Consider the following 144,179-nt stretch of genomic DNA (forward strand, 5'->3'; position numbering starts at 1 on the left):
TAACGAACAAAACAGCACATACTAAAGCAGCAGGCACGCTTCTCGAGGTTATAACGACGCCGAATTCTATGGAGGTCACACTCCAACAAGTTGTGCATCAATTACAAACTATGCAAAATTTTCAGCAGCAGATGTACGCAGAATTTCAAAGCCTAAAAACTTACGTCGATGAATCCGTGGTCAGTGAAAAGAGCGCGGCTCGTAAGCGAGCCAGCATTAGCACCAGTGCTCGATCTAACCGCCGTCCGCGACCCATACCGACCTCGGACAGCGAAAACACTGTTCATGACGAGTAGGACGTGAGCACATCACGAATATCTCGAAATTTGGCAATGGAACTGCCGCACCTTCCACAAACGGGCGGTAGCTCTACAGCAATACATTAACACAGTGCCAGTCAAACCTGATGTTATTTGTTTGCAAGAGATCGGTAACAAGCCCGTCAGATTGACTGGCTACTATACGATATCCCACCCAGACTACCCTAAGGTCGCCACGATGGCGCTCAAAGAGATAGCAATCAGTATAGATTATCTGGCGACTAGCAGCATCAACCACCAAATTGTAACAATACAGCAGCAGAAGCGTAGCAAGGCGTAGGCACGTGTATAGCCCACCTAAAGAAAGGAGGGCCGATTTTGAGGCCCTCATTCGGTACGTCATGTGTCACTCCGGCACCCAGGATAGACTACTGCTTCTTGGGGACTTCAATGCTCCTCACACCAGCTGGGGTTACCGAACAGACACCCCCAAAGGCCGGGAGCTCGAGCGAGCGGCCGAAGCATATGATCTCCCAACTCATCATTCTCCCTCAAAACCCGACGAGATTAGGTAACAGCGTCAGTGCAGACACCTTTCCAGATCTCACATTCACAAATAATGTGGACCAGATATTCTGGGCCAATCTAGGAGAGAATCTAGGCAGTGACCATTTCATTATCAGCGTGTCGGTCGGCTCCCCGAAAATTCGTCGACCCTGTGACCAGGTGGTAATCACGAACTGGGAAAATTAACGCAAAATCCCCATGCCGGAGATATCACCTGAGAACGCTGAAGAGTGGGCAACACACATACGAGCCGCTCATAAAGCAACATCTAAGCGGCTAGCGCTCTCAGCGGAAACGCCGGTAGTTGACAACCATCTGCTACATATGCGGGAAGCCAGAAGGGGGCTAACTAAACGATGGAAAAAACAGCGACCTAATCGCAAACTGCGCCACAGAATTGTTGAAATATCCCAGCGGGCAAACGCTTACGCACAGCAGTTAGAGACAGTGAGTTGGGCGAGCTTTTGTGACTCACTTCGCGAAACGTTAGGCACCTCCAAGACGTGGGCCATACTTCGCAGCATAATGGAACCAGGAAAAACAAAAACGGCCAATAACCGCACCCTTCAAAAACTGGCCGGAGAATTTTCAGGAACAAATAAGGCCCTCCTCACTAAGCTTAAAGAGAAGTACGTAGGAGCAGTTCTCACTCCCCCATGCACCTTGCCATACCAAGGGCCAGAAAACGCGGTGCTAGACGCTCCGATAACTAAGGCAGAACTCTTCGCAGCAGCGCAAGCTGCGAAGAGAAATACTGCTCCAGGACCAGATCAGCTCACAAATGCTATGATCCGGAAGCTGAGCGACGAGCACCTAGAACAGCTTACCCGGTATTTTAATGAATAGATATGGGAGAGGGGCGTAGTTCCATAACAGTGGAAGGAGGCCAAAATCGTGCTTATTCCGAAACCAGGAAAACCTCATGATCTACTAAATCTCAGGCCGATATCACTAACCTCCTGTCTTGGCAAATTATTTGAGAAGGTGATCCACTCACGTCTCACGTCTTACATTGAAGACCGCAACCTATTTCCCACAAACATATTCGGCTTTCGCGAACATTTGTGGACACAGGATGTTTTCCTGCTACTTCGCGAAGTTCTTTGCCACACCACGGTTGGTGCGGAACATCTCGTCCTGGCTCTTGATTTGAAAGGCGCATTCGACACTATTTCACATAAACTTATCTTATCTGAGCTAAATGACATCGGTTGTGGACAAAGAATGTATGACTACGCCCGCTCTTTCCTGGCCTCTCGCATCGCGACAATAGGCATTGGCACTACGCGCTCAGACCCTTTTCCCATGCCCAATAGAGGTACACCGCAAGGGGTGATACTCTCCCCCCTTCTTTTCAATATCGGCATGAGACGCTTAGCCAAAACACTCGACGTCATACCTGGGCTAGGGTACGCGTTATATGCAGACGATATTACCCTATGGGCAACCAACGGCTCGTTAGGACAAAAAGAAGAAATCCTGCAAGAAGCAGCGACCGTTGTTGAAACTTTCGCTCCTAGCAACGGAATGAGCTGCGCTCCCGATAAATCAGAATTTATCAGGGTACGAGGTCGGGGCCGTCAAACTCGCGAGCCGGTCAAGCTCTTTCTAGGACACAGCAAGATAAGGGAGGTCCAGAAAATGCGAGTCTTTGGACTGTGGCTGCAAAGCAACAAACGAGTAGACCACACCATTAAAACCCTTAGGACTACGGTGAAACAGATCTCCCGTATGATTCGTAGAGTAACTTATCACCGAAAAGGTTTCAAGGAAACAGAGACGATCCGGCTCGTTCAGGCTTTTGTGCTAACTCGTCTCACATATAGCCTCCCTTTCCAGGACCCCACGAAAACAGAACTAAAGGCCCTAGATGCGTTGATCAGAACGTCATACAAAGCGGCTCTCGGCCTACCACAGGGAACCTCTACTGAACGCCTGCTGGCGCTCGGGATTCACAATAACTACGAGGAGCTACTGGCAGCGACGCTCATATCTCAACGGGAGAGGCTTAACTTAACCTCCTCTGGCAGAAAATTACTTTGCCGCGTGGGTTACCTTGCTCGTCCACAGTATGCGGGAGAAGAACTCGAATCTCTGCCCAAAGTCCTTCGTGAAACGATCATAGTAGGCCCAATTCCTAAGAACATGAGTCCGAAATACCACCGGGGGCGTAGAAGTGCTCGAGCTCGAAAGTTAATGCAGCAATTCGGTGGAAACCCGCATACAGTCTACACAGATGTCGTTAGATGTGGTGCTTACAAATACGCCCTCGCAGTGGTAGGCGCGGCCGCAAATGAAGGCCTTGTTTCTTGCGCCACGGCTAGAGTTGCATCTGTGAATACCGCAGAAGCTTCAGCCATCGCGCTAGCTATTAAAACTAAGGACGCTCTAGGACAATCGTCGATAACTCTAACAGATTCCCAAGTCTCATGTAGGCTCTTCCTCACCGGGAGGCTGCCACACAGCACCACTCACCTATTAGGATCCAACCTAACGCAGAAACACCTGATCTCTGGTGCCCGGGTCACGAAGGACTCGAGGGCAATGAGAGAGCGGACGGCGCAGCTCGTGCTTTTATCAGCCGAGCGGCCAACCACACTGACGAAAACCCCTTTTTACCTCGAGACATCCTTGAGCACCAACGGCGCGAGCGAAGAAAGTACAGTCCACCACACCCTGACCTATCCAGGCAGGACTTTTATGACTGGCGCCGAATACAGACGCACACATTTCCAAGCCTTTATTTGAAAAATGTCATTCACCCAACGCTGTACAGTGTTCGCTGTCCTTGGTGCGGAGGCCGGCCAACTCTCGCCCACATTACGTGGGACTGCCAGAATAGGCCACCCAAAATTAATACACCAAAAATAGCCGGCACACTTTCTCGAAGGGAGCAGTGGGAGACTTGGCTCGCCAGCAAGGATCGGGAAATGCAACTAGCGCTCCTCGACCAAGCACGGCGGACCGCTCAAGCGAGTGGGGCCCTGGACTAGGGGCTCCAACCACTCGCTTTCTGAATTTTTTTTAAATAAACGTTTTGATGTATATATGAGGTCAACGCCTATGAAACTGCTCCTAGCGATCCGTGCAAGGAGGTTTTGGAAATATGGACATTGCCGATGCGCCGGCAGCCCTTGAGAGAAACATTTTGAACAATCGCGACCCGCTAGCTCTCGGCGTCAAGAGCATCAACGATTCTGGTTCAGTTATGGTCCTCCATGGACTTCGTGTGCCGAACTTCGTGAGATATGGACCTACCGTAGTGCGCTGTTTTCTATACCGCAAACAAGCTGATGTATGCTACACTTGTGGCAGGATTGGTCATCGAGTGGACGTCTGCCCGGCGCCTGGAACAACGGAATGTAGGGGCTGTGGTATGCGTAACCCAAGTGAATCGCATGTGTGCGAGCCGAAATGCAAGTTGTGCCGTGGCTTGCACTAAGCGGCTGACAAGGTGTGCAAAGAGCGGCACTTAATTCAATACGTGGTACGTGTGAGACGTGAGGAGCGCGCGACAGAAGAGCGTACGAAGACACAGGTGGCTGAAGGGGAGCCGCAGGTGGCGAGCGTTCGCCCCACTTCCAGGGAGCGCTTTCACTCGCGCAGCCACTCCCGCTCCCGGCGAGGCGTGTCATGAAGACAACGAAGATAAAGCAGAAGCAGAAGTCACTCCCAATCCAGGGGACCTCAGATGCGAGTCTCGTCTGGTGGAGACGCTGACTCGTGGGCTGACAAGGTCAAAGGCACAGAGAAGGTCGCGCCCAGCTGTAGGAAAGTGAGATTCGCAGTACAGAGAGATATATGATTTTATCGTTAGAAAATGAGAATAGCAGCCTCATGCGGCAGTCGATAGGTTTACACTAGAGCTATAGTTCAGCTCCGCAGAGAAATCAGCCGTCAGAAGTCCGCTTTGTCTGAGCGCCTGTGGTTGATGAGGTTCCGAAGTCTATGTAGAAGGCGGGGCCCACGATCGTCCGGCTCCCAAAAAGAGGGCCTTCGATCTTTGTATCCAGTTGCAAACCAATGCGAAGTCTGAGATTAAGGAGGCTCTCTCTGCCATTAACGATAGCATCAGACAAATCAAAGACGGATTTAGTCCTATTAAGTGCAGTAATAAGGAATCGGGAATCAGGTTGCATGACATCGAGGCGTATCGTAATGAGACGGTAGTTCCCGTCATGGAGAAAATCTGTCCCGAAACTCTACCATTGCAGGGCAGGTCTCTTAGTAACTCCCAAATGAATAAGACATCTCCAAATAATCAGGATGGAACCGGCTAATAGGAATTATAGAGTTTGGCAATGGAACTGCAGGGGAATAAGTCCTAAAAGGCTGCCCTCCTGCAGGTAATTAAATCGGAGGCTGAACAACAACACGCAGTTATGTTCCAAGAAACCCTGACGATCAATCTTTCCTTCGCGGGGTAAAAGGTTGAGTATTTTCGAGGAGATAGAGGCAGGGGTGTCTCCATTCTGATAAAAAGGAAGATTCCTTTTGTCCGGCATGAGCTCCGCACGTTACACATCAATGTTGAAATGAATGCGGTTGAGATTGTTTCCAACAGTTACGTAGCGAGTAGCAGCAGCATATTTCTCCTCAATTTTTACAGCAGTCCTAAGGATTCCAGACAGTGCTTCAAATCAATCCTAACCAACGTAACTAAACTTGCTAAGGAAGCTCCTCTGCTTGTGGGCGGGTGGCGACTTGAATGCAGCTCATGAAGAGTGGAGATGCCCCTTCTCCACCGGCAATGGGGAGAGGCTGTGGACGCACGCTTCGGAACTTAGTCTAACTCTCATTGCAGACCCCGAACATACAACTATACGCGGTACCTTCTCGGGCAGGGACACTACTCCCGACTTCTTTTTTGTCAGGGAAATCACGGAGTCCACTTGGGACAATACCAACATTGATCTGGGCAGTGACCATTGCATATTAAATATCAAACTCAAGATAGTCGTTATAAAGCTAAGGGAATATAAACTGACTAATTGGGACAAATTCATTAACTTGAGAACCCCCCAAAGCTCACCCTCAGCTACGGCTCATCCGCCGTGAGAAAGCTGGGTAGAGTAACTCGGATCTGACATCAGAGCGTCGGAGAGGGTTATTGTCACGAATACAATGGGCTCCAGGCTCGCTCACCTCCTCGAGGCCGAGTAATTGATATTAGCACGGCGGAAAGGTCAACGATTGAAAGGCAGACTTAGGAAGAGAATAACAATATTGAATAGGGAAATAGACGAACACTATAGAGTTTTGAGCAGACAGCAGTGGGACGAGGTATGTCTCTCCCTGGACGGCAGATTCCTCCTCAAAGGCGGTGGTTGGGGCCTCCTGGAACATCTCTTGGATGAGAGCGGCTCCAAGTCCAAACCCGCTCAAGGGTCCCTACTATGCAAAATTATTCACAAGGCAAAAAAAGAAATGGCGGATGACAAGTTGTTGGATGACCTAGCTAGTCTGCACCACCAGCTCGAGAGGGCGCAATCATTTCCCCCTTTCAGTCGGATATTCGGGGTCTCCCAATCACGCACTTGACGTAGATTTCTCGGAGGGTAAAATTCGCTTTGCGATTTAGGTACTTAACAGCAGGTCTGCCGCTGGCCTCGATGGGATCTCCAACAGAGTTCTGCGCAGCCTCGAAGATAATTCTGTCAGTTACCTTACAGACAAATCAATATAATCTGGAAAGAGGGCCGCGTTCCGAAAGAATGGTAACACAAATGTACGGTACTCATTCCCTAGCCTGGCACACCTCTTAGGCTTGTAAACCTCAGACCGATCTTTCTGACGTCATGCCTCGGTAAGGCCGCGGAACATGTCGTGCTCACCCGGCTCTTGAATTACACGGAGGAGAACGATTTTTTTTTCGTACAGCATGATCGGATTCAGGCCAGGACTTTCGACCCAGAATGCTGCGCTTACAAGTGACAGGAGGCTCATAGAAAGGGTCACTCGCGATACAAGGGTCACACTCGGTCTCGATGTAGAGAAAGCTTTCGACGCTGTACGCCACACGGCAATTCTTCAGGCCATTTCGGATTTCAATCTGGACGAATGCTTTTTCCGCTATATTCAATCTTTTCTGAGTGGCAGAACCGCTTCCTTGCACATTGGCCACTTAAAATCACAACTTTATGAGCTAGGTGACAGGCGCACTCCACAGGACTCGGTACTGCCTCCCTTCCTGTTCAATCTGGTCATGGCCAAGCTGGCCAAAACATTGTTGGACATTGAGGGGGTTGAATACGCTATCTATGCCGATGATGTTACTCTATGGAGCGCTGGCAGCAGCGAAGGAGATTTGGAGGTTCGAATGCAGAAGGCTATTAGGATCACGTAACTTTGTTTCTCTACAGCGGGCCCCAAATGCTCGTCGAGGAAATCGGAATTGCTCTTTTACCGTCCTTCCAGGTCAGGACGAAAACCGAAGGGCTCGGAGCAGGATAGAAGGAATATCGTGCTTTTTGACATGAATGGTAACGGCATCCCTGAAGTAGGGTAGGTCAGAGTCGTAGGACTAACTATTGAAGATAACGGATCAAATGCCTTGATGATACAAAAGATAGCTAGCAAAGTGGAGAATGCTCTACAAATGTTTCGAAGCTTTGTCAATAGAAATAGAGGCATGAGCGAGGAATGTGCCATTAGGCTCATTCACGCTTTCGTCCTTTGTCATATTATTCATGTCGCGGCTATGCTCGATTGAAAAAAAAAAGGCTGAAGAGAAACTCCAAGATACCACCACCCGTCAAGACTTCAAGGTAGCCCTGGGGCTACCCTTCAACGCATCCACCGAGCTCTTTTCGGAAGTAGGAGTATACAATACTCTTGCTGAAATCAGCACACAGTGCAGGTCGTCCGGTTGTCAAGCACCAGAGTGGGCAGGGACCTCCTGGTCACTCTGGGAATTTTACTGAACGTGAAAAGGATAACGTCAGACATTTTAGCAAATAAATCAGGGACGCGATTGTGGTTCGTCCCTTTCCCAGGAACGCCGACCCCGTCTTTAACCAAGGGAGAAGGCTCGCCCGTGCGAAGGCTCTTCTTGCCGACGGTGCTATGGATGCTGTCTTCGTAGACGCCACCCAGGTGGTCAGTCGCGAAGATTTTTCTGTAGACTTAATAGACGCCAATGAACGAGCTTGCAACGCATTCTCTGTTTACGCCAACAATCCAGAATAAATGGTCATTTCACTCGCTCTTCTAGATTAACAGCGCTCGGTAATCTATAGTGATTCTAGGGCAGCCACTTGCTCCTTTGCTAGGGGAGTGGTAGATGCGAAAGTTTCCAAGTTACTCGAAGGTAGATCCATTAGTATCGACTCTATAGTTTGGTTTCCAGCCTATATGGGCGATTTCGTGGGAGGACAGCAGAACCTTAACGAATCCGCTCATAAGGGCTCGCGAGAACTTGCGAGCCGCGCTCCACTGTAGACCCCCTCGTCTCCTCCTAATGCCTTAGAATAGAGAATTCTCACTTCCAAACAAGGGGCTTAACAGGGTGCAGTCAGTCACTCTCCGCTTGCTACAGACGAATTCGTACTTCAATCCTTGGCGTACGTGCCGAATGGACCCGTACTACAACGGATCATTCAATTGTGTACAGTGTGGTGGACATGTGAACTTGGGACACATATTGTAGGGATGCGCGACGTAGGCCTCCTATCTGCAGTACAAGAACAAGTGGGATGACGCTCTTAGGAGCAGCGAGCTACAAGACCAACTTTGGGCTGTCTAGAAGGCCCACGAAGCGGCAGAGAACCAAGGGCTCGCCGTCCCGAGGTGAGAGGTGCCCTGTAAACCTTGACAAACAGTCAGGTATCCTTGAGGACCCTTTTGGGAAATCAAATTTCACCACCACCATTTAAGAATTTCATTCATTGGAAGACGAGAAATATTTCATTGTGTAGTATATTGCCTGCGAGCGGACGAAAGCGAGGAAGCAAACTTACGGGAAGTTCATCGCTTGCTGTTTGTCTCCTCTCTCTCTCTCCCGTTCTCACAAGTTTTACATACTGCAACATTGTGACGTTGCAGCCACTGAACAGAACGCGTATCGTCCAAAGATCTCCGATCGCGCCCCTGGCACCGTTCAGCGCGTGTGCCGAGTCATTTTGGCAGCTTGACAGACTTTGCAGCTTGTTGCCCAGCTTCGAACATCTTCATTGATCCCTGGCCAGACGAAGCACCTTGCGATAAGCATCTGTGTCGCTTTGATGCCGGGATGGCTTAGCCCATGCAGTGAATCGAATATTGGCCGCCGACACTGATGGGGCACGAACGTACGAGGAGCTGCTTGCGATATGTCGCACGTAACCAAAGTTGTTGGGTAGTGAAGCGGCACCTTTGCAAGCTGCAGTGACGAGCCGTTTTCCTTCAATTGGCGCAGCTCGGGGTCGTTTTGCTTGGCGGAGGCTAGAGCTTGGAAATCCACAGAGCCAGCATGAAAGGAGCAGATCTACGATAGTGCGTCGGCTGCCTGAATTTCTGTCCCAAAGATATGACGGATTTCCATAGAAAATTCCGAGATATAGGGAAGTTGCCGAAGTTCACGTTCAGGTAATGAGAACGATAGATTAAAACGAAGGTTAAACGTTAGGGTAAAACGAAGGTCTTGAAAATGAAGGTTAATGACTTCTGGTGGGTCACAATGTAAAAGCTACAGTCTTCAAGAAAAAAAAATGGAAATGCGTGACAGCGCAATAGATGCCCAATATCCCCCTCCCGAAGGTGCTGTGCGAGCTTCTGTAGGTTTGAGGCGTTTTGAGAAGAAGCCCAGCGGCCTCCAGTCTGAGCTATCGTGCTGCTGCAGTATTACACTCACTGCTGTGGTATATGAGTCTACCATAAGGAGAGTTGGCGCGTCGGTCACTTGATGAATCAGCAACACTGCAGTCGACAACCGCGTTTTGGCTTCCTGGAAGGAGTGTTCACGCTTCGAGGACCAGTGGAAGTTAGGCGTTCCTTTGGAGTCACGACGCAGCAGGTCGGTAAGCGGCGGAAGGAACTTGCGCATAGGATTTCATGAAGCACATGTGAAAATTTATGAGCCCCAGAAACTTGCGCAGCTTTAGGAAGGAGTTCGGAGAAGGGAAGCATTCGATTGTCCGCACCCGTGATTCCAGTGCCTTGATGCCTTGGGGTGAAATACGACGGCCGAGAAAACCCAAGGCTTCAACTCCAAAAATTTGTTTCTGGGGCTTTAGGACCAGACCGTCTTTATCCAGTCAATCAAATAGAAGACCAAGGTGCGCTTTGTGCTCTTCGTCTGTGCGGGTTGCAACGAGAATGTCGTCAAGGCAAACGAAAATGAACGGGAGTCCGCAAGTAACCTCGTCCGGAACCTCTGAAAAGTCTGCCCCGCATTGTTCGAACCGTGAGGCATACGAAGAAACTCATATAGACCAAATAGAGTAGTCTTTGTAGTGTCGCTGGGTTCGACAGAAATGTGGTGGTACGCGCTCATCAAATTGATCTTGATGTATATTTTGGTTGCTGAAAGACCAGCGCTGAAGTCATGTATGCGGAGAAGGGGATATTGATCAGGAGTAGAGACAGCATTCAAAGTTCGGTAATTGACACGAGGCCGCCAGTCGTTACTATCCTGCTTTGGCAACAGATGGAGAGGTGAAGAGCAATTGCTGGAGGCAGGACGAATAACACCGAGCTGAAGAATGTGTTCGAACTCACGGCGAGCGACTTCCAACCTCCGCCCAGCAAGCCTCCTTGACCGGGCGGTGACAGGTTGGCTGATGATGGTAATATGATGCATCCCCTTGTTTTTCATGGGCAGCGCATCGTTTGAGGGATTAGTGAGTTGCGGGTACTCAGCAAGTGTGTTGTACGTTGAGACCGGCCGAAACGTACGGATGCCAGATGAGGTGAGGGTGAACTGTAGGCCAAGTACAACGACGGATGTGACATTATACGTTAGGCGCTAATCGCGAACACTCACATATAGTTTGAAATGGCTGAGGAAGTCCGCTCCCGCTATGGCAAAATTGACGTTGACAATCAGAAACACCCATCTGCGCAAGCGCCGGAGTCTGATCTCCAGCGTTGCTGACGAGAGCCCATACGATGCGACGGCAGTGTTGTTCACTGCGTCGAGCGTGGGTGTGAACTTGCCGTGTTGGCGGTCTGCGGCCGTGGCGGGAAGGATAGACTGCTCGGCTCCGGTGTCGACGAGGACGCGGGTGCGGGTGATGCGGTCGACTACGAAAAATAAGTGGCTTGAGCGAGGGCCGATGTCACATGCTGTCGCATTCCGCCGTTAGTGAATGGCCGATGTGCTTCCCCTCCACAAGCAGGGCTGGGTGCAGCGACTTTTTGTTTGCGGAGGTGACGGTAGTACCAGCACAAATGCCGTGGCGAGTCTCTAGATGCGCCGCGATAATGCGAAGCCGAATGGGTACGCCGAAGTTGGTCGTCAGTGTTGCCGCCAGTCGTCAGCTTTTCAAGTGTACTGGTAAGGCGGTCGACTGTTTCCTCCAGGCGCGAAAGTCGGTCTCGTGGCTCTGAGACTTTCGCAGCGGTGATAGGTGGCCGTGGCGCAGATGAGCAGTCGCATATGCGGTCAGCGAGTGCAGCTAGCCGATCGAGGCTCGCCTCGTCGGAACCCGCGAGTACCATGCGTACGGCCTGCGGCAGGCATCCCAAAAACATCTCGCGCAAAAGCTGGCTCTCATTTGCGGAGTGCTCACGCAGTAACTGACGCCACCGCTGCAGGAGGTGTGATGGTCGTTAGTCGCCCAGTTCCTCAGAGAGGAGCTGTTGGAGTCTACGCTGTTGTGGCCGCTTGAGGGACTATTCGTTTCATGTCGTCGTATGCTGTGGCCGAAGGCGTACCCGCGAGCAAGTCGTCTGTGGCATCGGTGATGCCGGAGTGTAGCAAGGCGATGACATGCACGTACTTTACTGTTTGTGAAGTGATGCACCGGAGTTGAAAACGGGCCTCTACTTGCATAAACCAAACTCGGTGATTCTTGGTCCAAAAGTTGGGAAGCTGAAGCTCTGCGGCGATGACAGTAGATGTAATCGGGGCATTGTCCCTGTCAGCAAGAGTAAGAGCAGCGTCATCCATGGCTAGTGATCCAGGATCTTTGATCCTCTTGGAGTAATTTCACCCTTCACAGTGACACCAGAACTTCTACTTCAACAATTGTGGGTGCGGAACGTTTCGTTGGACGAAGAGTTACCCAAGTAAATTAGTACGCCTTGGAGTGAATGGTTCACGGACATCCTAGTAGCTTGGCTTGATTAAAATTCTGCCCTGCGAAAGAAGCAGTATGCAAGGAATCACGGATGCGACGGAACTCCACATTTTTGTTGGTGATAATTTGAGAGCGTATGGTGCATGCCATATTTGAAGGCAACCAACTTGTAAGGCGTGTCCACTACTACGCTCACAGAAGCAAAGTGTCGAGTTGCACCGATGAAAACGCTTGCGTTGCCGAAGATGGAGCTCATGGGCGCAGTTATCGGAGCAGGGTTGTTGAAATACATTCGACCTGCGTGGGATTTCCGACGTTTTGCTTGTGATGTGGGGATTTACTCTACTAGTGTTTCCAGCCGGATTCGAGGAAGCAGGGATAAATTTAACCAGTTTGCCAAGGACAGGGTGAGGAAAAGTTTAAGTGTAACAGTCCCCGAAAAATAACATTACTGTCCAGGACAACAGAATCCGGTAGACATGCTCCCACATGCTCCCAATCGTATATGCAAAGACACTTTGCGAAAGCCGCATCTGGTGGAGTGGCACAGAATGGCTCAGGCGAGTGAGTTTAGTATGGTCTGCAGAATCAACTATAGTATCAGAAGAAAAGGTTGAGCTAGGATCTGAGTCTACAGGGTTCAATGTCCTCATATAAGCCAAATAGAAAAATCACATATTCGCCGATTTAAGGAGATTCAGTGCTCTACAGAAGTTTCTATATATCACTGCAATAGCATTATGGTTCGTTGATAGATATCGTCATACGTGAATACCCTATCAAGGAAAAATGTCAAGGAAAAATTTCTGCAAGAAAAATTACGCAGACTGAAGAACTATGAATTCTTGTGGGCCAGAAAGAGGGTTTCAAAGAAAATACATGTCAAGTGTCGCGCGGAAATTCCATTAACATGAACTCTACACTAAGATCTGCATACATTTTAGGACCCAAAGGAGCACTTCGCCTTGGCGGACGACTTGAAGAGATGGATGGTATCTGCGAGGAGAAACATCCTGCCATTCTTGCATAGAAGCATCCAATAACAAGACTGATTATACCAGACGCACACTAACGTATTTTACATGGTAACCTGTCAAGCACAATGAGTGGCTCATCTTTTGCCACTTTCCTTGCTTCCCATCGCATCAAATGAAAATCAATTGTACCGAGTGCACCTTCGTGGGGAGGTTGGTGCGAGATAGTGATACGGTCAATGAAGTCAGTTCTACGCAAGATAATTGAAAAAAGAAAACGTTTGATAGCTAAGAGCTAGCAAAGTTACTGGTGGAAATGGAGACCGTAATTAATTCTAGACCACTCACCAATACGTACGCGGACGCAAGAGAACTTGCGCCGATCTGCCCAGCCATTTTCTGGCAGAAAAATTTTGTTGGCTAAACCGGATTACGCGGCAAAAAAATACCGTAGCCGAATTTTGCAAAAAAGTTAAGGAGACCCCGTTAAACAACTACGATATCGGAACAAGCTTCTCAAACACCTGTGGTTTCTATGGATGGAAGAGTATCTACGCGAACTTCGTTGGCTTCATCACTGCGCAACAGCGACTAACAATCGTTGGTGTACAACATAGTGATCGTCGAGGAACCCAATTCCTCACGATACGTTTGGCCGCTTGGAAGAATACCTGAAGTCTATCGAAGACGAAGTATTTGTACAAGCCTGCCGAGTTCAGACTCAGGACGGGAAGTAGTTAACAAGGCCTGTGCAAAAACTGTACCCACTAGAGATGCCATCTGTTTCTTCTGGACGAGAGAATGTAGAAAAGTGTTATAATAAACAGTGGGCGCTCGTAGAGAAAAGAAAAAGAGAATGAAGTTGGAGCACGCCGTCAGTGTCCGAGTCAGTCTCGGGCGTTTTACAGCGGAGCTGTATATGGCTAGGGCTACGTGCATATTTTGTGTGCATCAAAAAACTATCACCATCAATGGCTCATACCCCTATAAGCATTCATACGGACACCCAAGTGGCATACCGAAGTGTGATATCGAGAAGTTCAATACCACGCACGTTACGTGGGTTTGCCGTGATGACAGTACCCCTGCGATCACCGTCGGAGACATCAGTGTGGATATTTCAAAGACAGTCAAGAAATGGTTCACTCAATTCGTGCTAGAAAAGTTAAGACTTGAAGTGCCACACCAATCCAAGTCACTCAACTACTCAACAACGGTCGTGTATAGATTTCACTTTGACCAAGATTTTCTGCAATGTTGTAGCTCAGCTCTGTGCATGAAAAGATTAGCCTCTGTCGAAAATCATTGAATTTTTTCATAAGGGAAGCTAGGCGCACGGCAGTAACCAGGGAATCTTGGGCTCAGTAGACCACTGTGCAGAGAGCAGCACAAGCCGCAGCTTGCCGTTGACGCCGGGTGGGCAGTTTGGTGCGTTCTCGAGAAAATGACGCAAAAAGGCTTCGCCGCGAAGACCCTTTAGTGCGCACTGCTGAAGGTGCGGCCTGACAGGTTTGCTGCCGAGACCCTAAAGTGTGTGCTGCTGAAAATATCGCCCGGCAGCTTCGCCGCCAATACCCTCTAGTCATTCTGCTGCCCAAAATGCGGTCCGCAGCTTCGCCGCGAAGACCATCGACTGCCTAATGCTGAAAACCAGGCACGACAGTTTCTACGCTAGCAACGTCACGTGCGCTGAGCCGAAAATGCGGCCCGTGAGCTTCGCCGCGAAGACCCTCGCATGCGTGCAGCAGAAAATGCGGCCAGGGAGCGTCGCCATGCACACCCTCAGCTGCGAGCAGACGAAAATGAGGCGCTGGAGCTTCTTCGAATATGATAACTGTCAACATAGAGGTAATGGACGGGCTGGTCAATGATACGGTTGGGCACCTCGCCCACAGTGAGGTAGACGAGTCGGGACTCGCAAAAAGACTGTTGCTCAGGTTCGACTGTGGTGCTACGGGAAGACTGGCATGGCTACAGGCGGCACCATTGTTCAGTGTACTTGGGAGCACGGTCCGCCCCGAGTGGGTACCAGTTGAACAACGCACGATGAGCACAACGTTATCCCCTAAGGTGGACATTACATGTCGCAGTACACAGTTTCCCGTGGTGCAGGCTAGTGCAATAACGATTCATAAGCCTCAGGGTAGCGCGTACAATATATATAGCGTTGTTTACCGATACAACAAACATCACCCCAGAAACGTGTACATGGCACTGAGTCGAGCCACTTCACTTGATGGCCTTTACATCACGAACGCTGAAGAGGACTTCGCGTTTTACCACGCCGCCAAAAAGCCCAGATCAAGCACTGGGTGACGAATTTCATAGACTCAAGCAACATCGCCTTGACACAATCACGGAGCGTTGCTTTGTACTGCGCGATCAGCGCCACCAATATGCCATCTGCTTGCTCTCTCAGCGTAAGTCCTCTGGCTGCACACAGGCTTGACGTCATGGACGACTACATCTTGACGTCATGAGCGACTACATCTGTTTCTCCGAGACAACGGGTCGTCCAAATAACGTCACCGGCTGTAGGTGTGTCGTGTCAACAAATAAAACTGCGCAACGGGCCTAGGGTATTGCCATATACGAACGAGGAATAGAGTGTGTGCCATTCTAGGTCGTAGGAGCACTGGACGTAGACTTTTCCGACATGCTCGCAGGGCATAACTTCGAAGATATTGTGGTTGCCTCAGTGTATGTGTCACCAGGTGCTCAACATGGTAAGGTTATGGACTTCTCGGCACATACCTTAGCTCCTCAATACCATGTGCCCCTAATTTTTACAGGTGATTTCAACGTAAACGCGAAGATCCCCACACCTCCTGGTTCGTACACTGTGTTAAGAAGACCGCGGCATGGAATTTGTGTCAAACACGAAATGCAGCTCTTCGCGCACCGGTTCTTGTTTGAAATTTCTTTTTACAGACATCCAAGTACCCTTGCAGCCCCGGTGCATGTCCTTTTCGACCTACTTTTCCGAGGAATAAGCACACCTTATTGTGTTTCAATAAATGTATGAGAACATAGACATGAATTTCAAAATACTTACTATATGCAGGTTCCGCTTGCCATCAGTTTACGACAGTCTCCTATGGCGACAATTTTACAGCTTACGCTGCGACTGTGCTGGGTGTGCCGCGCAGCCCTGTGTTTTTTTTTTCCAATAAAAATGAGCACCACGAATGCCGTCCCCAACTCCCTACATAAGGTTTGACTACCGCGGCTTACAATGACATTAACATTCTTGCAGTTTCAGCGGTTATTACAGTGCACCACACCAATCTGTGGCTGATGTGAAATCCACGTCCTCGAAATCGAAATATATCGACACCCCTGTAGGCGCTATGGCTTGGTCCCCACAACTTAGAGAGCCCCATGCCTCGTTCCTACTCGGACACTGCTGCTGGGGTCTTTCTCTCCTTTACGGCATTAACAATAGTATCGGCTGAGCGTGAGACCGGAGTTGCCATGCAAAAAAATCAGAAAGGATAAATCTCACGATGACTGTCGACGTTAATCGGATTAGCACTGAAGCAATGCAGCGATACGCCGTATCACAACCACCGAAACACGTCATGTGCGAGGCGTGTATGCAGCAGGCCTCCTTGCGCTTTCCACTGAACTCACGGCGAAATCTAGCAATGCCGTTGCAAAGCCCGCGTGTGTCTGAGTGTATATTCAGGCAAGATTGCCTGAATATAAATGACTCGGGTTATATTTCGTCCAACAACGGAGAATTGTTAAAGGATATTTTTAACGCGAATAGCATTTTTAGGGTAATTCACGTGCTTAACTGGACGTAAGTATCTATCTATCTATCTATCTATCTATCTATCTATCTATCTATCTATCTATCTATCTATCTATCTATCTATCTATCTATCTATCTATCTATCTATCTATCTATCTATCTATCTATCTATCTATCTATCTATCTATCTATCTATCTATCTATCTATCTATCTATCTATCTATCTATCTATCTATCTAACCGTTTTCCCGCAGACATGTGTTTATGGGCAGTTCATGGTCATTTAAGTAACGCGTCTGCTGCTCTTAGTGAACAGGGTTCAGAACCAACCTTCGGAGACTAACTTAGGTCACTAGGTGCGTGGCACTGTGTGGCTATGTGCCGCTCTTGAACAAACCTCTTTGGCGCCCACATAGGTCACTAGGCATGCGAATCTGCATACGAACCACTGTTCGAGGAAAACCGTTGACTCCAACTCGGAGCACTGAATTTGTGTCACTCTGTCTGCATTTCTCTTCAGTGAACCTCTTTGATACAAAATCGGGTCACTGGATACATACCGATAGGTGTTCGCCGCTCATCAGTGAACGTCTTTGACGCCTACTTTTTAGGTAATTGTCACTGGGAGTGTGCCGCTCTCTAGGGGCAAAAAAAGATCATTGTATGTTTTCTGATGCTTGGCGAAACCAAGCACGACGCTCGGTTTGGTTCCGCCGAGCATCGGTGATGCATCGGTGATACTGATAGACGGCGCAGCGTGTGCTGTGAAAGTAGCGTAGCGTGCAGTAGCGGCAGTGCGACGGGAGAGGAGCCCGGAAATTTGAAATTTGGATGAGCCGCTTTTCAATGAACGGCTTTCACGCCAACGCTTTAGCGAGTTGGCAGGAATGAACTGGTTATGCGACAGGGTAATAACATTCTAGGTTGAAGCCGCGTTTGAAGGCAAGAACATTGCCAATGGTCATATTTTTTCTTTCAAGCATATGACATCGCAGTTTGCTGCGATAAATTCCGCTTGTTTCACAGGGTTACGGAACCCTTGATCGTTTAAGAGACTAATTTCCAGGTTATCAGCCATTTTAGCTTAGCGATGCGTGTCAAGGCTGACCTGGTCGTGTTCAAGTCAGCGCCCAGGAAAAACTCTGTCGACACACAGAGCACACATTACACAGCCCATTTAGACCAACCTGAATGGTGCCAAGGTTTATTGAGCTTCTGCAACCCGAAACGACCATCCCGGCGCTGTCCGATCCAGAGCCTGGTGTGTGGGCACGTTTTACTGCGCATGAAGCAAGTATTTCAGCTTCACATCGATCTATACTAGGAGAGGGTGCGTCGCCACTGTGACTTCTAAGGCTGAAGCTGCTTTATGATAAATTATGTGTCCATAGCGGTTGCGCTGTAGGATCGACATCGTCACCGCCGACGACTTCGGAAACTGGAGGCTTCTTCTGACGCGATGGTGCAGACATTTGATGATATTTTTCAGCTTCTTTGGATGAATCACCAGCCAGAGGCAGCTTGCCTTCCGCCCTTCTTCGCAACTCCCCTGTCCTCGCCCTCCTTCACAACTCCCTCGTAACTCCCTCACCTTCCACTGCCTTCTCATGCAGCCGCCGCCAGCTTAGCCTACTCCATGCAGTTTCAGTTTCGTTATTTGCTGTTATCAGGAAGCGTGCGCTGCGAGCGTTGGCCGGCGTGGGCATTTTCGTCAGTTTCGTAGTCCTCGATAGCTATGTGCGTGTACCAAGGTACGTACATCTAAATAGGTCGCGAAGCTTGGAACGAAAAGCGTTCCAAACCCTACCACCAAAGATACCAGTTAGTGGCGCACGATTGAAGCGCGACTAGGTGAACCGGGGAAAACACTGAAACTAGAAAACCTATGAGAAAAAAAATTTTCGGCGATTTTTAATCAGAATACTGTCATACGAGTAAATATTCCGTTTGAAGTATTTTTGCTGTGCTAAAACAAGAAATGTTATTTTTTTCTATTACTGGATTTATTTGTTCGTTCCTGGTGACCCTACCAACTAGTGAATTTGGTGGAAGACTTGGCAAGGCTCTGCAAACCAGCTACTATGTCGGGCGGAATGGCGTTGCTCACTTGAACGTGGCGGTTTCATCCGAGTTTCTTTATTTCCTTGCGTGTTTCTTCAAAGTGTGGCGTGCGCTCCACTTCAAATGTTGCGTGACCTAGCGGACGGCATTCATTGGCGAAACGTGTGAGTGCTGCTTTTTTGTTATCGTGCAAGTTCACGCTGCGCTATCCGACGCGCTTGTCTTGTCGTGACCATAAATGCGGAACCCTCCGCGAAGAAATGTCGGGCTATCTTCGTTTACTATGTCCGTAACACAGGCTCTGAGTGTCCGATGGGCAGGAGCAAATGTTTCACAAATGTTTCCTGAATGATAATGTGGGGCAATGTTGTCTTGTCTGATAACTGTTGCACATGGATAGATGGTGTCGCAAGGAATTACGAACTATTCTGTGAAAAGGATCTGCATATGTTGCATTACATTACGACTGTCTGCGGGCCATAGTACTTCTCATGCATTCAAACATGTTTTGTTTGGTGAATTATATTGGTTGCATTATTCAAGACGAATAAAAGTGAAGCTGCTTTTGAAACCTGTGTGGCAGTGTCATTTCTCTCTATCCTATTCGCTCACTTTCCTGAGGAAGCTACTGGAGCAATTGCCATCAATAACAACCTAATTATTTGGAAAGATTGGATGCGCTTTGTAGACGATCACAAGGAAGAAGACGGAACAGGCGCAAAGATGGACAGGTGTCTACAAAGCGCATCCAATCTTTCCAAATACAATGAACCAACTTGCCCAACAACGCATTCTGCTAAGCCTAATTACGTATTATGTTCACATTAAGACATACGCCGCTCCTATAGTTAAGGATACGCTGACGTTTCAGCTGAGGCGAGTCGCAAGCTCTCCTCAGCCTAAAAAAAGTAAAGATAAATACTAATAACTGCTCGCGTGGTGGTTGAAATGCCGGATGCTAAATAAATTCAAACATTCGCGCCAAGCAGCATAAGATCGTGACGGAACTGCCGTTTCCTGTTGTGAGGTCACTTTTTTTTTTGCTTGCTGTTAGTTGTCCCCACAATACGTATAGATGATGACGGTTGCGACGAGCTGCCATTTTTTTTTTGGCATGTGGGCTTCTATGGAAGCTTCGCTACCAGTTTACATATACCTTGCTTGTGCTCCGTGATGTTTAACCAGTTTCACGATTCGCACCGCTCGTGCATGGTGCCGTGGTGCACGAACGCCTCAAAAAGCAAGCGCAGCAAGGTTCTTCCGGGTGCCTAAAGACGACAGGGGGAGCGCGCAGACCCATGGACATGGGTAGACGCATGTATACGAACATGGCCCTATGCTTGTCTGTGTTCCATAAGTCTACGGACGTCGTTGCGCCTTGATTGTGCTATACTTTGCTCTTACTAGTAGTCAAAGCTGAAAAATAGATATTCCTCTTCATTGTTACCCGGTATTTGACTTCTGTTTTTTCTGGGCCAAGCCTCATTCTGCAACTTCAGTAGCTCGCCCAGCTTTCCATTCCACCCTGGGTGTTTTCTTTTCTGCGTGTCACCGTTCATTAAACGTACTAACAGCTTAAAAAAATACTGTTCGTGCTTATGCATTACCTCAGTATTTGCACTGGGAAAAACCGTGCGAACAGCCTTCATGTGTAGGCATACCTGTTTTTTTTCTACGAAGGACGAGCATTGCAAGTGTCCTATATGTAGTTTTTTTTGCAGCTCGTGTTTGTTACACAAACGATTGCCCTGTATACGAGGTGGGACTTAGTGCCTTCAGCGGCATAATTTTTACGGCTAAGATTTGCATTCATGGTGAAAGAAAAAATTGTGTTGTTGACTTATTTTACCTGGCCTTTCATTGAGTAATAGGCCTTTTGGTGAATGTTTTGTGTGCTGCTGCAAGAACTAACTACCTTCTGCTTCTCCTTGCCACTGTTACTCAAATTGTGGCCAAGTGCAAAATAATGTGTCTTTCTGTTTCTGTTCTGTACAATGTTATTTTTGTTCTGCCATGTCCGCTTTTTTCATTTTGTTCAGTAGTAACGAACATGTCGCGCATTTCATATGCTTTTGTGCAGGTACAGAAGTTTCTATTTTTTGGTATGGCTGGCACTAAAACAATATTTGCTTGTCATTTGGGTTGTTTAGATATTTTGCCTGTCATTGTTTTTGCCATTGCAAGTGAATTTTCACTTTCTCTAGTTGTCATGACTGCCGCACACGTTGTCCAGTTTTGTGCAATATCTGAGTGCATATGCGAGAAGCCCTTCTACACTTTGGTCTTCAGCGCAATAGGTAAAATTTTTATATTTTTATAACTGTGTACATGAAATGACCTTCACGTTTTCTTGCTTTCTTATTTTTTTTTCACTGTCTGTGAACTTTTATCTTGTTTAGTAGTCATGTACATGTCATGTATCTTTCACTTTCATTCATTTCCTGAGCGTGTATCTTACCAAGTTCTACTAAAATCTTGGTTTTCGGAAATGGAAGTCAATAAAACGAGGCCAAAGATTTACTGTATTGGAAGTGGAATTTATTGATCTTCTAGAACACGCAGGCACAATCAAAGTACGGATAGTACTGTGTGCGTGGAAACACATAAAGAACCCACGGCGCACACGCGCTAGTTAACAAACAATGCCAATGCGCGGCGTAGCGCGCGCGCGGTTAAAAAAAAAAAAAACACGCGCACCGCGTGAAGGCGAAATGAAAGCAAAAGTGAACTGCGAGCACGGCATGGGCAAGGGGGACAGGCAGTGGAGTGCGTTGGCATAATAAAAACAAAACGAAGAACACTAAGAGCGCTAGTATCAGGAAACGCCGCGCGGCTGCTTTTCCTGTTGCCATGACAACGTAAGCAATCGTGCGCGCCACCATTTCGCTAAGGTATCGCCCGCCTGCTAGGGCCGTAACTGAAGGGGGGACTTGGCGCTAGAGTCGAGAACGTGTCTGCATTAAAACAGCCAATGGCAACTGAGCGGAGATTCACCCCTCGGGGTGGAGGGTACTAAAGGTTTTACTGCTGTACTCAACGAAGTCCTAGCGTCGATATGTCGTGCAGCGGCCCTTGCCGCATGCCGAGCACAGCCGGACTAGCCGCAGGAACGAACTGAGCGCACACTCCGATGGCGGGTGGGATAACAAAAACCATTATTTCGTGCCAGCAGCATACCTATGTAGAAAACACTCTTGCGAAAAGTGACGTCACGTACAGACAGCATTTCATACGTCAAGGCGGCAGCATAGGCGGTATCACCCAACAGCACAAGTCGGAATGACGAGAATTCAGTGCGCTGAGCTTGTGCACGAAGTGGGACGCCGATGACACCGCCCGAAAAGGCCACGTCGACCATCGCGTGCGTTTACTTATCGTCCGCAGACTCCAGCCGCCACGGCGTGCAGCTATTGGCTGAGGAGGACACTACGTGTTCCACAGCGCCTGCTACTTTTGCTGTCGTAGAGGCCGGCATGTTTGCTGGCCTCTTCGACATGTTGCCCTGGCTCCGTATCTCTTCTGTCCCTTTAACCAATCTCGCATAGATGAAGACGTAACTAAATATGCAGTTAGTATTGTTGTTATTTTGTTGTATGTTTGTCTGCTTTTCCGTATTTCACATCTTTCACGCCAACTTGAGTCATTCGATAGTCATGGTCTAATGGATGAAACATCGGGCTGATCTTCCCAGTGAACCGGATTCGAAACAAATTTGGAACACTGGTTGCTTGCCAGTAGGTGTGCCCCTCTACAATGAGAGAAAAACAAAAGATCCTTTAAATTTTCCGATGCTCAGCGGAATCGGACCCGCTCTAAGCGCGGCCACATTGCTGTGGCACCGCTAGATGGCGCAGCGTGGGGAGTGGGAAGCTTCACTTCACTTCACTTCACTTTATTACCTTAAAGGCCCCCGTGGTTGGGGGTGTTACATAAGGGGGGGGGGTTACATGTATAAATCATATAATAAACAAAGAAAACACGTAATGAACATAAATTATTCGCTGTTAAGTACAGTAGCTATACAATTCAGAAATTTAGGTGTACAGGTGATTGCGGCGACGTCGTATGGAAGGCCGTTCTAGTCCGGGGCTGAGCGCGGAAAGAATGAAGATGCGAATGTAGAAGTGCGCGTACGAGGCCGTGCAAGTTGAAGGGGATGACCAATGCGGGGGGAAATACGTGCCGGCGGAATGATGTAGGGCGGATGACGAAGTGAGCTGTAATAAAGTTTATGAAACAAGCACATGCTAGTAATACGACGTCTACAAGCTAGAGATGTTAAACCTGCCTTTGCTTTTAATGATGATATACTAACATTATATGAATAGCACGAATACATGAATCTTGTGGCTCGACTTTGTACTGATTCTAGGGAAATTGTTAGATAATTTTGGTTAGGGCTCCAAATAGCAGAAGCGTATTCTAATTTAGGACGGACAAGTGATTTGTAGGCAAGTAATTTTAGGTTTTGTGGGGCATGTCGTAGATGACGTTTTAAGAATCCAAGGGTTCTGTTAGCGGATGATATGATTTTTGCGACATGTGCGTTCCAGGTTGGATCATTGGACAATGTTACGCCGAGGTATTTATAAGTGTGAGTTAATTCTACCGTCACGTGCGAGATTCTGTATGAGAAGAGGAGAGGATTACGTTTACGGTTAAAAGACACGATTTTATATTTATTGGGGTTTAGTTCCATGAACCATTGGTTACACCAGTCCTGTACGCTGTTTAAGTCATTCTGGAGGGCGAGCTGATCAGAGGTGTTATTGATTGTGCGATAGATGACACAGTCGTCGGCAAAAATACGGATGTTACAAGAGACATGCGTTGGTAGGTCATTAATGTATATTAAGAATAATAGCCGGCCAAGGACTGATCCTTGCGGGACACCTGATGTTACGGGAAGAGGACTAGAGGCTTGATTATTAACGTAAACAAACTGGGTGTGGTTAGCAATGAATTCACTTATCCACTGTAAAATGTCAGGATGAAGGTTTAACCATGAAAGTTTTAGTAGCAAGCGTTTGTTGGGTACTTTGTCAAACGCTTTCGCGAATTAAGTCCAAGAATATTGCATCAGTTTGAAGGTTACAGTCAAGGTTCATATGCAAGTCATGGATGAAAATAGCCAATTGTGTATTACAGGATAGGTTTTTACGGAAGCCATGTTGAGCAAGGTGAAAAAAATTAATAGAGTCAAGAAAGTTCGTTATGTGGGAATAAATTACTTGTTCCATGATTTTGCACGGCACACTTGTTAAAGAGATGGGGCGGTAGTTAAGGGGTGATTCTTTGTTACCTGATTTAAAGACCGGAACAACCTTCCCCACCTCCCTATCGCTGGGAATGCTACCTGTGGAAAGTGATTGTGCAAAAAGTTTTGATAGATACGGTGCGGAAGCATGGCCAGTATTTTTGAGGAACTTGGGAGTGATTTCATCAGCACCCGCTGAAGATGACATCTTGATATTTTTTTTATAATACATATAATACCATGCGCAGAAAACATAATTGAAGGCATAGGTAAACTTAGGTTTGTAGTTGCGGTAGAAAGTGGCATATCAGTTTCGTGTGTGAAGACGGATGAGAAAGCGGTGTTAAAAATATTTACACAGTCAATGTCATTGGTCATCTCGCCAAGTGGGTTAGCTATAATGTGATGATCGGAGACTGTTCAGAATTTAGTACTTTCCAGAACTTCCTCGGGTTATTTGTTAGTATCTTGCGCTAGAGAGGAGCCCTGCTGCATTTCACCAAGCCGATTTTGCGATGGATAATTTCGACCAACCGAGTGAATTATGCGAAAACATTTAAAATTTCTGCCATGCATAAGAGAAATTCCGCCCAGTATGCTGGGCGATATTGAACCCCCTTCGCACGGGTTATTAGACAACAGCTGGACGCTTTAGCAAGGTGCACTGGGTGTACTCCGCTTTCCAAATAACGTCTTTCACGCGAATGTTTCTGTGAGCTGCACGCTAATAATGCGCTGGTTATGTGCCACTCTTCAATGAACATCTCGCCAACTCGGGTCACGAAGTATGAGCCACTGTGTGTGCGGCCAGGTGGAGGACAATTTTCAGCGTTCGAAGGTACTGGCGCCCAGCTTCAGCCTCGGTATCTGGCTTCGGATGCCATGCACGGTCTTCCCAGCAGTGCCTCTAGATGTCGGAGCGTGTCCACAAAAAAGCACGAGGGAGGAAACCGGTTCCACATGGCCATTGTCAGCGTTCGCATGCACCGGCACGACACGTATTTTGGAGGGCGCACGCAAGCACGCTTCGCGGCAGCGCCGCTACACGACGCTGAGTGTTTGTAGGGACGCGCGCGAGAGAAGTCCCTCTGCAGTAAACGCCTCATACGTAAGGTTTGACGGTGGCAATACGTTCTGTTGCTCTAGTGGTGCACTGCTAAACCCCTTATCTTTGACAGTCATCCTGACATGGCTTCAGCCGAATTTGTTTTGTTTCTCTATTAAGATTTTTTCGTGTATATTTACTCTTATTGTGCCTCCGAAGCTCTACTAACACATCTTCAGTTGTTCCTAGAGTCGATGCTGCAGTTGGCGAGTGCCTGTTGCCTAGCCAGCTTTGTCCCCACAGGGCCATTGAAGTCGTCTATGACTAGTGCAGGCTGAGTTTTCGGCTTTGTCATCGGTAATTCAACATTTTAATAGAACTGTTCTACTTCTTGAAGGTGACCGAAAATGGCAGCTAGGCTTGCGTTACCAGTAATTCATGTGTGGTTTTATCATTATTACGATCAGTGCTATGCTATCATTATTACAGTAGAATTTATCATTGCCCGTCCGCCTCCTATGCTGGTATGAATTAGAAATCCTGTCCTGTATTCCCTTTTATCTGGAAGGGCCCTGTAGAAAGATAAGTGGCCATTAGGCAGCACTGTATATTCTTCCTGTAGAAAAAAACCGCACCTTGTATTCTTCTATGAAGTCATGTCAGCCCATGTATCCTCACTAAGGCTTGCCAGCGAATGTCTGATAATATCTGAAACACCTCTGCTAAACTAATTTCATTGATGCGTGTTGCCGTGTTGAATGTTTCCATCTACAGCTTCCACTTGCGGCCTGAGATTCCTAGCACCCTCGGCTACATTGCACGCTTCACCGCCGCCTTGGTCAGGTGCTCCACAGCCGCTGGGAGCCGAGGACTGGGCTTTAATTGCGAGGTTTGTGAGTGAACTGGTGGCCAAATACTGCACCAGGAAGGCTACTCCCTTATGAAAATGGATTTAGAGTTCCTTTAGAACTCCTAATGAGTTCCTATGGAGTCAAAAGGGACTCTATAGGAACTCGCGATCTAGAGTCTTCTGCACGAAACATATATAAGAAGTCTAAAGAAATCTGTCTATAGAAACAAGTCATTTCACACACAATATATGGGAAATATTGACGTCATATGTACTGAAATCTTTAAAGGAATTTTTCTAGAATGTCTTTAAAACTTCTAACGCTATCTGTCCATAGAATGGCTTTCCATTCGCCCTCTATAAACGTTCCATAGAGGGTGTGTTAATATTGTTGCGGTGAAGGCAACGAAGAAGTTGGATTGGACTAGACGAAGACGAAGTCTGGCAGTTGCCTGAACGCCATATACAACAGTTGTAAATATACGTTATTTTACACTCGTGGACCTGCTTTCTTCCTGCAACATTTTGGTTGAAGGTGCAGGGTACAATCACGGGACTTCGCAGCGGACGTCATCTACCTGCCGCCACAATGGCAAATCAACCGACACAAGCGACAACGCCTCAGCAACCCGTGCCAATGGTCATCCTCACTCATCCGCGGGACCCAGGGACATGTTGTGGCACGGACAACGCCAACGTCGAGGACTGGCGTACGATGTACGAACGTGTGTGCGACAACAAAAGGTGGGATCCAACAGTGATGCTAGCAAACGTGATATTTTACCTAAGAGGAACTGCGAGGCAATGGTACGACACACACGAAGCTGACCTAACGAGGTGGGATCGCTGCAAAGAAAAAATGCGAGACCTGTTTGGCAGACCTGTCGGTCGTCAGCTGGCGGCAAAAAAAAGAACTTGTGTGTCGCGCACAAACGTCCACAGAATCCTATGTCGTCTACATACACGATGTGCTGGCCCTTTGTCGCAAGGCTGATAACAACATGACCGAGGCAGACAAGATTGGTCACATACTGAAAGGTATTGCAGACGATGCCTTCAATCTCCTGATGCGCAAGGATTGTGCCACTGTGGATGCAATTATAAAGGAGTGCCGGCGCTTCGAACAAGCGAAGGGCTGCCGCGTCGCTCAAACTTTCGACCGATTGCTTAATACCGCCGCGACATCTTCTAGCGAAGACCCGCCGCGGTTCGTTCAGCCCGCAGGACCGGGAGAAATCACGCGCATCGTTCGCCGTGAGCTTGAGGCCATGGCTCCGCCTCCAGTCCGTTCTGGCTGTCGGGAAAGCGTGCCCGCTGTCTCCCTTATACAAGCGGTCGTTCGGGAGGAAATGGCAAGTTTGGGCATTCCATCTCTCTGCTCTCGGTCCGCCATACAAACACCTACGAGATTACTCCGACGGCTCGCTCCCAGACGCAAAGCTTTCCGCCCCCTCGTCGCAACCCAACTGACTGGCGCACAGCGGATGATAAACCTATCTGTTCTAATTGTTCCGGTATTGGACACATCGCCCGTCATTGCCGCAACCATTGGTCGTCGCCTCCTCGGTGGTCGTCTCCGAGTCACTACCGCCAAGTACCAGACAATCGTACTTTCTCGCCCTGTACGCCGACTAGGAACATCAACGCCGACAGTGCTCCACCAAGATCCAGCCGCTCCCCGTCTCCGCAAGGTCGTAGGTCCCGTTCGCCTCTCGTTCACCGCTCTTCGTCCCCTTCTGCCAGCGCTCGCTTCGCTTCGGGAAACTAGGCAGTGCAGCTCCCGGAGGTGAAGCTGCAACTCTGACGCGGCCCACAAATCCTCTGTTGACCCTGCCTACATGTGGAACCCTACTTGACATTGAAGTTGATGGCGTTCCTGTTAGATCTCTCGTTGACACAGGAGCGCAGCTTTCAGTTATGAGCGCTGCTCTCCGCCGAAGGCTCAAAAAGGTTCTGACACCCGCCGTACCGTGCACTGTGCGAGTCGCCGATGGGAGTACTTCACCTGTCCTTGGAATGTGCACAGCACGTGTGACCATTGGGGGCCATTATGCCGTTGTTCTATTTATCGTCCTTGAACACTGTCCACACGACCTAATCCTCGGCCTCGACTTCCTTTCGAAACACTCTGCCCAAATTGACTGCTCCGCAGGTGTTGTACAGTTGGATCTGCCGCTTGCTGCCGACGCAACAACTTGTCTTTCACACCACTTATGTTGTGCTGAGTTTGCAAGGCTGTCTCCACAAGCGGCTACAAATGTCTTCCTGACGCCCTGTCGTCCCGTACCTGGTGGCGAGTACGTCGTGTCGCCGCTTACTGACGTGGTTTTGTCGCGCAATATTGGCCTACCGAGCACCTTAATCCGGATCCGCGAAAACTGCGCTCGCGTGCTCATCCTCAATTTTAGATTTTCGTCGCATGTGCTGCCACACGGTATCGCCATAGGGCATATCACTCGTTTGGAAGAATTTGAGATTTCTTCTTTGACCTCTGAATCCTTCGTCAATACCAACGGACCTTTGTCACCCCCACCTCCGTACTCGACGCCTGTGGACGATGTTTTTAAGATGATCGCCCCTGACCTTCCTTCCGAGCAAACAACTGCTCTTCGTCACCTCCTGTCATCTTTTCGGGACATCTTTGATTTGGACGACCGTCCACTTGGCCAGACATCTGTTGTCACGCATCGCATCAACACCGGTGACGCCAGCCCCATTCATAGGCGGCCATATCGTGTCTCCGCAACAGAAAGGGTCATCATACAGAAAGAAGTAGACAGGATGATGGACAAGGACATCATTGAACCTTTCAGTAGCCCGTGGGCATCACCGGTGGTCTTAGTAAAGAAAAAAGACAACTCGTGGCGCTTCTGCGTTGACTACCGTCACCTCAACAGGATAACAAAGAAGGATGTTTATCCCCTGCCGCGCATTGATGATGCTCTTGACTGCCTTCACAGATTCCAATACTTTTCATCAATTGACCTCCGCTCCGGCTATTGGCCGATTAGCGTCGATGAGATGGACCGCGAGAAAACAGCCTTCGTCAGATCGGACGGTCTGTACCAATTTAAAGTCATGCCGTTTGTGATTATGCAATGCGCCAGCTACATTCGAGCGCATGATGGGCTCCCTCTTGCGCGGCTTGAAGTGGTCTACATGCCTGTATTACCTAGACGATGTGATTGTGTTTTCGCCGAACTTTGAGAGCCACCTGCGGCGCCTCACAACCGTACTCTCCGTGTCTCGCAGGGCTGGCCTTCAGCTAAACTCCTCCAAGTGCCATTTCGGTCACCGTGAAATTAACATGCTCGGCCATCTCGTAAACGCCGCCGGAATCCAACCTGATCCAGAGAACGTTCACGCCGTGCGAAATTTTCCTGTACTTTGTTCAACAAACGATGTCCGTAGTTTTGTGGGCTTATGCTCTTATTTCCGGCGATTTGAGAAACATTTTGCCGACATCGCTCATCCTCTCACTGACCTTCTTAAGAAAGACGTCTCTTTCTCTTGGGGACCTCTGCAGGAGAAAGCCTTTTCTACCCTGATTGAACGGCTTACAACTTCCCCAATTCTGTCACACTTTGACCCTTCTGCGCCCACTGAAGTACGAACTGACGCGAGTGGTCATGGCATCGGCGCTGTCCTCGGTCAGCGTAAACAGGGCTAAGACCGTGTCATCACTTACGCTAGCCGCCTTCTTTCCATGCCCGAGCGAAATCACTCCATTACCGAGAGAGAATGTCTCGCGCTCGTATGGGCGGTCGCGAAATTGCGGCCGTACCTTTTCGGTCGAAGCTTCTGCGTCGTAACAGATCATCACGCCCTCTGCTGGCTCTCCTCTTTGAACGACCCAACTGGACGACTTGCACGTTGGGCCTTGCGTCTACAGGAATATACATATTCTATTATGTATAAGTCAGGGCGCCTGCATAAAGACGCTGACTGCCTGTCCCGCAATCCCGTGGATCAACCGGACGATACCGATGCAGACTCGGACATCAGTGTTCTATCTATCTCCGACTTCCTCCATATTGGCGACGAGCAGCGCAAAGATCCTGTCATTCGAACACTTATGGAACGCCTAAGCTCCTCGCCCAATGAACCGTCCCTCCGCATGTTCACCTTGCGCGATGGAACTTTATACCGTCGTAGCGTTCGTCCTGACGGCCCGGAGCTCCTCCTAGTCGTTCCCAAGCACCTTCGACTAGCCGTGCTCCAGCAACTTCACGACGCTCCTACTGCTGGACACCTGGGCATCACTCGTACATACGACCGCCTGCGGCGCCGCTTCTTCTGGCCCGGCATTTATCGCTCTGTGCGCCGTTAATTTCACTTCTTGCGACCTATGTCAGCGCCGGAAGACGCCTGCTACGCCTCCCGCTGGTTTGCTTCAACCAATTGATATCCCCACAAAGCCTTTCTTTCGTGTGGGCCTAGACCTCCTTGGGCCCTTTCCAATTTCTATCAAAGGCAACAAATGGATTGCTGTAGCAACCGATTATGCCACGATATATGCCATCGCACGAGCGCTACCAACCAGCTGCTCTACAGATGTCGCAGACTTCTTACTATACGACGTCATCCTGCACCACGGCGCCCCTCGCCAGTTGCTGACGGATCGCGGCCGCTACTTTTTATCGAAGGTCGTCGATGACCTGCTCCGCTCCTGCGCAACAGAACACCACATTGCTACCGCGTACCACCCTCAAACGAACGGCCTCACCGAGCGACTCAACCGCACGCTAACTGAAATGCTGGCCATGTACGTTTCCGACGATCACCGTGACTGGGACGTCGCTTTACCATACATCACTTTCGCATACAACTCGTCCCGTCATGACACTGCCGGATTTTCACCATTTTACCTTTTGTATGGCCGCGACCCCACCTTGCCCTTTGACACCTTGCTACCTTCCGCAGTACAATCACCTAGCACTGGTTACGCTCGCGATGCTATTGACTTAGCCGCCCAGGCCCGAGATGTCGCCCGTCATCGCCTCACAGTCTCGCAAGCTTCTCAAAAGCGACGCTACGACCTTCGGCCCCGAGACTACCATTTTTCACCTGGTTCCCTTGTCCTTCTCTGGGCGCCTTCACGTCGCGTCGGCTTGTCGGAAAAACTACTTTCCCGGTATTCTGTTCCGTACCAGATCTTACGCCGACTGTCCGACGTGACATACGAGATCGCCCCAGTCGGTCAGCCTTCAGTGCACCGCAACGTCACCAGCGATGTTGTTCACGTCGCCAAGCTTAAGCCCTATGTTCCCCCATTAAGTGAGGCTCTATAATTTGTACCGGGATGGAGCTACTCCGCCGGGAGGGTGATGTTACGGTGAAGGCAATGAATAAGTTGGATTGGACTAGACGAAGACGAAGTCTGGGAGTTGCCTGAACGCCATATGCGCCAGTTGTAAATATACGTTATTTTACACTCGTGGACCCGCTTTCTTCCTGCAACAATATCATATGTACTAAATTCTATAAAATAATGTCTATAGAACGTTTTTAACACTTCTAATGTGGCTTGTCTATATACTGACTCTCCATTGACCCTCTATAAGCAGCCTATAGGGAGTTTGTTGTCATCATATGTACAACATTTTTTAGAAGAATGTTTATAGAACATTTTAGCACTTATAATGCGGCATGTCTATAGACTGGCTCACCATTACCATTCTAAAAATGTGCCATCCTATGACATCATATGTACTGACTTCTATAGAGGAACGTTTATAGGACATAAAGAAGCTAAAGTGCGGCCTGTCTAAGAATGGCTATATATTTGCACTCTATAAACATTCAATAGAAGGGGTTCAATACTGTTAAATATTATCTCAAGTTGTCTTTCTAACTCGGAAACGCGACAATGCACCCATGCAAAATTTTGTACATGGAACAAATGATATGAAAAAGTGATGTACATTACTTCAAAGCAAATTGGACAATTGCATTTGCGCTTAATGCAAGGCCTAGTGCACTGTTAGCGTACTGAGATATTGACACATCATAGTGAGGTTCACGCACCGTAGCACGTTTAGATATTTTGCTTTTTAATTAGATGTATACAGAGCTGTGTCACTAAGTGCTTGTAATATTGCCACTCACGCACTTTTCGAGGAATGAAAAGGCTGATTATTTCAACCCCATTTCTGAGGTGTTTACTATCAAGCAAGAGCGTCTTTAAAAAGACACTCGTTGACGAAGGCGAACAAGGCACTAATCGAAATTAGAAAGACCAAAATAATGTCACGGGAGCGCGCATTGTGGTTTCTATCGCATATGCAGGTAAATCACAAAGATGACCAAAGACACTAAGCAAAACGGCGAGTAAGCAGCCGTGTGTTATCTATTGGCTGGAATGCAGTGAATACAGCACTTGGGGTGGAAACACATCGAACGCCGCCGCACATTTCTGGAACACACCACTCAAATGCGACAAATGCACGCTTCACAAACGTGCAATTTTTTTAGGAATATTGGAGGGTCGCACAATGCACACAGAAGGCCTGGACAACATGAGCGCGATCTGCGCACGCTAACACACGGACACGAAAGCAAGATACAGACCACATAAGCGTAACCTGCGCCTCACGAGCAAAATTAAATACCATCGTATATTTGTTGCTACGTGACGGACAGTTACAAGGGGCACGGAAACATCATACACTGCACACGTGAACCTCTGAGATCGTGTGAACAATTTCTGGGCTACACTTATACGACACTAGGAAGTTACTTCAAAGAGAAACGACCCGTCTACCTCTTGACCGATTCTTTCTTGAATTCCGTTTCCACGCTTATAAATGCTTCGACATTGTGCACTATCTCTGCTTACGAGGTTTTCTGCTAACGAACAGCTCTAGGGAAAAACTGTAAGCTAATCACAGCTTGCTCCTAATACAGCTTTATTTTCAAAACAAGATGTGTTCACTTAACTTTCACTTAACTAAACATTACAGGGGAAAGTAATGGAAAAACAAAATTACATTGTAATGTGGTGCTGCGGCATGTCCAAAATTTTACTTTGATGAAGAGGTCCCTATTATCAGTACATTCGATGATTTCAACCTTTTGCTCACTTGGCACATTGGTGCAAACATTGTTTTCGTGACTCTTTAGGGGCTGCTTGCATGTGTTCTCGATATGACATCATTATTGTACCACTGCTATAAGCTAACACAGAACTCATTTTGTAGTAGTGAGACCGTGACCCACAACATAAACCACAAGATCGAGGAGCCCCCAGAAATGCAGACCCCGTGGATATATGGCTGCAGCAGCATGGCGTGTGATCTGGATGGCCAGCCATGTCAGGTGTGTATGAAGTGCACGTCCCAAAAAGTGGGCTTGGTATCATTCATGGTGAAGTTTATGAACACATTACTTCACGCAGCTTATAAAGAGGATAAATATTTATGAACCTTTATTGAACGTGATGCTTATTTGTGTGCATAGCCATTATGCCCACATTATCGTGTTCTGTACAAAACTATACCTAACCTTTCCTGACGTTTAGCATTTTTTCTCGCGTAAGTTGCTTGGCTGCAAGCTATTTTAATTTTTGCAGTGTACATAGTGTATTTATAACTTTTATTGTGGTTTTAATCTTTGAAAGTTATTTCCTATGCTGTATCTTTTATGTACGTATCTTTTTTTCTGTTTGCTCTACAATCTCGTGCAGTTTTCTGTGCATGTAAGAATTTGAAGTGAAGTGGGCTAAATGTGTCGCAGGTCTAAGCACGTAGTGTGCACACCATTGTTTATCATTGACATGTTTAGTTTTTATTTTTGTCTTGTCCTCATAATAACAGCCACTGACAAATACACATTCGATGAGCTTGAATTTCTTGAAAATTAATATGAAGGCCGGTTACGCTGCATTTACTTCAGTAGAAATAGGCACAGACTGATTTCGATCCCTTGTGATCTACACAGGATGCCTTCTTTGGTTGTTGCATTAAAAATGGGGGCTCTTTCGCATATTTTGCTATTTATGCGGTATGCCTCACTGATTTCACTAGTAAATTTTTTACGGTGGATGAGAACAGATGAACGATTGTAATCCAACATAAAGCCCCATTGTGGAAATGTATGGCCAAGTTTGACGACCATACTCGTCTTTTGAATAAAATACGGTGATCTCTTAGGCACACGATAAGCCACCGGCCAGTTTACCCTATGTACTCTTGACCACGTGCGAAAGGGATACAGTACACTCCTTACGACACACACCGGACAAATTTGCTGGTATCTTTAACTGAGGAAGCCTCTCTTGCCTGCTTGGCTTTCTCAATTAACTTGCGCACTGCCATGCATATTCTGCATACTTTCTTTTTCACTGGATATATAGGTATCCTGACAAGGAAGGCTTGCTTAAAAATGCCAATAAACCCGCCGTGGTTGCTTAGTGTCTATGGTGTTGGGTTACTAAGCTCGAGGTCGCGGGATCGAATCCCGGCCACGGCGGCCGAATTTTGATGGGGGCGAAATGCGAAAACACCCATGTACTTGGATTTAGGTGCACGTTTAAGAACCTCAGGCAGTCCGAATTTCTGGAATCCCCACTACGGCGTGCCGCATAATCAGATCGTGGTTTTGGCAAGTAAAACCCCATAATTACTTTTATAAACATACCTCTAAATTTGTCGTGTGTCTGCCAGGGGTATGTAGTCTATTCCTGCGATCATGTGTATATTTGATCAAATGTACATGCAGCAGACTAGTGAGTGGCTCAACATATGCCTAGGAGACCACCATAATTAACTCAAGGGACCAGTATGCTCGTCCCATTTGACCATGCACCGATGGGACTGGGACGGCACGCCGGATTTAGACTGTTCATCCGTTTTGTTCACTTACGGCAGCTCATTGACCAACAAGATCGCTGAGAAATGCCACAAAAAAAAACAGTGGGTCACAATTTGTTTACTGAATTATCCGCAACCTCCAGCAGTAACAAATTTGTTTGTTGCTACTAGCTTCAGGCACCTTATTCCTGGTCAAATCTCCTGCTTGACGTATAGAGCAGTTATGCAATCAATTTTCAAATTTACGTGATTCCTGAGTATAATTCTTGTTTACTGTTTTTCACATGCCATGCGACAAGAAGGACCTTTTTTAATGAAAACTTAATAAACTTTACCATTACAATTGGGAATTTCCTTCATTGCGCTCAGGGTAGACGTTAGTGTACATACCCATAATAAATTAGAAACTAGTTGTTTCGATAACTCAAAAAGCACAAATATACTGTGTCATTGTATCTGAAAGTGAAACTGCGACTGTGTTCCAAATACCACACATTGGCAGTTATCTAAAATAATTTGCGAGAACCATAAAACATTATTGTCCCCATGCAATGTATACTTACATGCATTATCATGATTGCTCAATCTTGTGCTCCACGTGAGAAACTTATTACTGACGTGTTAAGCATCGTACATACCAACTATGGCTAACACCTATGGAATATGAATTTTGTCTAAAGCTCAATAGGAGCCATTAGGTGATTCCCTTCTTTTCAGAAAAATTTGTTTGCTATGCATAGTGTGACGTCTCTATAGGACATTTAGCTCATGGGTGTTCCTACTTGATTATGTTATAAACGGGAATGTGTTGTCACTGCAAGATGAGATTGTTGTGTGACTGGGCTGTTGTCGTTTAGAGATACCTTTTTTTTTTCATTAGCAATGATACTCTAGGGCCAGGCACATTGGCCCAGTGCTAATGTCACAGATTCTTGGGAAAGTGAAAATATTCTCAGAAGTGACTCTCAAAAGAACTGCCCCTCTTTGGCAGAGTGGTGAGGGAGGTGGGGCGTTCTGAAACTTCGTTGTTATAATTTTTTTCTGAAATACCCAAATGAAACTTAGCACAGTGCTACAACTATATACATACTTGTGTCATGTTTGTGCCTGCCAATACATTATGGCTGAATATTCATTAAACCCTCTGAAAATTAATTTCAATTGTATTTTGCAGGCTCCACTGTCGCCGACTACTAGACGGACCAAATGAGGCTAAAAGCTAGCCTCTCCTCGCTTTTTTCCCGGGGAGTGAAATTGCAGGTGATCATGTAAGAATGAAGTTGCAACATGGGAGCAGAAGCCAAAGCTCCATACATGTCATGCTGGTGGTCGAATGCTAAGAGAAACTGTAATATTTATTTTTTTTACCTCTTCACTTAATATTTATTTATTCGTATCTCATGAATGCTTTACAGGATTCCAACAAGGAATCAGATAAAATAAAGAAATGTCGTTGCATCAAAGTAAACATGTTTTTCGAAAAAGCAAAATTCTTGTAGCACATTACCACGATGAAACGTTATTAGGCAACTAGTCGGCTTTTGATACGAATGCATGAAAACAGTAAAATTTTAAGAAACAAAGCTGTAAGGTTAAGAAATCTTACTCATAGGTAAAAAACGAGATCACATTTCTATTGGACCTAATACCATAATTTAATCTGGCAGATTTGAGATATCGCATTTCGCGCTATTATACAATCACTAATTTCTGAGTAGATGCGGAAAATTGAAACATCGCAACAATTTCATGTAAGCTGTAAATTTATATAGCAAATTTGCTAAGTTTAGACATAGCAGATGGAGTCTGCAGAACTACATTATCTGTTTGCGGCACAGAGACGTGGATTATTAAGCTTCGTGGCGTTATTTTTCTTAAACCTGCCAATTTTGAATAATTTTGCCTCTAGGCTCTCAATGATATAGTTCTTCCTGCAACGAGTAGAATTTAACTTTCTCAAATGCCACAAACTTAATTCAATTTAGTCATGTGGCTGTCTCAAAATATTTCTGTATTTTGGATGTACTTGAATAGCAAAATTACAGAATTAACGGAATTGTGCTAGTGCTTTTCTTGTAATATACAGTTGCAAACTGAGCAAGTTTCTTTTCCTTCAAGTTTGGCTATATTCAGCAATATTTAATAAGAATTGATCGCGTTAAAGTGAAAATTATTATTTTAAAATTTTTTAATGTATCAAACCTCATCGAATTTGGTCCCATACTTGCCGAGAAAAACGATTTTACTGTTCATGTGCATTACATAGGAGCTCCTGAGCTAAATATTTTTTTTAGGTATTGCGTGTGTTGGTCTGGTTTGTATTTCTCACCCTAACTTTAGAATATCGGCTCTGATCTCAAAATTTTTTCCCTTACAACGAAATTCAAGCTTTTAAACTTTGTGCAATTTATGGTGTACTTCTGTATGAAGACCACAATTTGCCACATTTTTGCAGGGACTGCCAGTGTTAATTTTACACATGAACATAGACTAAAATGCTGTGGGGTTTCGGTATATGGTGTACTTATCTATGAAGACCACTATTTGCCACATTTTTGCAGGGACTGCTACTGTTATTTTCGCGCTTAAACATAGACAAAAATGCTGTGTTCTTTCGTTCAGGCTGACACAACATTGCAGTGCACATTCATATCAGTCTATGTTCCGGCTTTAGTGAATTATGGGGTTTTTACGTGGCAAAACCACTTCCTGATTATGAGGCACGCCGTAGTGGAGGACTCCGGAAATTTGTACCACCTGGGGTTCTTTAACGTGCACCTAAATCTAAGTACACGGGTGTTTTCGCATTTCGCCCCCATCGAAATGAGGCCGCCGTGGCCTGGATTCGATCCCGCGACCTCGTGCTCAGCAGTCTAACACCATAGCCACTGAGCAACCACGGCAGGTATCCGGCTTTAGTATCCAACCATTTAATGTGCACTGCTGGAGCACGCGGCCATTTTGCAGTTTTAATGGCAAGGTTTCAGGTCCTAGTCAAGCCTGTTCTTGCCAGGTGCCAACTGTAATCAAGTCTGCCACTGATTTTTTACCTCATGTTTCGTGCGTTAGCACCACCAGCTTGACCCGAGAAGCATGTTGGCAGCTACAGTTTGTGTGTTGCAAGTTCTAGTCTGAAGCGCGTATGTGACATATATGAAGCATGTATCTAGCCTGAAGTGCAATAACCATTTCAAACTGAACAGTTTGCGATTGTAGTGCCCATTTTTTTGCAACTGCATTTACTGTAGTCCTTATTGCCTACATTACAGTTCTCTAGAGCCTTGGTAAATTGCAAGCACGTTACACATGACGGCCTAGCTACTATAGGCATTTGCCTGTAAGGACTCGAAAGCAGCTGTATAGAAATGTTCTATAGAAATTTGTTTTTAGCTTCTCTACAGCAACTCGATAGAAATGTTCTATAGAAATTTGTCTCTAGCATTTTCAGAGCAACTCCACAGAAATATTCTATAGAAATTTGTCTTTAGTATCTCTAAAGCAACTCATCAGAAATGTTCTATAGAAATTCGTCTTGAGCATCTCTAAAGGAACTCGACAGAAATATTCTATAGAAATTTGTCTTTAGCATCTCTGAAGCAACTCGATAGAAATTTGCCTTTAGGGTCTTAAAAGTAACTCCATTCAGTGATTCTATAGAAATGTGTCTTTATAGTTCCTATAAGAATGCGCTGGCCAAATAACTTTTGGAACTACATAGGAAAATTCTATAGGCAATAAAAATAAACAGTGGAGTTGTACAGAACAAATACAAAAGTCTTTCTAAAAAACCAGATTAAAAATTTTTGTAAGGGCTTACGCACCATCGCTAGCACTAGGACTTTCGAGTTACTCATAGATCAGCTGACGATATCCAGAGCAAAGCTGAGAGCTTCATCCGCGTAGAGTGAGGCTCCGTTGCGAGGTGTTTTGGCGTGGAGTGACAAGGTTTGAAAAGGACGCCGTTTATTAGAGAGAAATGCGGCTGCCTGGCATTGTGTCGCCGAGCCACCTCAGCCCATGAAAAAAGGAGGTCGCCGGATAGGGATGTGCGTGTCGCACATGCAACGGAACCCTTGGCAGTAGCCCGTGCTCCCTGGGTAGAGACGCATGCACCTTTGCTGGCACATGAATATCATTCCCCGTGCACATCCGAAGTCACGACCTGCGACAAGCGAAAGGACCTTCTTAGCCAAATAACGAAAGCGATATTGCCCCAGCGATGTGTTTCACTACTCGCATTTTTTTCTCAAATAATCACCTTCCATTTTAAGCATATTTGTTATAAATCTTTCATACACAGCCTACTAGAGGCGCAGAGGCTAGATGTTTAAAATATCTGACAAAGGCCTGTGACTCTTTACATTTTGGCATGCGGCATAAGCAATTAAAAGAATATGTGCAGCCATGCTTTCTTCAAATGAAACATACAGGAAAAGCAGAGACCTTATTCATTTTACGCTTCGATACATATGAAGAAGAGCACCATTATCTAGATGTCTCTATCGTAATTACATACTACACAGGATAGATATATACATATAAACATACATTATGCGCCTGTGTATTCGGGCATGGAGACATATTCCTACCACACACGCAGGTATTTCGATGCATATATACATATTAAACGCATTCATATATTTTCACACATGAAACAGATCAAAGTTAAAAGGTTTCCACCACGCGAAAAGTTATTCATGAGCCAGAGGCGTAGCCAGGGGGAGGGGGGCTTATGGAGCTGCAGCCCCTACTCAAACTTTTTTCGTGCTGTCATGCACCGCCGACCAAAACAACATCTGGTGCTGGAAATCATTCTGGATATTATCTGGAATGACTTTTTTTCACGCACGAAAAAACATTTCGGCACAAACATTGCGACTAGGGCTGGGTTTCGCCGGAACGCCCATCCACCAAGAATCAGATAACGCAAGGAGTCCCATCTGAGCACAAAGTTTCCAGGGCGTTTTGATGGCGAGCGGGCTCGTCGCGGCATCTCGCGGAGGCCACGGAATCTATCGAGAACATGAATTTCAATTCCCAAACTTTATGGCTATAAAGTTCTCATAAACTTTTGATGCGAAAGGTGCATTGCCATTTCCAAAGTCGTGCTCGAGATTCAGAATTTCGGAACTTTGTGGGTTTAATCTGTTTTTAAACATTTGACGCCAAAAGTATATTGACTTTTCTAAAGTTGTACATCGGACCATGCAACTAGACAATCCAAATCTACACACTATAAGACAGGTTGATAAAGCACGCAGTGAGGTCCGATGAGGCGAAGCCACTTGAAGCGTTGTGGACGTTCATTTTGGCCGTCTTGTGTCACAGAAAAGGACGTAAAATTTTTTTTCACCTGCGTCAAAACATCCATGTCGAGTCACTAAAGCGAGCAAAAGTAACTACGCTTTATTTTTTTTTACTTTGACTTTTATTCGCGAGGACCACGTTGAGCCTCTTCAATTTTCTTGTTCTCACTACCTGCGGGCTGCCAGAGCCAGCCAGAGCCAGCCAGAGCGCATGCGTTTTTCTCGTGTTGCCCCGACCACCGCGTGGCGCACTTCGGTGCACGTTCGTTTTTCTCTGGCGGAGAGGATTTTAGCCTGGGTGAGTTTTGGACGCTTTCTGGCAAGCAGACGAGAAAAAGACACAATGGTCGCTCGCGGCCATCCCTGTGGAGAAGTTTTGTCTAGCCAGTGTTACCGAGCAGTGTAAGTATGGCTCTCTGTGAACCAAGCGTCTCAGCTTTTCTTCGCTATTCCTTCGGTAGCCATATTATTTGCCCAAAGTGGGCCTTCGATTGAGGCCAACATGCTTTCCTTTGAGATTTTTTTTCATTTCAGTGACCCCGCCCCACAAAAGAATAAGAGACATTGTTGCGTCACAGCCATTGTCGCATGGTGAAAGTTCGAGTTTGTTACTTCTTCTTCTGTGGAAACTAATGAGCCGCGGGAGTCTTACTGCTGCCGGATACTCTTGTTATATTATTACGATAGTAAATATATGGACTGTCTAGGCGCATTCCTGCCTTCACCCTCACCTTCATATTCAATATAAAGTCAAAGGGCGATAAATTTGTGACCGCGAGCCGCATGCTGTATTTGCGAGTGAAAGTGTAGGGAAGGGGGGTGGCATGGTGGTGCAGTCTTGTGTGCACAAGAGAGAAAAGCGGGGAGGAAGCGCGCCGCCTTCAGTCGTGCATGGTACATCACGGGAAGTGGATGGGGGGCGGGGAACTTTGGATTCTGTGATCTGGGAATCTGTGATTGCGCAACATGTCTACTTGCATTGTTTGACCCATTATATACAGTGACTTTTTCTCAGATACGTTGATTTATCAGATACTTATACCTATATTTAAATATCTTCTTGCGGGGTTTTGTGTATAGGTGCAGCGAACTTTGTTTCCAGTGACACTTTTTTGCCTTAAGCGTGCGTCATCTTCGCATTTGTATATTCCATTGTCTTTTCGAACTTATAATACATAAGGGCGAGTCAAATGAAAGGGAGCCAATCCATCCCGCGCACTAATGGTTCGGTTTACTATATGCGAGGGACGCGCGTCGCACACAGGCATGTATCATTCACAAAAGTGACATGCAGGTGTGAGGACAAATGTTTTTTAATGCTCTCATATACTGAGTTGAACATGGTTCGGTGACCTAATGGACGCTCCAGAAGTTTAGCAGAGGGTTTTCGTGGGGTTTTTGACAGCTGAAGGTGTTTCCCAAAAAGAAATTAGTCGCCGTATGGCTGCTGTGTATTGCATTTCGTTGGCCACTGTGACGCGTTGGTGCAAACGGTACGAAGAAGGCCGTGAAGGTTGCAAAGACAATCCAAGAACGGGCCAAAGCCACCATGCAATCACCCCCAACACAGCTGCAAAGATTGATGAGCTGATTGGACAAGAACAGAGGATAATTATCGATGAATTGGCACCGCGTGTGGACATCAGTCGCGGTTCAGGTCACACCATAATTCATGAACATATCGGTCATCGGCACTTGTGGCCGCAATGGATGCCTAAGATTAGGAACCCCCGCCAGAAGACGGAGAGGTTCGGTTCTGCCTTGACTCATCTGATCCGGTATTACAATGAGGGTGACGACTTCTTGGCTGCAATTGCGACCGGGGACGAATCATGGTGCCACTACTACGAGGCTGAAACATGATGGCAAAGCTTACTGTGGAAACATTCGAATTCACCACCCCCAAAGAAAGCAAAAGTCGTTATTTCTCCCAGAAAGGCGTTGTTGACTTTTTTTTTAGATCGTCAGGGGCCATTACTGATCGAACTTGCTAAACCTGGTGAGACTATCGATCGTTTCCGATAATGTCAAACGGCCGATCGGCTGCGTATCGCAATCAAGAACAAACTACGTGAAAAACTGACGAATGGGATCATCTTGCTCCACGATAATGCCCGTCCCCACGTCGCTGATGTGATTAACACAAAACTGGAAACTTCAAATGGGAAACTCTGCAACATCTGCCCTACAGACTAGACCTGTCGCCTTGCCACTTCCACATTTTGGGGCAATTGAAAAAACAGCTCAAGGGAACTAGATTCCTCTCAAACGATGACGTGAAAGAGTCAGTTACAGACTTTTTGAAGCAACAACCCAAGAAGCTTTATGAGACATGAATCACGCGACTCGTTAGTCAGTGGTATAAATGTCTAAATGCTCACGGAGACTACTTATAAATAATGTACCCCGTTTGTCATGTATTCGCATTGGCTCGCCTTCATTTGATCACCCTCATATGTTTTGCAGAACTCCTGCTTTATATATGCATGTGCTCTCTGTTGCGACTATAATTTCGATGCAATTACTCACAATACACGACCGGTGAAAGCTGCTTCATTGAGATTTTCCTCTGGCCGTTGCATATGTAGAAAAATGTAAGCAAGGCTCTTGAGTGAGGAAGTTTCATTAAAATGCGTGTGTTCAACTTGTTCATTTCTTGGCCTTTACATTTTTTATATCAGAGGCATGCAGTGCTTTGCTGGTTTTGAACTGATATGTTTCTAAAGTTCTTGGAATATTTTGTTTATTTATTAAAGAGACAAAAAACATGGAAGCATTGATATCAGTTATTTCGGGCACAATTTTTGGGACATACTAGTATATTCTTTAATGAAAAGAATACATATTTTACTTGTGACAGTGCGTAGCGTTCAGGAATTGGTTTGCAGCATCATTGGCACTGACAATGCAGTTATTATTCATGTATTGGATCCCTCGACAAATTCTATAAGGAGGAGACTGCGGTGTCGTGAGCCTCCCTCTCCCGCCCCAACAGTGCATAAGATATCTGATATGCATTTTTCTGTTTTCCGTATCCACTCCGTATTTTGGGTGCGCGTCGTTTAGGAAACTTCAAATAGCTAGGAATTATTTATACTTCTGTGTTTTGGTGTAATAATTGCAGAAGCTTGGATTAATACAAGTCTGCCCGCAGTGTACAATGCTTTGGAATTTAGGAGCCGATCTCAAATGTCGAACTTTACAGTAATAATTTTCGAAACACCTCAAATTTTTTTGGTAGTTAAAAGAAGTTTGTTATAATTTGTTTGGGTAGTGGCACTAGCAAACCACATGTGCATTTAGAACAGAAAAGGCAATAATAGTGTTCGTTTGCGCCAAACTGGTATAAGGTGGCTTATCCTGTACAAATATCCAACGGCACATGATAAGTTTGAAATGAGGTAGTCTGTGTGTGAAGTCCAGTTTAGTTTGTGTTTTAACCATACCCTGAAAATGTTTTGTTTTTAAAATATTTAGTTATGCTTTCTTCAAATTTTACAAGAATGGTAGTGTATATGGTTTGCTTGCAGACGAAATATTATGTACGTGGTTGTGGAGGCATTTTAAGTCAACTTGTTCCGTTTTAACCATCCGGAAAGAGCAACAAGGCGTGCATTGGCATTGCTATTAAGTGTTGCAAGATTGTGGGAGGCAAAAAATATGTCTGTATTATCTGCCTACATGGTGCCTTCAGTGGTACCATCAGAAACATAATTTATGAAAACCATGAAGTATAGTGGCCCAAGTATGGAACCTTGACTGACGCCTTGTTTATTTTTTCATTCCTGTTGAAAATCCATCATTCTTTACAAGTTGAAAACGATCGTATAAGTAGTTTCTGAGAAGCGCAAGAGCGATGCCTCGGACTTCATACCTAGATAATTTGTTTAGGAATAAATGGAATCGTACATAATCTAACGCTTTCCCGTGGTGTAAAAACTAAGCAAGCGTGTATTCTAAGTGCTCAATTTTTTATTATTTAGTGTTTGACATTTGCTAGAGCCTGTTTAGCTGCTCAGTTAGACAATTGGTGCGAGAGAAAAATGCTTGTGCGAGGAGATGGGTAGCCATACCTCGTGCACTCGCCAACGATCAATGACGTCACGATGGAATGACGACTACGACCGCGGCATAACAATGGATGCATAACGGCCGTTTCACAACGACAGCGTGACTGCATGGCGAGAGTCAGAAGACGAAGCTGGAACGACGGTGATGCCGCGACCACGAAGCGATCATTGATAATTAACAGACATCCACTGAATCGAGTATATGATCAGTACACACGCAAAGTGCCCCGAGTGGCCACTCGCGCGGTAATTTTGCGTTCATTCGCGGACTTCTTTCAATGTTCGAAATACCACTTATGTAGCGCGCATCCACCAACAGAAAGCTGCATCGGGAGTTTGTCATATTGTTCTACAATACTCTGAGTGGCACCTTTCAGCTAATTATAACAATCGAGATGTTGAACGTCTAATCCTGGCTAATTATGTAATTAGGCGGAATGCAAAGAAGAAAAGTAATGTTTGTATTTTCGAGCGACGGCAAACGACATTACCTTGATTCTATCCGGCTACGTGACCTTTGCGTATCTTCAAATCTTCGTGCACTATTGTTGGGACACCCAATATATGGAGACACTCCCGCCTAACAGGCGCCACATACAGGTGCAGCTCCATGGCGCAGCACGTGTTGCATGGAAGAGCGAGAGGTGAACGCAGCTCCGAACACGCGTCCCGCAGCACGGAGTGTCGGTGGTGGCAGTAGGGCAGGTCGCCAAGTAGCTTCTATGCTATTCTCAAGAATGTCGACACGCATGGTAACAAGAATTGTCCCTGAATTGTAATGCGAAGCGTGAAGCTGTCAGCAAAATCGCGCAAGGTGATTTTCAAATCTACGGCTCAACTTAAAGAAAGATCAGTTTTGCCACATAAAAACCGGGCAAACATTGCAACACTGTTAAGTTAGTTGCAGTAATCTATATAATATAGAAAAATCATGAGGATGTAAGCAGTACTTCAATACCGTAATTTAATGATAAGCTAACATAGGAGTTTGAAGAAAGCCAATCAGTATTACATGTGCAGAAAGGCTTCATTTAATGTGAGCCGCGAGATCATACAATAATTCAGTGGTCCTCACTCATCTGTGCACGAAGGCCAAGTAACTCGCAAAAAAGACCAAAGCTCTGGCCCCTTGATGCACTAGGGGAGCAGCTTGCTATAACTCCCTAATTGGCTAAGAATAGTAAAAGGCAAGATAAATGTGCCCATAATGGAACATAGTACGCTATGCGGATACATGTACAAGGTTCCCTGGGGTGTGTGGAAAGGTGTTTTGTTGTAGGACTTACATTTGGAAATGCGGTTATTTGCTTGAAAGTTAGGGGTACAATCAGGTGACTTGATGACAAACAAAAATCAGTGGGACGCCTCGCATTGGGCGCTGACGGGAAGAATCCTTATGAAGCTGTACAGGGCGAGATGGGCTGGGGAAGTTTTGAAGTGAGGGAAGCTCAGGGTAAAATTGATTTTGACGAACGACTGAGGAATATGAAACAAAGTAAATGGGCTGGGAGAGTGTTCTGGTATTTGCATAGGCATAACATTCATTCACAGTGGAGGAAAAGAACTAGGAAGCTTATGAGCAAGTATGAGGCCTGTATGGCGAGCAACGCAGGAACAAAAAATGTCAAGTGGAAAGTCAGAAAGGCTGAAATAATCTCATGGGTGGCGGCAATGGAAAAGAAACCTGCCATGAGTAGCAACTTAGGAGTAAACTCAAAGGGAAAGTAAACTCAAAGGAATGATAACTCAAAGGGAATCTCATTATTTTCGAACCGAGATCAGGATGCCTTGGAACACGCACCTATAAAGCTAGATATAAGAAGGAAGAAAAAGCATCTGCTTACTGCGGTAAAGCTAGGAAAACTATAGAACATGTTTTATTAGAATGTGAAGATATCTGACCAGCGACCGATTAAGGCACTTCTGGCCTCCTTGAATCCCTTGGGTTCAGGGATAGCAGGGGGAAAAGTAATCATGTCCGCGACACAGATTAGTGAGAGGTGATTGGAGGTTCGGTGGCGAAAAAGTAGCAAGACCATAAACAACCCAGGCAAACAGAAGCGAAGTTCCCAGCAACAAATTAGGAGGTTTTACGTGCCAAAATCACGATATTATTATGCGGTACGCAGTAGTGGTGGACTTCGGAATGATTTGGACCCCCTGAGGTTCATTAACGTGCACCTAAATCTCAGTACACCGGTGTTTTAGCATTTCGCCCCCATCGAAATGCGGCCGCAGTGGCCAGGAGGCGATCCAGCGACCTCGTGCTCAAAAGCCCAGCACAGTAGCCACTAAGCAACCACGGCACGTTGTTCATAGCAGTGACTAAAAAAGTTTGGTGCTAGGAATTTGTCGTGTTTGTGTAATTTCTCAAAAATGTAGGCAGGACAAATTAAGTAGGCAAAATAAGAACAAAAGCTTGGTGGCCCAACCCAGCATCCCCTTTACAGCATCGATAGTATCCATCCATCCACCCATCCATCATCCAAGTCCACTAGGACTTCTTCGAACGTGCTCCTGCACAGACTCAAATATCAGTGTACCAGTAACCGATTCTCGTTCCTGTGCCTGGCTATTCCAACAAGCTCAGTTTTTGGAAAATTATACTTCAAGGCTACAGGTATGAACTGAGAATAATATCTTCAGCCAATTGACTAGAACTACAGGTCTTTGTGACGTCAAATCAATTGCTTTTGTTGAACAAAATTTACACAGAAGCCGCTTGCTAGACTGGAAACATTTAATTTGGTAGGATGTGGTTACATGACGTCACACTCGAAACAAGCCGAAACCGAAAATATTTGGAGATTAACAGACGTCATTGCAATTCATTGAACGTTGACGCCAGCCAGCGCCCACGCCGAAAGTTCACCGGAAAGGTATGAAAATGTCCACTCGTCCTTTTAAAATTATTTTTGGACCTGGATTTGTATCCTTACAATAATAAGGTAAAGGCATAGATTGAGCTTTCTTCATTTGTTGCTGTGGAGACACGGGGTGCTTATTGTGTCAAGTGCGTGCACTCATAAGTCGATTATGGGTGGGACAAGGTTGGTCAGTTGTGAGAAATATTTGGTGGGCAGTAAGTTATTCCGACTTACCGGTGAGGATTTGCGTGTACAGAGGCATTCTCGTGCGTCCAGATGAGTAAAAGAAACCCTACTCTCATCCGCCTCACTGCCTGCCCAAGGCTGACGCTATCTTTCATCAATATTTTGCTGAAAGTGTCGTTTAACACGGGTAAATATTGCGTCTGGCATTCCTAACTTCAGATTGTGGGGCAGATTCGGTATATATTGCGAGGAACATTAATATAATTCTTGAAGATTAACGAAAATCAATGCCTCATTCAGCAGGCAAAGTGAAACCACTAATTCCTGTATTGCACATGCATACGAGGTGTATTAAATTTTTTTTTGCTATAACATCTTTGTCGCTTATTGTAGAACATTTTAAGCCCTGCCCCCTCAAATTAGTCCCCTCTATTTAATACACTGTTCCCATTATTTCTTCTATTTTTGGAAAGCCTCCTGGAACGCACTTTCTTGTATGGCGCACACGTTTCTTGCGGCATTGTCCGGAATCCCCCCCTATGGTTCGGAAGAGACGTCCTTTCAACGTGGTTTTAAATATGGGAAACAGGAAGAAGCCTGCTGGCGCTAGGTCCGGAGAATACGGTGGATCGAGCACAATGGAAGTGTGAAGTTGTGATAGGTAGCGACGGACAAGGAGCGTCGCGTGAGCTGGTGCATTATGGTGATGCAACATCCAAGTCTGGTTTTTCCACAACTCAGGCCGCTTATAGCGCACATCAGCCCTCAAACGCGCTAAATTCTGTGGCAGACTTCCTTGCTTACCATCTGGCCACGTGGTGTACATTCCTAATAGACGGATAATATTTTTGCAGTAAAAGAAACACAACCAAGGTAACCTTGATCTTTGAATGACTCATGCGTGCTTCTTTTTTTCTTGGACGAAGCGAACCTTTGCCCACCCCCTGCCACAGATGGACCTTCGTTTCAGTATTGACACGTGCACTTGTTTATCGTTCTCGGGTGACCGCTTTTCACCGGCTCACAAGTGTTAGACATTATCATTCGGCGCAGGACGCGTCTGCATGTGTCGGAAGTTTCTCAAATGTCTAATCGATGGTTCTATCCGACGTCTGTTGTCGCCGAACCTTGTGCAGATTGATCTTACGCGCGATGCGAATTGTGTAATACTTTCTGGAAGACACGCGGGCACCAGCGTGTCTTGCCAGCACTCTGGTACCTTCGATGATTCATATAGAAAAGCCGATGCGCTAGACCTGCAGATCAAATTTTCGACGATCGCCGACATTGCTCGCCGCTATCGTTGAGCTTTGAACGTAACTTGTTTTAGGGGCACAAGTTAGTCTAATAAACAGCTCATTTCGTCAGTGACAGTTTAGTTACTGTGTTTTTGACAGTCACCACAACGTGACATCTAGTGGAGGTGCTTTGGCGCTTGTGTACTGGACTACCCAGCAAAGTAGTGAAACAAACCCGAACCGAGACGAAAACACCAACGTTGTACCGGACCATCGAGCTAGCCTCAGACTACGAAACGAGCCCCCAGAGTAGGGACCTCTTCGCGCGAACACCAAGAATCGCTCGGCCACGACAACATCAACAATGACAGCCCCAGTGCCGGCTACAGCGATCGTGTTGCAGCGCCGCGGGTAGCCACCTACATTCCGTGGCTCATCATTTGAGGGTCCTGGAAAGCTGGCTGGAGACGTATGAAAGGGTCGCTGCATTTAACAACTAGAATAGTGACGACAATATACTCCATCTCTTCTCATTGGAAGACGCCGTCAAGACGTGGTTCGAGAATCGAGGATCCACCTTAACAAGGTGGGGCCTTAACAAAGTGAAACGTGGGAACTTGACATTGTGGGACCTGGGGCGTTACCGGGCCCTGGCGCGTCCACGCCAGGGCTCGGTAACGCCGCAGTTTCGCGGTTCATCGCCGTCAGCTCACCCGCTCGTCGCCCAGCGCAGATACCGAAGGAAGACATATGTCTGGCACGCTCTAGACCACCGTCCTCTCTGCTATTACTGCGGAGAAGTGGGTCACGTCTAGCGCCGCTGTCCATACCGTGAAAATAGACTACGAGCGTTTGCCGCAAACGCGCGGGTGCACAGCTTGGCGAATGGCATCGTGATGTCGCCGACTACCTCGCCGCCACTCAATGGAGCCCTCGAAGACCATCCCGTTCGCCGTCAACAGGCCGCTACTTGTCGCCACAACGCCGACCATACGCTGGCCCAGCCCGGAGTCGGTCCGTCAGTCCAGAAGGAAGTTCGTGGGGTGCGTGCAGCAGTTGCGAAGTGCACTGAATAACGGGAATGGCCAAATAGAATGCTCACTAGACAAAACTTGTCACCAAGTTTGTCCCATACAAAAAGAAATATTGAATATTACGCGCCAAAGCTATTATCTGATTATGAGGAACGTCGTAGTTGGGGAGCTTGGATTGATTTTGACCACGCTGGGTTCTTTAACGTGCACCGAATTTACCGTAGAGAGACGTGTTGGCACTTTGCCCTCGCTGAAATGCGACCGCCGTGGCCGGTGTTCGATCTGGTGACCTCGAGCTCAGTACCGCAGCGCCACAGCCGTTATGACACCGCGGCAGGTTCCGTCCCATGTGCCTCGGAGGCTGTATACTTCATTACCCGAGTGTGGTCACGTGTACGTGGGATGAACTAACCAGTGCGTAAATGTGCGGTTGAAGGACCACCTTATGCAACGAAAAGACGAGTGTGTTCCTCCAGCTTGGCGTTCAGTTACTGAGACTGTGGATGCATGTGCAGCAGAGTTCGAGGGCACTTCGGTTTTGTTCAGACATGGGCACAAGATGAGGGCGAAAACTAGCAAGTCCACTATAAAAAAAAAATGACAGGGTGTGTTAGCCAGCCCTGTCAAGAGCTTATAAGCTGTCTTCCTTGCCCATGCTGCCGGCTCGGGTTTTTTTCCCCTTCTATACGTGTGTTCGTATTCAGGCGGCACGTACAGACCAAAGTGAGGTGTGGAAGCCCAAAAAACATTCGCGCATTTAAATACCGGCTGTCAAAGGGTTAAGGCAGCGTCCCCTCTGTCCTACATAGGTACGACTATAAGACAATGCCATTTAGTCTTTGGTGTTTGCGTTTCTTTTCACGTGAACGCAAATGCCACCATGCTCTGTTGTCTCACATGCGTATGCTCTTTCTCATGGACAATAATGTAGCTGTTGTCTGCGGGGTAAAAGCCTTTTTTGTCCCATTCAAGCTAGGAGAGGTTTGTGCTCACGTAAAAAGAAAGGTACAGCGAACCTTCCCCCCCCCCCCCCCGGTCTTTCCCAATTAAATATCAATTAAAACATGGTTGCTTGTAGCGTACAGGGGAACTTGCAGGTGGTGCGCCGTCCCGCGGGCTCTGTGTACAATGTGATAGTACGCGTTTAAGGTTAAATGCGCTTGGCGTTTTATATGAAAGCACAGAAAAAGACAACGACTGAGCGGGGCGAGCGCGAGCACCACCAACAACAACCGTCTTCTTCCTCTTCGTCTTCTGCTGGCGCTCGTATTTCTCACTGCAATCCTGGCGACCATCCTGGCGGGCCACCCTGGCGACCTATGGAACTGGCAGCACTGATGGGTTGTAGTGCGGCTTCAGTCGGCCGACATAAACAGCTTCGCGTTCGCGATGCCATTGGTCCGTAGATGGCTTAATAGGCTCAATGACGTAGTTTACCGGGGACGTCTGTTGTAGAACCCGGTAGGGGCCGTCATATCTTTAGCTGAACGTTGTAGAAAGGCTAGGAGTAGAGGAAGCAACGCGAAGCCATACCATAGTTCCAGGTGAATATGATGCAAAAGTCAACCTTGCGTCACGGCCATGTTTCTAGCTAGCCTGGTCTTGCGCGGTAAGTGAGTGGGCGATCTGACGACATTCTTCGGCATTAGTGGCGGCTTCGGATAGAGTCGAAGATTCGGAAGCATCAGAGCGATACAAAAGAATTGTGTCCATAAACGAGGAACGTTTACGGCCATAAAGGAGAAAGAAGGGAGAGAATCCCGTGGTAGAGTGAGTGGCGCTATTGTAAGCATGCCTAACTAAGGAGAGGATGCGGTCCCAGTTAGTGTGGTCAGCGGAGGCCTACACTGTGAGCATGTCGCCATGAGTACAATTAAAGCATGCAGTCATACCATTGGTTTGCGGACGATAGGCGCTTGTAGTTCTATGGACAATGTTGCATTCGCGAAGGAGGGCATTACACCTTTGGACAGAAATGAACGACCACGGCCACTCAGCAGCTCGCGAGTCGCACCGTGTCGAAGAACAAGGTTGCGAAGGGGGGACAAGCCGACTCCATTTGCTGGGACCGCCGAAAGCGCTAAGTTTCGGCGTAGCGCATGAGGTGGTCCACAGCGACGATGACTCAGCGGTTGCCATCTGAGGTGTACGGTAGAGGTCCATACAAATCAACGCCGATACAGTCGAAAGGCCGGGAGGGACAAGGTAGTGGTTGGAGCGGCCCTGTTATCTTGTGAGGTGGGCTCTTGCGGTGTTGGCACTTGGAGCCCGAGTGGATGTACTGCCGAACGAAGTGGTACATTCTTCGCCAGTAGTATCGAAGCCGTAGGCGCGCATACGTATTTAGTACACCGGCATGGGCGCATTGCGTATCCGCATGAAAAGAGGCACAGCCGTCGGAACGTAAATGGCAAGGAATCACTAGCAACCATTTACGGCCATCAGGTAGGTAGTTGCGGCGGTACAGGAGTTCTTTGCGGATGGCAAAGTGGCGAGCAGTGCGAAGAATCGAGCGGTCAGTGGGACGTGATGACGGTTGAGATAAATACTCTAGAAGAGAGGCTAGCCAAGGATCCCTGCGTTGCTCTGCTGGCATGTGGGCGAATGTAAGAGACGACGAATCGTAGCTGGAGACAGACGGAGTACCATGCTCATCGGCAGTGGCGTGCGCGAAAGAGCGTCGGCATCCGAATTCTTACGGCCTTACCGGTAGACAACACGGATGTCATATTCCTGTAGACGAAGCGCCCAACGAGCTAGGTGACCAGATAGGTATTTTAATGACGACAACCAGCACAGGGCGTGGTGATCGGTCACGACGTCAAATGGACGGCCATATACGCAATGTCGAAATTTGGTGATTGCCCAAACGATGGAAAGACACTCTTTTTCGGTGACCGAATAGTTCGTTTCCGCTTTGGTGAGAGCGCGGCTGGCGTAAGAGACGACGTACTCTTCGAAGTCAGACTTACACTGGCCAAGAATAGCGTCGAGGCCTACTCTGCTAGCGTTCGATCTTGTGAATTTCCGTAGGAGCGTCCGGGTCAAAATGGCGTAGAATAGATGGGGATATCAAAAGTTGGCGTAATGTGGCTGACGCGTCTTCACAAGCTGTGGACCATGCCGAGATGCCTTGGCTGTTGGCAAGCAGCTGCGGTAAGGGGGCGATTATGGATGCGAAATTGCGCACGAATCAGCGAAAGTACGATGACAGGCCTATAAAACGGAGTTCTTTCGGCGTAGACGGCCTGGGGAACTCGGCGGCGGCGCGAAGCTTTTCAGGGTCGGGAAGGACACCATCCTTGCTGACAACATGGACTAAGATGGTAAGCCGGTGGGCGGCAAAGTGGCACTTCTTCAAATTAAGCTGCAGTCCAGCGTGTGAAAGGCAAGTCAGGATGTTTGCGAGGTGGGTCAGATGGGAGCCAAAGTTCTTCAAAAGGACTCCAACGTCATCCAGTTAGCAAAGACACGTGTGCCCTTTGAGGCCTCTAAGAATGTTGTCCATGAGAGGTTCGAACGTTGCAGGCGCATTACAAAGGCCAAACGGCATCACGGTAAACTCATATAGACCGTCTGGGGTTACGAACACAGTCTTGGGACGGTCAGTTGCATTCATAGGGACCTGCCAGTACCCAGATGAAACAACCAAAGAGGAAAAGAACTCTGCTCCTAGCAAGCAGTCGAGAGCGTCGTCAGTTCTGGACAACGGATAGACATCGTTTCGTATGATATTGTTAAGGGGCCAATAATCAACGCAAAATCTGACGCTACCGTCCTTTTTCTTCACCAGCCCAACTGGGGAGGCCCAAGGACTGTGTGAGGGCTGAATAACGCCACGATGAAGCATCTCGTTGACTTTTTCACCAAAGACGCGGCGTTCGGCTTGAGAAACTGGGTATGAACGCTGGCGTAGGGGTGCATGAGTGCCGGTGTCAATGTGGTGAATGATGGCGGATGTGCGGCCGAAGGAATATTGCATATGATGGAATGACATCTGAAAGTGGTCAAGCAGCTCCAAGAGGTGGGTACGCTTTGCAGGCAGGAGTTCAGAGTCAATTAACACAACGAAGGCTCCGAAGGAGGACAGATCGGCGGTGGTCACAGGAATAAGGCTGTCGACGAGAAGACTTAACGTGTCGTCAGACAGTTGAGTAGAGCAGACGGAATCAATATCCTCAATCCAACCTATACACTCGCCACGGAACAAGGTGGCTGTGGAAGAATACCAATTTGGGACATAAATGGCGCTGCAAGAGTTTTCGACTGCGAGAACTGCAAAAGGGAGGAGGAAGTTTATTGCAAGAGGTGAAGGCTTTGGATGGCGCAAACAGGGCGATGGAAAAGGGAGCATAGTAGCAAGAAAGTGGTACAAGAATAGAAGACAAAGGAGGTATGTCAGTCCCCGCGGTGACGACCACTTGAGAAGGAGGTGGCTTTACAGATGAGGCGTCACACATCGACGAGAACTTAATTTCGTCACACGCACAGTCAAAAACGGTACGGTGAGTAGCAAGAAAGTCCCAACGCAAAATAACATCGTGCGAACAGGGTGAAAAGAACGACAAATTCGACTACATATAAAATGTCCTGAATGACAAGGCGAGCTGTGCATGCCATTGAAAGTTGAATGTGGTGCACGGCTGCCGTACGCAGGGAGACGTCGGAAAGCGGAAACGTGATCTTTTTAGCTAGCGGTACAGTTCTCCATTAAGAGCAGACTAAGCGGTTCCAGTGTCAACGAGTGCTTGCACGGAAACACCTTCGATATTCCCAATTATTTCGTTCGTAGGTAGAAGTGTACCACAAATGTATTATAAATGCACCTTCGTCTTGCGGTCGTGCCTACATCGGCAAGATGGAACGCAATCTCACATCGCGTTGCATTGCAAGAAATGTGGCTGATTCGCTATTGCTTCAACGCCAGGCTCACGTTGTACCAAGGCATTAGGACCAGACAACACCTGAGATTCTTGAGGCTTCCCACATTTAGAAAAAAAAACAGACAAATTTTTCGATACATAAGTAAAATTAGCATAGTCAACCTGTGATCGTCCGCTACTAGAATTTGGTTTATCGCCGTGGTCACCATATCAGGAGTACCTCATCAGCATGTTGGAAGCTGCTCATAATAGAGCAACCAGATTCATCTCGCGTAAATATGACCATCTTTCTAGCATTACCCGAAAAGAAAAAAGACATTATACTTCTGTCATTAGAAACTCGCGGCATGATCGCTTTCCCCTGTCTGTTTCACAGGTACGCGTATATCAGTAAATCTCAGAGTTGGCCAATTGATGCACCTGTGCGCACGTCCAGAAGCTTTCGCAACACGCTCAGTTTCATGCGCATACGTGGTCAGATGCGGGCACTGGGCTCATCATCGCTGCGTCGCGCTATCGCTCGCTGGAACAGTCTTCCGGACCACATCGTCTCCATGTCTAATCGCGAAGCTTTTCGTGGTAGCCTGAAAACGCTATTTCATAATACTGTATAGTGATGTTCCATTGTACTATTTGTAAGCTTTGTTTTGTGATTTGTTCTTTATTTCATCTTTTCTATGCCAGATTTTTTCGTTCTGTACAAGCTGTTACCCCCTTAGTCAATGCCCTTCAGTGGTCTTGCAAGGTATAATCAATTAATAAATAAAAATATTAACATCGATACTTCCAGCCACCCTTTCACAGCCATGGCGGGAGTGGTTAACAAGAACAATAGCGCAACTTCTTAATAAAACAAACGTGAAAGAAAGGAAATCACAGTGCATGAGAAACTTCGATGTGAATACGAGATATTATGCATTACACACAACGCTAAAGATAGCGCCAATCAAGGAAAACAATATACAGAGTTATATATAGCGTCCATTTTATAAACTTCAAAAACGCAACTAATACATAGATGTAACAACAAAAGTCAGGACATTAAGATTATCTGGGACACTTATAAAATAAAAAAAGAAAGAAAGGCATGACGAAAATAAAAAAAAAACGCGAAAATAACTCCTAGGCAAATGAAGTGCAAGGGTAGGGATGAGTGCAATATAAAACTACAATATCAATTGTCGTGCATCAAATTAATGACGAAGCAGTCGCTGCCAGAAAATCCACTTTCAAACACGTCACGTCGTTTAGAAGTTTATTCCAGCCTGATATAGCCACTGTTTCACCCGAAAGGCGAAGCATTGTGTGCGATAACAAATTATTACACATGTATGCGTGGTAAGGTTAGCCGTTTTGTGAACTGCATAAACTGCTGTAAGCATTCGCTCACTAACTAAATGAACAAGCACGTTGTCACGCGCGCACAGGTAAACTCGAAACCAACTCCGTCGATGTCTGCGCACACACTCTGTCAGAACGCTGGCGTGAAGAAGAGCAAAATCAGTGGTGAGCGAATTCCTCGTCGTGCTACTTGTCTCGGCTAAACGCGAACTAGCCGCTCGAGAACGCAGCGCACCTAGGCCATCAGCTATCTGTTGACGATTAGCCTTCTAACCCACCGGGGATTGCCTCGAAGTCGCGCGCGGCCTCGATTAGCCGCCGCAGCTGGAGCAGAAGAGAAGAAGCGCACTAACCTCCCCCCCCACCTCCCTCCTTGCGTGCGCACATCTCCAGCTCCGCCTTGCGTGCTTGAGAAGACTGCGCCAAACCTTCCCGCCTTCCTCCCTTGCGAGCGCGAGAAGACACCGCTGCATCACGATACTTTCGCAAGGTTTCGCTCGCACAAACAAGCATAATACACGCGGCCATGATGCTGTCGCACATGGACGTCATACGGAGCCTCACGGCCACGCCGATGGCGAAGGAACTTTGTCTGGAGTGTCTATATAATTGCAATCGGAAGAACAAGAAAATTGTTAGGTGCCCGTTCTGCTAAAAGACACTACTTTTCTTCCTTTCATTTTTTTGCTTTATCTATCTATCTATCTATCTATCTATCTATCTATCTATCTATCTATCTATCTATCTATCTATCTATCTATCTATCTATCTATCTATCTATCTATCTATCTATCTATCTATCTATCTATCTATCTATCTATCTATCTATCTATCTTACGCCAAGTGGCCCAAGTCGTTTACCAGGTTAGGTCGCGAGGTACAAGGGCGAATAAGAAAGCTTTTGCCCCAATTTTTTTTTGCCAAATGACTGCCCCAAGGGAGCCCTCAACATCGCCAAAATTGGTAGTCCTACCGTGACTACAGCCGTTCTCCAAGCCACACAGCTCAGCCCAGCTGATATTCAACAAGACACGGTGTGCCCCAACACCCAACAAAACATTGTCGTTGTCAGTACGCCAAGTCTGCAGAACGCCGACCGGTATGTCTGCATAAAACCCATTCAAGTCAATGGGGTCACGCACGATGTTAACGCGTATGAGACGGCCGCCGAGGACACTACGAAGGGAGTCATCCGCGGAATCCCCCTCTCCGATACCCAACAGCAAGTCAACGCCAATATCGTCAATACACGCAACCCCCTCGCAATAGCCGCAAAACGCATTGGAACGACAACCACCGTTGTTATCGCCTTCAGTGGCCCCGACGTGCCATATCTGGTCCGTTACGGAGCTACCTTAATCCCATGCTCATTATTCCGCAAGCAAATAGAAATTTGCTACCAATGTGGCCGCCTCGGACACCGCATGGATGTCTGCCCTTTTCCCAATAACAAGATCTGCAGAGCTTGCGGAGTCCGCAACCCACCTCCCGATCACACTTGTAACCCCAAATGCTCCCTGTGCGGCGGCCCTCATCTTACAGCGGACAAATCGTGTACGGCTCGCTACAAGACACCATAAGTTATTCGCAAGCGCATTGGGGAACGCCGAGCTGCAATGCAAGCCACCCTTCAAGAAAGCGACTTCCCGCCCTTGAACTCCAGGCCCCGCTCCAGATCCCGGACTCCATCACGCTCGAGACAACATTGTTCCCGGACCCCTTCACGTTCGAGACAGCGCCGTTCCCGATCCAGATCTACTTCTGCCCCACCCGCCAAATCTCCTACTAACAAGGTGAGCTTCGCAGAAGCCCTTAAGGGCGCCTCGCGAGAGGGTCGCAACACACCTTCTCCACAGTCCACGAACACCAATGATAACGCAGAAATAGCTCACCTCAAAAAAGAAAATGCCATTATGCGCGACCTAATTCACAAGCTCTCGCAAGAGGTTCGCGATCTTAAATAATCCAAGACAGCCGCTCCTACACCACCCGCCGAAGCGTCCCACTCCTCTAGCCACGACGCTCCACTGACACCAGCCCCCAAAAAGCGGGCCCTCCAAGGGGAAGCCACGGGCCAAGTGCGCTCAGAGGTTAAGGACATGCTAGTCGCACTTGAAAGCACAATGACCACACTCCAGAACGCAGTCGAATCCATGCAACACGCCGTTCTCGCACTGGCACAGCGCATCACATACATTGAAACCCACCTACAAGCTCTCCCCATGCCCGCTCCTCCTACTCTCCAAACCCCAGCACTGCCCCTGACGGCATCCCCCAATCTCCATCATGGCCCAGAATAACAGAGATACACTTATCTGGCAGTGGAACAGCGCAGGCTATCTCCGCAAACAGCCAGTCATCCGTCAACACCTTCGTACCGTCACCCGGCAACCGGACGTCATCATGATTCAGGAAACCGATATCGATTCGGTCACCCTCCCAGGTTACCAACCTTTCATCCCGTCACATGCTTCTCGCCACCTCTGCACTTTCGTCCGCAAGAGAATCACCGCCATCGAACACAATCTCCTCGACCGAAACATCGAACACCTTCTCGTTGAACTTATCCCCACCAGGAGACGTAAGGAAAGTATTTTTCTGCTTAACGTGTACAGCCATCCCTCTGCCAAAGTTCGAAGCCGTTTTCTCACCCTCTTCAAGAAGGCCCCTAACGTAGCTGGCACCAACCCCCTCGTTATCGGTGGAGACTTCAATCTCCCCCACACGGTATGGGGATATGGCTACTCGACGACGGCGGCTAAAAACCTCTGGAAAGACTCCCAAGACCTCGGCCTCACTTTCATTACAGACCCCAAGTTCCCCACACGCCTCGGCAGCTCCACTTCACGCGACACGACCCCCGACCTGACATTCACCAAGAACGTCACCAACGCCCAATGGAGCAACACACAACATGATCTCGGTAGTGACCATTGCATCATTGCCATACTTATCCCTCGGATAGCTCCAGTTACTGCCAAACCCCGTGAGTTCACTTGGGTTGACTGGGATGCATTTCGCAAGCATCGACCCGCTGACCAGCACGCGGAACGCATAGCGCACATTGATGCATGGACCCGAAATCTCCACTCCGATACCAATGCAGCCACGCACACCGTTACCACCGATGCCCCCGTCGAGCGCAAGGACAGTAGACTGGCCCACCTCCTCGCGGTTAAAACATCCATCCTATCCCGCTGGAAAGGGCAACGTCTCAACAGGCGCCTCCGCGCTAAAATCATCATCATCATAATCATCATCATAATCATCATCATCATCATCATCATCATCATCATCAGCCTGGTTACGCCCACTGCAGGGCAAAGGCCTCTCCCATACTTCTCCAACAACCCCGGTCATGTACTAATTGTGGCCATACCATGCCTGCAAACTTCTTAATCTCATCCGCCCACCTAACTTTCTGCCGCCCCCTGCTACGCTTCCTTTCCCTTGGGATCCAGTCCGTAACCCTTAATGACCATCGGTTATCTTCCCTCCTCATTACATGTCCGGCCCATGCCCATTTCTTTTTCTTGATTTCAACTAAGATGTCATTAACTCGCGTTTGTTCCCTAACCCAATCTGCTCTTTTCTTATCCCTTAACGTTACACCTATCATTCTTCTTTCCATAGCTCGTTGCGTCGTCTTCAAGTTGAGTAGAACCCTTTTCGTAAGCCTCCAGGATTCTGCCCCGTCGGTGAGTACTGGTAAGACACAGCTATTATATACTTTTCTCTTGAGGTATAATGGCAACCTGCTGTTCATGATCTGAGAATGCCTGGCAAACGCACCCCAGCCCATTCTCATTCTCCTGATTATTTCCGTCTCATGATCCGGATCCGCCGTCACTAACTGCCCTAAGTAGATGTTTTCCCTTACGACTTCCAGCGCCTCGCTGCCTATTGTAAATTGCTGTTCTCTTCCGAGACTGTTAAGCATTACTTTAGTTTTCTGCAGATTAATTTTTAGACCAACTCTTCTGCTTTGCCTCTCCAGTTCAGTGAGCATGCATTGCAGTTGGTCCCCTGAGTTACTAAGCAAGGCAATATCATCAGCGAATCGCAAGTTACTAAGGTATTCTCCATTAACTTTTATCCCCAATTCTTCTCAATCCAGGTCTCTGAATACCTCCTGTAAACACGCTGTGAATAGCATTGGAGATGTCGTATCTCCCTGCCTGACGCCTTTCTTTATTGGGATTTTGTTGCTTGCTTTATGGATGACTACGGTGGCTGTGGAGCCGCTATAGATATCTTTCAGTATTTTTGCATACGGCTCGTCTACACCATGATTCCGTAATGCCTCTATGACTGCTGAGGTTTCGACAGAATCAAACGCTTTCTCGTAATCAATGAAAGCTATATATAAGGGTTGGTTATACTCCGCACATTTCTCTATCACCTGATTGATAGTGTGAAAATGATCTTTTGTTGAGTAGCCTTTACGGAATCCTGCCTGGTCCTTTGCTTGACAGAAGTCTAAGCTGTTCCTGATTCTATTTGCGATTACCTGAGTAAATAGGTTGTAGGCAGTGGACAGTAAGCTGATCGGTCTGTAATTTTTCAAGTCTTCGGCGTCCCCTTTCTTATGGATTAGGATTATGTTTGCGTTCTTCCAAGATTCCGGTACGCTCGAGGTCATGAGGCATTGCGTATACAGGGTGGCCAGTTTCCCTAGAACAATCTGTCCACCATCCTTCAACAAATCTGTTGTTACCTGATCCTCCCCAGCTGCCTTACCCCTTTGCATATCTGCCAAGGCTTTCTTTACTTCTTCCGGCGTTACCTTTGGTATTTCGAATTCCTCTGGACTAATTTCTCTTCCATTATCGTCGAGGGTGCCAATGGTACTGTATAAATCTCTATAGAAGTCCTCAGCCACTTGAACTATCTCATCCATATTAGTAATGATATTGTGGGCTTTGTCTCTTAACGCATACTTCTGATTCTTGCCAATTCCTAGTTTCTTCTCCACTGTTTTTAGGCTTCCTCCGTTTCTGAGAGCATGTTCAATTCTATCCATATTATACTTCCTTATGTCAGCTGTCTTACGCTTGTTGAATAACTTCGAAAGTTCTGCCAGTTCTATTCTAGCTGTAGGGTTAGATGCTTTCATACATTGGCGTTTCTTGATGAGATCTTTCGTCTCCTGCGATAGTTTGCTGGTATCCTGCCTAACGGAGTTACCACCGACTTCCATTGCACATTCCTTAATGATGCCCACAAGATTGTCGTTCATTGCTTCAACACTAAGGTCCTGTTCCGGAGTTAAAGCCGAATACCTGTTGTGTAGCTTGATCTGCAATTCCTCTATTTTGCCTCTTACCGCTAACTCATTAATCGGCTTCTTATGTACCAGTTTCTAACATTCCCTCCTCAGGTCTAGGCTAATTCGAGTTCTTACCATGCTGTGGTCACTGCAGCGCACCTTGCCGAGCACGTCCACATCTTGTATGATGCCGGGGTTAGCGCAGAGTATGAAGTCTATTTCATTTCTAGTCTCGCCGTTCGGGCTCCTCCAGGTCCACTTTCGGCTGTCCCGCTTGCGGAAGAAGGTATTCATTATCCTCATATTATTCTGTTCCGCAAACTCTACTAATAACTCTCCCCTGCTATTCCTAGTGCCTATGCCATATTCCCCCACTGCCTTGTCTCCAGCCTGCTTCTTGCCTACCTTGGCATTAAAGTCGCCCATTAGTATAGTGTATTTAGTTTTCACTCCACCCATCGCCGATTCCACGTCTTCATAGAAGCTTTCGACTTCCTGGTCATCATGACTGGATGTAGGGGCGTAGACCTGTACAATCTTCATTTTGTACCTCTTATTAAGTTTCACAACAAGACCTGCCACCCTCTCGTTAATGCTATAGAGTTCCTGTATGTTACCAGCTATATTCTTATTAATCAGGAGTCCGACTCCTATTTCTCGTCTCTCCGCTAAGCCCCGGACGTGCCAGCTTTTTAGCATTGTATATGCTTCTTTTGGCCTCCTAACTTCACAGAGCCCTATTATATACCATTTACCGCTCTCTAATTCCTCCAATAGCACTGCTAGACTCGACTCACTAGATAACGTTCCAGCGTTAAACGTTGCCAGGTTCATATTCCAATGGCGACCTGTCCGGAGCCAGTGATTCTTAGCACCCTCTGCTGCGTCGCAGGTCTGACCGCCGCCGTGTTCAGTTGGTTCGGAGCTGCTGGGGACTGAGGGTCGGGGTTTGATTGTTGTGTTCATGTAGGAGGTTGTGGCCAAGTACTGCACCAGGGTATCCAATCCTGCTCTGGTGAGGGAGTGCGTTACCGGTTCTGGTCACCGGGGTCAGGCCACACTCCAGGCCTGTTTGTGCAATTTTAGCAACACGCGGATTTTTTTTAATCCGGTGGAAAATTGCCGGCAGCGGGATTCGAACCACGGACCTCTTGCACGCGAGGCGGGTGTTCTAGCTCTACGCCACCGCTGCACTCCTTAATAAGGAAATCGAAGCCCATTGCCTCACTCTCAGCCGTCAGCAGTGGACTGAACTGTGCAATACTGCTGACGGACAGATCCATTGTCCCTCTTCTTGGAAGCTTCTCAAACACCTCCTCGATAGTCAAGCCACCCGCTCTTCCCAACAAGATCGCCTCACTAAACTTCTCTATACAGAAAGGAAGAAACAGGGCCGAGCCCAAGTATTAGACTAACTCACCAACAAGTATCTCCCCGTGGGCCCAGTGCAATCTCACGGCTCCTACACCGGCGCCCCCAACCCCCCACTGGACGAAGACTTTAGTGTCGCTGAGATCCAAGCCGCCCTGCATAAATTAAACAGCCGTTCTGCCCCTGGGCCCGATGGGGTCACTAACAAAGCCCTCCGTAATCTGGATGATGCCTCCGTCACCCACCTGACAGATTATATCAATGACTGCTGGCATAATGGTGCCATTCCGCCGGCCTGGCAAACAGCAAAGGTCATCCTTATTCCGAAACCTGGCAAACCTTCTAGCCTCGATCATCTTCGCTCCATCTCACTAACCGCATGTGTGGGAAAGGTTATGGAGCATGCCTTCCTCACGCGAATTAACACCCATCTGGAAGACACTGCAGCGTATCCTCACTCTGTCATTGGCTTGCGGGCCCACCTGTCGACCCAAGACGTCATGCTACAACTTAAGCACCATATACAAGAAGATAGAACACGTACTACTAAAGCTATACTCGGCCTCGACCTCGAAAAAGCATTTGACAGCATAGCCCATTCCATCATTCTTGACCGCATCTCACGCCTTAATATCGGTGCGCGCGCTTATAATTACGTCAGAGACTTTCTGTCTAATCGCACGGCCTTCTTTTCGGTGGGGGATCTCCGCTCCGACGCCCAGACTTTGGGCAGCGCGGGAACTCCCCAGGGCTTCGTTATCTCCCCAATGCTTTTTAATCTTGTCATGATCGATCTTGCCAAGGAGTTGCAGCAAGGGGACGGTGTCACCCACACCATATACGCTGACGATTTAATCATATGGGCCCACAAAGGCAGTGACGGCGAAAAAGAAACGGCACTACAATCCGCCATTGAAACAGTCGAGACCTATATCCAAGGCACGGGGCTTCGCTGCTCCCCTGCGAAGTCCGAACTCCTTCTCTACAGGCCTACTCTCCGTGGCCGCCGTCCAAAATACTCCACCGCTAAACGCCATTACGAGGACATTGCGCTTCATCTCATGGATGGCAGCCCCATACCCCTCGTCACCAATATCCGTGTGCTCGGCTTGCTCATAGAGGCGAACGGAGCGAATGGCATGGCCCTCTCCAAAATCAAGATGAATACAGCCAACACCATGAGACTTTTGAAGCGGGTCTCCAACCGCCGTGAGGGTATGAAAGAGGATAATCTGCTCCGATTAATCCAGTCATTCGTAATTTGCCACATCACCTACGTTGCTGCGTATCTAAACTGGTACAAGGCTGAACAAACCAAGATCAACATACTTATACGCGGTGTCTATAAACAAGCCCTCGGCATCCCCGGTTGCACCAGCACTGACCTCCTCCTTCAACTAGGCGTCCACAACACACTGGACGAGCTCATCGAGGCCCAACGTCGCTCTCAGCTGGAGAGACTCACTCTCACAGCGACGGGTCGCCATATCCTCACCTCGCACGGTATCACCTACCACCGTCAGCACGGCCATAAGCACCAGATCCCCTCCACCATACGAGCTTGGATTCACGCCGATCCTATCCCCAGAAACATGCACCCCGAATACAACTACGCACGTCGCACAGCACGTGCCACGGTTCTCACCAAATCCCTTACTCGCCACGACGGTGTGAGTTTCGTCGACGCCGCCGAATATCCCCACGGTATTTCGCTCTCGTCAGCAGCAGTCCCTGAGATAGTTACTCTGGCGGCTAGCTTCCCACGCTATGCGTGCCGCCCTCGCACCTGTTTAAGCTCTTCCTAGACGCTAGAGTTACACTAAGTACGCGCAACCTTGAGCGATCGGAAAAACACGTTTTCTGCTCTTGGCAGACGGGAATGGGGGGCTTTGTTTCCGGCCGCAAAGCCCTCCACGTCTCAGTAACGTACCTGGTGGTGGTCTCGTGCGGACTGTGACCTCTCGGTGAGCGCATATTTCCCCTCATCTTTTAAGAGGTTCAATACTTACACGCATTTGTCTCGCAAACCATATTTGTTTCAAGGGAGTTTTCACGTCTCAATAATTTCTCTCGTCATATTCGAGTGCTGATTGCCGTGTTATAGTTTAAGGAAGCTTTCCCTTAAGTCTAAATATTCTAAGGCAGTCTGTCCTGTGCGTATCATGGCCACGCACGCTTTTATCGCCTTTCGTTTCTCTACCACGGGTGCGCTTTAAAACCACGGCGCTGCAATTTTGCTTTCCTTTGCTTCCTTCTTCTCCGCCTTTAAACTGGCTCTCTTAACTACTACACGAAGAGACAAAGCAACAGCGTGCGCATTAGATCCCATAGATGAGATGAATATTTACAATTATTATTAGGGTTATAATTATATTAGAGTGCTGATTGCTGTGCTATCGTTGTTAACGAAGGTTTCCCTCAAGTCTAAATATGTTAAGGCAGTTTGTTGTGTGCGTATCATGGCCACGCACGCTTATATCGCCTTCCGTTTCTCTACCACGGGTGCGCTTTAAAACCACGGCGCTGCAATTTTGCTTTCCTTTCCTTCCTTTTCCGCCTTTAAACTGGCTCTCTTTACTACTACACGCACAGACAAAGCAACAGCGCGCGCATTAGATCCCATAGATGACAGGAATATTTACAGTTATTATTAGGGTTATAATTATATTCGAGAGCTGATTGCTGTGCTATCGTTTGTTAGCGAAGCTTTCCCTTATGTCTAAATATTTAAGGCAGTTTGTCGTGTGTGTATCATGGCCACGCACGCTTATATCGCCTTCCGTTTCTCTACCCCGGGTGCGCTTTAAAACCACGGCGCTGCAATTTTGCTTCAGAGACTTTCCTTTCCTTCCTTCTTCTCCGCCCTTAAACTGGCTCTCTTAACTACTACACGCAGAGACAAAGCAACAGCGCGCGCATGCGCTCCCATAGATGATATATATATATATATATATATATATATATATATATATATATATATATATATATATATATATATATATGTATAGAAAATTATCAGTCATAGCTCTCGTAGTATAGCCCTCTGGGCCGTTTCCTTTTTTTTCGAAAATAGTCCTATTAGCGCTATTATAATTACACGAAGGTATTTCGCTCTCGTCAGCAGCAGTCCCTGAGATAGTTACTCTGGTGGCTAGCTTCCCACGCTATGCGTGCCGCCCTCGCACCTGTTTAAGCTTTTCCTAGACGCTAGAGTTACACTAAGTACGCGCAACCTTGAGCGATCGGAAAAACACGTTTTCTGCTCTTGGCAGACGGGAATGGGGGACTTTGTTTCTGGCCGCAAAGCCCTCCACGTCTCAGTAAGGTGCCTGGTGGTGGTCTCGTGCGGAGGTGACCTCTCGGTGAGCGCATATTCCCCCTCATATTTTAAGAGGTTCAATACTTACACGCATTTGTCTCGCAAACCATATTTATTTCAAGGGAGTTTTCCACGTCTCAATAATTTCTCTCGTCGTATTCGAGTGCTGATTGCCGTGTTATAGTTTGTTAACGAAGCTTTCCTTCAAGTCTAAATATTTTAAGGCAGTTTTCCTAGTCTCTAAAGCCGCTCAAGTTCGCTCTTCTCCTCGGGCGGCCATTTCGCCAAGAAAATATACCTTCCAACCACCATCGCGGACAACATCAGTCCTTTTCCAAGTAAGTATGAGGCTCGGAGGAGGAGTTAGGGCGCTTGAAAGTAACCTGGGGCCTGACGAACCAACCGACTGAGCTATCTTTCCGGGCAACATCCAAGGGTCAAGAGTTCAAATAAACTATTATGTTCCTTTTTTTCCCAAATCTTCTTTCTTCTTTTTCTTTTTAATGTCCTTTCCTTTATTTTATCACTGTACGGGAACCCTCCTTCAAAAAATATATATATATATGGTCAATTATATATGGCCACACATGTGCAGGTCATAAATACCAGGTTCTCCAGCCGAGTGCCGTCCGTGCGGTATAACCGAGCTCAGATTGGTCCACCTTGACTGATCAAATAGGGCATCACTGTAGGTGAAATGAGGCGCACAACTCCTGCGGGACCCGCCGTGGTTGCTTAGTGGCTATGGTTTTAGACTGCTGAGCCCGAGGTCGCGGGATCGAATCCCGGCCACGGCGGCCGCATTCCGATGGCGGCGAAATGCGACAACACCCGTGTACTTAGAATTAGGTGCACGTTAAAGAACCCCAGGTGGTTAAAATTTCCGGAGTCCTCCACTACGGCGTGCCTCATAATCAGAAAGTGGTTTTGTCACGTAAAACCCCATAATTTAATTTTTTAACTCCTGCGGGGCCGGTAGAGTATCCGCCTCCCGTGCAAGAGGACCGTGGTTCAAATCCCGGTGCCGCGCAATTCTCCACCGGAAAATACAAAAAAAACCGTGTGTTGAGAAAATTGCACAAACAGGCCTGGAGTGCGGCCTGATCCCGGTGACCAGAAACGGTAACGCACTCTCTCACCAGAGCAGGATTGGCCACCCTGGTGCAGTACTTGGCCACAACCTCCTATATGAATACAACAATCAAACCCCGGCCCTCAGTCCCCAGCAGCCGCGAAGCAACTGACCACGGCGGGGGTCAGATCTGTGACGCTGCAGAGGGTGCTAAGAATACCTGGCTCCGGACAGGCCGCCATTGGAATCTGAACCTGGCAACGTTTAACGTTAGAACGTTATCTAGTGAGGCGAGCCTAGCCGTGTTATTGGAGGAATTAGAGGGTAGTCAATGGGATATAATAGGGCTCAGTGAGGTTAGGAGGACAAAAGAAGCATAGACAGTGCTAAAAAGCGGGCACGTACTGTGCTACCGGGGCTTAGCGGAGAGGCGAGAACGAGGAGTCGGATTCCTGATTAATAAGGAAATAGCTGGTAACATGCAGGAATTCTATAGCATTAACGAGAGGGTGGCAGGTCTTGTTGTGAAACTTAATAAGAGGTACAAATTGAAGGTGGTACAAGTCTATGCGTCTACATGCAGTCATGATGACCAGGAAGTCGAAAACATTTATGAAGACGTGGAATCGGCGATGGGTAAAGTCAAAACAAAATACACTATACTGATGGGCGACTTCAATGCCAGGGTAGGCAAGAAGCAGGCTGGAGACAAGTCAGTGGGGGAATATGGCATAGGCTCAAGGAATAGCAGAGGAGAGTTATTAGTAGAGTTTGCAGAACAGAATAATATGCGGATAATGAATACCTTTTTCCGCAAGCGGGTTAGCCGAAAGTGGAGGTGGAGGAGCTCGAATGGTGAGACTAGAAATGAAATCGACTTCATACTCTTCGCGAACCCTGGCATCATACAAGATGTAGCCGTGCTCGGCAAGGTACGCTGCAGTGACCATAGGATGGTAAGAACTCGAATTAGCCTAGACTTGAGGAGGGAACGGAAGAAACTGGTACACAAGAAGCCAGTCAATGAGTTAGCGGTAAGAGGGAAACTAGAGGAATTCCGGATCAAGCTACAGAACAGGTATTCGGCTTTAACTCAGGAAGAGGACCTTAGTGTTGAAGCAATGTACGACAATCTCATCGGCATCATTAATGAGTGCGCAATAGAAGTCGGTGGTAACGCCGTTAGACAGGAAACCAGTAAGCTATCGCAGGAGAAGAAAGATCTGATCAAGAAACGCCAATGTATGAAAGCCTCTAACCCTACAGCTAGAATAGAACTGGCAGAATTTTCTAAGCTAATCAACAAGCGGAAGACTGCGGACATCAGGAACTATAATATGGATAGAATTGAACAGGCTCTCAGGAACGGAGGAAGCCTAAAAACAGTAAAGAAGGAACTAGAAATAGGCAAGAATCAGATGTGTGCGTTAAGAGACAAAGCCGGCAATATCGTTACTAATATGGATGTGATAGGTCAAGTGGCTGAGGAGTTCTATAGAGATTTATACAGTACCAGTGGCACCTACGACGACGATGAATTCGAAATCCCACAGGTAACGCCAGAAGAAGTAAGGAAAGCTTTAGGAGCTATGCAAAGGGGGAAGGCAGCTGGGGAGGATCAGCTAACAGCAGATTTGTTGAAGGATGGTGGTCAGATTGTTCTAGAGAAACTGGCCACCCTGTGTACGCAATGCCTCATGACTTCGAGCGTACCGGAATCTTGGAAGAACGCTAACATAATGCTAATCCTTAAGAAAGGGGACGCCAAAGACTTGAAAAATTATAGACCGATCAGCTTACTGTCCGTTGCCTACAAAGTATTTACTAAGGTAATCGCAAATAGAATCAGGAACACCTTAGACTTCTGTCAACCAAAGGACCAGGCAGGATTCCGTAAAGGCTACTCAACAATAGACCATATTCGCATTATCAATCAAGTGACAGAGAAATGTGCAGAATATAACCAACCCTTATATATAGCTTTCATTGATTACGAGAAAGCGTTTGATTCAGTCGAAACCTCAGCAGTCATGGAGTCATTACGGAATCAGGGTGTAGATGAGCCATATGTAAAAATACTGGGAGATATCTATAGCGGCTCCACAGCCACCGTAGTCCTCCACAAAGAAAGCAAGAAAATCCCAATAAAGAAAGGCGTCAGACAGGGAGATACGATCTCTCCAATGCTATTCACAGCATGTTTACAGGAGGTATTCAGAGACCTGGAGTGGGAAGAATTGGGGATAAAAGTTGATGGAGAATACCTTAGCAACTTGCGATGCGCTGATGATATTGCCTTGCTTCGTAACTCAGGAGACCAATTGCAATGCATGCTCACTGACCTGGAGAGGCAAAGCAGAAGTGTGGGTCTGAAAATTAATCTGCAGAAAACTAAAGTAATGCTTAACAGTCTCGGAAGAGAACAGCAGTTTACGATAGGTAGCGAGGCACTGGAAGTGGTAAGGGAATACATCTACTTAGGGCAGGTAGTGACCACGGATCCGGATCATGAGACTGAAATAACCAGAAGAATAAGAATGGGCTGGGGTGCGTTTGGCAGGCATTCTCAAATTATGAACAGCAGGTTGCCACTATCCCTCAAAAGGAAAGTGTATAACAGCTGTGTGTTACCAGTACTCACATATGGGGCAGAAACCTGGAGGCTTACGAAAAGGGTTCTGCTGAAATTGAGGACGACGCAACGAGCTATGGAAAGAAGAATGATGGGTGTAACGTTAAGGGATAAGAAAAGAGCAGATTGGGTGAGACAACAAACGCGGGTAAATGACATCTTAGTTGAAATCAAGAAAAAGAAATGGGCATGGGCCGGACATGTAATGAGGAGGGAAGATAACCGATGGTCATTAAGGGTTACGGACTGGATTCCAAGGGAAGGGAAGCGTAGCAGGGGGCGGCAGAAAGTTAGGTGGGCGGATGACATTAAGACGTTTGCACGGACACATGGCCACAATTAGTACATGACCGGGGTAGTTGGAAAAGTATGGGAGAGGCCTTTGCCCTGCAGTGGGCGTAACTAGGGTGATGATGATGATGATGACCCGCTTTGCAGCCGTCACCACGCGTGAAGGTTCTCTCCACCATGGTATCAGCCTAGTAACCCCACACGCTGAGGAAGCTGAAGAAGTGGCCATCGCGCTAGCCACACTAGACCCAACATGCCATACCATCGTCTCTGACTCCCGCTCCGCCGTTATCAACTATATCAACGGCCGTATTTTACACCAAGCCTTGCGCATCTTGCAACAAGCGCCCCGCTCAACCGACCATCAGGTTACACTCGTCTGGTTCCCGGCTCATGTAGGCACCGTCCACCAGCACCTCCCCAACCTCAACGAGGTTACCCACTCCCTAGCGCGAGGCCTAGTTAACCGCGCGGGAGAAGGGGAGGCTGCCCCCACCAGTAGGGATCGCCTGACACGCTACAATGATCTTGTGAAGTCCTTCTACTTAGAGCGTAGAACCTTCCCCGGCCCACACAAGAAACTATCCCGAGCGCAGGCTACAACTTTCCGCCTGCTACAAACCAATACTTACCCCTCGTTACAACTTTATAACAAGATCTACCCAGACATTTACCCCAATCCCACGTGCCATATCTGCAAGACACAGCCAGCCACACTTCCACACATGCTTTGGGACTGTACACACCAAAACCCCGACACTAACCCCACGACCCTCTCGTCGAGATGGCATGCTGCCCTGCGTAGCCCCAACCTTGACGACCAACTCTGGGCGACTCAGCAGGCCTGCGAGGCGGCGAAGAGGCAACACCTCGACGTCCCCACGTGGGAGGCCTAGGCCCAGCCACCATCTCTTGCTGGTTTCAATAAAGTTTATTCAGTCCGTCAATGACTGCTCTGATTGCGAAGTCAACATATCCATTTGCAGTGGTAGACGTTACTTGGACCGGCCTTGCCTTATCTGCGGGAAGCTCCGCAGCGCGGCGCTGCTGCCAGTTGTTGAAGATCGTGATTGTGGTTCATACGTCCACGGCCTACTAGCAACAAATTTTGATTCGTTTTCCACAGCAAAATCGGCCCACGTATGGGGAAAAGTGTCTCGCTTTGAGAAGTTTGAGGTGGTGGTGTTGTAAGTTCGCAAACAGGCTGTGAAGAGTTGAGACGGTTCCACAGTCAGTCGGACGTATTCTATCACAGGAGCATCTGAAATTTAGTGCTTCGATGGGACAGATGTCCAAACCGGTCTGGAGACTATTGGAAAAACAGCGTAAGGTACGTGGAATAGTACGCGTATTTCTAATTGCCTGTGTGTACCTTATTTTAGCTAATAAAATTGCAGGGGCAGAGACTCTGATTTAACCTCGTATTTGTGACGCTGTTTTTGTCGTTCTATCATCGTCTTTCCGCTTTCGTGTTCTCACTCTCATCATGCCGCTGTCGTCAAGCAGCCTGCGCCGATCCAGTGGCCCAGTTGTCTAACTGCTTCCGCTAATAGGTATGTGATCGCGATGCGGTCGTGGTTGTTGCGTCGTCGCCAAATTAGTGCCCTCGTCCTCACGCCGTCATCGTCATGCACTCGTAATGCGTCTGTCGTCTCGCCACCGCATTGATGTCGTCATGGTAGTTACGTCGTCGCCAACGCACTGCCGTCATACAGGTTTCATGGTGCAGTCGTCATCACGCCATTGTCGACATACACTTGCAGTCAACCCATTTGCTCTTACCGCAGTCATGCCATTGTCGTCATGCCATCGCGTTTGTTGCCACGTCATTATTGTAACATGATAATTTGACGCTTTTCATGTTGTCGTCGTTACACCATTGTGATCACACAGACGTAGTCACAACATTGTCGCCAACATTGTTGCACGGTAGCAAACTGGGCGCTTTAACTCTGGTTAACCTCCCTGCATTTCTCTTATTTGGATCTCTCTCTGTCGCCATGTCGTCGTCGTCGTCACGCTGTCGCGTTACCACCTTCATCACTGCACCAACGTAATCCCACTGTCGTTATAAAGTTGTTGTCATACCGCCTTCGTCTTTCCATCGACGTCAACCCTTCGTCATAATGATATTGCATTTATGCTGTCGTCATTCAATCGTGGTTATGGTGCTGTTGTCGTGCCATTACCGTCATAGTGTTGTCTTACTACAGTCGTTAGCTTGCATCTGTTGTCATACCTTCATCGTTATGCCGTCTTAGTAGTGCCATCATCATCGCACCAGATTTGTCATACGACTGTCGTCATGCCATCGTCATGCCGCCGTCGCAATAGAGACGTTGTGATGCTGTCTTCTTCACGCCATTGCCGTCATACACTCGCTTTCATACCTTTGTCTTGATATCATTGTGATGCCATCACCGTCAATGCGTCGTCTTCAACAGTCGTCACCCATTCGTTATCATAACGTCGTCGTGATGCTGTCGCGATTATTCGCTCGTCGTCATTCTAACTTTGACATTCGTCGTCATGCCATTATCGTCATACGGTCGTCGTCAAATCATCGATGTCATTTTGTGGTCACCACGCTGTAATTTTACGGTTTTCGTCACTTCTGTAATGTCATCCCGTGGTCTTCATACTGACTTCGTCGATCCTTCGACGCCACTTTTTAGTCATTCAATCATAATCATAATCACAAAACCCAAGTGCGATCTAAATTAGAATACGCACGCTCGGTATAGCACCCGGTCCTCGAAATATTTACTAACCAATTATAATCGGTACAGAATAGCACCGCGACTTTTATATTGTCCAACTTCGCTCATACAGCTAGCCTAACTGCAATGAAAAGTACCTTGAACCTTCCTAGTCTTACCCTTCGTAGAAAACTATCCCGACTGCTACTTTTTCACAAGGCTTGTTACAATAATCACCAACTAAAAAGTGATCTTCTTTCTGAGTCATCATTCATATCACCTCGCACAGATCATCGCCATAAAGTACGCATTCCACATTGCCGAACGAATGCGTATTCCTACTCATTTATACCGAAGACGGCCAACGATTCGAACAACCTGCCCAATTCTGTTGCCGATATTGCTGATACTTGTTGGTTTAAAACCGCCGCGCAAAAGTATGTATTTGAACAATCTGCCTGGTTGCCTCCTGTGCTCTCGCGTTTCGTGTGAACTTGTGCTTTTTATTGCTGTTCTTCGTATTGTTTTCTTTTTGCTGTATTATGACTAAAACCCTTTTTTTCCCACTCCCTTCTGTAACGTGCCGCTGGGGCCTTGAAGGTATTGAAGTAAGTAATCAAACTAATTAATTAAATAATTATTGTGCCACCATTGCCATGCCATCGTCGTTAGACAGTCACTATCATTCACCCATTGTCACACTGTCATCATACCGTCATTGTGGAGCTATCAACGTCATTCGAGCTTCGTCATCCGGACGTCATCGTACCGTGGTTGTTATGTCATCGTCGTCATGCACTTGTCTTCCTCATATTGTAGTCACGCTATCTTTGATACACCATCGTCATCATTTAAAAATCGCCACGTCATTACCGTCATGCCGTTGTCATATCGCCTTTGTCGTTTCATCGAAGTCCATCCACCATTGTCATAGGTCACGGGGTGATGGAGTCATTGTCATGCCGTCATGCTCGTGAGCGACTTTGGCAAGCGAGTCACATAGCAAAGTCGGACGATACCGCAGTATGTCACATATAGCCAAAGAAACTAAAGTTTCGGAATGACAACTACAGAAGTTAAATCAAAGTCACTTAATAAATACCGCTTGTCGTTACCTTGTTCAAATGCAGCTGACGTAAATTGAAAAAAGCTATTGCAGATTACGAACATCAGAAAAGCGAAAGTACTCTTTCTGAAGAATCACGGAAATTAAAGCTGATTGATTTTTCCATGTTGCGTAAAATTTGAACTTGACTAAGGTGCTACTTGCTAAGCTTCTGGTACAGCCTGTAATATAAGTTTCTTGAGCTGTTAGTGACTGTTATTTAGTGAAGCCGGTCAATAATCTCGTGTACTACCAACGAACATTTCTATTATTTCGCAACTCAATCAGTTAGTATGGCTTCGAAGCCCGTGGTTATACGTTACCAGACTGTGCCACTCTAATGGCTATAAACAATATAACCACTCGCTAGCGTTGCCAGCGCTTAAGTGAGCTACTCACGTGAGCGCAGATGGGCTTCCTCACTCATGACCGCCGTTAGACATCCTGAAATAGAGTTTAGTGTTGGCGTTAGATATTTCGCTGAAAAGGAATAAAAATTATGCTGATGACATTTGAAATCTGCGATAGAAAGTAAACACAGCAGCCGGTCGAAGAAAAGTAGGGGAGTCAACAAGAACAGAAAATAGGGTGGTCAACTCCGTACAATAGGGGACGGCGAAGGGAAAAGCCTGACGGATATAACGCATCACTACTTTCCCGGGGGTGGGCGGAATGTACATTTGCTTAATCATCCCATAAATCATTAACTACCCATTATCTTTTCTGTGCTTGATGAAGTTTTAAACAAAATTCTGACTTCCGCAAGTTTTCTGACGGAAATGAAGAATGCTAAAGTGCCTATTGACTACACGCATTGGACAGAACTATTTGCTTCTGATGAATAATACCTGTGCTACGCGGTGTTTTAAAACACTTGAACAAGCTAAAACCTTTTCATTGACAATATTTTGCTCTGGAATTCATGTTTCCCGACTCCTAAATGTTCTTTAGAAAATAATAAACAGGATTACAGGAATAGCTTTGTTGTATATAAATTAGTATATGCCTTCACCAGTTTTAACAAAGCAAAGTGGTTCAGAGTCGAAACTCCTGTCAATTTCAGGAAAGCCGTTGAAAACCTTCTTTGTAATAACCTGCTCCACAGGCGTCACTTGTGTAAGATTTATGGTGACCAACTGAACTTACTTCAACCGCGCTTCAGCAAGAGATTATTCATTGGTGTCAATGTTAGACGATAATTCATAAATTTTACGTCTTAGTCGAAGTGTAACTAGGGGAATAGTGACAGGGCCAGTTCTTTTTAACATTGAAAAAATGATATCCGAAAAAAAGCCGTCGGTGCTTTATTTAGTGTTTCTTCCTTCTAAAAAAGGTGGGGAAATTTGAAAATGCTTAAAGAGAAACAATCTTTAGGGAAATTCTCTGAAAAAGAATAACATCAGTAATTAATCACCCGATGTTATTCTTCATAAAAGAATTCATTTTTAAAACCAGCTTTAACAAGTGTAACAGCTCAAAAATGTTCGAATGTATTTCACTTCTGATTTACGCTAGGAAGCCAATGCTTAAATCAGCAAAAAACTATCTGCACTTGCACGCTCTATTGGCCATGGTGTTGGGCTGCTAAGCACGAAGTCGCAGGATCAAATACCGGCCACGGCGGCCACATTCCGATGAAGGCGAAATGCGAGAACACCCGTGTACTTAAAGAACTCCAGATGGTCGAAATTTCTGGAGTCCTCCACTACGGCGTGCCTCATAATCAGAAAGTGGTTTTGGCACGTAAAGCCCCAGAATTCAGTTTCCTTTCATTCAACGCGTTGAGTTGTCAGTTTATTTGTTCGTATGAAATTTAGAAGCAACAGCAAACAGCGCTCGCTTCAGTTTTGGAGCCTTTGAGCAGAACGACTGCTTCCGACACTGTGCGTAAGCCTAAATTCTATTACAACTGCGCCAGTTTGTTTCCAAGTTATGCTGTTGCACTAATACGAGTGATTTTGTCTAAAAGGAAACCCTCGCTAAATTTTGCAAACCTGTTGGAAGAAACTGAACTTAGTCCGATTTGGTAATTCATTTGTCGCGTTTCAATAGGGTTTGACAAATTCTACGGGCGGCGGATGTCTGCTGTGTTAGCAAGCTCCAACACTGCGTGCTGCAAGCATGAACAAGCAACAGTCATCACACGCAGATGGTCTTTTCATAGGTATCATCTAACTATAAAAAGAAAGTTGCGGCGCCGACTCACAAACGGAACCCTCATTTGTTTTTTATCTCAAGACATACTGACCAGGTAACTTTACAGTTTTTTAGCCTCGTTCTATCAGTGCACAATATCCGTGTTTAGCTTCTGGAAGCAAGACGTTCCTGTCTCTATCCTGTGAAAGGCTATGTGTCATATACAATGCGAGTCGTAGTGCGGAATCGTCTATGAAGGTCCACAACAGTCAAGTATCGCACCTATACTAGTGGAGGAACGTCTCTAACAAGTGGTTGTACTTTTCAGAGGCCCGCTATGCATGAACACCTCCCCTGTTCCAACATTCGGCTCCCTTGAAAGACTCCTTGACTTAAAAAAAAAATTTTGAGGCGGCTCGATAGTTCTGGCCACGACCGACCCCTCGCGCACCAACGTTTTCACAGACTCACGAGCGGCCATCAAAGCTTTCGAATCGGCTAACCTAGCCCGAGAGGCTGCCTCCATTCTGGAAAAGAGAACGAACCACGGCACTCGCTTCATCTCTTTGTTTCCGGCCCATATGGGTGCGGACGTTCATCAGAACATACCTAACCTCAACGAGCTTGCTTATGACCGTGCGCGAGATCTAACGCGCCGCGGCGGCACGGAGGCCTGATGGGCACAGGATGAAATCCAGCATAACGATCCTCTCCTTACTTTTCACGAAACAACCTCTCACTATCGGCTTAGTAGAAGGGCCTATCCTCTTCCTCGCCCGAAGTTAGACAGGTCTCAGTCAGTTACACTCCGGACGGGCTCATTCCCCTCGCCGGGCTTTCTCAGTCGTATCTCCACAGACACCGATTCAAGCTGTCCGGAGTGTAATGAGATTTATTGTTCCTTAGCGCACATGCTCTGGCAATTCCCCGCGTTACCTAACGGCCCTCTATCGAGCGAAGCCGACTGGGAAGAGGCACTCCGGAGCCCATCGCTCCAGACACAACTACAGGCGGAGATAAGTGGTGGTTCTTGTGGGGAAGGAGGAAAGGCTAGCACTATTTTCTGCAACCCATGCGGGAGCACGGCTCAGCGCCAACAGGGTGGGGGAGATGGGATTAAAAGAGAGAGAGGGTAGGAGGTAGAAAGGTCGAGGGTCGTAGAGATGGAAGCGAAAAAGAGGGCCCAAGAAAGGGCGGAACATCACGGTATTCCTGCCCCGACTGGGACGCAGCCAGCGAGGGTCCTTATCGGGGACCCGCGGAAGCTCCTCTCTCAGGATCAAATAAAGTTCACTCTGTGTCTGTCTGTCTGTCTGATGCGGCTCGATTCGCAGGTCGAACGTTGGCACGCACAGCGCAACGATTTCCGCAGTTTCGTCGCTGAAATCATTGAGACGGATCAAAATGAGGTAATCGGCAGCAAGAACCCTTTCGGTTTCGACAAAGCACCTCGATTCGATACCACGAACGAGAAGCACGTGAGCTCAGCACGAAGCGAAAGAGCCGCCATGAACCTACATGACGTAGCCATCTTTGTTTATTTGGATGGTGTTGCCAGCACAAGTAACGGGTTCTGGATTTCCCAATAGCGCCTCACCAGCACCCGTGCTTCTAATCACCAGAGAAGCATCACTAATATACTTCGGAATATTAGTGCCACGCTAAACCTATCCTGGCATTAAAAAAAACAAACACGAGAACTAATATACGGACTTATGCACTTCAAGAGACAGTTGTTCTTGATGTCGTCGGCCTGAGCTCTATTCTTGAAGGGTGCATATGTCAACAATGTTGTTTTATATTATATCTCACCATTCTGAGTAATTACGCATTTTACGCTGTTTTAGTAAAGATGTGACATATTCCAGTAGCCTGTGCTTCAGGTTCTAATCTACACGATTGAAGGTGTATCTCATCCTACAATATTTTGTTAATAAATATATTTTTATATATATCTTCCATTGCCCAAATAAACATGATGCCTTTAGGTCACACGGCAATTCACAGTCTTGTGAAGAAGCCAGGGCATAAAAAATAAGGTGTTTTAGCAAGCTCCAACCTTCACAGAGGAATGTTACTATTTTCTTTCAGAAATGTAATCGCTTAAGAAATGTAGACGCACGATGTGGCCGTATATAAAGATAGCCACAAATCTTTTCGTATCGTTTTAACGCCTATTGCATGTGCCAAATGTTTGTTATGTACTGTTCGTAGCACTATAGTAAATTCCTGTGCACCTATCAGCTCTGTTTCCGTCTGTGGTGATTTTCTTTAAAGATAACTACAGTTTTCATTGTGAGGTATTTATTTTTTATTTATTTATTACAATAAATTTGTGTTATAAATAAAGGTTGTGTTTTCTTCCCGTATTACAGGTATTTCGCATGTCTTGTTCTTTTTTTTTTCTTTTCTGTATACTTTCTCAGCTTCATTATTTAATTACCTCTGCGCTTTCGGCTAAAACCGTAATCGTACGGTCATGCTACATAACGAACCCCAGCTGCTCAGCGAATTTCTACGACGCCTTCTCGCTTAAGCGGCCATTTAGTTCACCTCTTTTATTGGCATCAAGGACGAATTGAGTATGCTTCCAGGAACTCTGGGGTATTTTGCGTGATTTCCTTAAATCTAGAAATTTTCCACCAGAAATAGAAATTGATGGGGCCTCGAAATTGCGAAATCAAGAGACGCGATTGCCTCTCGGCCCCTCGCAGAGCTCTGGATCGCGCCTCACACGGCGCTTGTTTTGCTGCTTTATAGTTAGTTATGCCTCGCAGCCACATGAGTACCGCGGACTGTCACATTAACGAAGCTGAACACCTGCGCCGTAAAACTTTGCCGGCATCTTTCGTGGAGTTCGCGCAAGCCACTTGCGATATCACGCCGGGCTTCCTTGTGCACAAGTGCGAAAGCTGTTCCCGAACCCAGGTTTGGTTTGCCCAAGCGAGCGCAGTGACGGGGATGTTCGTGAATCCGCGAAAAGCCAGCAGCCGGCGGCGGCCGGATACGTCGTGGTCATCAGACTGCAAGGCCCTGCCTTTCCTGCATTCTAAGGATTCCACCGCATATCATTTCTCACACACGCAACATGTGTGGGCAGTGGCATACTCCCAAGGTGCTGTCTTATATAAATATCTTTTCAAATTAGTCAACCCTTCAAGCCCAGCAAGTTGTTAGATTAACTAGTCAAGCTGACACCCCAGAGAGTTCAAGTGGAGACCACGCGCTGTTTTTGTTGTATGCTTTCGTAAATTATAACTCTTCATAGTGAAAGTTTTTCCACTATTAAAGGTGTTGAAAGAGCGTTATTCATGTATACAACGTCCACTGTGCCTATTTGCCACTAACGTATACTCTAACACACCATGATAACGGTGCGTCCGAGAAAAGAAACAAGAAAATTAATAACATTCACAATTATGCTGAATATGTGTTTGAAAAGCTACAAAGGTTATTGTGCTCACTAAGATATAAAGGACGCTTCTAAAAATAAATAGATCATCTCTTCAGTATCGTTATAAGAAAGTCGTAATAAATAATAATGCGGAAGATATTAGGCAAATACTCACAGGTGTGCCACAGCGTTGCATTTTGGGGCCATTCTTGTTTATATTGCTAACAACCCCACCTTTATAACGCATGCAGATGACGTCAATTTAATATATTGCGCTCCATCGATTTCTCAACTTGAAACGCCGGCAACGAACTCCTTGGGATTGCTCTAGGAATGATCTGTGACAAATTCGTTCAAAACAAAAGCCAGTTCTTTTCAGGTCACCTAACAAACTTCCCTGTGATCACAATCTGCTTCTCAGAGCTGCCACATTTGTCGTTCACGCAGTGCCATACATAAAAATATTGGCATTAAACGAGGGTGAATCAGAAAGTCTTTGCTCCTATTTTTTTTTTCGCAATACTGCAGACGTAAATGCAAACTCAACATATCCATTCCCTGAGCCGGCCCGGCCTTATCTGCAGGTAGCTCCGCGGCAGGGCGCTGCTGTCAATAGTTGAAGATGGCGATTGTGCTTCACACGTCGGCAGCGTACGAGCAACGAAGTGTGATCCCTTCTCTATGGAGCAAGCGGCGAACGCTCATCGACATCCACAGGGAGATGCAGTCCCCGTACGGGGATAGGTGACTCGCTTTGAGAAGTGTGAAATGTGGGTGTTGCGAGTTCGCAAAAGGCCGTGAAGGTTTGTGTGACAATGAGGGTTCGGGGAGGCCGCGTGCATCGCTGACTGACTGCAGGAACATCTGAAATTCAGTGATGCGATCTGACAAATGTATGAACCAGTGTTGGAACTATATGCAAAAATATTTTAAGAAACGTAGAATAGTACGTATATCTGTAATTGACTGTATGAACAATCGCGATCAAAAATACGCGGCCCACGGCTCCGGGCGCAGGAGCGGCTGCGGAGCCACACCGGGGCGCTGCTATCTCCATCGCGCACCTCATGGAGGAATGAAACTGAACAGAGGCCCTACCCCCTCCACGTGCTAGGAGAAAAGTATGGAAAAAATGACGTAGTAGGTTCTCTTCTCTTTTGCTAATTTTTTATTTCTTTGCCGTAGCGGCCACGCCTTTCGGGCCACAATGGCGGCTTTGTTTTGGTTCTGTCCGCTCACACGTGTTGCTCCGTAGGTTTCGTACCGTGGCAAAGGCTCTGTGCGGGCAGGTTCGCGTTGGTCTCCGTGTTTTGTTGCGCTGCGTTAGCTGGACCGTGCTCTCCCGGATTTTGCTGTGCCCAGGTGGGACACGAGGAACTAAAGCTCGTGAAATGAACGCGCATGCAACGCTGTACGCAATGCACCGCACCACGGCAATGGCACGGACGAAGGAATATCCGCGGGAAATATTGCCCTCTTTGGCGGAATCATGCTAACGTGCTAACGATTGTTTAGTATTGCTGCGGAGCGCGCGCGTCCAAGCACCACGGTTGCGCGGAGCGCGCCGTGGTTTCGCGAGAAATGTAAACAAGAGGGGAGAGCTGGCCCGATAGGCGGAGCAACGCCATGAGCAACGCCAACTTCCGGCTTCACTTTAGCTTCACAAAGAGTGACGTCAGGGTCTCTCTCCTGAGTTTCCTTCCTCCGTGGCGCACCTGCTTTGAGAGTGCACCTAGTGACGCCGGACTTCGCCCTCACTCTCGTGCGGCCAGGCCACGCGCTTGATAAATTTCAAGTGCCGCGCTCGGCCGTTTCGCAGCTGACGGTCGGTTACAAAGAGGGTTCGTCAGTTCGCATCCCCGCGCCAGCTCGCATCTCTTGCATACAAGCACGGGCTCCGGCAGGATCGCGTTCGTCCGTTCGGCTAAGCGCACGGAACGTACGCCTGGCAGTGTCCGCTTTGGTTTCACGCTTCACGTTTACGTGCGCCTCGCGCCCGAGTGTGCTGTGGTTCCGTGCCTCGCGTGTTAACGGACGGCGCACGTGCATGCACGCTCTCAGCGAAGGCCGCCATGGCAAGGCACTGGCGCACAGGAGTAGCAAGCAAAGAGCCACCGCTTTGTTGCTGTCAACGCCCGTCCAGACTAATCTTCCATTTCCGTTTAAGGCGAAAGCGTTACTAGGCTCACATTGCAGAAACCGTCCGAACCTGCCAGCCGTGCGCGGAAGCCGCCGTGCCTAGAACTGCGGCAGCACGGCAAACGAGGCAAACTGGAAGCGCGCTCCTGTGCAGTGGTCATCAGCTGCGAAACAGCTGAACGCCGCACTTGAAATTTATCAAGCGCATGACTTGGCCGCACGAGAGTGAGGGCAAAGTATGGAGCCAATAGGTGCACCCTCAAAGCAGGCGGCCGATGTAGTTAGCAGGGCCGCGGTGTGGCCCCGTAGCCACTCCTGCGCCCGGAGCCGTAGGCCGCGTACTTATGACCGCAATATTACCTTATTTTGGCTAGTAAGACCTAGGGGCAAAGACTTTCTGATTCGCATTCGTATTTACCAAAAAAGAACTTTATCCAGTAAACTTTTAATTAAGCTGGTCGCATCAAAACTAGCAAAAGATGCTGCTGTAGTCTGCAGGTTGCGATATATGATGCCACAATATATCAAGAATATTTTGCATGATGCTTCGTTCACATCCCTCTTACTGTTCTTTTTCCTTTTTTTGGTGTGAGGAACCACAATTTCTTCGATTATCAGAAAACTCCATATAAATCAGTAGCGAGCTGTTCGTCGTCACATGATGAATAACTCTGCTTGTTGTTGTATATTTTGTGATGTTTCATTTATAGTTGTTTATATGCATGGCTTAAGTAAACAACTTTTGTACATGTTATCTTTAACGAGGTATTTTTAGTTATCATTTCTCCGTTTACTTGTTCCATGCGAGCCCATTATGTACACATTAGGTTGCTGCACATGTCAAGTGGACAAATTATTTTTGTTTTTAAAGTGTCTTATTGTGGATAATTATTGTGCAACCTTTTATTTGTGAGCTGTATGTGTAGACCCTCTTGTTTTTTTCTATTTGTAAGCCCGATGTCTGTAAGTTCTACGTATTCTGTAGGTGGCGCAGGCCCCCGGTCGAGCCTTTGTATAGGCTTTTTATCTGCTCCCCTAGATATCCGTGGGATGCTCAGTAAAGTTTGACTTGATACGTGCGGTGTTTATGTGCACGTTGTAAAAAGACTTATGCTACACCGATTAGAGTGTTCGCTGATGTAGAAATCTGTCGTTGCGAATACGAGGCGGCTAAGCGCAGGTGTCAAGCGCAAGGAGCGTATTTTCTGCCATAGAAGATGTGATCTGGTACAAGGTTTCTTATAAAATGGAGTAGTTTGATGATAGAAAAACGTTTCTTTTAGTAGTAAGTAGTTTTTAAATAATAGGTCATAGAATAAACGATACTATTGCATAGCAGTGCATTTATAACTTTTAAGGCGGTTTTTATATCTACGCTAAAGTATCTACTCTGTTTTATTACTGCTAATTACAAAGAATTATGAATCGCAATTATAGGCATCCATTTTGCGTTCCTGCACATGTGCGACAAGTTCTAGCATTATCACACACTTTTCTGGGTGTGGGCAGCGCTGTAGTCGGGAGAAAACATCGGGTAAGCTTCGGGGCACATTATATGTAGTGTAATCAGCATCAAAGGGCCGCAACGTGTCTGCTGTGGGCGTAGTGGCTAGAATTAATGGATTCCACGTAAAGCTGTGGAGCTTGAATCCGCCTTATGTGCTTGTTCAAGAACGCACCTACGGATTAATTAATGATCCTTTTAACATTCCACGTAGGTAAATAAAGGGCCGGAGGTACAGAATGCTTCAGCAATTCCTCCTTTTTTCATTTCAGGGACAGAACGAGCTTATTATTTCTCGCATTGATGGTGTTACATATAAGAGCACACAGGAGGTCCCATACCAGATGGCTGCAGGAGGACCTCCTCTTGCTCCTAGTTCGACCAGATGAGAATTAGACGTTATCCAGCATACGTACTTTTTATGAAGGTATTAGGGCTCAATGAATTTTGGGCTGCAGCCGAATGACCGGTAATGCAAAGCCAGGTTCGCAGCATCCACACTTAAGGTGTTGCGCATATGGAAGCACCATTAAAAGTGTAATTACAGGGGCAATTGGAGATCGCGGGGAGAGGCCTTCGTCCGGCAGTGGTGATGATGAATTTCCCATGCATGGCAGTTTCAAGCTGTATGCGCGTGGACACAACTTCATGCTTGTTTCCCTGAGCTGGTCGAACTTATCTGTTCACCAACTGCGACCTGCCGAAGCAACGGAATTCCCTGCGATTTTTTACAGCGTAAGCTGTTGTGAGTTCATTCTAATAGCCGTTTCGTTTGGCAATGGTGTTCTCCACCGCCGCCGCCGGTATCTGTCTCAGCTATCGCATGGAATTAAGAACACCCAGTTCCCGCCGCTATCGAACCCGGGCCCGCTGCGTCGGAGTGAGCTACTCTACCAGTAGGCCACGCCAGCGCTTGCTAGCTTGCAGCACAAAGCTGCGCTGTAAGCGTGTCCTAGCACGCGAGCAGACATGCGATCTGACATGCGCGTCGCGTAGCGTCAATAAGGGCTCAATTTGCATTGCAGTTGCATATTATTACACCAGATGGCGTGCCGTGTAGCACATGCATATGTAGCAGAACAAGGCAAAGAAGTCTTGAAGAATAAAAAGAGCGTTAAGGAGAGGCAAGAAAAATGCTAGAATATACGTGAGGGAGCTCTCGCTGCTGCCTCACAGCGACGCAGCTCCGGCAGCTTTGCCTCTAATGCTGCAGCAAGCCATCCGGACTCAGATATCCGAAGCGCTTCCTGCAGCTCCTACAACACCCCCACCCAATCCTAGGAGCGTGCCGCTGGCCCATACCAACTTTGCCAATCACCCTACGTCGCTCCCGCTCAGTTATGCAGCCGTGGTTGCACGGCCACCTGCGCCGACAGCTTCCTTTTCATCGCCCGTGCATCCGGCTTCATTTCCAGTTGCCCGACCGTCACCACAATTTTTTCGTCCCACCGAGACGTGGCGCACCCTAGACAACCGGCCTATCCGCTTCGCCTGCGGCATTGCTGGCCATGTGGCGCGTTTCTGTCGCCGCCGCGCCCCAACTGCGCGTACCAGCTTTGACACGCCCAGCTACGCACCACAATACGCCGCCACGCCTTCATTATCACCGCGACGTCTCAACACTGATCGCCGGTCGGAAACTCGGCGTTCCTCTTCCCCTCGTCGGCGTTCGATTTCGCCCCTGCGTCGTCGAGTTCCCACTGAAGAGCGAAACTGACTGCTGCAGTTCCTGAGGCAAGAACTGCAAATACATCGACGTTCTCAAGACCTTTTGTAGAGTTCTGTCTCTTTCTCTTTGTAGAGTTCTCTCTGTTCTCTCTCTTTTGTAGAGGGAGTACCCGCAGTAGCACTAGTCGATACCGGAGCAGCCGTTTCCGTCATTCACGAGAGCCTTTGCCGCAAGCTACGAAAAGAGACTACAGCTCCCTCTGGCCTGGTGCTCGCCACTTCCAGCGCGCAACGAAATCACCCTTCAGCTGTATGCACGGCCCGGGTCGTCATCAACGACGTTCTGTACATAATCGAGTGTTTCGTGCTACCATCGTGCTCTCACGACTTCATTCTTGGTTGAGATTTCCTGTCACGTCAACATGCTATCATTGACTGTTTGCGTGCAGAAGTGTCGCTTTTACCACTATGTGAATCAATGCCGACCAGCTCTCCTCACTTTGCCGACAAACTCACTGTTGATGCCGACACAACCATACCTCCTGAGTCGTCGATGGCTGTTGTTTTGTCGTCTGATGCCGCATCTGACGCCACTGTAGTGTTCACGCCGTCTGATGCGTTTGTTTAACGCAAGGGCATTGTTCTTCCGTTTACCGTGCTTACTGTAACATCTGGGTCAACTGTGATGCTGGTCACTAACTACTACCAGTACCCGATCAGCCTACTGCGTGGAGAGGCCGTAGGATACTTCCACGCGTTCGACTACGTCGCCGACCTCGATGTTCCTACCGACTCCCTCCGTCACGTTGACGCCATCGCTTCGGTCTCCGGCTCATCACCTTCAGTGGGTTTTGACAAGGCCATCGACCCTGCACTTTCCCCACCTCATCGCCGCGAACTTCTCGCTCTCCTTCACCAGTTTGTCTCTTCTTTCGACTGTCACCAGACGTCACGGGGCCGTGCCACCGGTGTTTCTCACATCATCGACACCGGTTCCCACTCACCCTTGCGACAGCGCCCGTATCGTGTCTCTGCTGAAGAGCGCAGAATCATCACGGAGCAAGTGGACGACATGCTCAAACACAGAGTCATCCGTCCCTCTCAAAGTCCTTGGCCTTCACCTGTCGTATTGGTGAGAAAAAAAGATGGCTCCATTCGCTTTTGTGTCGGCAGCAGACGCCTAAGCAAGATAACGAGAAAAGACGTTTATCCACTGCCTCGAATCGATGACGCTCTCGATTGTTTACAAGGCGCAGAATACTTCAGTTCATTGGATCTGCGCTCCGGTTATTGGCAAGTTCCAATGGCCGAGCCTGACCATCCGAAAACCGCATTTATTACACCCGATGGCCTCCACGAGTTTAACGTCATGTCCATTGGGTTGTGCAACGCGCCTGCTACTTTTGAGCGTATGATCGACACCATCCTTCGCGGCCACGAATGGAAGACCTGTTTATGTTACCTAGACATCATCGTTGTCTTCTCAACCTATTTTCCGACACACCTCGCTCGCCTGCATGAAATTCTGACCTGTCTCGCATCTGCCGGCCTACAGCTTAACCTCAAGTGCCGTTTTGCTGCAAGAAAGCTAACCATGTTGGGTCACGTTATCTCAAAAGACGGCGTCCTCCCGGACCCAGACAAGCTCCGCGCCGTTGCAGACTTCCCAACGCGCACGTCTATCAAAACCCTCAGAAATTTTATTTGCTTATGTTCCTATTTTCGACGCTTCGTACGCAATTTCACATCCATCATGGCGCCTTTGACAAGTTTACTTTCCGCCAGTAACGGCATAGCAGCGTGGTCACCTGAATGTGATGCAGCGTTTCAGCAGTTGCGCCACTTGTTGACCGCACCACCGATTCTTCGCCACTCCGACCCTGATACTCCCACGGAAGTCCATACTGACGCCAGCGGAGTTGGCGTTAGCACGGTCTTAGCGCAACGGAAAGCTGGCTATAATGAATACGTCGTCGCTTATGTGAGCCGTACTCTAAAGAAAGCAGAATTAAATTACTCCGTCACAGAAAAGGAGTGCCTAGCGATCATCTGGGCACTAAGCAAGTTTCGCCCATACCCTTACGGCCGTTCTTTCGCCGTTGTTACTGACCGCCATGCCTTTTGTTGGCTTTCTTCCTTGAAAGACCCGTCTGGACGCTTGGGACGTTGGGCGCTTCGCTTGCAAGAGTACGACATCCGCGTCATGTACCGCTCCGGTCGCAAGCACTCCGACGCTGATGCGCTCTCTCGTTCCCCACTGACGCCTGCTTTGTCCTCTTTGTCAGCTTGCTCGCTCACCTTGTCACCGTTCACCATCCCTGACATGCTCACAGAGCAGCGCAAGGACCCAACCCTTGCAATGTTACTTGACTACCTTGCCGCTCCGCCTGACGTCCCTTCGACACGAGCACTGCATCGCCAAGCAACCCACTTTTCCGTGCAGAACAACATTCTATATCGTCGCAACTACATGCCAGACGGACACAAATGGCTCCTCGCTATACCTTGTCATATGCGCTCTGACGTCTGCACGTCTTTTCACTCTGATCGCCTAAGCACCCATGCCGGCGTCCTCAAAACTTACACAAGGTTGCGTCAGCGTTATTATTGGAGAGGCATGTACAACTTTGTTCAAAAGTACATTCAGTCTTGCACTACATGCCAACAAAGCAAGACACCTACCCAGCATTTCACAGGACCGTTGCAGCCGCTACCATGCCCGTCTCGTCCGTTCGACCGCATCGGCATCGACCTCTACGGCCCGCTTCCATGCAGCGGCCGTGGAAATCGGTGGATTATTGTCGGCGTAGATCACCTTATTCGCTACGCTGAGACTGCAGCTCTGCCAGCAGTGACCGCCCTTGACGTGGGTTTTTTCATTCTTGGCAATTTTGTTCTTCGCCACGGTGCTCCCCGAGAATTACTGAGTGATAGGGGCCGTGTCTTCCTGTCGGAGGGCATCCAAGCCCTCCTCGCTGAGTGCAGGATAATTCATCGCAAATCGACCGCGTACCACGCCCAGACCAACGGTCTGACCGAGCGCTTCAATCGCACACTTGGCGACATGTTGCGGATGTATATTTCATCCGACCACTCCAACTGGGACACCGTACTTCCCTTTGTTACGCTCGCGTACAACACCATGACGCAAGCGACCACCGGCTTTCCCCCCTTTTTCCTTGTGTATGGCCGTGAGCCTTCATGCCCTTTGGACATCATACTGCCGTACCAACCTGACGCTACAGAGTATACTCCACTTTCCGAAGTCGCCAAATATGCTGAAGATTGCCGTCAGCTGGCACGTGTCCTCACTAGTAAAAGTCAAGAACGTCAAAAGACAAGACATGACCGTGATCATCAACCACCGCACAACTTTGCTCCTGGTTCGCGTGTGTGGCTTTGGATACCAGCCCACATTCCTGGCCTTTCTTCCAAACTCCTGGCCCGTTATCACGGTCCATGCCGTATCATCGAGGCCACTTCACCGGTAAACTACATCGTCGAGCCGCTCACCGTGTCACCAGACCTGCGTGGTCGTGGGCGAGAGACAGTGCATGTCAACCGCCTGAAACCATATTACGACCCGCTCATCGTCTCCGCGCCCTGAGTCGCCAGGATGGCTACGCTTCGCTCCCGGAGCATGTAATGAAGCAGACGCGCCCCTTTGTATGTGCCGACTGAAGAGGAACTTCGGACGAAGGGCCGTGCCGTAATCGCGAGCGAGCCCGTGCTACGGACAGCCCTTGCAGTGCCTTGATTTACCTAGCGTTCTACAACGTTGTGAACGACAATACAACTCTCATCGCAATATATATATATATATATATATATATATATATATATATATATATATATATATATATATATATATATATATATATATATATATATATAAGTCGCTATGTCACCGCCACGTTTCAAGGGGCGGTGACATTAGATTAGGGCCAGTGATTATTAGATTTGCCTAAGCTCATTATGCCATTCAACTGCACGTAATATTTGAAGCTTGTCAGGTAGCACTACCGGTTTCTTCTACACATGTGGCCGCTGTGTTCAAATTACTTGTGCTACAATATTTCATTCCTTCACAAGTCCAAGAACTGCGAAGGTATTAAAATTAAATGAAGGACATTGGGTGTCACGTGGCGAGGCACCAGCCGGGTCCTGACTTTTTTTTGTGTAAAGAATTCGTCCTGTCTGTTGTAATGTGCTTCTCCTGTTTTCCCAACTCTATTCATCACACGATCTAGGCATCTGCCGCTGCTAGTTTTCCTTCCTTTGGAATTCATTCTGTTACTTCAACAGACGAGGGTTTACCTGTTTCACGCTAGGAGTGGCCTGCCTGTCTCCAATTATTTTCCTAATCTGAACTATTTCTTGAGCTCAGAAATTAGCCTGCACGCCTCGGCCCAGTCTGTCATAATTTTTGTGCTCTATGAATTAATTGAGGGAAGCACGAAAGCTCTAACGCCGCTTTCTATTGTAGTGGAAAATGCAGATAGTAAACGTAATTGGAAATGAGGCGACGGCAACAAAATAGCCAGTATGGTATAGCGGTCAGACGATTTAGGCAGGGCAGTCACATTCGTAGTAAGTTGTTGCATCCTTGCATAGTAGCCCGTCTGCAGCACGTCAGCGTGCAGTTTGAAGAGAGGTAAACCGCAGCGCATCATGTCCATATCTGTGACAGTGAATGCCGCTAAAGGTAGCAACCACGCCGATGCCTTGGGTATTCTGCGGCTTCCTTGACTACCTGGATCACCGAAAACGTTTATTCTTCTCTAGCTCTGGTGTGGTTCATGGCCGCAATAATGGATTCATGTGCTCTACGGTTTGCAGGAATATAAGCGTCAGTGTGCTGACGCCTCTTCCAGTGATCCTGTCGATGTCGTAGTTTTTTGAGGAGCAGAGCTTATTGAGCGAGCTTAGACTTAAGCTTTGCGTGGAGCACAAAAATATGCTATGCCTAGCCGTGTAAAAGCAGAGTGACGTGAGCTTCGTAACAAAAAGGGGAGGGGGGCAAGCGCCCTACATAATATTCTCTAGAGACCTGGCAGCTGCAAGGCTCATAAGCTTAGAGTCGCTGATGGGCTTCTTTTGGCCGTAGGCTGGTTTAGGCGACCACTTTTTGGGTCCTGTGAAAACCAACGTTACCTAAAACTGTACCATTTCCTATTCGGTGTGTACACGGCAATGTTGTTTTAGCTGGAATCACGCGATCCTAAATTTCATACATCTCAGAGCAGAGTTAAAGAGGCGATAAAAACTTACTACACGCGTGAACCCACAGGTGAGCCAGACGGCGTAAGTAAGGCAGTGTTTCCCGAATGTTTTGGATCTAGTGACGCTTTCCGGTACCGATAATGGAATTCTGCCTTGAGGAAGGGGAAGGCCTCTGCAGAGGGTCCACCAGAGTACCTAATTTGCCAACCGCGTCGTACTCTTGTTCGATATATAGTTTATGTTCCGCAAGTTGGACGGGACGGACCTGCTGCTTGCGAATAGCGCCTGACTGGTCATTAATAGAGTAAGACTATTCATCTGCCTGGCTCTGCTCGGGCATAGCAGAAAAGCTGTGGACATCAATAACTCACCTATTATGACCTTGTCAAAATAACTCACCTATTATCTCACTGGGGAAGACTAACTACAGCTTGATAGCCGCCTACTTCTTTTACCCATATTTTTGCCGCCTTCAAGATAATGCCTCTCAAGCGCATTTTATTATTTTCGTGTGTGTGTCTGCTTTGGCGATCAACGTATCCCCCACTTCTGCCACTAATACTGGCAGCAACGAAATATCTTAGAAATAAATAATTAAAGCCACGTAGGCGTCGTAGTCGCATATACCGTCATAACATTGCAGAATGTATCCCATAACAAAGATATTAGTTGAAGATAATGAACGCAAGCTTAAAATTTGTAACGCTTTTCCTTCTTATTTGCCCTTTTCCAGTAGCCAGTTCGCTTTGCTAATAATATATTTAAGAGTGCGAGTCACGGCGAAATATGCGACTACCCTTTCGAGCTGCTTTGTAAGAAATTTTAACAGCGGAACCGTTCTAACTCTAACCTTCGCGGTCCGACGTCCGGTGTCACGCAGGGGTGGTGAGGGGGGGGGGCGGCAGGTTAGCGGCACAAATCCATTGTGGGAGCTAGGCCATAGGAGTGGGAGGCGAGAGGTATAGGAGCAGGTGTTTCGCCGCCATGCGCCCTTTCGACCCATGGATACCGCTCGGTGTGCGCGACAGCGGGAGCTCGCACGAGAGCGGCAGCGCACACGCGCAAATCCCGAGCTTCGAGAGCGAGAAGCGCAAGCAAAGCGCCAGTGGAAGCAAGCCCACCCGCACTTTCAAGAGAAGGCAAGCCGAGCCAAACGCCAGCCAGAGCCAAGCTAACTCCCAACTTCGAGAGTAGGAGGCCGAGCAGAGACGTCGACGAAGAGAGATTCCTCCCACGGAGGGTGCCGAGGGACGGTTCTAGAGGGAAGTCCTCGACCGTGAGTGCTGTCATAGCTGCAAGGTGTGTCATGGACTGTGGTTTGACACCAGCTTTACGCAAATGAAGAATGCGCGATCCTGAACCGAAGCTCGAATCTAGCCTTTAATGAAGATTTTAATGAAAATTGGTCTAAACACGAGTTAAAACTTGAGAAAACGACCCCCAGCTTCGCTGTTTTGACGACTTGGACTGCGTGAAGCTGGCTTTCTTTAAATATATATATACGGGGCCCAGATATACAGTCTGACTTTGTGCAAATTATTCTATAACTTACGGGTATATATGTACCTTCGCATTTACCATTCGCGCTCTCCAAGTCTATGTCCGTTCAACCATGAAATTTCACGAGGCTGAGGCCTGAGCGTTTACTTTTGAAATGATTGTAACGATGCGTGCAAAGACATCTGTGTCAAAAACTCTTATTTCGGTGGTTCGCGCCGTATACAGTGCGAGTGAAACAACACGACTCAGAATGGGGCATGGGTAACAAGCGCTGCCTTTGGCCAAACAGCGTTCGTGGGTCGTTACGTTCGGGTAATTGAGCCAAAAGACGACGTCGGCGCCGAGTTTCTCTTTGACGTTCCCCGCAAGAGGCAGTGTTTGAGTCCACGCAGCGCACTTACCTGCAACCAGCAGCAGAAAGCACACAGTCGTCGCCCGGCCGCTCATGATGCGCTCAGTTCAGTAGCACCTTTGCTGCGTCTTGTTTTTGCAGAGCCGTGTTCAGCGGCGAGTTTCAGAGCGACTCTGAGCGGAACGCAAATAACTCCCCACGCTAGGCGGTCACGCGCGCGTTTTCCGAGTGCCCGTCTTTATGGCCGCTAAAGCGGGGTCCGTGTCACGCTTCCGAAAGGAAGAGACCTCATCAGTGTCAGCGCGCCTTCGCACTTGCCATGCAGAAGAAAAAAAACACACGCGCTTGAGGAATGGCGGCAGAGAAAAAGACTGCGCGGGGAGATCCTCGCACTCGGGAGTTTGTGAAAGCGGAATGTAGGACAGCTGCGCGGGCTTATAAGTACTTAAATAAACCCTGTAAACTTTCGCACCTCAGCCTTTAATGAAGGTAAAGCATTTATTACATGTGCCTTCGAAGGAAGCAATAAATATGAAGTGAATCGATTTGTCTTTCTGCACTACGGCGTAAAAGAGCTGAGCTTTGCTACTTACCGTTGATACGCGACGTTCCCGAGTCAAAGAACACAGCTAACCGCTCTATATACTTTGTCATAGCTATTTCAAATTAGTGACCGCGAGGTACTTGAATTAGAAGGGTTAAGATTGGAACACGGACCCTGGCTACGTCAGGGCGCGGACAAAAGTTAACGGCAATTTTCATGCAATAGGCCTGGCACAAAGACAGACGGATGGACGGACGGACGGACGGACGGACACAAAGACGGACACACAGACAGACAGACGGATAGGTAGATAGACAGATAGATAAACAGATCTACCTTATTGATTTTAACGCGTTCTTTTGTTAAGCCTACTGGGCTGATGCCAAATTTTCAGGCCCTGTTCTCACTTTTTTAAGGTTTAGCACATTCAGGGAATTTGCCAAGTTGAAGAAAAAATTTCCCACAGCAGCATTAGCATATATGAGAGAAGCGCACAGTTGAAAGCTTAATATCAAAAGTTCACTTGATATTTGGATATAGTATTCGTATTGATACGCTAACCTGATGGTCTCAGCGCCGTCACATTTTAAACAGTCTTATTTTCAAAATTGCCTGTAGCGGTTGGCGCAGTTCCACCTCTAAGGTGGAACTGCGCTCATGAGATCTTCATGAGCACTCATGAGCTCATCATGAGTTCTTTTTCAGGAAGGTAATGCAAAGCATAGGGGGGGGGGGGGGGCGTGACAATTGTGAAATGTACTAAACCATCGTGCCACTACTATTCGAGAGTACCCACTTCTCAGGGAATATGCTTTCTTTCTCAGTCAATAATACCTACGACTAGTTAAGGAAAATGAGTGCATTAGTGGGCGACACGTAACATTTGCGTTAGTCTACGCTGCTGCTGTGTTTATGAGGCACTTTGCTTTGAGCCTTCTAAGAGAACAGACGACTAGGCCAACAAGGTGGCCATCACTGTTTATTTCTGTCCCTAAGGATATGATAGGATATCCCTCTTCAATGGTGCGCACCTACTGCGGGGGGTCGGTCGAGATATGGATGGTATTAGGAAGATGTCGTTATTACAACAGCTGGTAAAAGTGCCACGTAGAAACGGATAGAAAGAATGCATAAACAACTTAAGAAAATCGTCTTGAAACGACTATGAATTCCTCCATGGCTGAGCAGACATCCCTGTGGCCATTTCCAAGATAGAAGGCTCCCAGAGAAATTATATTTAAAATGGAAAAATTTAAACCACGTCACGTGAACGTTGGTTCTGAAATGTTTTCCCTTAAAGAAGAAAAACGGCGGCAGAAAAAGAAAAAAATTATGTATGGTCTCATATACTACACAGAATTTGCACAGAGGGGAGTGTGCCAGACCAGCCCTGTGAAGATAAATGTTTAATAATATGGCCTTCCACAAAGCGTAACTGCGTAAAAATTACTTCAGTTTTTCTGTTGCGAAAGGAATTTTGTGCCGAATGAATAGGAGTCGGTATTCTTCAAAATTTGCTATCGCTGGGTTCAAAAAGTATAAGCAATTGCATATTTCCTGAATCTGGTCGCGAGACTGTCAGTCATTTCCGTTCATGTATAATCCCCTATTGTTGTGTTCATATAGGAGGCTGTGGCCAAGTACTGCACCAGGGTGGCCAATCCTACTCTGGTGAGGGAGTGCGTTACCGGTTCTGGTCACCGGGATCAGGCCACACTCCAGGCCTGTTTATGCAATTTTTTAGCAACACGCGGATTTCTTTTTAATCCGGTGGAAAATTGTCGGCACCGGGATTCGAACCACGGACCTCATGCACGCGAGGCGGATGTTCTACCTCTACGCCACCGCTGTGTTAGGTGGGCCGATCAGATTAAGAAGTTTGCAGGGACGGCATGGCCACAATTAGTACACGACCGGGGTTGTTGGAGAAGTATGGGAGAGGCCTTTGCCCTGCAGTGGGCGTAACCAGGCTGATGATGATGATGATGATAATCCCCTATGACCAAGCACCCATTGTAATCTAATGAAATTTATATGCACAGGCACCAGAAAATGAAGTGTACGTAAAAGGGTAGTACCACTATTTGTTGTGAGCTATGTAGATAAAGATAAAGAATCCGTTATTATGACTACCGTCGATATTGATGAATTCAGTTTACATAAGTCTAACACTACATCTAGAAATTCAGCCTGAAATACGGATAATTAGCCGGGAATGCTATGTGAGAATGACTAGTCCAGAGCAAGAGCGAAAATTCCAATTCCAGATTTTCACCACACTATGAGGTGTCTGCTGAAATTAGCCTATCTATACCTAATCTCAATGAATTATCTGGTAATAGTCCATTTAATATATTGTGAGGGAAAAATCTCGCCTTCTTTCGGTAGATGTCATAACAGATGATATGTAGACTCTTTCTCACATCAAAAATTGGAGGCACCTTCATAATACGTGCATTTAAGGGATTAATCAATGTACAAAGACCACCTGTGCTGTATAAAACTGGGGCCAGTGTTCTCTGAAAAATAATGCAGGCTGGGAAACCAATATGTTCTCCAATCTCCTAATAGAAGATTCGTACATATTTAAGTATGTTTGCACCGTCAACAAGCGAAATCTGCACAATACTGAGCGCAACCTGACTTCTTGATGTAATACGTTATTATTAAGAAATTTCGGCAATCCGCAGCACAATTGCAAGGCTTCCCGCTCAATCAGGACAAGGGGGCGTAATTTATAAGCTGGCGCACCAGAAAATAGCACACATCTGAATTCTAAAATGGACCACAGATACATTTTACAAATCATTAGTAGTGGGTCTCTCCGCATCTCCGACCGGCTGTTGCATAGCTTACGTAGCATGGCGACTGCTCTCACTACTTTCTTAACTGTATGCTCAATATGGGGCCAAGCTCACTGAGCGAAGCCTCATAGACTTAAGTACTTCACCGACTCCAGTTGAGGTATAGTCTTGGGACGGTAGGATAACGATATACTGGCGAGATCGTTAAAGGGGAACAACAATACCGAGCATTTTCTCACGTTAAGTGAAAGGCGAAACTTGTTTAACCATGTTTCTATGGCGTAGAGATAGTTCTGTAGTCGATAATATAGGGAGTGAATATCACAGTCTAATGCACAGAAAGCAATATCATCTGCGTATATGCACATCTGGTTGCCGAGGAATGTAACTTATCAGAGCGTTAAATAAAAATGTAGAACTGACAGCTCCTTGAGCAACCCCTCGTGATTCATTATGCATGCTCGAAGAAAACCCTCTTAGACAGCAGCAGAATTTCCTCCCATTGAAAAAATCACATATCCAATTTACAAGATAATTTGGAAACTGTACACTTCGTAATATATCCAATAAAATTACGCATTCTGCACTGTCGTAGACTTTGGAGATGCCTATTGTCAATATAGCACCTATATGGCTTTGGCGCCGTGCTAATTTTATTCTACTTTCTAAGTCCACGTGAGCCCGCCAGATTGGACATGATGGTCGGAATCCATTCTTGCAGGAATTAAGCAAGTCTTCGTTCTTTACAAATTTAATCATAAAGGCATATAGTATTCTTCCAATTAATTTCTCCAAATCTGAGGTTAGCGCAATTGGTCTAATGTTACCTATATGTATATCGTTCCCCATGCGTTTTAAGAACTGCAATTATTTGAGCGATTTTCTGTGCAGACGCAACCCACTAAAATCTAACTGAGTGATTTATAATAGCTGGAAGGTCAGCAGGAACTTCCTGGGGCAAAATTTTTTTTAATGGCAGAGGTTACCCCATCTGCTCCTGGAGCTCAATCTGGCCGTCGCTCCACGATTTCGGCCAATTCTGACATGGTAATTTCTACAAAATCATCTCATGCCTTTTGTAAGCTAGAACAATAAGGCAAAAGTGAAAAAAATCTAATTTCTAATTCTTTCGCGATTTCTCCTGGTTTTTGCTTCACTTCATTACTACTTTAGACTATATAGTCAATATTAATTGAAAGCCGAAGAATTTCCTGCGGCAGAGAAAACTGAGCAATGCGTGTTTACTTATATACGAAGTCAAAATGCTTGAAGTCGTATTCGTCTTAAGCTTTTGAAACTTTATGTTTTAAGATGGCTTGAAAAAAATTATAATTGCTCCAATTTTGGGGACTCTGGTTATCTAATACTTTTTTTTTCAAGCAGTTTTCCTCTTCCTATAATCACGAGCGCATTCTTCATTCCACCAAGGGCTGTATGAATGTCGGTTACTTAGACAAACCTTAAATTCAGACTTTTTGCGAGAATCTTCCACAGCGGAACAGATAATCGTCGTTTTTTGCTCAGTGCACGCGTCAGACAGAGATGAAAGAGCATTTCCTAAGAATTTTCGCCGTTTCTGAAAATAATAATAAAGGGAAAATGGGGAAATATTAATAAAGCGAAATAAATATTGTAATTAATGAAAGTTTGCACCTGATCACTCATAAACGTTACAAGGTGTGCTACTTCAAAACTACTGAAAGGTTATCATTGCTTGTCGCATACTCAACTGCTAAACAAGATACGGAGAGACTCGGGCCACAGAATGTAAGATCAATTGCAGAGTGAGAACTACCCCGCATAAATGCAATAGATCCTGAGTTTACACACGTTAACCCACTGTCCAATGACCAGTTCCATAACTTGGTGCCACACGAATCTGGTTTTAGTCACCGTGATATACGGTGAGAATTGAAGCCACCTGACATTGGGATGTCCCATTCACAAGAGCTAAGAAGCATATCAAGTGTGCGTGCATCCTGTACGCCAAAAGCAAGACATGCATTTACAATGTAAAGGAACAACATACAGGGAGAGTCAGCTGTATCGCTAGGATTTCCACCTGGAGTACAAAGCACCGTATATCATCCTACCGGCGCGCATATCCCCCCGTACGTCCCATCCTTACTCAATCGCACGCGCACGTGCTCTCACCACTACTTTTGCAGCCTCATTTTTTCTTCGCACAGCAGTGGACTGGAATGGCTTTCCCCGGAACATTGCATCCATCACGTGTTCATCAACTTTTGGGGACAACTTAACTACGTTTGTTTCTCATGCAGATCACTCTCTGTAACCTTGATTTGTAAACCCACCCCTTATGTAATACCCCCTAACCGGGGTCTTTAAGGTAATAAAGTGATGTGATGTGATGTGCAAGTTGAAATGAAACTTTGACCTTATGGCAAATTCGAGACGAAGTAAATGTAATTATTGCCCCACTTTTAGAGTGATGGTCTAGACTAAACAATGTGTGAAATTTTCTTTTAAAATGTTTTGCATAATGCAACCAAGTTTCTTGTAAAAGAATTAAATCAGGGTTTAATTGAGTAGCTACAAAAGATAAATCTACAGAACCGCAATATAAAGAGTGACAGTTCCACTGAAGCACTCTCAGCGACCATGTGGTTTAGAAAATGCTGCAGCCGAAACTGCCTTCTGTAGAATGAGTGATGGCTGGAAGAAGAATCATTGATTGATGAGATTGTTCTTTTATACGCTCGAGCGTTTTGTTCCACATCTGTCATTTCCAAATCTGTGTTAACAAGATTACCAATAGCAGGCCACACGGAAGAGTATGTCGAAGGTTCGACACCGTCATTAGAAGGATGGGTACCTGAATTCTATCACTAGTTTGTGGCTTAGGGTCAACCGTTTGGGTCATTTCAGGACTTAGACAGGCAGCTTGCACCAAATGAGATAAGTGACTTGAAATGGCCTGCTATATACATTCCCCAAGGCTCATTGCCAGCCCTTCCATAGCTTTTGTAACTGCCTTTTCCACAGCGGCCTCTATAGTTGCTGTTAGCGATACATCCGAGGTGAGAGTTTGTATCCCAATAGCACTCGCATAGCCAAGTGCCCACTGTTTCACTATGCTTTTCGCCTCCTTCCTAGAGCAACGTCGTCTGTCAGTTATTTCTACCACCTGAAATTCTTGAACCCTTACAGAGTAGTTAGGATAATTGGCTGGGTGACTTCCACGACAAAGGCAGCTTCGCTCATCTTAGGCGCTGCAATTACTTTGATCGTGCTCTTCCCCTTATTTCCAACAACGCTGACATAACTTGCTTCCTGCACTGCAATGGCTGTATCGGCCGCAATTACGACATTGCAGCGGAAGCGATGCAAGAGGTTCAACTCTGAACACGCGGGGCCACGCCTTTAGTTTTATAGGGCAGGAAGCTCCGGTGAATGTTGCAACCACCAATTCTATTGGGACCCTCTTATTGTCTACCACTCGATTACAGCTATAAACAACAATTACCACTGTCCCAGGCAATCTATCTAATGTTTTTGGCGGAGATAGATCAGCATCGACACCTCTGACTATTCCCTTAGCTCATGCGAGGTGAGCAGGGATGAAGGCACTCACCGACAGTGACGCGAATGATGAACACTTCAGCAAATCCGCGAACGTAAGTCCGGTCTGTTGACCTGGTGCGCTATAACGTAAAGCTATTGCAGACTTTTCCAATTTTGCAATCAGCCCTCGGTGATTGTTGAAAAACTTTTTTTTGGACAATCCCCACTTCGCCTGTCTGACACGCGACGTCACGAGAACCGCGATAGCTTGCCATCTGTTATGACGTGTACCCACTGATTATACATGATTGTACCGAAAAAAAATAATTTCTAGTTCGACGCCTTTTCGCCATTAGCCCTTGGTTATGGTCAAAAGTTTTCGGGCTACACCCGCTTCACCTGCCTGTCACGCGACGTCACAAAACTGCGAGAACTCACCGCGTCAAAGTCAATCAATCAATCAATCAATCAAGCTTATTTTTCGTACTGAGGCGAGGAGTACGCTCAAGTGGAGAGGGATTCGATGGGGCCGAGCCACTGCAATGAAAATCGATAACCGGACAACGAGGATGGTGCCGGCGTCCGCGATTGTTCCCCTTTCCGTTACTTACCTTGTGGTGGCTGGTCGAAAATCGCGGCGGCATGCAATGGAAGCTTAAGAATGGCGCTAAAACGGTTCCTCAGCAAAAAAAGGAGTTGGCAGGACGAGGTCGTAAACGTGCCGAAAGTACTCGAAAATGTTACACGGCCATGCGAAAAGCTTTATTATACGCAAATAAACCCATGCTTTCCGGTATGTGCGAGTAGCCAGTGCCTTAGCGATCGGCGGCAGCCATTTTTTTATTCCTTTCGGAACGGGACAGCCTGCGGCTATTCAGAAGAAAACTTAGTTTTGTTCGGCATATTAATGCATCTTTAACGCATACACGTCACTTTGACGCAGTGAGTTTTTGCGGTTTTGTGATGTCGCGTGACAGGCAGGTGAAGTGGGTGCAGCCCGAAAACTTTGGCCAACAGCCGAGGCCTAATGATGAAAAGGGGTCGAATCAGAAGTAACTATTTTTCTTTTGTTCAATCAAGTCATGCATAATCAGTGTGTACACGTCATACCAGATGGGGAGCTGTCGCGGTTTTCGTGACGCTGCGTGGCAGATAGGTTAAGGGGGAGTGGTCCAAAAAAGTTTTCGACCAATAGAGAAGGGCTTATTGCAGAATTGGAATTGAAAAGTTTGGAATAGCTTTACGTTATAGCACCGCTGCATACGATACATCCACGGCCGAAATGTCTCACTTCTGTGATAGTCTGGTGGGCAGAGGTAACAGCACGGGGAGATTTTTGAATAGCGTGGGGATTTGTCAGCCGTACAGAGCTTCCATTGGAAGAAACCAGAGCCACCGGGATGCTGCTGACGCCACTGCGGGTAAACTAATCCAGAGGTAATTTGTCTGCCGGAATAGATGCTGTCCAAGGGAAAAAACCCCTGCCGGGGAGTTTTTTGACATCAGCCTAGGATGAAGCAGGCGCAAGAATAATTAAGAGATCCACCAATAAGCCCAGAAAAGCCTAATACCACCCAAAACCTGGCCAAGTAAGAGGAGCTGTCCAATATTCATGTACCCCACAGTACACCTTGTTATACCCATAACTTCACTATTCAAAAAGTCCAAGAATATTTGCTTCACTAGCCGGCAGTCCCATTCGAACGAGCACAATGTCCTGTACTCCAACGTCTGGCATATGGCCTTGGCGCCGCTTGTCAAAGTTAAACTGAATTAGTGGCTTTTCTATATGTGTAGGGCTCCTCGGATGTTTTGTAACGCTCAGTCAGGAGCAGCCTGTCTGCAATTCCAAGCTATTTGCCTGCGCTTAGCTTTGCAACATCATCATAGGCAGCAACATATGGTCTGTACTCAAGGCTGCTTGTGTGAGTCCTAGTATTATGAACCACGGCCAATTATAGGGGACATTTCCAGTCGCTGTTACAATTGGATGCATCGACATGCATATCTTCAAATGACGTATCACCCATGCCGCCATTCCCTTTCCTTGCGGGTGATAGGTACACAACGCCACAGTGGGACGTCACGGCTCTCTGCCTGATCTTGAATCTTTCTGCGTTCTGCCCCAGCACCGCTTAGGTGCGTCAGCATGCATCTCAAAGGGCAGGCTGAAGCCCGGTAACGTAAGCAATGGGTCGGACGATATACGATGTACAAGTTTTTAGTAGGCTTCCTCACATTCTTCAGTCCAGAGGAAAGGGACACTATTTTTGGTCAGTTCAGTCAAGCATATTGCAATTTTGCAAGAATATTTGATCAGTGCTCTGAAGGGGGGGGGGGGGGCCGCAAGTCCAAGAAAAACTCTGAGTAAGCAGGTGAGGTAGCTTCGTAAGCTTCGAGGTTCGTTGCAGCGACTCTTGTTTTCTGCTCTTGACGGCACCGTCAAACGTCCTTCCAAGAAAAACTACCCAAGGCTTCCAATATTCGTCTTTTCCTTATATTAGATTTTCTGCAGTGTACACCAATCAAATTGGAAAAACTGCATGTGCTAGGTTTTTCAAATGCATTGCTTCGCTGGTCACCCTTATACTTGTCCCTGTCTTGTCCGTTTATGAAAATAAGCTATCATTCGCATTTCATTTTTCTTTTTTTGCTGTATATATATCCCTATTGCAAAAACCAGCGCCTTCCAGTGTGAAACCAGCGCGTTTTTTGGCACTGGATCGCACTGGGTACGCTGGCGCTCGCTGGGACTCACTGGGACACCAGTGAGAACGCTGGGTAAGAGCTGGGTCACACTGGAAGAGACTCTGGTTCCACTGTCAGGACGCTGGGGCGCACTGGTTTGTGCTGTACAGGCGCTGGTTCTCGCTGCAGTTCGCTGGTTCACACTGGAAACTGCGCTGGTTGTGTTTGTGCTTCGCTGGTTCCAGTACGCAAGGACGAGCGCTGCTGAATAATAAATGATTTATACAATTTCATCGCTTGATACTAGTCTCTTGTTCTGAATAATGCTATATCTTGGGGTCATAAAACCCATTTCGTGTCGCAGCTTGGAATAAAGGTGCATGAGCTGCCCTGTTTATTCATGGACATTTTACAATGAGGATCACTTTGATTTTTTTCATTTTGCCTTTTGCCGTACAGAGCTTCCATTGGAAGAAACCAGAGCCACCGGGATGCTACTCACGCCACTGCGGGTAAACAAATCCAGAGGTAATTCTTCTGTCGGAATAGATGCTGTCCAAGGAGACGCCGCGTTTTTTAGTAGTTCGCACGTAACATATGACTGGGAGTTGTCGCCGTTGTCGCAGTGTTGTGGAGTGGACATGAAATGCAGAAGTCGTTCAGAGGCGCGCAAACGGACCCCGAGTTCGAAGCCTATCGCTGACTGATATTATCGCACCGATAACAAAGCTGAGGTGATTCGTGCGCTTCCGCTTTCCCTATTGTACTAAAAAAAGTTCTGAAGCTCAAATAAACACATTTTAGCTTTCGCCAGCTACCCGCGCCGAGATCGGTCCCCACCGAAGCTTAGGCCCAGCGTATCCGCCGAGTCCGTCTTCACGCTATCGGCGCATCTAGGCTCAGGAATCAAGAAGCCTAACAAGGATAAATCACTCTTTATTTCAGCTTTTGCATCGGTTTTCTTAAATAAACAATTTTTTAATGTCTACAGTGCCAGCACAAGAAGCGATGACCGCCGATGTGACGCGTCATAGACACAGGTATATGTGCTATCGCTGAAGGCTCCCAGCATTAGCCTGCGCTTCTCTGACGAAGATATACGACTAGAGAGACGTGTTGAGTGAAAGGCATCACTGAACTAAGAAAACGTTGCATATCCGTCGCGTGAAGAACAAGAAACGGCTATCGAAATAGGCAGTAACAGCCCATACAGCGTCCCGGGTCGACGATTCATTTAGGCCTTTTTTCAAAGTTAAAATACCAATCGCAAGTGAAAATCGAAGTTGTGGCACTTCCGAGGACCCAACTGAATAGGGACAGCAAATTGTTCTTTGTAGTACAGGCGTGAGTTTTAGTTGCTGGGCGATAGCGCATCTACCATGTATGTGCAAGACGTAGGTCTACGAAACTAAAGCTTCTCGATTTTGACATGGCAAATTATCCGTTTATGTTTTTCTGCTGGCGTGGCGTAGCGGTAAAGTGCCTGGCTTGGGATCTGTAGGTCGGACAGTCGAATCCTGGTCGGAGCAGTTGTATTTTTCGTAAGTTTGTTCTTCTTTTGTTATTGATCTAAAACGCTCTTTCTTTCTTTCTGTATTCAAAAAAAATAATATACGGTCTCAAGGCACCGCATATTTAACGCGCTAGAGCTGTTTTTCGCACGAGTAGCCAGCGTCTCCCAGTACGCCGCGCCCGCCCTAGCGCCCCAGTATCCAGCTTGCTGCACTGGGCCCATAATCCGGCGCACTGGGTTTTGCTATAGGTATGTTGCATGCTATTGTACTTGCTGCTGCTGACTGTTTGGTACAAAGGCAGTTGTGGACCTTTGTCAAGCTGCTTCCACGGAGAGCAGATTTTACCTACAGCTCCCTTCATCAGTGTGATAACCAAAAATAAACTATATTATTATTATTATTATTATTATTATTATTATTATATGCATCACCAAGCGCTTGCAGAAGAGTGGCCAAATCGTCAGAGTGCTCTTCTTCCGAGAATGAATGAACTATTATTATTATTATTATTATTATTATTATTATTATTATTATTATTATTATTATTATTATTATTATTACCATCATCATAATCATTATTATTATTATCATTCTGCCGCAGTAGACGGCAGACTCTTGCCGCACACTTACCAGAACTGCTTTTTTTAAACAGGATTGTACCGCCCCTGATCATGTGAGAAGCGGTATCTGCGACTACTGGATCGAGCGACAGCCCGAGAATCAATCGGCGATGTGCAAGAATTGCCCACGATACCAGGATGCGTCATTATTTGAAGTAACTGCTGCCTCTGGAGCCTACCGAAGTGTGGCGCCTGGGAACGTCCGTTCAAGGATAAAAAGACGTACCCTTAGCATAGGCGCGTCGCAGTCGGCGGCAAACTCTTGCCGGACACTCACCAGAACTGCTTGCTTTTAAACAGGTGAACTTTTACTCCCTAGAACTCATTTATTTGCCGCTGCCGTCGACTGCTGGCATGACTGATCTTAATCATTAATTCTTGTTTTGTGCCTCGCCATGACATCGATCTGTCCGGTGTGTTCAAATAGGCTTCCAAGTGATGGCAGATTCTTATGTTGTGTGGAATGCAGGAATGGCCAACACTTGGGGAAAGCTCGCTCGGATGTTTCTGAAATTACATTTTTGGCTGTGGGATCGTCAAAAACGGGGCTTTGGAAATGCAGACACTGTAGACCATCTACGGGTGACTCCAGCTCTGGGCAGCTTCGAAACTCGGCTGAATATGCAGAAGCCGATGACCCTGGTTCTCAATTAGGTTTTTTTCGGTAACAATTACTGGGAATGAATGTCATGGTTGCTACTCTTTTGCCCCTTAAGAAAAGGTAGATTAATTACTTTCTCTAATGCCAAAAATTGATGAGGTGCTAGTATCTGGCAAGGGGGTATGACACTGTACTGACTCAAACTAAGGAATCGGATTCAGCCATCAAATGTCTTGAAAAGCAAGTAGGCTCACTAACAAAGACCTTAATTAAGAAGGCAGTCTGATGAGATAGCCCAGTTTTGTGCTGAGTGCAAGAAGGACGAACAGTACAGCAGACTTTCGAATTTGGACATCTACGGACTTCCATTCTCCTTAGGGGGAAACCTGTGCGCTGTCATAGAACTTGCACAAAAGCTAGCCTTGGTAGAATTCAACCCTCGGGATGTTGTTGCGGTTCACAGATTGCCTGCCAGAAAGAATAAAGTGCTAACTGTACTAATCCGTTCTCTGACCCGTTAGTGCGGGCCACTTGGCTGGCAGCACGTCGCAAGATGCGTGACTTGGCACAGAAGAACCTGTGCCCCATGATGTACCTAAACGAAAATTTAACTCAGACTAACAAAGAATTATTGCGGAAAACTCGTACCCAAAGCAAGGAAAGCCTCTACAAGTATGTGTGGCTTAAGAATGGCACGATTTTTACTCGAAATGAGGACGGAGGCCACGTGCTTCAAATCGACACGGTCGCCGACATTGATAAAATAGCTTAGAAAATGACAGTAAACTTTCACTCCCTCCCAGATTTTTGTTCACTTCCAACAGTCTTTGACGTCACTGATAACCCGTCTTTTCGGGTTGTTCATGTTAGCGTCAGAAGTATAAGGAAACACTGGAATCAGTTTCTTGTCGGTACCACTAATATTCTGAGCTGTGTAGATGCTTTCGTACTTACAGAAGTTAACACTCAAGATGATATGCTGTTCCAATTCCGTCTACCCAACTTTCAAGAGTACTTTATAACCAGAAGATGAAGAGGAGGCGCGGGAGTAGCGATCTTCGTTAAGACTAATAGTTTAGTTACACCGATGACGTTTCTTTTCTTTCAGTTGCTGAAAGCCTCGCATTCTGGCTGGAAAATTCTAGCACTTCTCTCGTTTTAATCACTATGTATCGTCCGCCGTCAGAACACGTGCCGTCATTTCTCAGTGAACTGAAACAAAATTTAGATGTTTTAACTTCTCATTATAACATGTGTATTATCGGGGATAATAATATAGATATCCTAAGCTCGGACAAAACACTTGTTTCAAATTATTTAAACGTACTAGCAGACCATGGCATAGAATCTGCCCTAAACGAAGTCACTAGACAAGAAGTGCTCTCGAGACGCCTTGTGTCATGGTGCCTCGACCACGTGTTAGTTCGTCCAATAGATTTTTGACCGTTAAATCCATCTGAATAACACAAAAGCTGGCTGATAATTACTATATAGGCTGCTAGATTTCTTCTCCTAGCCCTAATGCAGTCAAAAGCAAGAAGGCCCACTATTTAGAAATATTTGATTACGTAAACATTGGCAGACTTGACTGGGACACACTTTTGGCACACAGTTGCCCGACCAATGCGTATAAAAATTTCCAGATGCTTTCACCGAGCTGAAGCAAGGGTGTAAAAGATCCGTTTTACCTTCGACAGTGATTGTTGGATAAGTTCTGCCGTAATTTTGAAAAAATCTGGGATTCTTGTGTACTAAAACCACGATCTCATTATGAAGCGCGCAATAGTGGAGGACTCCTTTCTTTAACGCACCAGCAATGCACAGGACACGGGTTTTTTGCATTTCGCCCTCATCGAAATGCGACCGTCACGGCCGGAATTTGGTCCGGCGACCTTAGGAGCTCAATACCGAAGCCACTAGGCCACCATGGTGGGTTGCCGTAATCGCAAAGCAAGCCTTCTCCGAGTGCGAGGTACACTTTTGTACATAACTGGCCTGTAAAGCGTTTAACGAGGCGGTTGCGTCATCTAGGAACGGTGCAATGAAGCAGTAGTTTACCGCTTCAAGCATAGAGCTCCATGCAATAACTACCAGAGGCAACTGTGGCGTGAGTGTGTACAAGTGCCTACTTCAGCTCCAAGCATGAATTTGCCTATTGATCTTTTTCGCGGAGCGGTTTGTTCTAGAGAAACGAGATGGCGCTTTCAGGGGCGTGCCGCACATCGCCTCAGCAACAGCGCACGAATACGAAACCATCGCCGCTTCCACCTTGCTTCTGTGCGATCAGCTGTCACAAATGCAACAGAGATTCCGCTAACACACTGTGCTCCAGTCATGCCGGATTGAATCATGTGGATTGAAGACGTGTGCGGTAGTTGGCTTCAAGAATTGTGGCTGTCGTCTTTAGGAATGGAATGACTGAGTTAACGGATCGTTGCACCAACTGTCCATAAGTGTTACCGGCGCTTTGAGACGTACGGCTTTCTTCGAGGATACAGAAATTTGCTCATCCGCCAGCGTTCTGTCGCTAACCTTCAAAGAAAGTGCTTCAGCCCGAAAACGTCGGCAAAAGTGAGTACCGCTCATTAAACAACAACAAAGGGTGAGGCGTCGCTTTCTGCCATAGTCCGTCTCACGCACAGTATCTAGACACATCTACCCCAAGTGGCACGGAATCTTACGCCCACTCTCTGACCAACGTGTCAATAAGCGAATAGGCCCGCACTTGAATATACGTATGTGCACCATATACGCACAATTAAGCAGGGTCTGCACCGATAGCGCAATAATGGTCGAAACTGAATGTTTCGTTACGGTCCACAAGAGTAAGCGAATTACTTGCTATACAATACATCTTTGTTACGAGGTATTACAATCTAAATAACGGATACGTTTCAAGCCTTGCGGGCCGCAAGGACAAATCCATCGAAACTGAGCACGCCCCACAGCAATTAGGCAGGAATAATCACATAGTAACCGCACCAAGGAAATTTACTCAGTCAGAAATGTGAATAGCTGCTGCTTCAAAATATTTCCCAAACAAAGAACGAAAAGCAAATCACCCTAATCCTGATTCAATTCATGAGCGGAAAGTTTTGAAAGCTAGGAGTACATCATATTTAGCCTGGCTCTTAAAACAAATAACTTAATCAGCTTCCGAAGCGCTTTCGCATGTTTTCTGTAGCTGTGGACAGAGCTTCGTGTCGTTCGCCCAGTCGAAGTCTACGATATCTCCCGAAACAGAGGTTTGTTAAGCCGCACCAGTGTCATACACACCCATTGTAAACGCGGAGGCAGCGGAGACAGTTGAGGCAAGCAACGGACGCGTCACCACGTGATAAAACTTGGCAGCGCCCACGGAATCACCGCGAAAGGGGTCAATACTTCGCCGTTTTGGATTTAAACGGGTTGGGCACTTTATAAACTCATAATTTTGAACAAAGTACGGCACCATAATAACTTCATGAATATTAATTATACTGCCCGACGGCAGCATTCGAACACAGGGACTCTAGCACGCAAGCCCGGCATTCTTTTATAGATATAAATTTTGAGGTTTTACATGCCGAAACCCCGATCTGATTATGAAGCACGCCATAGTGGGCAACTCGGCAAATTTGGACCACCTGGGCTCCTTTACCTTGCACTAAATGTGAGTGCACGGGTGTTTTCGCGCTTCGCCTACATCGAAATACAGCTGCCGGGGCCGGGATTCGATCCCGCGACCAAGCCCGATATTGAAACCATTACGCCACGTACGCTAACGTTGGCCAGCGGCATAGGGCACCCTTTCTCGCGGGCAAGCCAGGCATTGCGACGCTTGACGCGTTTCGATCCTCAGTAGCACCAGGCGACCAAGGGAGGGTATGTAGGATGGTGCTGCGTAGCTGTCTGTTTGTGCAGGCATCGACCGGTCTGTGCACACTTGCAGGTGGCTTTGATACACTGTTCTCATGTAGTCCAGCACGAAAAACTCTACTTCCGCAGTTGTAAGGTGCGTCTCGCCGGTAGCTGGGGTACAATGAGGTGGCAGGTAACGTCCGGAAGAGAGCACATTGGGTCGAGACAACCGTGTTTAGGCCATTCCAGTCCTAAAAATTGGAAGGTACACGGCACCGCGTGGAAACGGGAGTGAGTTTCTTTATTTATTTATCTGAAATGTTGCGATCCAATGATTTGGCTAGAGCGGGAGGGGCTTCATGTAAAATACAAAAGTGCAGAATCAAACAATGCTAGAGATGGACACAGGAAGCAATACATATAAAAAAAACGTGCCATGAAATTTATTTCACAAATGTGCTCACCAAAAGTGAGAAATCGCAATACACACGTGGTAGGAATGCGTAACAAAATCACCCGAAGTGTAAAATAACTAGTGAGACTAGGACTAGAAAACATGGCACTGCATTTCACTAAGAAAATCATCAGAGGTAAGTATGCTAGGTGGCAAACAATTCCACTCCGCGACCGTGCGCGGGAGAAACTGTATCGAAATGCGTTTGTGCAAGCGAAGATTGCACAAACACAGTCATGAACATTCTTCAGCACCAGTGTCGAGTTGTCGTCGTACCATTACGTCTAACAGATTTTGCGAGATCTGAATTAATTTTTCCGGGAAGGCAGTTGTGACGAAATGATAGGCGACTAACTTTTCTGCAGGCTTCCAACGTAGGTATATTATTGAGTTTCATTAAATCTGAAGGAGAATCTAGGCAACAATACTTTGCTGTTGGAGAGTGCGTTTATCTTGACAGTTTTCATGAAAATTCGCTAAAGACAAAGATGAAAGAGCACATACGACAGAACTAGCGCCAGTCCTGCCGTATGTGATTCTTTCCTTTTCGTCTTTAGCGCGTTTTTATGAAAACTGTCTAGAATATAAGCGTTTTTACTTTCCAAAAATACATCTAACTGCTTTCCTTTCAATTTTTTCATGTTGCATAATGTTGCATGTTGCACACGACCGAAGCATACTCCAGTTTTTGCCTTATGCAAGCATTGTAAGCTAGAAGTTTTCTACTAATTGGTGCATTTTTAGGTTTTGTTTTGAGGGACCATAGTTTTCTGATGCCGACTACAAGATATCCGACATATGTGGGCACGGTGGAAACGCCAAGATGAAGTGCTCAAACCCATTTCTCTTGTTCATTCAGGGAATGCTCGGCTTGCTGCCCATGACGACAACGCGTGTTCCGGAATGCCATGCGCACCAACCCTCCACCCTGGCCTACTGCGCGCCGATACTGCTGTCGGCGACGCACCTGCCCCTACTCGTCCACGCCGATAACGACGTTCCTCGCTGCGTGACCATGCCTTTCACGGAACCGGCAGGCCAAACGTCATCGAGACCCTTCCGTATAAAAGGAGCTTCTTGGCGATCGGTTGGCAGTGGGCACGGTGGCAACGCCAAGATGAAGTGCTCAAACCCATTTCTCTTGTTCATTCAGGGAATGCTCGGCGCCCATGACGACAACGCGTGTTCCGGAATGCCATGCGCACCAACCCTCCACCCTGGCCTACTGCGCGCCGATACTGCTGTCGGCGACGCACCTGCCCCTACTCGTCTACGCCGATAACGACGTTCCTCGCTGCGTGACCATGCCTTTCACGGAACCGGCAGGCCAAACGTCATCGAGACCCTTCCGTATAAAAGGAGCTTCTTGGCGATCGGTTGGCAGTGGGCACGGTGGCAACGCCAAGATGAAGTGCTCAAACCCATTTCTCTTGTTCATTCAGGGAATGCTCGGCTTGCTGCCCATGACGACAACGCGTGTTCCGGAATGCCATGCGCACCAACCCTCCACCCTGGCCTACTGCGCGCCGATACTGCTGTCGGCGACGCACCTGCCCCTACTCGTCTACGCCGATAACGACGTTCCTCGCTGCGTGACCATGCCTTTCACGGAACCGGCAGGCCAAACGTCATCGAGACCCTTCCGTATAGAAGGAGCTTCTTGGCGATCGGTTGGCAGTGGGCACGGTGGCAACGCCAAGATGAAGTGCTCAAACCCATTTCTCTTGTTCATTCAGGTGAGAAAATACTGCGGAAAATCATACCGCAGTGACAACGTTTTCTTGCTGTTGCTGCCGTGCCCACGGTCCATTCACTCATTGATTGAAATGTTTAGTAGCATAGGTACCAAGTGGGGTCATTGCTCCTGCTTAGTGGTGACATCGAGACAAACCCCGGTCCCTCTGTGGCAGATCAGCTAAAACTTATATACGAGGACATACAGGAAATAAAAATGGACAAGGCTGAAACTATGACAAAGTTAGAAGCCATTGATAAAAAGCTAGAAAAAATCGCAAGGCTTGAAAAACAGGTTTCCGACTGTCTGAAAAGGATAAGTGATCTTGAAGGTGACCTTGCCTTCACGCGAAAGAAAATCGATGAACTAGAAAATAGAAGTCTGCGATCTAACCTCATCATTTATGGCGTAAAAGAGGAACAAGGCGAAACCCCAGAAATTCTGCACGAAACAGTTTCTAAGAAAGTTTTCGGGGAAGTGCTAGACTTTAATACCCCAGCCATTGAAAGAATCCATCGCCTCTGAAACCGAAAGCCGAACAACGAAGACGATAAAAGCAGACCCATAATTCTGAAGTTGCTTGATCACCGTGACAAAGAGACTATTCTAAAGCGATGTTCTAGGCTGAAAGGGTCCGGCTATTCAATCGGCGAAGATTTTTCACGACCTATCCGGGAAGTAAGAAAGAAGTTGTGGCAAAAAACTAACGCAAACCGTGATCGCAAGGAAAAGGTATTTCTAGTCTACGACAAAGTCCGCATTGATGGCCGTCTTTTCGCCTGGGACAACGATTCAAACGATATCGTAGACTGTAAAAAAAAAAACGAAGAACACATCAGCATGCGGACGCGCAGTGCTCAAAACCGCAATCAGCTACAATCATAAATTTAAACGCGCGCAGCCTGGTGAACAAATTCCACGAACTAGAAGCTGTTCTACTTGCTTACCAGCCTGATATCGCCGTCGTTACAGAGACATGGCTTCACTCGAACATTTTAAACCAAGAAATTGTGCCACCGGAATATGAAATTGTACGCAAAGATAGAAAGACGAGAGGTGGGGGCGTTGCACTGCTGTTTAGGCAAGGGATATCTTACAGCGTCATGCCCGAGGCTACAGGCATCGACGCTGTTTGGTGCAGCGTCGGTCTGAAAGATGGTGTCTTCCATATTGGTGCAGTTTATCGGCCGCCTGATGCTGAGCCTCTATTCTTGGAATCTCTCTCAGAATACATGCAACAACACATGTCATATCGCAGCAAAGTAATAATGGCGGGAGACTTTAACTTGCCTGACATAAGGTGGAACTCAATGACTCCAGGAAATCTTACGCTTGACACCATATCAGATATACAGTTAGCATATAACCTGACACAAATTGTCGATTTCCCAACCAGGGTAGTCGGCACCTCAAGTTCACTCTTAGATGTTGTGTTTATTAGTGACCATTTCCTTGAGAATACTGTTCACGTTGAACCCCTTGAAGGATTATCAGACCATAAGATAATATTTTGTTCTTTACAATTCCCAAGTCCTGTACGAACGCTCGGTCCTATAAAGCGAGTGCTCTCGTTCAAAGATGCAGACGATGCAGCTATCATGACCTACCTTGGATTCAATTATCAAACTTTTTTTCACCTCATTTCTGACCTGCAGTCGTCTATCGATGTGATGTGGACCGAGTTTAAAGCCATTGTGACGCATTGTATAAACGCCTTTGTTCCACGAGTTCAAAGAAAAACTAGAAAACGCAGTCCATGGATATGTCGTGATATAATCCACTTGAAGCGCAAAATAAAGAGACTTAGGAAAAGAAGAAAGTCGCATATGTGTAAAAAAAACTGACTCTGAAATAACACTGCTAACGACGTCATTGAAAAGTAAAGTACGTTGTGCCAAAAACAGTTCCTTGAAAAATTCATTGCACAGCTTTATCAGGAAATCGCCTCAAAAATTCTGGCGCTGCCTAAGCGTGAAGCGCTCTAACGTGCCCTCCATGAATGCTCAGGAAAGTAAACAAAAAGCTGACGCGTTTAACAAGTACTTTCAATCCATTTTCACCGTCGATAATGGTTCCCTCAACCACTTCGTCCCTAGCCACTGCCAAGAAAGCACTTTGGGCACCCCAAAAATATCACAGGCTGGCATATTATCTCTCTTGTATTTAGATGAAAAGAAAAGCGATGGTCCAGATCAAATTCCGAACAGTTTCTTGAAAAGGTACGCAGAACCAGTAAGCAAGTTTCTTCATTTAATTTTCTTAAAGTCACTCCGTGAGAGCCGCCTTCCTGCAGAGTAGAAGGTTGCAAAAATAATTGCCATACCAAAATCAGGTGACACACCTTCCTTGTCTAACCACCGGCCAATTTCTTTAGCATGCACGTGCTGCAAAATACTAGAGCACATAATCTTGAAGCACTTGACAGAATTCGTGGAAGCGAACAATTTAATCTATTCAAACCAGCACGGTTTTCGAAACGGTTTATCAACAGTCACCCAACTCGTGGAAACTTTTCACGACTTAACTCAAAACATTAATGAGCAACTACAGGTAGACATAATCTTTATGGATTTCTCCAAAGCGTTTGATCGTGTTTCCCATGTTAAATTGCTTCACAAACTTAACCGCCTACTTGGTAACGGCCCTGTTGTTGGTTGGATCAGTGACTTTCTGTCAAACCGCTCCCAATACGTAGAATACAATGATCACCTTTCTGATGCTGTCCCTGTTTTGTCCGGCGTTCCCCAGGGCTCAGTACTGGCCCCACTTCTGTTCTTATTATACATAGATGATATAACCAACCAAGTCGACGTCAGCATTCGCCTCTTTGCAGACGACTGCATTCTTTATCATACTGTGCGTAACCACGAAGATCAAGCAAAACTGAACAAATCCCTAAATAAGGTAGTGCAGTGGTGTGCAGACTGGCAAATGGTGATAAATTCTGATAAAACTGTCTGCATGTCGGTCACAAACAAAAAATCAAGTCTGCAGTTCCCGTGCGGTTTCAACGGCACTATTCTACAAAGCGTCACCCAGTATAAATACTTAGGCGTAATCATCTCATCCGACCTCACCTGGAATGCGCACATACAGTACGTAGCTAAAAAAGCCTTGAACAAACTGTTCTACCTCAAACGCACCTTATCGCATTCCACCAGCCAGACAAAACAGCTTGCTTACGTCAGCCTCATCAGACCGGCACTCGAATACGCCAACATAGTATGGTTTCCACATTCCAAAAACCAAATTCATACGCTGGAACGCATACAAAGAAAAGCTGCCCGATTTATCTATAACCGTTTCAAACGCACAGATTCACCAACCGAACTTCTTTCTCGCGCAGGCCTCGCTACCCTAGAAATTCGAGCCAAGGTTCAACGATTGAAGTTCATATACTTGGTATTACACAGTGCACTGAAATTGGATCCCGCCACTTTTCTAAAGTACAAGCTCACTAGACCGACTCGGCATAAACACGCTTTCACGCTAGAGGAATTTCATTGTAACAACAATACTTATTTCTTTTCATTCTTTCCGCGAGCTGTGCGAGAGTGGAACTGCTTAAACCCTGCTATTACTGCCCAGCCCACACTAGAAACATTTACCAATCATCTAGAAGAAGCAATCGCAATCACAACTTAGTCATTTAGTTATTTTTTTTCTCTCTTCTGCAAGAGCAACTGTGTGAAGACCAGTGTGTTACTCAATAAAAGAAAGCGCCCATGTTTTTCTATGCTAACTCCTTGTTTGCTCAGTGTTTGCTCAAATTGTACTTTTTTTGATGACCATATGCCCACTCCTGTAATAATCCCAATCGGGATTGACAGTATTGTGAAATAAATAAATAAATAAATAAATAAATGTTCTGACCATGTGAGCTAGTTCGTTAGCGTAACACCAAGATATTTAAACTTGTCAATTTCTGAAATGGAATTTTATGAATTGAATATGTAAATGCGCTAACCAGCTTTTTTCTAGTAACACGGAGTAGTACTGTTTTTCTGAAGTAAAAACCATTCCCCAACGATGGCACCAATCTCCAATTGCACAGAAGATGTGATCATTCGCATATGATATGTCTTTGGATACGACACAATCATCGGCAAACAACCGAATGGATACCGCACCGGCAACCACTACAACTAAATCGTTAACATAAATAAGAAACAACAACGGATCTAAAACACTGCCCTGTGGTACTCCCGAGGTAACAGGCAGTACAAAAGATGTGCATTCTTTATTTCGAGGAATTTGCTTCTATTGGAAAGCTATGCACTTATCGATCGGACAAGGAAGGAAAGCAGGGCGCAGCATCCCTTACAAAAAGGACTTTAGAGTGTCTATAGAGTTTTTTATAGACGACCTTGCCTTTCTATAGAATTGGACTTTTGTTTATACAAAGCCTATAGACTGTCTATAGACGAGAGTCGATAAGGTGTATATGTCTTCTTGTCAATTCCCACTCAACGTAGTTCTTCACACGCACACACGCACACACGCACACACGCACACACGCACACACGCACACACGCACACACACGCACACGCACACGCATTCACACGCATTCACACGCATTCACACACATTCACACACATTCGCACACATTCGCACACATTCGCACACATTCGCACACATTCGCACACATTCGCACACATTCGCACACATTCGCACACATTCGCACACATTCGCACACATTCGCACACATTCGCACACATTCGCACACATTCACACACATTCACACACATTCACACACATTCACACACATTCACACACATTCACACACATTCACACACATTCACACACATTCACACATTCACATTCACACTCACACATTCACACACACGTTCACACATTCACACACGCACACACACGCACACATTCACACACGCACACACACGCACACATTCACACACGCACACACACGCACACATTCACACACACACACACACACGCACACATTCACACACACACACACACGCACACATTCACACACACACACACACATTATATATTGCTGCGCGACCGGCCGCTCGAGTCACATTGCGTGTAATCGCGGGCTTCACGCTCGGACAGACTTCTATGGAGCACGTGTTGCGCAACACAAAGCTGTATCATCTAACTAAAATAATTCAGAAATTACTAATAATCTAATCAGGGGAATGCAAAAAAAAATTAATCTGAGCGTCTTCAATCGACGACAAACAACATTACCTTGGTTCTCTCCAGCTACGTAGCATTTGCATATGTTAATGTCTGGCTCAAATTAAGTGAAACACCCCGTATACTTCATTGCAATCGAATTATTTTCCACGGTTTCCTATATCACCGTCGGTGAAGGCCATAGGGTGGGACGTCACCAAAGGTCATGTTAACTTGTGCGAACAGCCCGCATACCGATTGTGGTAAGGCGTGAGATGAAGTAGAAAATAGCCGATACTGTAAAATTCTTATTGCTTCAGGTTTACATGCCGTCTGTAGATTGGCAATAGACAAAAATTGTTAATCTGGGCTGTACGCTGCAACCAAGCGCAGGTACCGGTGGATAATACGGAGCTGCGTTTGATATAAGCCACTGAAGTTGTAGACTGCTGAGATTGCTGTAGAGCTTATTTGTAGACTTTAGTATGCACATAGTGTATACCTCCGCATTTGTTGACGACATGATATGATCTAAGTAGTTGCTCTCGGCAATCCCAAGACAGTCTTCACAGTTGTCATAGCATGACTTTTGCGGCAGTAGAATAAAGAAAGCAAAACGCCGATCCAATTGTGATAATAGATGTTATGAACGGCAACTGCAGCTGCAAATGGCTTCCAAACAGGCATCAAGCTAACAGCACAGAAACTCGTAATCTTTGTAGCTGACAACGCGGACTTTGCGAGTGTGCGATGAACCGATGTCGCGCATGTGGTGTGTGCTTAGTGTGTCGTCGGATTCTCAGATACTTTTCATATTGTCTTCATATCTCGCCTGCATCACTAACATCGGGCGGTTTTTCGCTGACTGATATCCTGCACTATAAACTCATCAAAGGGTCTCATTCACCTAAAATATGTGCCAAATTCTCTGAGCCCACCCAGTATTTCGCAGGCGGTATGCCTGCGAGTCCACGGAAATGAGTACTTCATTGCTGTACTGATTGCTTTGACCTATCATCGGAACGGAAAATTTCCACGAACATACGTGCGGGCATCACAATTGGCGGTACGCTGGAAGATATGCTACAAATGCGCCGTATTACTCATCGTCGCTGGCGATAATGCAAGCGCCTGAAGGGGCCTGTTACGGCTTTTACAAACAGCGCATTCATCCATGTGTGCGTTCAAGTCTCAAACGATGGCCCACAGCATTTGTGATACAACTTGCCAGCGCATTTCCTTTGTCCATGAAAAAAATGAAAAAGAAAAGCAACCCGTCCTGGCGCGCAAGGCGCGCAAAGAGAGAAAGAAAGAGCCAAAAGAAAAAGAAAAAGGCGCACAGACTTCTCGGAGCGCGCCCGCCCTGGCGCGTGGAGCTCCTGCGCCTGCGCAATGAGCGCCATCTGTCCGCGTCAATTTGAATTCTCAACGAGTGCGCCAGGCACGTAAACGCTTGTAGCGGTGTGCGGTATCTGCCTGAACAGTTGTGTCTGTGTACGCGTGTCTTCTTTGTGGCATCACCCGTCAAGTACACTGAACAGTAAGCTTTAGCAAAGATGTTTTGCGTCAATAGCTCATGATTAGGTAAGCGCATTTCATAGTGAGAACCGGCTGCGTGTAGCGCAGGCAACTCGGGCATAGCATCGGCTTGTCGTTTTGATGATTTGATAACGCGCTCTTGTTCACACTTTTACTATACGCAATGTTTTACGGCGAGCGATCACTCACGCTTGTTGATTTTAGCGTCATAGTTGATGTGCGTAACAGAGGAAGTACACCATGTTTTAAATTGATACTGAGCTGCCACTAAGCGGATTGCGTGTGTTGAGCAGCCAGTGTGGTAATCTCATTTCGTGATGCTCGATCCGACTGCGAGGAATGTTGCGTCACATGTGCAGCGAAATTCTCGTGACACGCTTTACGTATATATCTCGAAATTGTGTTAGCATGAAGAATTTTCAAACAGAGACTAATAGTTGAGTAACTGCTAGCATACTCGGATGAAAGGCCATGCTTGCGGGGCATGCATCAGCAGTGTGTGCGTTGCCGCTTTCGTATAGCTTAAAGGTAGCAGTATATTTAAGATCCCTGGCAACCAATCTAAATAATTTTGGAAAGTGACCACAAGCAAAACACGAGACTTGATGAAATATCTAGATTCACCCAATCTAATTATGTGCAACCACAAACCACAAAAATATGCGATAAGCTGTCACTCGAAGCTTCGCAACTTAGGCAAAAAATTAGAGAACAATAAATTAGTCGCTCCGAGAAGCACCTTTACACGTTTCAAACTGAAGGCATTGCGTTTGACGGTAGTTGGAAGATCTTTTTTTCGCTTTTATAGACAGTTTAGCAGCAGAAGTTATCTTTCGGGCTATTTGAAAAACGTTAAGCACCTTTCGATGCCTCGGCGTTATGCAGTTTACGTGCTGTTAACCACTAGGCAGCTGCTGGCGTACATTCGCATTGTGCCGATCGTGCATGGTATGAAGCCCTTGTCGTGCGTAATAAGTGTTCCGGTTTTCATTACTGTTGCGTTTAGTGCCGTCGTCTTGGACAGACTGTATATTATATGCGCTGTTAAAAAAGAGCCAGATTATCCATTTGGTGGCCTTTTCTTTGCAGATAACGCGCAGATTATTCAAATAAGTTAGTGGACATTCCATTTGTTCTAACCTTATCAACACACCTAAGAGATCGTAACATGCTTTAGTTTATAAGTAACCTTATGAATACGCCCCCATTCATGTGCATTCTAGTGAAAGTGTGGCAAATGTATTCATCTCGAAGTATGACAAAAGACACGTTGCAGACTGTTCTAAGCGGAAATAAATTGCAATTCTTAACGCGATTTTCAAAACTGCCGTCACTATGCTGAGCATGTTCGTTCGGCATGGCATATTGCATTAACACCTGAAAAATGTGCACAAATGTCGGGTATCTTTGTTTCAGCAATTATTATTGTAGGAATCGTTTGGGATTCTCGCGTTGATTTTATTTCTATAAGTACATTGTGTGTCACATGAACCTGTCTTGAAACGAAACGTATCGTTGCTGGCGCTGGCCACTATTACGGTTGTCTAGCTGCTAATCATACTGTAACATAACGAAACATCATAATGGTATTGATCCTTATTGCCATGTAGTCTTTAGTCAGAGGAAAACAACGTTAACTAGAGGCATAAGTGATGAGAGCAAATTATATAGAAAACAACTATTGAACCCTAAAAATAACTCATTGAATAGTTTTCACTCCCACTGTTGCACTTGCTTTACGTGTGTGTCTCTGTGTCCGTGTCTTCCGTGCTGTACTCGTGTGGCCATCAATTATGAACTTGCCCAAGCCCTTGTCAGCTTTATTGAACAAGGGATTCAATTCAGTTGAATCTAATACTGGATGTCAAGTGGCTGGCGTGTTATTCGTTTTATCTAAATATTATGGACTGGCAGTACTTGGCAAGCATTAAACCGCAATATTTATTGTTGCGCTTAAGATGCGGATGTAATAGATTACCAAAAAATTTTCATGAAGACAGCAAAAGATCGGGGAATTTTGAAATGACCACATAGGTATGCTGTCTTGTTATATGTCATACAAAGTTTCCAGAGAATCTCTCTGTTAAATATATTTTTAAAACGTTTCACCTCATAAAAAGTTGAGGAAAATTGGCCCCATTTATTAAAACAAAGAATGAAAGTCAAGCATACTGACATGGTATTTCTTACTCAATTTGTGTTTTTTTACGTTAACTAAAAGTCCTCAACCTCGAAACCCTACAAAAATTTTTCATCTTTGAGAGCACCTTAAATAATTTACTGCGATAGCATTCATTCGAACTATAGTATCAGTTTTTTTTCCTAGGAGGTGCATATCTGTCGTCCCATGACACAAAGTGCTCGCGTCGTATTTCGGGTGCTCATTTGGTATACCTAACTTGGAAACCTGTTAGCATGCCCAAGAGGCCTCATTACCTGTAAGAAACTAAGTGACCATGTCAATACAATCAATCCATCTGCCTTCTGTTGAAGTTATGGCCAATGACCCATTCATTTAAGAGTATGAGAAAGACATTTAAATGTGTATTAAGCAAAATAAATTAGTCTTTCACATGATAGTGTGAATACTCCAGTCACGTCTTCTGAGCACATCCCTATGCATGGGCATACTTAACTACCAGCCAAAAAAATGTACAGACAGTCCAACTGGGTAACGTTTCAGCAATAACGATCCACGATAACCACAACCACGATCACCACAACCTCAGCCGCAAGCGATGACTTACGCCGCCGTCGCTCGTCGTCTGGTCCCCCTCCACGACCGCGCCAGTGCCCCGTAACGCCGCAATACCGTCGACCACCACCTCCGCCGCCAGCACGCCAACCCTTCGCCCAGCGCAGCTACCTGAGGAAGACGGACACTTGGCGAGCCCCCCGACCACCGCCCGCTCTGCTACCACTGCGGCGAAGCCGGCCATGTGTACCGCCGATGCCCATACCGCGACCTGGGATTGCGAGAGTTCGCCGTCGATGCACCGCGCCCTCGGGAAGGTGAACGCCCTCGTGACATCGCCGACTACCTCGCCGCTACTCAGTGGAGCCCTCGACGACCGTCCCGTTCACCGTCACCAGGCCGCTACTTGTCGCCGCAGCGCCGACCATACACTGGCCCAGCGCGGGGCCGGTCAGCGAGCCCATATCCGGAAAACTAAAAGCAGCAACCGATGGAGGTGCGGTTGCTGTTCGTCGAACTGACGAAGATCCTCCGCCGCCGACGAAGACTCCGAAGAAACTACCTGGACAACATAACCACACGCCGCCGTCCCGACGAAGTCTGGAAGCAAAGAATACGACGACGAAAGACGACATGACGACGCGACGTGCCAGTTTCAGTTCAACACGACGCAGCCGTGATCCGACGCCAAGACCTAATTGCAATGCCAGACAAAGAACCACCGACCTCGACGTGCTTCTCGACGGCCACGCAGTCACCGCTTTAGTGGACACAGGAGCCAATTATTCCGTCATGAGTGGACCCATCGCCGCGCAGTTGAAGAAAGTTAAAACTGCATGGGAAGGCCCTCAAATTTGGACTGCTGGAGGACACCTCATCACGCCGACTGGAATCTGCACAGCAAGGATAACCACTCATGACAGGACTTATCCTGCCACCTTTGTTATCCTCCAACAGTGTTCACGAGACGTCATTCTCGGTATGGACTTCCTGGACAACACGGCGCAATCATCGACCTGAAGTCGAAGTCAATAACGCTGTCGGAAGATAAAGCGATGTATCCGGAGAGCCCTCGTAGTCACCACGCCTTGAGTGTGCTCGAAGATCAAGTGAGCATCCAGCCTCGCTCCAGCATTGTTATTTCGGCCGGCACCAAAACACCCGCTGACGTAGAAGGCGTCATCGAAGGCGACCAACGTCTACTGCTCGACCATGAAATTAGCGTCGCAAGAGGGATCGCTCAACTGCATGGAGGGAAAACTGAAGTGTTGCTGACAAACTTCAGCCAGGAGTTCAAGCACACCAACAAGGGCACGACAATCGCGTACATCGAGGAAATTCTGGAAACCAGTAATGCGTTTGTCGTCTCGGATTCCACCGCATCTACGCCGACGACCATGGTTCCCGAACCAGAATACGACATTAATCCAAGTCTCCCCGTGATTAAGCAACAGCAGCTCAGAAGTCTGCTCCGACGATACAAAGGCTGCTTTTCGACGTCATCGAGGGTTCGACAAACACCAGTCGCAAAGCATCGCATAATAACCGAAGAGTGCGCTCGACCACTACGCCAGAGCCCTTACCGAGTTTCGACGCGAGAACGCGAGGCTATAAGACAACAAGTCGACGAAATGCTGCGCGACGACATCATCCGGCCGTCGAAAAGCCCGTGGGCATCCCCTGTTGTCTTGGTGAAGAAAAAGGACTGAACCCTACGTTTCTGCGTCGATTATCGTCGTCTGAACAAGATCACGAAGAAGGACGTATACCCCCTCCCACGGATAGACGACGCATTGGATCGGCTCTGAAACGCTAAATACTTCTCGTCGATGAACCTGAAGTCTGGCTATTGGCAAATAAAAGTCGACCGCGAAAATACCGCCTTCATCACCCCAGACGGCATCTACGAGTTCAAGGTTATGCCATTTGGACTGTGCTCGGCGCCTGCAACGTTCCAACGCGTGATGGACACGGTTTTAGCAGGATTGAAGTGGCAGACCTGTCTCGTTTACTTGGATGACGTCGTTGTCTTTGCCGGAAATTTCGACGATCACCTTAGGCGGCTTGCAACAGTACTAGAGGCCATCAAGTCATCAGGGCTTACTCTGGAGCCAGAAAAGTGCCGCTTCGCTTACGATGAGTTTCTGTTCCTAGGCCACGTCATCAGCAAGTCTGGAGTCCGCCCCGACCCGCAGAAGACAGCTGCCATTGCAAAGTTCCCGCAGCCCATCGACAAGAAGGCAGTGCGTAGATTTCTTGGCATGTGTGCCTACTACAGGCGATTTGTCAAAGACTTTTGACTAAATGTGACGTCGAGTTCAAGTGGGAAACGCCGCAGGCCGACGCATTTCAAGAACTCAAACGACGCCTGCAGTCGCCGCCCGTACTTGCGCACATCGACGAGCACGCCGATACCGAAATACACACTGACGCCAGTAGCCTAGGCCTCGGTGCCGTCCTAGTCCAGAGAAAAGATGGACATGAACACGTGATAGCTTACGCTAGCCGGTCGTTGTCAAAAGCGGAAGGCAATTATTCTACAACCGAAAAGGAATGCCTCGCCATCGTTTAGGCTACAGCGAAATTTCGCCCTTACCTCTCTGGCAGGCCATTCAAAGTGGTCAGCGACCATCACGCGTTGTGTTGGCTAGCTAACTTAAAGGACCCTTCAGGACGGCTGGCACGGTGGAGCCTTAGGCTACAGGAATACGACATCACTGTTACATACAAGTCCGGACGAAAACACTCAGATGCCGATTGCCTATCACGCGCCCCTTTGACCCGCCGGCGCAAGATGACGAGGATGACGACGCCTTCCTTGGCATAATAAGCGCGGAAAACTTCGCCGAACAACAACGAGGGAACCCGGAGCTAAAAGCCCTAGTCGAGTATTTGGAAGGGCACACCGACGTTGTCCCTAGGGCATTTAAGCGTGGATTATCTTCGTTCACGCTTCAAAACAACCTACTCGTGAAGAAGAGCTTCTCACCAGTCCGCGCCAACTACCTTCTTGTTGTTCCGTTGGCGCTGCGTCCACAAGTACTGCACGCCCTACATGACGATCCGACCTCTGGGCACCTCGGTTTCTCCCGGACGCTATCGAGGATACAAGAAAGGTATTACTGGCCGCACCTAACCGTCGATGTCGCCCGTTACGTCAAGACATGCCGAGACTGTCAGCGACGCAAGACACCACCGACAAGGCCAGCGGGATTACTACAGCCGATCAAGCCTCCTTACCGACCTTCTCAGCAGATCGGGATGGACTTGTTGGGACCGTTTCCGACATCAACATCCGGAAATAAATGGATCGTCGTGGCGACGGACTATCTCACCCGCTTCGCTGAAACTAAAGCTCTACCGAAAGGCAGAGCAGCCGAAGTGGCGAAATTTTTTGTCGAGAACATCCTGCTGCGACATGGTACTCCAGAAGCCCTCATCACCGACAGAGGAACGGCTTTTACAGCAGAGCTCACGCAAGCCATTCTGCAATACAGCCAGACAAGTCACAGGAAAACAACTGCCTACCACCCGCAGACGAATGGTCTCACGGAGCGCCTGAACAAGACACTCGCCGACATGCTAGCAATGTACGTCGACGTCGAGCACAAGACGTGGGACGCGGTCCTGCCGTACGTAACCTTTGCTTACAACACGGCGGTGCAAGAAACAACACAGATCACGCCATTTAAGCTGGTTTACGGCAGGAACCCGACGACGACGCTCCACGCCATGCTGCCGCACGTCACTGACGAGGAAAACCTTGACGTCGCTACCTATCTCCAGCGCGCCGAAGAAGCCCGACAGCTCGCCCGCCTGCGAATCAAGAACCAGCAGAGGACCGACAGCCGACACTACAACATCCGACGACGCTTCGTCGAGTACCAGCCCGGTGACCGTGTTTGGGTTTGGACCCCTATACGCCGACGAGGACTGAGCGAGAAGCTTTTGCGTCGCTATTTCGGACCGTACAAGATCATCCGACGTATTGGCGCACTGGACTATGAGGCCGTGACAGACGGCATTTCGCTATAACAGCGGCGCCGCTCACGACCTGAAATAGTCCACGTTGTGCGACTCAAGCCGTACTACCAGCGTTAATGAACTTTGGGGCTTCGCGTAACTGACGTTTGGACTTTGTTTTTTTCTCGTTGTTTTGTTACTTATGTTTAATAAGTGTCCTTTTGTGTTTCGCTCTCATATTTGTAGCATCGGGACGATGCTTTCTAAGAGGGGGGTATTGACACGTGTACTTATCTTTATCGGGCAACCACGTTTCGCCACCTAACAAATGTAATCGCACAGCGTGGGACGCGCCTGCATGTATCCAAAGTTTCTGGAAAGTTATCGATGCTTCCATCCGCTGTCTGTTGTCGCCGAATCTTATGTTATCTGATTTCATCACCTGACGCGAATGGTGTAGAACTTTGTGGAAGGCACGCGGGTCCGAACGATTAGTCTGGAACATTCGACGACTGTTCTTTAAAAGCCGACGCCGTTGACCCGCTGATCAGATTTCCGACGATCGCCGACCGTGTACTCCGCTATCGTTGTGCTATAAGTGTAGCCTGTTTTTGTGGGCACAGGTTCGCCCAATAAAAGCTAGTTTTCTATTCCACCGTATTGCTGCTTTCTTCACCGTCACTTCCACGTGACAATATGAACCATGCAATATTCGCATGTTGAGCGAGATGTTTGCCACAAACGCTCAAAAATATGGCTGATAGAATCAAGATGCATGTCCAAATAATCACTTCTGGCCGTGTCGTCAGCCTTGTTGTTCTCTCATTTCAGTCTAAGATATCATTTTCCTATTTTCATCAGCTTTTTTAGTCTAGTTAAAAGATACTAAGGTAAGGTCCGAAATTCCATGTTCCACGAGAAGAGTTCCATTGCTAAACATTTCGGTAGAAATTAAGAGATCCAGAATTTATTTTCCGACAGTGCAGTAGTTTAGAATTTCCTCAAGACTAAAAGAGAGTACATAATATCCACCAGAATGTCTCTGGTGGTGGAACCTCCATACTGCAAACTGTTCCAGTTAATAGAGGGCAGATTGAAGTCTCCAGTAACAATCAGGTTTCTACGGCATAGCCTTAGAAGATGATCTCGTAATTTATTCAGAAAGGCATCACTAGTATCCGGAAGCCGATAAACAGTGCAAAAGACGGGATTCCTCGAAATGATACCCTTAAGAATATACTTTCATGTACACTGATTTGATCATTGACCGTTATATCAAGACCATGTTTTACAACGATTGCTACTTCCCCACCTCGAGACCTTCTATCTCTTCGGAACAACTCGTAATCCAGCGGAACACTAGCATCGTCGCGAATGAAAAGCGTAATCATGACTCCGTGATAATACAATAATAATGATCGTGTAAGGAAAGCAATTCTTCCCAATCCTCTACTTTGTTAACAATGATCCTAGCGCTAAAATTGAGCAGACGAACGTGATGTGGTTCTGACTGCTGAGTGTCGGGTGCTGACCTTTTCGGTTTGGTATTATTGTGTGGGAATTAGAAGTGTTGTCTCAGGTGTACATCTTGCCGGCGACAGGATTTTGTCATTGTTGCGACTGGGGCTCTGATGACGTCGAATGTACTTCGCTCGTGGAGGAGTAAGGGAACGTTGGGCTGGGCCCGACATCCAGGACGTGTTACAAGCAAGATTATATTTACATATTCACCAGATTATTCAAAGTACAGAGAAAGTTCATCCAGAAGCTGTGGTAGCCGATCACACGCGCCGTCCATTGCTCTTTTTGTGCCCTGCGTGGTCATTGTTCAGTCACTTCCTCTAATCCGGTGTCAGGAGACCGATGAAATCAGGTCCCACCAATCCGGAGGTCTGTTGCCCTTCCTCTCCGAAGGGAGCTTCATCGGAAACTCACGGACATCACTGGGCCCAAAGAGGGCAAGGGGGATCGTACACTGACTCTGTTTCTCCACTGACTCAGTCCCCGATGTGGACGTGCCAATTTGGGCGGCTGACAGGTGATGGATCGTATCCTTGCACTATTTGTCCAAACCTCTCCTGACTGAGGTATTCCCTTGCCGGCCATAAATCATTCGTATTGAGAACCATTTTGACGAGGCCGTCGACCCATTTCTCATAATCGCGCTAGTCGTGACCGGAGGTTCTCGTGGGGGGGGGGGGGTGAACGGCCGATCACAATATCATGCACAAGAGAAGCTATTTTGCACATGACTTTACCTTTCCTCGCGCTATCCCATAGCAGTTCTCTTTTTCGCGATATATCAGCGCAATAATCATTTTGAAGGCTTATGCCCGTCCCTTTGAGCTTATTTGTCATTTTTAGACTTCTTTGGCGTTAAAGTCCTGAAAATAAACGATGATTAGTCACTTGGAGGAAGATTTACGAAGCCTGTGGATTCTAGGAACTAAGGTACAACTCAATCCTAATTCTGTTTCGAAGACGTCAGTAATAACTTTGCGACGCAAAACAGATTCTGTTTCATTTGGCTGCTCACTTATACCGAAAATCACCAGGTTAGACCTACGACTGCTCTAGGTCCACAAGTTTCGTTTGCTGCCATATTAGCGTCTCTGGCATAGATTCCATAAATGTTCTCATACCTACAATGGCGGAAGCCTTGAGTTGCCGAGTTTGCATATCATCCTCCAGGTTTACTTACCGTATGTCAAAACTGTTATAGCCTTTTCTGCAGTCGAGACGTCATTTCAGTTCATCTATTTCAGATAGAATAACCTATTGGCCATCTATTACAAATTTAAACTTATCTTCCACCGACAGTCTTGGATGCTCGTCGGCATCACCGCAAAAAACAAGTTCACATACGCGTAAAGAAACATACGCAACCACCTGTGTGCGCATGGCAGAACGACAAGAAACCGATTGGCGGTGTGTACTGAAGGGTATGACCAATATGTACGAGAAGTAGATGCACGGTCAGCGATGCGTTCGTGGCGCTTGCGCCGGGCTCACTGGTGCAGTCGATGAACAGCGGTTCTGTTATAGGGCTCATTGATGCCATGGCGAAGCCCCTTGGTGACGAAGGTAGCATTGGTTTATCCATGATGGTAGCGTCGCTTCCTGTGATCTTCGTTGCGCTGATTGATACTGTTGTAACTGGTAGCTGTAAGACCAGCGCCACCGAGGAGGCTCCGTTGATTGACGAGACAAAAATTGGCAGTGGCTTAGCTCGGCTATGCCAGGACATACGTAGCGAAAGCTAAGGCATAGCATGCTTAGCCTTGGTTATTCTTGATTGCAAGTCCAGGTTAGTCTGGTTGCCCAGATAAGTTGCGGCGTTTAGCCAGTCGTTCGGCGCGCTGTTTGTCTGTTTCCTGGGCGATTCGTTTCCTCTTCATCTCGTTCCGATGTTGATTCCAGGCCTCCTCCTGCTTATCGGAATTGTCGCCGTCCATCTGTCGCCTCAACTGTGGTTGCGGAGCACGCGAGCTCTCCTTTTCAATCCTCCGACAGGTTGTCAGGCATGCGACGCAGCTTGCGAAGCGGGCGGGGGCGAGCGCTACGACGAGGAATGTGGCGTGACGTAATACCAAATGGTGGCAGCGAAAAAGCGCGGCGCTGCGCAGCGTCGGGACACCTGTGGCTCTAGTGACTAGGGAGCGAGAGAGAGAGAGAGAAATATCCGCGTCGAAGCGCGCTCTGTGACGTCATGTGCCTCCTCGGAGCACCGCCACGACGAACTCGCAAGTTCGCAGCGGGTAAAGCTTTCGCTTTAAAAGCCTGTACGAGAAGCAGACACATGGTGAACGGTGCAAACGTGGACCTTGCGCCGTGCCCACTTGTGCAGTCGATCAACAGGGGTTCTTTTATGGGGCTCATTGATGAACCGGTGAAGCCCCATGGTGACGACAGTAGCATTGGTTTATCCAAAACGATAGCGTCACTTTCTATAATGTTCGCTGCGCTGATTGATACTGCCGTAACTGGTAGCGACGGGACAAGCGCCACCGGACAGGCTCCGTTGATTGACGAGAACAAAGCCTGTACGAGTAGTAGTACACAAATGGGGAACGATGGGTTCGTGGCGCTTGCGCCATGCCCACTGGTACAGTCGATCGGCGGCGGTTATGTCGTGGAGCTCATTGATAATGTGGTGAAGACCCTTGGTGGCGAGAGTAGCATTAATTTATCCAGGAATATAGCATCGCTCCCTGTGATCTTCGTTGCGCTGATTGACACTGCTTTAATTGGTAGCGTTGAGACCAGCGCCGCCCTTCAGATTCATTTGATTGACGAGAGCAAAGCCTGTACGAGAAGTAGACGCGTGGTGAACGGCGCGTTCGGGGCGCTGGCGCCGCGCCTACTGGTGCAGTCGATCAACGGCGGTTCTTTCATTGGGCTCAATGATGACGAGGTGAAACCGCCAGGTGATGAGAGTAGTATTGGTTTGTCGAGGACGATAGCTATTTAGTTAGGTCATTCGAGTTTATTGGCGCAATAGCCGCTAAGGCCACGCTGAGCGAGTCACAGGACAGTTACAACATCCAATGTTAAGGCAGAAATAGCTGCGCTACCTTAAATTCGATGTAAATACCGAGTTTCTTCTAAAAACTAGAAGTTAGTGCATGGCACTAGCGGCTCATCGACCAATATTAAGGCAGTGTGTAAAGGTATATGCAAGTGATACAAATAGTTGAAATGTTTCCGCCTCTGTGTTTCAGTATGTGGTCATGACATAATGATGTGGTTTACGGTAAGCGATTCATGGCATTTCTCGCAAGTTGGCGGACTTCCTTTTTCTTACAGGAAATTGTGTGTTAGATGCGTGTGTCCAATCCGAAGTCGACATAACATGCCCTCATAGAACCGTTCTTGGTGACTGGATTATTTCCACTCGCCAAGCAGGTGTTTAGTCATATGTAACTGGTTATTCATGCAAGAGTTCCATTCTTATTGCCATTTTGATGCCAGGGCTTTACTAATCCCTCGAATATTGTCTTTGTATGGAATTCTTATGTGAGGTACGCTTCTGGGCGCTGCCATGGAGGTGCTTCTATCTGCTGCTTCATTCCCTGCTATCCCAACATGGCTTTGGACCGAGCAGGTTCGCATGGTTCCTCCGTATTTCTTATTAAACATCAGGTTTACGATATCCCCAAGCAGGAGTTCAGACACGTAGTTGAAATTTGGAGCTCTCAGGGCACTTAATGAATCGATATAAATAATAGCATTCTTCTGCTTGTCGGTAGTAATTTTCTTGACTGCAATCCATATTGCATAAACTTCGGCGTTAAAGACTGAAGAATGATTATTTATCCGAATGCCATTTTCCCAATTTTTCTTTATGATCCCGATACATACGTATTATTGTGTTTCAGAGCCGTCAGTGTAAAATTCCGTATTAGTGTTTATATTTTTTCTTGAATAGCTCGGAACTCTTGTATTGTGTGTTCTTGCGGAACGTCTTTTTTCTTTAGATGTGTTAGTGTCCACTCACATAGCTGCGTAAAATTGCACCACGGGGACAATCTTGGTGGTGTTTCAGCAACCTTTAGGACTTCATGAGGAACGTCATAAGTCTGATAGTATTCATCGTGTCGTAAGATAAGTGGCCAGATCATGTTCGTTTTATTTGTGCAGTGTACCCGTGATTTGCACTGTGTGACGATGTTGTAGCGTATATGTTGTGGTGATGCCCGAATTCTCAGTACATAGCAAAATGTTAGTGATCTGCGGTGCTGTAAGGAAGTCTCATTGCAGTCAACGTATAAACTTTGGACAGGCGCTGTTCTTTTGGCACCGCTCGCCAGCTGTAGGCCGAGGTGATGAACTCGTTCAAGTCATTAATGTCGGGCTGCCTAGCTGCACTATAAACTACACTACCGTAGTCGAGGATGCAACCAACAAGGGACCGATATGTACTTAGCAGACATGTTTGGTCAGATCCCCAGTGCTTGTGCGATAAAACCTTGGGGATATTTAGTGGTTTATTCGCTTTAATTTTAGTTGTGTTAATGTGGGCCAGGAATTCAGTTTTGGGTGAAAAATTACGCGGAAAAATTTGTAGGCTTCTTTGAGCGTCAGCCTTATGCGATCCAGTGTGATGTGAGAACTGGACTGCAGTGTAATCCTCGTTTTTGGGAAAAGAGAACTGTAACAGTTTTGTGTGTTGAAAAACGGAATCTCTATTTATCAGTAAATTGTGTGAGATTATTTATCATTATTTGTAGTTGTCTTTCGCAAGCGGGTAGACTTGAGGCACGGCAAGCCACATGCAAATGGTCCACATATATTGAGTGCATAACACAGGATGTGATGATCTTATTAACAAGTTCATTTTGAGTATGAAGAGTGTCGTGCTCAGAATGCAGCCCTGTGGAACGCCATTTTCCTGTGTAAAGGCACATGAAAGTATTGTGCCGCGACGCACCTGAAATGTTATATTTTCCATAATATCAGATAGACAGTTCTGCATTCTGCCATCAACTCCCAAGTCAGCCAGGTCTCTTAACATTGTATGCCACCACTTGGTATCATACGCTTTTTGTTAATAGAAGAAAACTACGAGACCGTGTTGTTCGTGTAGACACGCAATACGTATTTTATGGTCTAGTCGTGCGAGGTGGTCAGTTGTCAAGCAGCCCTGTCTGTATCCACACTGGCGCATGTCTATTAGGCCTCTTGATTCAAGGATGAATGTAATGTGAGTCTTATGTTTAGGTACCCTTGTAGGAGTTGGCTAGACAACTGCAATGGGTCTGTAGCTTCTTGGGGTGTTGCGGGTTTACCTGATTTCGGCAAAGACACTACTAGTGCATTTTTTCAATCTGTAGGCATTACTCCGGATTCCCATATCTTGTTGAAAAATTTAAGAAGTGTTTCTACTGATGCTTGCGATAGGTGCGCCAGCATTATGGAGTGGACACGGTCAAGACCTGTTGCCATTTTTTTTTTACCGGCAGAGAGAACTCTGTTCAATTCTTGCATTGTGAGGACGTTTTTATAAAGCTCATTTGGATCCCCAGTGGTGGGCAATCTCTGCTTCTCCACCGAGGCATTATACTTTAAGAATGCATTTGAGTAGTTTGCGGTGCTGGAGATGTTGTAAAAGTGTTCGCCTAATAAGTTGGCCTGGTACTGTAGTGTTGTTTGTGTGCTTGGACATGTAACTAGTGGTATTGTGTATGCTGTGTACTTTCCTCTAAATTTCCTCACCTGGTCCCATATTTGTCTTGATTTGGCTGTGCTATTGGTTGAAGATATCTATTTTTGCCATGACAATTTCTTCGCCTTTTTTCTAATAAATCGTGCTTTGACTTTGCCCTGTTTGAAATTTAGTAGGTTGCTATAAGTGTGGTACCTCCGTAGGATTCCCCAGGCCTTATTTTTTTCTTTTTTGACTTCAGTACACTCGTTTGTCCACCAGCGCTTCACCTTTTTGTGCACAATACCGGATGACTGGGGTATCGCCGTTTCTACCGCTGAGATTATGACCTCAGTGATCTTTTTGTTAAGTTCGTCAATGCTTAGTTCTGGCGAAAAGACAACTTCCAGTTTCGCGGTCTCCATAAAAACCAGCCAGTCAGCGAGCTGTGATTTCCACCGGCGTGGCCTAGTGACTAAGGTTGGTGGTGATTATAAACGTGTGATGACTGCGAGCAAGTGATCACTGTCATATGACGTGTCGAGGGCTTCCCATTTAAGATCATTAAAAAGATTCTGAGCGACATGCTAAATCTAAACAACTAAAATTGCGGGAAGTCGGTGAGAAGTAGGTTCGCGCACCTAAATTTAAAAGGCAGATATCATTTGACAGAATAAAATCTTCAACCAGGTGCCCTCTTTTGTCAGTTTTGATACTACGCCAAAGAGTAGAGTGAGCATTAAAATCCCTTAATAAACAAATGGCTCCGGTACTTGTTCTGTTAAATTTTTTATGTCTTTAGCAGTAAAATGGGTGTGGGGTGGAATATACAGTGAACAAATGATGATGGTTTTGTGAGCTATAACGCTGACAGCAACGGCTTCTGTGTGATTGTTAATGGGAACTTTTCTAGCTGCAATACCGCCCTGCAGAACGATGGCTACACCACCCGAAAGCCGGCTCGTCTGAGTACGGTCGCGCCGTACAACAGTAAAACCTATTAAAATATTTTTTTGTGTTTTTCGCCTAGGTTTGTTTCCTGTAAGCATAAGGCCACAGGAGAGAAATTAAATAAGAGGGATTTGGTGTCACCTCAGTTATGTAAGAAACTTCTAAAATTCCAGTGTATAATAAACGCCATTATTAAATTGAAAGGTAAAAAATAGCATTACGAGTGAATAGGTGATAAGAGAGATGTTAGGTGAGATAGATCTAAAGAAAGCTGATACATAGGAGCGATAACCTTTAGGTTATCGGTTTCTTATTTAGAGGGATTATTAGTACTTTGTCCCTCTTTTCGCGCTCGAGGAAGAACTTGTCCTTCGGTGTCGATGAGACCGGGGTTCATGGGTCGACCTCCATCGCTCTCTCTGAAGCGCTGGAGTACCGATAGTTTGGCGCCGAAACACGTGTCTCGGGCCTTCGGGTTGGTTTAATTTTAGGGCCCTGTGGAACTGGTGACTGAAGGTCCTTCGAAGAGGATGGAAAAGCACCGGCTGCTTCCACCACAGGGGCGGGAGAGGTCACTACGGGACCACTGTGCGTGGGCTCGGAGGACTCCTGAGGCCTCTGTGACGTTGCCCCCACCTTCGTCACATCGGCATAACTACGTCGCAAAAGGTACAATAGTCGCTTACTGGGTTCAACGAACAAGATTTTTTTCTTTCACGGTTAGTGCAATTACTTCTTTTTCCTTTTTCCAGCAAGGCCAAGACCGCGAGTTAGCTGGATGGTCGCCTTTGCAGTTAATGGAATGTGGCGAAAAAGTGCAGTTGCCAGATTGGTGGTCATCAGAGCTGCATTTAGCACATGTTGTTTGGCCTCGGCATGCATGTGAAGCATGTTAGAACCTTTGGCACTTGAAACATCGTCGGGATTCGGGATATATGGCCTGACGTTTACTTTTACGCACCCTGCACCCAGCGAAGAAGGCATTACACTTGTTCCAACGGTAAGTATAACATGTTTTGTCGGGATTTCTTGGTCGTTTCAGCGGATGACAATTTTTTTGTGCTTTGGTAACATTTTGTTCGTAGAAACCTTTCAGCTGGTCCTCATCGCTCAGGCGAATAAAGTCTTCTTCTAATATTACACCCCGGCTTGTATTTGGTGTTCTGTGTGGTGAAATTGTAACTGTCGCGTCGCCAATGCTAGTAAGTTACTACAGCTTTTGCGCTTGATCTTTGTCATTTAGTTCCAGGAGGAGGTCCTCGCTAGACATTTTTGAGCTTTGTATGTCGGTCCGATGTTGTCTTTCAGGCGCTTGGCCTCCAGCAATGAGGAGAGCTTTCTTACTGGTATGTTGTTTTCATTATGGACTACACAGTGCTTGACAAATGACGGGGCGTTGCTCACAAAAGAGAACTGGAACGGTGCTTCGGCGCGGCATCTTTTCCAACGCCGATCATAGATGACAAAACTTTGCTCTGCCATAAGAAAATATAGTTGTTCGGCAACAGGGCCGACCTCCCACTACGGAGCCCAACGAGTGGCCGAGTCAGAGCTTTTGTACAAGCCTCCACGACGCCAGCCGTACGCCGTCACTACAACCAAATATGTGTACCCAAGGTAGGATAGCCACACCAGGTTAACTCTTGCCGCCAAGTTGAAAAGAAGTAAACGGAACAGAGAAAACGACAGGAAAGGTCGAAAAGTGAGAAAGAAAGACGAAGATTTCAGGAGAGAGAGAGAAGAAGAGGCCGCAGCCGATTTCCCCCGGTTGGGTCAGTCCGGGTGTGCCATCTACGTAAAGCAGAGGCCATAGAGGTTTGTGAGCCTCGACTGGAGAGTCTTAAAGGTCCGAACACCCGGTATCGCCTCAACACCAAGGTTCCCCCTTTCCCCGGACACGGCTAAGCCACGCACGGCTACACGCAGGAGGGTCCAACCCTCACGTGCTCGGGTACGTGGTGTCGCAAAGCACCAAAAGCCTGCTGGCGCAGACGCCACTCCTGGAAGGACTATAGCGTCGTTTCTTGTGATATTCGTTGTGCTGATTCATACTGCTGTAACTTACAGTGGCGGGACAAGCGCCACGAAGCAGGCTCCATTGCTTGACGAGAGCAAAGCCTGCACGAGGAGAAGTAGACGCATGGTAAACGATGCGTTCATGGTGCTTGCGCCGTGCCCACTGGTACAGTCGATCAACAGTGGTTCTCTTATAAGGCTCATTGATAAAGTGGCGAAGCCCCTTCGTGACGAGAGTAGCATTGGTTTATCCAGGACGATAGCATCGCTTCCTGTGATCTTCATTTCTCTGATTGATGCTGCTTTAACTGGTAGTAGCGAGACCAGCGCCACCGAGCAGGCTCCGTTGATTGACCAGAGCCACAGAGTTTCTCACCATAAGACCTAGAGGGAAATCTAGCGCCACCGTCTATGGGAGTTTCCCAAGGGGTGCTGTGCGACGGTAAGGTGTGACGGTATATGTGTGCGAGGCTTGTGTTGGCTGGTGTTGTAAGATGCTTTGTCTAAAACGTGTATATGGCTGCAAAAAATAACGCGTTCTTAAATTAAAATCTTCATAAAATATTTGCGTTCACGTGTATTACATCTTCCAGTGAAGTTTAATCACTTACAATGCATAACCAAGCGAAGAAAAGCAAGAACAGACTACAAGTTGTTCCAAAGTGCGCACGAATCTTGTCGTCTGCCCTCCAACTTAATTTAGCGGCCCACTGATACTTTTTTTACGTTTGATATAATTGTACATGTAATAACAAGTTCTCATAGTTAAAAAAAAGATGTTTTTTTAATAATAAAGCTCAGACAGCTTTTTTGCGGGCTGTTTTAGTAGAAAATTAATCATTGTGATAGGCGGAATGGTGCTTGCCCATGGCTCTTCGAGAACGATGCCAATTCGAAGTGACAATATACCGGCTTTGCCATGCATACCAATCCGCAGCAGCGCCAGATTTTCCTCTAGAAAACATAGTGACAAACTCTATGACGAGAGCAATTCCTGTATGTGAAGAAGTAGACGCTTGGTAAACCATGCGTTCGTGCCGTTTGCGCCATGCCCTCTGGTGCAGTACACCGACGGCGGTTGTTTTATAGGGCTCCTGGATGACGTGGTGAAGCCCCTTGATGACGAGAGTACCCTTGGCTTATCCATGGCGATATCGTCGCTTCCTGTGATTTTGGTTGCGATGATTGATAAGGCCGCAACTGGTAGCGGCGGGACCAGGGCTGCCAAGCAGGCTCCGTTGTTTGACAACAGCAAAGCCTATACTAGAAATAGACACATCGTGAATGGTGCATTCGTGGCACTTGCACCATGCCTACTGGTGTAGTCGATGAACGGCGGCTGTTTTATAGGGCTAATTAATTACTTGATGAGGGCCCTTGGTGTCAAGAGTAGGATTGGTTTATCCAGGATGATAGCGTCGCTTCATGTGATCTTGGTTCTGCTGATTGATAGTGCTTAAACGGATAACGGCGAGGCCAGCGCGACCGAGCAGGCTCCGTGGATTGAGGAGAGCAAAGCCTGTGCGAGAATTAGACGCATGGTACACAATGAGTTCGTGGCGCTTGCGCCGTTCCCATTGATGGAGTCGATGAACGGCGGTTGTTTAATAGGGCTCATTGATGAAGTGTTGAAGATCCTAAGCGACGAGTGTAGCATTGGTTTATGCAGGACGATAGCATCGCTTTCTGTGATCTGCGATGCTCTGATACTCTTGTAATTGGTAGCAACGAGACCAGCTCCACCGAAAAGGCTCCGTTGATTGATGAGAGCAATTCCTATACGAGAAGGACTAGATGCATGGTGAATGATGCGTTAGTGGCGCCTGCGCCGTGCCCACTGGTACAGTCGATGAATAGCCGTTCTTTTATAGGGCTCATTGATGACGTGGTGAAGCCCCTAGGTGACGAGAGTAGCATTGTTGTATCCAGGACGATGGCGCCGCTTCCTGTGATTTTTGTTGCGCTGGTTGATACCTCTGTAACTGGCAGTGGCGAGACCAGTGCCACCGAGCATGCTCCGTTAATTGGTGAGAGCAAAGCCTGTGCGAGAGGTAAGCGCATGGTTTGTGGTGCTTGCGCCGAGCCCAGGCCGTTCTTAGTTCTTTTTCTTAGCCGCCAGAGAAGCGCAGTGCCTGCGGCGGACTCGACCAGCCTTAATAGTGTCGCCAGCAAGGCCTGAGGGGCCAAAAGATAGATTACAAGAGAGAGAGAGAGAGAGGGAGAGAGAGAGATAAACATTTTTTTTATTCCGGCCCCCTGTCCGGGGCTACTAGAGTACAAGAGACTCTGCTTCATTATTATCCTTCTTGTTTGAGGTCAGCCGAGGAACTCCCATCGCCATGCGAATTCCGTTTCTACGTACTGCATCTCCAAGCGCTCGAATTGACTCGATGATTGCGATATCAGTGGCAGTTGATAGAGAATGCGGCGTGTAATCAGTGTAGCGTTCTGTTTAAGCATGGACAGAGATTGTGTCCCCTACGTACACCTACCGTGCGACGACGTCCGTTGACTTTTTTCACTGATGCAGCCGCAATGCTTTCACAATGCCACAGTATCTTGGTGCCGTGGGTGACGCCCAGGTAACGAACACTAGCTGCACGACGAATTGGATTGCCTCTGATGTTCAGCCTCAGTCGGGCTGATTTCCGCCTCACTCTTGTCTGAATGTGTGTCAATGGTTGTACTGTTTTAAGAAAGCGCTGTTTTATTATGCATTGAAGCGCAATATCTACGGGAACAGCAATGCATTTTGACTGACTCTTTGAAAACTAATATCGCGGACCTGGTGCTGTCTAGAAAATTCGTTCCAAGTGGATATGCCGTGCGAACTCAGCGTCTATTTTCCTGGGTTGAAATTTACTGCGTAACGTAATTAATTAGAAACTTTATTAGCATTATTGCTTTAATTATCTTATTGAACATATTGAGCTATCGTGGAAGTAATGGGCGCCTCGTCGAATAATTTAGATCAAGGGTTAGGACTGTGCTATCTGCCATGTACAATCTTTAAAACATTATGTGCAGCTAAAAAAACACCCTGCATATGTTATCGAGCTTACGGAAATATGGTAGTGTTTCGTCTTGGATGTCAGGCTGCAGGAGCTGACGTTTATTCCTGATGGCATGAGCGGTTTTTTTCGCAGTCGGTCAGCCCTGAACAGCACCGCAGACCTTGTATCATTGCTTTAATTTCCTCTAAAAAATTAGCACTCCGCTTATTTGCTATTTGTAGACATACAGCAAGCTCTCTACTCGGTTCCACATAACGAGATCCATTTTCCCTGTTGCGAATGCTGGAATTTCGAGCCTTCTGCGTCTATTTGTTCGCACCATTAACGCGAGAGCATTAAGGGCCCCGCGGCTCAGAAAATCCGCTGTGGGCGTCGTTGCCTGCGTTGGCGTCCTACGAGAGAAAATTCCCGCGTATATTTGGTTATATCTATAGGCCACGCCTTGCTATATGGCATGCGGTATATGCGGTTTATATTTCCACACCATAATATTACTAAGTTGCTCATACCTTCTCTTACATTCTTGGGAAAGCTATTCCTCGGAATCTTGAGGAAGACAGCCCACAAACAAATGTCACGAAACAAAACACCGATAGCGCATGCCTTCTATGCTTAATCTTCGCGCACTGAAATTGAAGAGCTAAATAATAACATAAACTTCAAAATGGTGTAATTTTTTGGTGCGACTGTGACTGCCTCCGGCATCGGCCCACGCAACACGCCGCGTTTCTGCCAGAGAGCTCACCACCTTCGTTCATAGCGTTCGCCGCCAGCGTTTCCCGGTAGACATTACGGTTCCCTAAGCTGCAGTAGCCGCGAAGCGTGGGAAGCAGTCAGCGATCTTTGAATGCTTTCGCGTTCCACACTTAAAGGCCAAGCTTAAGCATCCTCCAAATTTTCTATCAGAGTGCTGAACGAAAGTGCGCTTGGAGGAGCAATTAGCGGATCTTTCAATGCAGTGCCTGATGTACCGCATAGCAGTGTTTTTATCGCCTGTTCTTTCTAACTGCATTCTTTCTGGGCTTCCAAGCCATTTGTCATCAGAATATGACTTCCCAACAGGAATAGCTCTCTACGCTGATGACGTCGGTCTGGGGCTCAGTGGCCCTTCGCACCTTGATTCATACCTTTGGGCAAGCTTTCAGAGAGCTTTGAATACCACTACAGAGTCTGGTGAAGCTGTGTGGTAGATTGCACCTGTCAAGTCAGCTGCAATTGGATACCAGTCTTGACAACATGCTCGTCGAACCATTAGCCGTCTACACTTTCGGGAGACACTGATAGCATGGTTACGTCAAAACACTACCTGGGCGTAGTTATTGTGGATCTCTCGGGGCACACTGTGGTTAAACCTGTAGGCGCAAATAACAGTCCCTTCTAGAGTATGTGGCCGCCTTGTCTGCTATGGGTGACGGTGCGAACAAATGGCATCACTACAGGCGTATCAATCATCTCTTCTACTCTCTGGCGTATTGCATATAATCCGAGACGTGAATGTTTGGCCTAGTTTAACGTCCCAACTAGAACGTCACCACGGGGTAACCCTCCGAGTCACGCTTGGCTTACCTCGCGAGCCATAACCACTTGCATTACTGTGGCACATCAGTTACTCCTGTAGCTTTAAGCTGACTCAATATTTACACGTATACGTCACGTCGAGCGTCTGCAACGCGTATCGGATGATCAAGCACTTCTAAATTGGCTCGTTCGGTGCCCATTCTCCCGCATGGAGACAATGGTGGCATTTTGTAAAAGCATTGCTGGCAATTCTGAAGGTGCTACGTAAGTACAGTTATTAGTAGAGTTTGCGGAACAGAATAATATGCGGATAATGAATACCTTCTTCCGCAAGCGGGATAGCCGAAAGTGGACGTGGAGGAGCCCGAATGGCGAGACTAGAAATGAAAAAAGATGTGGACGTGCTCAGCAAGGTGCGCTGCAGTGACCATAGGATGGTAAGAACTCGAATTAGCCTAGACCTGAGGAGGGAACGGAAGAAACTGGTACATAAGAAGCCGATCAATGAGCTAGCGGTAAGAGGGAAAATAGAGGAATTGCAGATCAAGCTACAGAACAGGTACTCGGCTTTAACTCAGGAAGAGGACCTTAGTGTTGAAGCAATGAACGACAATCTTGTGGGCATCATTAAGGAGTGTGCAATAGAAGTCGGTGGTAACTCCGTTGGACAGGATACCAGTAAGCTATCGCAGGAGACGAAAGATGTGATCAAGAAACGTCAATGTATGAAAGCCTCTAACCCTACAGCTAGAATAGAACTGGCAGAACTTTCGAAGTTAATCAACAAGCGTAAGACAGCTGACATAAGGAAGTATAATATGGACAGTACTGAACATGCTCTCAAGAACGGAGGAAGCCTAAAAGCAGTGAAGAAGAAACTAGGAATTGTCAAGAATCAGATGTATGCGTTAAGAGACAAAGCCGGAAATATCATTACTAATATGAATGAGATAGTTCAAGTGGCTGGGGAATTCTATAGAGAGTTATACAGTACCAGTGGCACCCACGACGATGATGGAAGAGAGAAAAGTCTAGAGGAATTCGAAATTCCACAGGTAACGCCGGAAGAAGTAAAGAAAGCCTTGGGAGCTATGCAAAGGGGGAAGGCAGCTGGGGAGGATCAGGTAACAGCAGATTTGTTGAAGGATGGTTGGCAGATTGTTCTGGAGAAACTGGCCACCCTGTATACGCAATGCCTCATGACCTCGAGCGTACCGGAATCTTGGAAGAACGCTAACATAATCCTAATCCATAAGAAAGGTGACGCCAAACACTTGAAAAATTATAGACCGACCAGCTTACTGTCAGTTGCCTACACAGTATTTACTAAGGTAATCGCAAATACAATCAGCAACACCTTAGACTTCTGCCAACCAGAGGACCAGGCAGGGTTCCGTAAAGGCTACTCAACAATAGACTATATTCACACTATCACTCAGGTGATAGAGAAATGTGCGGAATATAACCAACCCTTATATATAGCTTTCATTGATTACGAGAAAGCGTTTGGTTCTGTCGAAACCTCAGCAGTCATGGAGGCATTACGGAATCACGATGTAGACGAGCCGTACGTAAAAATACTGAAAGATATTTATAGTGGCTCCACAGCCACCGTATTCCTCCATAAAGAAAGCAACAAAATCCCAATAAAGAAAGGCGTCAGGCAGGGAGATACGATCTCTCCAATGCTATTCACAGCGTGTTTACAGTAGGTGTTCAGAGACCTGGATTGGGAAGGATTGGGGATAAGAGTTAATGGAGAATACCTTTGTAACTTGCGATTAGCTGATGATATTGCCTTGCTTAGTAACTCAGGGGACCAACTGCAATGCATGCTCACCGACCTGGAGAGGCAAAGCAGAAGGTTGGGTCTAAAAATTAATCTGCAGAAAACTAAAGTAATGTTTAACAGTCTCGGAAGAGAACAGCAGTTTACGATAGGTAGCGAGGCACTGGAAGTGGTAAGGGAATACATCTACTTAGGGCAGGTAGGGCCGATGGATCCGGATCATGAGACGAAAATAATCAGAAGAATAAGAATGGGCTGGGGTGCGTTTGGCAGGCATTCTCAGGTCATGAACAGCAGGTTGCCATTATCCCTCAAGAGAAAAGTGTATAATAGCTGCGTCTTACCAGTACTCACCTACGGGGCAGAAACCTGGAGGCTTACGAAAAGGGTTCTACTTAAATTGAGCACGACGCAATGAGCTATTAAAAGAAGAATGATGGGTGTAACGTTAAGGGATAAGAAAAGAGCAGATTGGGTGAGGGAACAAACGCGAGTTAATGACATCTTAGTTGAAATCAAGAAAAAGAAATGGGGCATGGGCAGGACTTGTAATGAGGAGGGAAGATAACCGATGGTCATTAAGGGTTACGCACTGGATTCCAAGGGAAGGGATGCGTAGCAGGGGATGGCAGAAAGTTAGGTGGCCGGATGAGATTAGGAAGTTTGCAGGGATGACATGGCCAGAATTAGTACATGACCAGGGTTGTTGGACAAGTATGGGAGAAACGTTTGCCCCGCAGTGGGCGTAACCAGGCTGATGATGATGATGATGATGATGTAAGCAAAACTTCTGGTAGGTTTCAGCAAATCTATATTTCTCGTTTATCTTTCGATTCCTCATATACACAAAACGTCTTAACTGCCTGTTCCAGTGCTATTCCAGTTACCCCAGTAACACTTATTCGAAACATTTGTAGATTGGGATAAAGTACCTACGGACGCATCTGTACCGAGCGATGACCAAGGCACCTCTGACGCTTTCTTTTCCGCTTCAAATGACATCCTACGGTTGCTTCGCATACCACAACCAGCCTCATCAACAACCTTTGGAGCTGGCCGCGATCGATGTTGCTCTTAAGCACGTGCAAGAGGAGTTAGGCACATTGAAGGTGGTCATCGTTACGGACTTCTGCGCTGCCCTGTAGTCTGTCCTCAGCAGACTACAGAGAAGCGACGGTGATGGCCCACTTGTGCGTTGCATCGCTGAGTCTGCCAACGCAATAAATAGATTCCGTGGAGTGTCCTTCGTTGACCAGTGGATACCTTCACACGAATCGCTGGAAACATAGAGGCCTATTGAATCGTTTACTCTTGTGCCCACAACGAATGTGAATGTCTGGAAATTGTGTGCAGGCTTGAGGGCGCTTGTCTGCTGATTCGCCGATATGTGCTCAAGTAGCACACATAGCAGCAAGTTGCAAAATGATCGTTTCCTCCTTGTGTTCGAGGTCGACGCTTCTGATATTGTGCTAGAGCTCTATTGCTCAAGTTAGAGGCTGGCTCTGTCCAGGTGCATGTATGTGTAGACAGTCCGCCGTGTGCTTATTGTGGTTCATGCGAGACACTTGAGCACTTTATATCAGAGTGCCCTGCTTTGCTTTCACGGCGCATGTCGCTACTAACGGAATATAGCCACGTGGCCTGCAGTGCACGACCCTTGATCATTGCCTGTATCCGAATTGTTGTACTTCTCGACACGATCAGGTTCATCGCACCCTGCTTATTTTCTACATGAAACTGGCTTGGCTTCCAGTTTGTGAGAGAGTTTGCAAGGGACGAAATATTAATGCGTTAGCATTTTTTGGGTACTTCGTGCACCTTTTGGGGTCTGTCTGTCTGTCTGTCTGTCTATCTATCTATCTATCTATCTATCTATCTATCTATCTATCTATCTATCTATCTATCTATCTATCTATCTATCTATCTATCTATCTATCTATCTATCTATCTATCTATCTATCTATCTATCTATCTATCTATCTATCTATCTATCTATCTATCTATCTATCTATCTATGTTCGTATCTGACCGTTCTTCCGCCTACTTGGATCACTGTTTCGAAGTTTACCATACGACCGACTTGGCTCACTGTGTATGCGGAAACGTGTACATACATACCGCTCTTCAACGAACCTCTTACACGCCGACATCGGTCACTCTAGACGCGGGAGAGGGTACGTACCGTTGTTCAAAGAAACTGTGTGACGTCGATTTGCAGCACAGGGTATGCGCCACTCAGTCTTTGCGGATCTCCAACGAACCAATTTCATACCAACTTGGATCAATGGGCATCTACCAGTAGGTCTGTGCCGCTCATCAATTAACGTCTTTGACACCAACTTTGCTAACTTGGTATATGCCACTGGGAATGCCACAAAAAAGATCCCTTAAATTTCATCAATGCCGAGCAGAATCAAACGCAGGTCACAAGGGCTCCTCAAGGACATCAACCCGACACATTAGCGGGCTGCGCCACAAATGCACTGGGTATGTGTCGCTCTTCAATGAACGCTTGGACAACTTTGGTCACTGCGTACACGCCAATGAATGCCCGACAAGCGAGAGAACAATCCTGAGCGTTCGAAGCCACCTGCGCGCCAGGCTTTTCGTATCGGAGGCCATGCGCGGAGCTCTGGACGCTATATGGTGAAGCCTGTCAAGAAAGAACCGCGAGAGAGGAGTCCGGTTGTCGCATGACGTATGTCTCAGCGTTGGCAGGCACCGGCGCGCCATGCATTTCGGAAGCCATAAGCAGGCTTCACGGCGGTGGCGCTAGATGGCCCTGAGTGACCTGAGGGAAGCGCAAAAAGGTGTCCCGCTGCAGTAAATGCCTCATGCATTACTCATTTAGACGGTGGCAAGACCATGAGTCACTCAACTGATTGAATGCTAACGCATTACTGTCGACAAGCGTTGCGAGATGGGTCCTGCCGCAATTTTTGTTGCTCCTTTTCTTGTACTTTACACTCTTTTGTAAAGTGCGCCGCCGTGGTTTTTTTTTTTATTCACGCGTGTATGCTCCGTTCCTACTTGCATACATTATGACTTGCTTTTGTTTCGTGTTTGTGACCGATCACATTACTGTTTCTCTATTCTTTAGTTACCTTCTTCTTATCTTCAACTTCCTTTTCTATGCCCTCCTTTCTAAAGAGTCGGCAAGCTTTGTGCCCTTCTCGTTGGCTCTTGCTAGCCTGTTCCTTTCCTATCTCCCTCTCTGTGCATTGTATTTCTTTTCATATGTCAAATAATAACAATAATAATGATAATAATAAATCCACTTAATGGCCAATCACCCGTTGTAGGATGTGCCATTGTCTCCGATCATCATGAGCAGCTACAGCACGAGATCGCGTGTAACCAGGTGCTTCAAAGAAGAAGACGAAGGCTCAACGGGGCTGGCTGCCTGCGCCCATTTGGAAGCACTCTGAGAATACCGAGCTGTTCACGGAAGAAAACCACCCTCCTGGCGGCTGATTCATCAAAATGGGTGCGTTGGAATACCGATCTCACTCTCTTCATTAATACGCGTTGTGGTAGCTTCGACGGGGCGGCCGGACAGGGGCCCTACGGCGTGAGGCCTAACGGCCGGGCGCGAAGCGCCGGATGAGAAGATCCGGACTGCTCTAGTCGGGGACCAGTCAGAAAATGCGTTTATTCCGGTGAGGGCAAAGGAAATTCATCAGGGTACGCTTACAGCGTTAGGCGCGGAGTTGCGCCAGCGGTGATGACCATTCGAAACCGAAACGGATACTGAAACGGGGTATCACATCACCTCTCCCTTGAAAGAAAATGCGCCACTCGCTCACTCTCCTCGCGAATGAAAAGTAAGAGCCATGATTTACAGAACACAGAAGTGCAAGCAGTTGTACAATGCATAAGCAGTTACCGAATGAATTTTTTTCACGAAAGAAAGCATACAATATGAAGACACTGAAAATGAGCAGAAGCTCATGAACGCAATTGCACTTAAGTTCGCAAAAGTACCCATCTCGGGAGGACAACGAAGAGGTGCGCACTTGCACATACATGATAATAATAATTCAATATAAGAAAAGTGACAATCCACGCATCCATGTACCCCCTCCCCCCTTTGAAGGGCACTCTTTGTATATTATCTACCAAACAAAGACGTAAGGAAAACTTTTTGGCTTAAAGATTCGCATAGGAGGATTGAAGCCTCAGAAGAAAATAAAGCAAGGCGTTCAAGCTACTTGGTAACATAATCTTGAAACCGTACTGAGGGCTGTCTATGACGTGTAGACCAGCGGAGAACTGATTCTGGTTGTAGAGTGGGACCAGAGGAATTATTACTCGTGAAGGAACTGGAAGGCGTGTCGGTGTCCTGAGTGCCTTCAGGAGTGTCGGACGCAAGCTCAGGAGATTCGTCTGCATGGGGTGGACCCAGTCACGGGGGTGAAACAAGAGGTTGTAATGAAGTGGATGCAGCTGCAAAATAAGTACCAGTAGGAACTGGCAGAAAAGGTGGGAAACTATCATCACAGGAGGAGTAGTCATTGAAATGACTCCTTTCATCTAAGCTTTCCAGAGAATCTTGTTGTACCGGTTATTTCACCAGTTTAGAAGTATTCCAACATTTGCCATTTTCAACCTTGGAAAGTACTTGGACCTGCTCTACGATAAATCTTGAACCGACCAGAGTATTTAGAGGCAAATTTCCGGTGA

The 144,179-nt window shown here is 46.9% G+C and overlaps 1 protein-coding gene across 2 annotated transcripts; it reads right to left on the reverse strand.

The window, feature by feature from the left end:
* Positions 1–38,748: 38,748 nt before the first annotated feature.
* Positions 38,749–91,635, reverse strand: LOC142571209 (longicornsin-like). Of its 2 annotated transcripts, XM_075679480.1 has the most exons (3): positions 91,449–91,630; positions 73,883–73,927; positions 38,749–38,962 (listed from the first exon to the last, which is right to left on the reverse strand). In XM_075679480.1, the coding sequence occupies exons 1-3, from the start codon at positions 91,492–91,494 to the stop codon at positions 38,811–38,813; spliced, it is 243 nt and encodes an 80-aa protein (XP_075535595.1). In that variant the 5' UTR covers positions 91,495–91,630; the 3' UTR covers positions 38,749–38,810. The 2 variants fall into 2 exon arrangements, with proteins under 2 accessions (XP_075535595.1, XP_075535596.1); XM_075679481.1 differs by lacking the exon at positions 73,883–73,927 and having other exon boundaries at positions 91,449–91,635.
* Between the last annotated feature and the right edge of the window lie 52,544 nt (positions 91,636–144,179).

This window comes from Dermacentor variabilis, chromosome 2 (genome assembly GCF_050947875.1).
Source record: "Dermacentor variabilis isolate Ectoservices chromosome 2, ASM5094787v1, whole genome shotgun sequence".
NCBI lineage: Eukaryota > Metazoa > Arthropoda > Arachnida > Ixodida > Ixodidae > Dermacentor > Dermacentor variabilis.

Bases quoted from the DNA above. Each gene is read 5' to 3' on its own strand.
- LOC142571209 (XM_075679480.1), bottom strand. From the start codon at position 91,494: ATGAGCGGCCGGGCGACGACTGTGTGCTTTCTGCTGCTGGTTGCAG. The intron at 73,928-91,448 runs GTAAGTGCGCTG...ACTCTATTTCAG, and splicing joins CTTTCTGCTGCTGGTTGCAG to GATGTCTAACGGCGGTCATG. The intron at 38,963-73,882 runs GTGAGTAGCTCA...CGCTTGTCGCAG, and splicing joins GGAAGCCCATCTGCGCTCAC to GTCGTGACTTCGGATGTGCA.